This window comes from Paralichthys olivaceus, chromosome 11 (genome assembly GCF_024713975.1).
Source record: "Paralichthys olivaceus isolate ysfri-2021 chromosome 11, ASM2471397v2, whole genome shotgun sequence".
In the NCBI taxonomy this organism is placed as follows: Eukaryota; Metazoa; Chordata; class Actinopteri; order Pleuronectiformes; family Paralichthyidae; genus Paralichthys; species Paralichthys olivaceus.
In genome coordinates, this window is record NC_091103.1 from 17,901,106 (window position 1) to 18,028,363 (window position 127,258).

Here is a 127,258-nt window from a genome sequence, read left to right on the forward strand (position 1 = left end):
TAGCAATAAATCCATATGAGTATGATGATGGTGTTATTTGAATCTTACTGATTAATGTGATAATGTGATGATCTTAAAGTAATATTCCTGTGGATTTATGTCTGGAAAGTAATTGACAGTGTTGCATGTGTGAAAATTATCAAAAGGGAAAAAGTTACAGTTATAATGATTAAATATTAGACTTTTTCAAAATCCATAAAATAAAACAATGATAGACATTTAATTAATCTGTATCTTATCCCTTCTTCTACACTCAAGCAAGAAGCAAAGAGGTATTTTGACTGCAAGGAACAAGCTGTGCAGACGTTTGTGTGTCTCCATGTTGCTCTGTGCATGCAGTTTTACAGTCTGCAGTGTGACGTGCTTAGAACTGAAACACAGACTCTTTTTTTATCATTTCATCACTGATATGTGCATGTAGAAAAACCTGATCTCTTTGAATACGATTCATAAATGATCATTATGGAAATGGTGCATATTTCTTGCTCTGTCACTGAGGTGGTATCACAGAGTTGTGATCAGGGAAAAAAATAATTCTCCATCACCTCACTTTCAGACAATTGCGCCCCTTAGTGGTAGACAGGTGAGTCACCTGTACGCACAATCATTGCAATATGTCAGACATCTCAGTGTGGTAAGCTTCTTAACATTTGCAGTATAATGTAAATGTGAAAGCTGTCATGAACTTAAACCTTTCACCACCATTAACCATCTTCTGTGTGTTTGGATGTTAACTTGTTTGTCACGCACAGAATTTCGCAATTCTGTGCACGAGCAAACCACAGACCAAAGTTGCACAACACATTTTTATTACAGCGGGAATGAGAAGCTATAAATCCTCTAAAGATCTGCTGTTGTCTCAATTATTGTGAGAGACATCTGCAAATGTCACTGCAAAACAAACGAAGGGGATATTGTGTCATCATGGGAGGAACTCAAACTATCAGACAGAATACGGTTATTGAAAACACATGGGTGATCGCAACATGACTTTAATGTCTTGGGAATACAACGTTGACATTTATCCAAAGTAAGAAAAAAGAAATTATGTTGCAATTGCGCCAGAAAACACACGATGGCGCACCACAGCAAGCAGTGAATGTAGGGGCCCAATTTAAACTCTGTATTAGTGCAGGTGTTTACAAAACTTGGAATAATTGTTTTAATTGACTTTTCTACCCACACAAGTAAAATATGATAATGCAGCCGAATCTAAACTCCAGCATACAGGCAGATAACGTGGACCAGCTCCATTAAAACATGTGGTAATAAGTCACAAACACATTATTCCAATTTGTCAATGTATGACGTTATTCTTTGAATCATTAAAGTTCAGTTCAGGATACATGTAGATAACAGACACATGGAATTAATTAATAATACAAATAATAAAAAAATATCATAGTCATAATAAACTGTATTCACATAGCGCCTTTCAAAACACAGTTACAATGTGCTTTACCAATTAAAAGTGAAAGAAAAGAAAAGAAATAGTTTTGAAGATCACACAACAATAGAGCACAGAAATACAATAAAAACACAGATGAGAATAGAGTAAAGAAAGAGAAAAAATAAAACAGCATAAAATGATCGAATAGAAGTAAGAACAGAACTAAGAGAAATCACTATGACATGTAATTATGATAAATAAGAAACCTTAAAGAGTTTTTTTTTATAGGAAAAAGTGAAAAACAATCCAGAAATAATGTGGACATAATAGAACAGGTAAACAGTGGCATTGGTTCTCTCCGTATTTTATCAAAACTTGAACAAAATTGCGAATTAAATGTCATGAAGAAAAATCTGCTTTATCAAAGAATACATGGACACACGAGAGTAGAGGTGTGTCTCACTTGTGTTTCAGGTCCAGCCCCTCCTCCTCCTCCTCCTCCTCCCCCTCCTCCTCCTCCTCTCAGAAACTCCTCCGCGGTGTTTTCAGTAACTCACTCAGAAACTTCAGTCTCTGCTGCTGCATCTCAGCCCTCACACTCTGTCCCATGGTTTCGCTGCCATGCTGGATTAAGCTCCATTCACTTCTGCTATCCGGTGGTTTCTGCTGCAGGTACAATGAGCTGCTGCACATCGAGCGATTAGAGGTAAGTTGGACGCGACACTTGAACCCAACCACTGAGTAACTGCTCGGTTTTATGGCTGAATCACAACTTCTCTCTCTGCTATTGTCAGTAAATGTTGCTGCTTATGTTGCCGTCAATTCGTTTTATTCGCACTGATACAATTAAAAACAAATTGGTTTGATATCCAGTGACCGCAGAGACACTGTTGTTTGCCCTGTGGAATATCACAGTGATTGCTCACATGTTGTCATCTTGTAATTAGGGCATTTCACAACACTGAACATACACAAAACGATTAGAAGTTGTCTTCACTGCTTTGATTTCTTTTATTTTGCGCATTTCTCCACTCATCGTTTTCCAAGTGTAGCTGCCAGTGTCTTCACTGAACCCCTGTTAATGAGTAAACTCTGGGAATTTGGACACTGCTCTGAGCTCTTTGATACTGATTGCCCTCTTTTGTTTATCCTCAAGGGTGAGAACAGTTCACTACAGGGCTGCAGTGTTTGCACTGTGACCTGTGGGTTTGAGCAAGGACTGCAAAGAGGACACGGGAACGTTACACGACCATGGATTTCGGCAATGATGTGGATCTGTCCAATAATAACATCACACCTCTGTGGAAACGACGCACAGACAATTGCAAAAAAGCCCAGGACTTGGGCAAAGCCAAAGCGCGACCCCTCAGTTACCACATCAATGGGGTCACGACAAAGGACTTCCCCACGGAGGACAACAGGTATTCCCTGACCTTGAGCCAACCTGCCGAGAGGTTGGTGGCCGCAGCCCCTTGTTCGGGCAGTAACATTGCAGTGTTGAAGCACATTCTTAACAAGCCCTCCAGGAAATCCAGAGTCATTCGAAGCATCAGCATTGGGCACCTTTCCAGCGGACGCTTCTCATTGTCCAGATTTAGGTCTGAGGACAGCAGATCTGCTTCATTGGACAATAGAAAGCGTAATGGAGACAGTGACAAGGGGAAAAGCATTAATGGAAAGGCAGTGTCGTCTGAAAAGTGTCTCCTGGACTCCCAGATACACATCTCCAGTCCTTTCACACTGAGTTCACAAAAGGACCAGATAGCATTTGGGACAAGTTCATCCACACCCGATGGTGACCCTCTCAACTGTTCGTCTCCTGTCCTTTCCCCATGCACTCCCAACAACAACTACAACCACCATGAACTGTGTTCTCTTTCATCCACGTCCAGCTCCTCTCCCCCTGTCTGTCGCACCCCTACCCCCTCTCACAGCTCCACCTCCAGCATCCCCTCCCTCTCTTCCCTCACCTCCTCAGACCCCCCGACCCCACGCTCCCCATCACCGGCAGACAGAGGACAGCAGATCCTCAAACAGTCTTCAACCTCGCCTGCCTCGTCACAGGACACCAGGCATACCTCTTCTTCATCGTCCATCTCTTCCACCTCACCCTCCCTTTCCCCGTCTATCTCTCCCTCTCCCTCCATCATCCTCAGCACCCACAGTCCAGCTGCCCTGAAGATGGGCACCCAGCAGCTCATTCCCAAGGGCTTAGCATCTGATAGTCGGCAGAGCAAGGTGCCTCCCTCTGGGCAGCAAGGCCAAGGTTTGGCAGGTCTGCTCGGGTTGGATCATTCCAAGAGAGCTCTGAAATCCCTCAGTATGGTGGAGATTGGACCGTACTTTTCCACCGGAGGGAACCACGGTGAAGCAACAGAGGGAGAGAGTGACAGCCCGGGGACACTCAGGAGAGGCTTGAGGACTACCTCCTATAGGAAGGCTGTTGTGAGTGGAGTAGAGTCCCAGCCTGTTATCCAAGTGCTAGATGGAGAAAATCCAGCTTCACCAAGAAGCCCAGTAAGTCCTGGCACTTTAAGCCTCTCCAGCCCTGGAACACCCAAACCTAGGAGCCCTACGACACCCAAGCTTGCCAGTCCTTGGATACCCAAACCAGCCAGCCCCAGGCTGTTAAAGCTTTCTAGTCCTGGGACTGAAAAGCCTATCTGTGCTGGGAAAAATAAGGTGGGTAAGGTGTTTGTCCTGCAACACGTCTGCATCTCGGAAGTATAAGGCCTTAATATGTACTAACATCCCAACTGACCCTATATAAGTTTTAAACTACTGATGCAAACAGACAGACTCTTTATACCCAGTGTTTTTTAATTGCTTTTTACTGCATTTTTTATGTTTTTCCTTGGCTGCAGCAGATTAAGATTTCCAGATTCAGTCAATCAAAATCAATCTGAATTTGAATGTAATGGAAGATTGCTATGATACACACTTTTCAATATTAGGAGGGGGGGGGTAAAGTCCACAGACTAAGTATTGTATAGCAAACTTAGCAGCAGCAGCAGAGGTTGGGACAAGGCCTTACAAGGAAACAATTAATGTGGTTGTTGGGAGACATGACGTAATGTGACACCATGCGTGCACATACACACTCATACACAATGACTCTGTAATTAGACGGGGGTCATTGAAAGATGTCACCAGGAAGGGCATGAACAGGTCATGGACAGGTGACATAGGCTCACAATCCTGTTCCATTTTAAGTATGTGTGAATACTGCTGGTTTGCTCGAGTCACTAAATTGGTTTTGCTGCGTTTCTCTTCTAGAATCCAGATAAGAAGAAAGTTTTGACCATTCAGCGGACATTTGACAGCGAGGGTGAGAAATGACCATCTGTTTTCAACACCCACTTTTTCCTCCAGTGTTACTCTTCTACTGTTTCCCTTTCCTTTCTCTTAAACAAACAATATCTTGATGGGTCTCTCTGTTTCAGAGGAGGAACTGTATCAGAACTATAAGGAGAAGGCCCTGCATAATGATTCAGATGAAGATGCTGATTCCAGAGAGCCCAGCGCTGATAATGGCATCGTGGTGCAGTACAGACCCATACGCACCTCCTGGAGCCAGCTCAGTGTGGTCAGACATTACACACAAACACAGCTTCCATCTCTCTTCTTCCGCTTCTTCTATATCCTTACATCCAGTAAACAGAAAAACATACAGTGGTACGAACACTCGGTGCTGTGGCTGGGGAGTTATGGAATTCTAGAGCTCCAAAGAATGCAGTCACATCCAGTTTAGCCACAGTCCATAACCATCCTCCCACTGTTCTGTGCCTCCCTCTGCCCCCGCCTCTGTTTATCAAGGAGTACAGGAGCATTTCTTTCAGGAGTTGGATGGTCGGGGAGGCAGACGGGAGGCAGACCCACAGGAAGTCTTGGATGCACTGCTTGGGCTAATGCCAATGTGTTAGCAAACTCTACACACTTGTCGGATTGCAAATATGCTCAAGATGTGGCCTCTGAAGAAAAGTGTGGTGGCTCTTCATTACATAATATAGTCAGGGATTGGAATGGAATGATATAAGAATATAAAGGAAGCGATTGAGATAATTTAGTGCTCTACTTTGGCATTCCCATCTGTTTGTTTACTTGTTAAAAAGGGAAAGTGTGGGAGCAAAAACAGTTGATTGCTGAGACGGAGCAATTTAGGAATAGTTCTTAAATTGCCAGGCAGAGAATAATACACAGACTGACTCTAAATAATGTTAAATTGGATTGAAGCTAGAGAATGTTCACAAAATGTCCGTCAGTGAGATAAGATGAATTGAGCACAGTCCGAATTACACAGATTCTCCTAGTAACCCTTCTTCTCCAGCACAGCTGCTTTACAGCTGTGCTGGAGTCAGTTAGTGTGAAATTGTTTTGCCACAAAATTCTGAGGGTTTCTTCCTCAGCTTCCAAATAATGCAGGAAATGCTGTCATGATTCAGTCATTGTTCTAATGTGACAGAAAATAAGCTTAGTGTCAGTGAAGCCGAGAACCAGACATACAAGTTGTCATCCTGTGGGGTTTGCCTCTCCAACATGTCTCCTCTCAGCCTGCTCCTCCTTCCTTTACCTGTCCCTGTAGAATCCCTCTGTCATTAAGGACATGATGAAATGTCACATCCCAGAAATGTCACATATCCAGGAATTAGCTGCTGTAGTATCGGTTCCAGCCACACCCAGTGAAACTGCGGAGCAGGATAAAGTTTAGTTGGCACAGAAGGTTGCACGGAAACTTTGAACTATGGAGTGATAGTTGTCGTCACTGTTTTTGGGAATTGCAGTTTTAGCAAAAGTGAAAGGAAGAATGATAAATAATGAAACCGATGCATGTATGAGGGGAATAGAAATGAAAGAGGCACAGTGGATGTTTTATCTGCTGCAGGTTTGTTTGTTCTCAATGTTGGCTGAGGGCTTCAGGGCAGATACTAGCAGATACTAGCTCCTGCAGGACACAGTATCACTTCCTCGTGCCTTTATACTAAAACAGCATGATAATGTAATGGAAGTAAGGGAAGGTGGCCTCTCTGGATATCTGCCTGCATGTGTGATCTGGTCAAATGTAATGTAAATGTGCCTCAGGTCAGATTATAGGTTTTTTTTGGTGAGACATAAGACAAAGGCTTGTTTTCTCATTCAACTGTACTTTCAGTCTAAAAAGCCACAGGCTGATTAATTCAATAGCTCTCCACACCTTATCCATTCCAAAAGATTGCTGGCCATCTTGCCATCCACATATTAACACGCACACTCTAGATAGGACAAATTTCGGACAAATTTCCCAAAATGATCACATGAGCTGCCCCATGTTGCCTTTAGTGTTGTGTGGATACAACAAATTCCTGCATTTTTCTCAATTCAACAATTTGTTTTCCCTTCGTTTCCTACAACCACTTTATCGACTCCCTATTCAGTGTGGTATGCAAAGTGGCCCTTTCTTTGTGTGTGGACACAGAAGTGGCACACACAAACAAACACACACGCACACACACACATTCTATAAATCTAAAAGGCCCAAGTTGACCTGAAAAAAAAGATTAACCAGACATGTGTGTCTTTGTATTTGACTTGTATATGTTCTGTTTAGGTCAAGAAAAATGGTTTGTCTGACCGGATGAGTCTGGAGGAACGCAAAAGACAAGAGGTAGGAGTATTTTACACTTCACTGTGTTCAAATTTTGGGCTTCACATGCGGCAACTCATTTTAGACTGACCATGCACTGGCAAAGTATCGCTGTAAATTCAGAAAACAATTCAATTGTTAAAAAGGATGAGACTTTATTGGTGGTTAAAGTTAATGCTACATGCCAAACATGATACAGGTGTCTCCAATGTTTTCATGTCGGAGCCTTCCTCATACTGTATATGCGCCTGTACTGAGCCAGGAGTTGGAGGGGTTACTGAGGCAAAAAGTGCATATGGTCAACTAAACAACAAACTCACCCTTTTCTCTCTGTTCCTCTCCCTTGCTCCCTCTAAGGCCATTTTCGAGGTGATCTCGTCGGAGCACTCTTACCTCCACAGTCTGGAGATCCTGATCCGCATGTTCAAGAACTCTGGGGAGCTCAGCGAGGCCATGACCAAGACCGAACGCCACCACCTCTTCTCCAACATCAGCGACGTCTGTGAGGCTAGCAAAAAGTAAGCGCACAGTTGTAGCTTTTGCAGGCAGAATTATTATCAGATATGCATTGTTATGCATCTCCATGTGGGATTTTCTGTGTTTGTGTGTGTTTATAGAACTTTTTGGTGTCGTGGACTTAGAGTAAATGTTGTTTTTTAGCTGCTGGCTGGTATTTCTTGGCTTTACTTAATATGTCAGTGTGTCTGTGTTTGTGGCTTTTGGTTTTGGCTGTAATGAGCTGGATCATTTTCTTACTTAACTGCACTTAACAGTTGGTAGACCACATTTATTCCATGTGAGGTATTTCTGTAAACACTACTTACTGTGCGTTCATACAATTCTTTCTACCTTAAGTCAGGGTTGTTTTCAGTGTGTGAAGGACGGCAGCAATGCACTGCTGTCTGTGTAGATCACATGATGATAGACAGGAGAGAGAACCTGGACGTGAGGAGCAAACCAATGTTTTAGTTTTATAAAGGCATCACTGTTACGACCTCAATTTTATCCTGTTGTCCACACAACTCTAGTGTTTACGAGGGCTTAAAACTGAGAAGATGATGAAAAATGTCCTCTCCGAGTCGATGGTTAAGGACAGAGGATGTTGCACATGGTACAGATTATTAAGTCCTTTGGTGCAAATTTGGATTTGTGGGCTATGCAAGTACAATTTGATCAATTGATTGATTGACCCCGTTTTAGTTTGACAACTCCGGGGTTGAATTGTGGTATGAATGGACAAAAACCTAGATGTTTGCCAATGATGACGCTGCATTTGTTGCAACATGCAAAATCATTAACCCACGTCCTGTTAATACCAACATGCTGAATGTAGGTGAATGATCATGTGACATGTGTGTGGTTATGGATGGTGATTACTTATGATACAGATCTAAACCTTTGTCTGGGTGGAGATTGTTTTAGTTTTAAAACAAAAACGTATCAGTGTGGATGAAGACAGTGAGTGTCAGTGAGACGGAGGCAGCTGCCCATTCAGTCTGTGAAAATAAAGAAATCTGATACCAAATCTAATTTGAGTGATAAAATCCTTATTCGGGCACTGCTCTAATTTATATTGCACGTAATGGAAAGCGGCCATGAACCCATGGACTGCGCTGCCTCAGCAATTACTCTGCTCCACCAGGCACCATTATCTCTAATGATTGACAGAAGTGTTGCTGAGCCAGTATGTTCTCAGGTTTGTCTGTGGGGTCATTTTTAATATATGTATTTTAAAGTTTAATTTCTCATGTGTTTTGGACCATAATCTTTTTGAAGGTTATCAGGTCAGTATTAATATCAGCTCTTGCTCTGAATTGATTATTGAGACTCTCACGTGTGATTTATACTCTGCAGTGGTTTAAATCTACAAACCAGCTTTCAGGACTGTTGACTACACAGGCATTGGTTGAGACCAAATAAGGCTCAGAGTTTGGTACTTTCCCTCCTTTCTAAGTTGACCAGAAGTTAACTCCTCTTTGCAACAACAGGTTTAAGGTTACTCCACAAAACCTACACAGCTAAAACCAGAATAACTGAACATGTCATTGGTCAATGGATTGAAACCTGCTACAGAAAAGCAAAGTTGAATGCTAAATTTAAAGTGTGACCTCCTACCAGGTGCTGTTGGAATATCTGGGTTTATAAAACCAAGCGTGAAATGAGCTTGCCTTTTTTTTCTGTTGCCAGGGGTATAAGTTCACCCAGGCCTGAAATATGTAAGTGTGAAAAGGCTGTTTAAGACCGTTTACTGAGATTGAGGTTGTCATGGTTGTGTGTCTGTGTGTGTGCGTGTGTGTGTGTGTGTGTCCGTACATTTGGAGCATTCCTCTCTTGAGGAACTTTTCAAGACATTTGCTCAAGGATTCCAGGTCAAGTTTGCAACCCCCTTCTCAGACGGACAGATTCCTTTCCTCTCACATAGTACATGTACATTTGTCCTATCCCTATTAACAGGAAAAGACACTACTACAAATAGCATCCCTCACATTCCACAAGTTAATTATATTGATATGGACACCATTTGTACATTTATTTACTTTGAATATCATTTTTCCCTTCTCTTCCTTTTTCCCTTACTCCCCACGTTGAGACGTGCTGGAGCCCATCTCATTCCTATACACATGCTTAAATGTGATACTTTACCCTCCCCAACTACATACTTGAGACCTGTGTAGCTCCAGGGCAGAGGGTGGAGGGCAGAGAGACGGAGGGACAGCAGACATTAAAATAGATAAATGCTCTGTAGTACTGGTGAAACAAGATGTTTTAGCCGGAACAGAAAGTCAGGCTTTGCGTTTAGAGCCTCTCAAAGAAAAGAGTAGACTTATCGCTCCATCTGCAGACTCCTGTGTCGTCTGTGTGTGATGGCGTGTGGGAACGCTGTCATGAGGGTGTGTTACTGACAGCAGCCTCAGGTTATGGCACACCTCATCTCTACCATAACATGCTTGAGAATTTTAACAACATTCTATAACACAAAGACAAACTGTGACGGAGAACATGTTCCTGAGAGCTTGTACAATTGTTTTATTATATTCTTCAGTATGTATTTATAGTTCCTGGTCAGCAGTCTAATTTTGGATGCTCCCTTATTTTTAACACCCTGATTTAACCCCAATCTCTTGACCTCTTCCCTGACAACATGCTCTCATCAGGGTGAGTGGGTTTAGCCCCAGAAGGGAGCGCTGCCTGAACTTGAGCAGCCTTGACCTGCAAAAGCTGTCAATACACCTCCAGGACACGGACCATGCAGGGGACAGGACAGTGCATGTGTTCTGTGATCCTGTGTGCCTCATGCCCTTATTAGAGAGGTCGTAGTTCAAAGAGCACGGCGTCAAGCATGGACACAAGGCTACATGGTCACAAGATGCATTGTTTCACATAGATGGTAACGGCACAGTGTGTGTGGAGCAGGTAGCGACAGGGGCTTAAGAGGTGCTTTTGCAGATGTGCTCAAACTCCACCCAGTCAAGGTCAATGTCCTGTGTCCGTGCAACAGTTTCCTGTTTGTCACCATGGAGGGCGCACTTAAAAAATATTCATTCTCTTGAAGCTGGACATGTGGCGTGCCAGTAAAGTGGCCATCTGGTGGTGCTCAGGAAGAGGAAAAGCCTCTGTGTTATGGCTAATGGTTGGCTGTGTCTATTTTAAGAGGCTGGGACTTCCTCTTTTGTGATCTTCCAGCAGGTCTAGGAGAACGGTGTTGTCACCGCTTCCTGCCTTCCTGTATTTGTATCCGTCACTGTATCCTATATTTCCCCTGGTGTGGGATGTGACCTCATGATGGGATGCTTCTGACTCTAGCTGTTGCCATGTACAGTTTGAATCCCTGACATACTTTTTTTCCCATCCTGTGCTCAGATTCTTTAAGGAATTGGAGGAAAGACACCATCAGAACATAGTCATCGATGACATCAGCGACATTGTCTGCAGGCACGCTCAGTCCAACTTTGACCCTTACATCACGTACTGCTCCAATGAGGTCTACCAGCAGAGAACCCTGCAGAGGCTCGTGTGAGTGACCGAGGGAACAGTTGTTCTCACCATATCTCTCATGGATTCCATCCAACATGAGCAGGGAGTTTGTTCTTCCTCCATTTTTTTCTGAACACCCTGTCTCCCTCTTGCAGGTCCAAGAATCCAGCCTTTAAGGAGGTGCTGACCAGGATCGAGGGCCACCCGGACTGCAGGAACCTCCCCATGATCTCCTTCCTCATCCTGCCCATGCAGAGGATCACTCGCCTGCCCCTGCTCATGGATGTGAGTGCGCTGCAGACGTACAGTAGCACAAGCTTTGGAATTACAAGACTCTGACTCTTGCGTAACAGTTTGTTTATTCATGCTGTCCCAGCTAATTCTACTCAGGGTGTGTGCTAACCTCACAAATGATAGTGTGACCTCATATCATTCCTTAATAATCTAAACTGATCCAATTTATCCTCCTCTTTCTTCCTTTTTAATGTTTTTTCTTCTTCACTTTCATGCATTACTCTGTCCCCACTGTGCCCCCCTCTCTTCCTCTCTCATGCTCAACTTTCATCCTCCTCTCTCCAGTCTTCCGTCAGTGTCTCCCAAGAGACCCTGGGTTTCATGCTTGTAAACTCAGAGGCTTTTGGATCCTGAGAAAGTTTGCTTTCAAATCATCTCTTCCCACAGTGTGTTGAGGGATTAATATTTTTTATCAGGCTTCTGCTGCTATAGTGTGCATGCATGCAGTTAAATGCTGTGTGTGTGTTAAGTGTGTGTTTTTATGGCATTAATTAAGATGACTAACTTGTGCCCTGACCCTCTTGTTGCAGACAATTTGTCAGAAGACGCCTAAAGACTCTGCGCAGTATGAAGAGTGTAAGAAGGCGTTACAAGGAGTCAGCAAGGTCAGTGGGTTTAAGGATACACCGGAAGTGTTTGGTGTTTTTCCTGTTTAACAAATTGTCGCCTTCACTCTGAGCTGTTAATGGATTGTAATTAAATTGCACTTCTCCATCTTATTGACCACTCAAAGCACTTTTCAGTACAAGTAGCATTCATCTATTCTCACACACATTCATACAGCGCTTCAAAACACAGTGCTTTTTCTATCACACTCCATTCCTGCACAGTTGGCAAAGCTGTCAGGGGGTTCAGTATCCTGAGTATCTTGCCCATGGGCACTCTTTGACTTCAGGTGCCAGGGATTGAACCCCCGAACTTCTGGTCTACATTATATATCTTGCGGTAGCCTTATGAAACTAGCATTAGGCTGGGGGGAAGTCACTTTCTATCTATTATTTTTGCAAAAAACAAATAAAAAAAAAAACATTTTCCAGCCTCTCTTGTACTTTATCATTTTTAGCACATCTGTCATTATTATTATTATTAACAGATGTGTGTGTCTGTTTGTGAGCAGGTGGTGAGAAAGTGTAATGAAGGAGCTCGCACAATGGAAAGAACAGAAATGATGTACACCATCAACTCTCAGCTGGATTTCAAGATTAAGGTATGGACATAAAATTAATTTGAATTCGGGACATTTATTTTGAAAACACATATTACTGGATAACAACTGACATGAACAACCTCAAATTCAAAGCTTTCCATTTTAGGAATTATGTTGATTTCTTTTCTTGCAGTTTTATCCAATAAGAATATTTCCTAAAAAAGTCAAATAGACTTTAAGTATGTAAAAAAGAAACCATATGCAGTCATACACACATGCAGATTAAATAATACAAAGAGGACACGCCACTGTCACACACTTGGCGAGGTTCTATACGCACAATGCACACAAGGCTTGGCAGGCTCCTGTGTGTCTAAGTAGTGTGGGAAGTAGCTGTTGGCACATTTGGGATTCACAGATGTCTCGTGAACATATTCACGGTCTGCATACTCAGCTGTTCACACATGGTCACACAAACCTATTTGACGCCACTGATATTTATTTGTCATTTCTTTGTCCCTCACATTTTCTTTCCTCTCCTCCTCCAGCCGTTCCCCCTGGTCTCATCCTCCAGGTGGATGGTGAAGAGAGGAGAGCTGACGGCCTTCGTCGAGGACAACGGCATCTTCCTCAAGCGGACGCAGCGGCAGCAGGTCTATTTCTTCCTCTTCAACGACGTCCTCATTGTCACCAGGAAGAAGAGGTGAGCCAGAGGGAAGCGTTGGGGACAGCACAGGGAGACTGTGTTTGACTCTGTGGTGAGAGAGGGGGCGTTGGCTTCACTCATAACTCACATGTTCCAGCATGTTGAGGGTGAAAGTGGAACCGTAAGCTCTTGGTTTTCACTGTGTGTGTGAGCGGAGGGTGTGTGCGAAATTGAGCCTGATTTAAGAAAAAAAAACCAATGAGGTCAACAGCACAAATACACAAAACAGTTGTGTCTCTGCTACAGTGTGAAGTCATCTTCAGCAGGGTCGTGTACGAGGGATTGGCACCTGCAGATTCATTATATAATCACACCGTTTTCCCACGCTGCCCCCCCCTTCTAATAGGGGTGTGTTTTCAATGGAACAGGTGCAGTTACCTGAACCTGCTGCAACACGGCTTCATGAATCTGAGCTTGTTTTCTTATTGAATGTTGTCGAGGTCTCAACATGTCCTGGTATCGAGATTCACGTCGAGCTGGTCGAGCCTGTACATCACCTGCCCACCCCCCTCCTCCGTTTCTTATAGACTTGCCACCATGAAGAGTACTTCCATGAAATGATGTGGTTTTCATTTGCGTGCACAACTGCTATGTATTTGTGCCAAGAAAATCCTTTCCCGTTCCGTCTCCCTCTGCGTCTGGAACTGATTGCCCCTACGAATCATAAAAAAAAGAAAAAAAGAAATGAAGCATTCCATATGAAATTTTTCACGGAATCTGATCCAGGAAGGCGGACTCCAGCAGTGTGTGGTGTCAGACCTGTGTTTGGAAGAGGGATTTGGGAAAGGGAGTTCTCCAGTTTGTGTGTGTGTGTGTGTGTGTGTGTGTACAGGTTTGAATGGGAGAAGCTGTTATAATATTGGTTTGTACTGTGGGTAGCACTGCAGCCCTGCTGTGGCACGCTACTCTACTGCACTCCCTCTGCAGCAATCCAAACAAGAACAGAGCAGGGGTACACAAGGTCAGCCAGGCACCACCAGGTCACAAACCCTTCCAGACATAATGGTGTAATAGCTCCTTCCCGTGCCATTACAACCTGGAGAGTGTGTGTGTGTGTGTGTGTGTGTCAAAAGCTGCTTACTGCACTTTGTTGCCGAATGCTGTCGTGTTATGTGCTTCAATAATTTAGCTCACATTGCTTAGGAAACCATGAAAACCAGGAGGACAGAGTGAAAAGGGAAACAGCACTTACACACGGAGAAAACTCAACTATGACCTCAGAATGTTTGAGACTTATATTTCTTAATGTCTGTGTCAGTAATTCAATAGCAATCAACAGATTTTCAGAGCTCTGTCAAGTCTGTGTTGGTTCAGCTTTGAACTATTTGACGTCAGACAGTTAAGAGGGATAATTAGTTTTAAAAACTTTGATACCACTTTGTTAATCAATTAAACAGAGAAATCATTTTTAAGCTCAAATGACAAACAAAGTTCCAGTTTCTCCAAACTGAGGATTTGATGTTATTACCTCCCCCACACATTTTGATATTCAACTGGAATTCGGTAGAGCGCATACCTCCACCAAGGCCCATAGATCATAGATATCAGTCTCTTAGATGTGCCTAACTTTTCCAGATAAAGATCCATGACTGCTCTGGGAAATCTTTGAAGAAGTCAAAAATGCCTGATTTCGTAATGTTAAAGAAAATGATTTAAAAAAAAAATCCTGGGTCCACCCTCTGATCAGGATCTGCACCAAAATCTGATGTGTCCTATTCTGACCAAAACATAACCTCTGTCCTTGTTGGAGATAACTGAAAAACTCATTTTGTCTGTTTACGTGTTTTGTTCCTTCCCCTCTGCTTATTGCAGAAAGGAGCTGAGATGAAATGTAAGAGAGATTTATTTGACTTCACGCTGAACAGATCTGTGTATTTTATCAGCCTCAAACTGGATCCTAGAAGAAAGTGTTAGAAAGCTCCTTGGCATCAGATGGGGCCGTGTCACGCAGCGGGTGAGAGTGTTGATCCGCTGCACTCTGGCTTACAGGAACACTTACATAACACTGAGTCCACACCAGCTGGCTCCTCTCTCATCCATACTTCCCCCCTTTTTCCTGTGTGATGCTCACCCTCATCTAAACACTCAGTATTGTTAAAGTTGAGGTTTCCAAGTCTCACTTTGTTTTTTTCCCCCTTTCTCTCTGGTAGCTGTGACCTTGTGCCGTTTCAGTCTCGACTATCTTTGTGTGTGCGTGCATGCGAGTGTATAATCCCAACAGTTTCTGCTCTGTTGTTTTCTTTCTTCCCTCCTCGCTCTGCTTGTTCGACTGTGCCGTAGTCTCAACAGTCTGCACCAGGACATCACGCTTTCACCATGTGTGGTTATGTGCACGCACTCTTGCTTGACTCGTCCCATCTCCACATCTCTGAGGATGTGTGTTCGTGGTGCTCGAGTGTTTGAGAAACGGTTCGGTGTAGCTGGCACAGTTTGTGATGGCGTGCGGTAGATGCCTGCGTTATCTCTGACAGACAAGTGATTTACATACCAGCCAGGTTCTGCGATGGCGTCTGCGTAAAGTAACTGAAGGCAAAACGTTGTTTCAGTTTTTTAACGCCTCTTTTCCACATTTCAACGTTGGATTGCTCAACTCTTCCCCACCTTCATTCCTCTATTCAGCAATCATCTCACTGCAAACCCACCCACCTACACCCAAGAGAAAACTCACAAACATGCAGACTCCATCACCGTCCCATTCCCCAGTGTCATGTAAATGGCATTCCAGGCATTTTACCCAGAGGGCTGTCAGGAGCAGAACGCTGACGCTGCTGATGTCCCTGAAGTCTATTCTAATTTTACAACCGAGGAAAATTAAGGATTCTTCGAATATGTTTCTTTGTTTTAGAAAATAATTTTAGATCACATGTCCCCTAAATGTGTTACGCCCCCGAAATAGTATCCAGGGGATGAGAGGGGTGTAACGCAAAGATGAAGAGATATTTTAAAGAAGGGAGTAAACAATGGATGTTTTACAGTTTATATTAACAACAATTACAAATAAAACAAACAAACTAATAGGGAGCTTCCTCTGAAAATGAGCTGAAAACCAAAAGTACACAAAACGATTGTCTCACACAGGGAGGAACCAAAAATAAATCCAATGCACAAAACAGTCCAGCATGTTTTCTTGAGAAAAATAATGCTATTTTCAGGGGTTCAAATTCAAGTATTTTTTTAATTTGGCTTGATTAACAGCTAAATCATGATTATTACATATTCAATTATTATCACCATATGATATTATTATGGATTGTTTTTTTTGTTTGTTTGTTATTTAGTTATTTTATTTGTCGTATCAATCCTCTAACTCTCAGCAAATCATCTTATTCTCCTTTACGTTTCAGTTCAATCCTCGTGTACAGATACAGTTTTATTTCAAATAGTAGTTTTTCTTGACTTTTCTTTTTCTTTTTTTCCTCCCTCTGCTTTTATCTGACCCATCTCTCCCTGTAATCCTCCTCCTCCTCTTAGAAGTCTACTCGGTCGTGGGCGACGGGCTTTAACTTGATCGATTGCTGAACAATGGGGGTTGAGGGGTAACAGTTAAACCTTGTTGAGAGTCCCCCAACCGTGACTGGATCCTCCAACCAGTCATGCCCCCGGGGTCCAGGGTTTGTGTGTGTGAGGGGAAAAAGTGAATCAGGCACACACGGACAGATTCACTGTTTGTTTAATCTCCACCTTCATCCTCTTTTTTTAGTGTGTGTGTGTTTGTGGGATGAGTGTGGACGCCACTGGATACACTGGCTTACAAGGAGCGAGTTCCTGTCCAGTAGCTCCTCAGCCTGAGTGCAGTTCTAGTTTCAGGTTGATAAAACACATGTGGGCGAGTTAAGCTCCTGTTCTTCAGTGCACTATGAAAACATTTTCCCCAGGTTCAGCGCTGCATTAGACGTAGCATGTCTCACAATCAGCTCCAGATGTTTGGAACGAACTGTGTGTACTGCTTAATATGGGGTCATGCTCAGGTAAAGGTGGAAAATGTGACAAAGACTCCACAGGGTCTTTAAAAGTCTAATAACTTCTCAAAAGTCAATTATCTGAGTTTTAGGCCTTAAAATCTAAAATGTGTTAAACTATTTCGCACTGGGTCCTAAATATCTTTAAGTGGGTCTTGATTATTTTGATGTTTTTGACATTTTACCCAACATCCATTGTAATAAATTGCTTTACTACAACTACAAACATGCAACATTGGCAAAAACTTGCTAAAGAAACTGGAGAGAAGCTGATTTAGTCTAAGGACGTACACGGCTGAATATTTTGGCTTTTGACTGACACGGACTCAGAGATTCTTTAATTCAGGTGAATTTGATGAACCACACACTCTTTCTGTCTCTGGGGCCGAAAGGCTGAGAAAAGAAATCTCTACTGAAATTAATGATCTTAAATCTGATGTGTGAGAGGGCGGCGGCTCTAATCAGCCAATATGTATGTCATGTGTCAATTTCTCCTCAGTTCTTATTATTTCAGCAACGTGATTTTGTTTTTGATTCACCAGGGTGCAAATATTTCACATATTTTTATATTATATCATTTGCTTTAAATTAGTTAACAAACTTGCCATGACAGACAGTTTCTTTTATTCTAAAGTTTATTTGACACTGGAAAAACAAGGAAATAAAAACAAAGAATGTTTTTATTAAAGCTCCACTTGGTGCCTTGGCCAGGAATGCAGACTAGGGCATGTTACACCAGTTGTGGATTGGTGCTTTCGGCGGACCACCACACAAACCATCTGGAGACAGACAAAGAAGTCGTTCCAAGAAGTCTGAATGAAAAAAAAACATTTTGATAAATGATTTTAATGTTTGTTAGAAAAGGTGAAAAGTTTTGAACCAGGTTGTGTGTATAACTTGTGTCTTCACGCTGCATTGACCGGTGGTTTCAAGTTCAAGGAGTAGTGTTTTCAAGTGAGTTCATTTCACTGTCAAATTCAATTTCCCGTAGCTTTTCTAGAGGGATAATAACCCTGAAATTGCAGACCCACTGGGCACATTCAGCTCAGCGGTCATCCAAAGCAAAACCACAAAAAAAAGAAAACAAAACACGAGGTCTGAACCGGAGCATGGATTTGTAGAATCGTCACACCCCTGCTGCGTACAGTGCACGTTTCAAACTTAAAACACTTTTGTTGGTAGTTGCATGACAGGAAACAGAATACTGAATCTCCTCAAGTAAAGATTAGAATGAAGTGAAGACCACCAAATTTCAAACTGTTTATCCTGATCAACCTTTCACTCTCTGTCTCCCTGTCAGTGAGGAGAGTTACACCGTGATCGACTACGCTCTGAGGGACCAGATCTGGGTGGGGTCCTGCCAGCCTGAGGATGTCAACCTGTCACCGGTCAGAAGCACCACCAGCATGCTCAGCTCCCGGCAAGCCGGCGCCAATCATCTTTTCCGTCTGCGTTTCCGCAGCAACCACTCCGGGGAAAAGGTGCCGATGATCCTGGGGACGGAGTTGCTGTGAGTGCTTTTCTTTCTGACCTTTGTTCCTCTTTGATTGTGCTGATTTCCTTTCACTCATGCTCAGTTGCAGATTTACAAGATCTGGTGAATCATTTTCAAGTCTGACATGACTTTTCAGGTACATATGAAATACATAGGGTTTGATATGTGTGTCTCCACTCAAGACAGTGTCTGATGGAGTATTAGGGCCATTAAAAGTGAAACAAAAGGAAGAGTACAAGATCAAAGTTGTAATATTACAAGAACAAAGTGGTAATGTTAAAATTAAATAAAGTCTTAATATCATGAGAATAAAGTTGTTATGTTACTAGAACACAGTCACAATATTACGATTACAATATTTCTGGAAGTAAGACTTTGTTAATTATGACTTAATTCACGTACTATTATCCTTTTGTTCTTATTAAATTGAGACTCTAAGATTCTTGTTACAACTTTTTTCTTGTAATATTATGTCTTTGTTCTATTAATATTACTCCATCTCAATACGACCTCATTGTCGTTACAGTTTTTTTTAGATTAGAAGTTATTTGTGAAACCTATACTAAAGTTCAACTTGACAAGATGTTCAAAGTTTCTCATTTTAACTCGGGCAACAGACTGATCTTCTGATATCTCCCCACTAAAATGACACGTATCCTAAAATTATAACTTCATTCTCAAAATATTACAACTTTTTTTCTCATTATATTAGAAGAACTTTATTCTCAATTTTATTTTCTTCAATGTGGTCTCATTACTCACCATTTTTCTGTCGGGACTGATACAGCTCAGAACCCTCTCTTGTTCCTGAACTAGATTCCTTCAGATTTACCTTTATGTGCTCCAATGAGCTTTTAAACTTGAAGTAAGAAAATCCCTTCACCTCTCTCCTTAGCTCTTATGTCTCTTTGGATCATTACAGGTCACAGGGATATTTAGTTACATCTGTTCACAAAAACAACAGCCTGAGCCTCTTGTTGACGTGACGTAGGATATGGAGTTTATTATTCTGCCGTACAGTCCTACTGTCTTCAGTCGTATTGAAACGCAGACCGGTTTGACCAAATAATTGTTTTGTTGAGGAAGCGTCTTGCAAAACCCAACCACCTATTCTAGGAAACAATGACCTTTATTTCAAATCTGGCTGTGGCTGGAATATGTTGCATGTGCAGTGATTACTCACACATCTCACCTAGAAATGCATCTAGCTGGTTTGAAGCTTCCTTGAAGTTCATGCCTGTAGCTGTTTGGGTAAAACTCAAAGTTACCCCAGACAGACAAACACACACACACACACACACACACACACACACACACTTCCCTGCTCCAGCTCCCTTTGTACAGCAAATAACGACGTTGTTTAGATAGATTATATAACCAACACAAACAAAGGGGATCTGTCATATTGGGCTTCATACAGGGTGTATTTGTTCTGGTTAGACTTACAAATCACAGCCACACACACACACACACACACACACACACACACACAGTCACTGTAATTATTTGCTGTGGTTCAAAGCTTTGTAATGGAGTGTTTTCATATGCACAGGGCCTGTTCCTCCTCATTCCTGTGCAGTCAGAGAATCGTCCTCTCTATTCTCATCTCCACTGTACAAAGACACTTCTCTTTTAATAGCTCTAAACTCATCTAAAGGTTTTTATTAGTGTTTTTTCTTAAATTACCCAAATGTTCCATTAGTGCACATTGTTTTATTTTGTAACTACGGTTTAATTTTGGATTGTTACTTCAAAGTAAATGTAAATTGTTGAATGTAATGGAAGGAATTCGGTAAATGATTTAACATTCCAATCTGACTGCAAGGCTTAGTTCAGGTAGTAATGGTTATTTTCAACAAAAGCTCGGCACTGGGTTCATGTGCCAAAGTGACTTTGCTACAGTGAAGCTGTTTTCAGTCATGAACTCTAGAAACAATTTTCTAGACATTTCCCAGAGTTCATGTCTTCTGTCTTCATTGCCTTTCACGTATGAAGAATGCAGCAGGAGATTGTTTGGGTCAGACATGTTGTGTCACCATCAACACACACTCGTTGGCTGTGAATTTTCCTGCTGTATTCTCACATCGCTTAGATATTTATTAGAACGGAAAAGTCTCCTAGCAACTGACTCTGGACATTTGCGTTCTCAAACTCATCCCCCGGAAAATTTCCAATCATGTCCGAAAGCAGCTTCAATTAATAAAATAATATATACAAATAATAATGCATTTGTGCGTGCTTATGTGTCACTCCTCTAACTGTAGTACGGAATGAGCTTAGGAGAGGGGGACCCTGGCAATTGTCTATTGTTACAGTGGTTGCTAGGCATTGTTTAAGCTGTTGCCTAGCAGCGGCCCATTGTGAAACGAGCGATTTCCCACGACAGCCCCTCCCCCCGCCTTTTTACTTTACTTTCCCCCCCCGACCCTGCCTCACAGTCCCGTGTCTGATCTTTTAGAAGGCGGCCGATGTCTGCGCTTTGTTACTGATGAGCAGAGAATAACTTCCTCTTCCTGCAGACATTCATTCCAGTGTAGTGATCTAACCCAACATGACACACATAAGTGGTGTTATATTAGCCGGCCTATTTTAGTCTTCTGTCAAATTTAAGTGAAGTGGACAGGACAGATGAGTATTTAGGCTTTCTTGAAAACTGTAGTGAGGATGGACAGAATCAGGGGTACAAAAAAAAGAGTTGCGAGACCCAGGTGACATATTCAGCCTTCTTTGATGGAGCACCAGTGTTGGAATTTATTTGCAATATGCAATAAAAAGAAACGATGTACTGTAAAGCAACAAATCCTGACATATTAGAAGCTGGAACCAGATTTTTTTTTTGCTTGGTAAATAATTGAAAGGATGCAGATGCTGGATCTAGTGGATTTAAATGTGGTTTCATAGGGTGTAGGGTTTCTTTCAGCGGCTTTGTGTTAACAAATAGGGCTAAAACCTGTAATTCCTACCAATGTGAAGCTGTGGAACTTAAAGCTCTGCTGATCAGAATATTAGGCAAAGTCTTAAATACTATGTAGTAGGTCTTAAATACATTTAGGTAGGTCTTCATTTTGTTTAGGTTTCTTGAACACTACTTTCATTGCGCTTTAAAATGAGTTCATTGGCAGCATGTTTGTAATGTCTCTGTGTGTTGTTCTTTCTCAAAGATACATATATTAACATGCTGTAACTACAAACACGAACTTCACTGATAATTCATCATCTTAAAAACACCCCGGTTTTTGTGGTCACAAAGATAGATGATGGATGGATAGATGGATGAATGGATAGATAGGTGGACGGATGGATGAATAGATAGGTGGATAGGTGGATGGATGGACAGGTGGATAGGTGGATAGGTGGACGTATGGATGGATGGATAGATAGATAAGTGGATAGGTGCATGGATGGATAGATAGGTGGATAGGTGGATGGATAGATAGGTGGATGGACAGATGGATTAATGGATAGATAGGTGGATGGATGGATGGATAGATAGATAGATGGATGGATGTATGGATAGGTGGATGGATGGATGGATGGATAGATAGATGGATAGATAGGTGGATAGGTGGGTGGACAGATGAATAGATGGATAGATAATATATTGATCCCGGGGGGGAATTTAGGCAATATCGGAGGACTAGGACTATGCAGAACCACTGTGTGTGATTTCTCTGTGGCAGGTACTGTTTATGCATAAGTGGTTCTCAGGAATCAAACGTTCTCTGTACTGAGAAGTGTCTGTGTTCCAGATATTTTGGTTTACTTCCCCGCAGCACCAGTTGGGTTGCACTGTAAAATTCCACACATTCTGACTAAAGGCGGGTCTGGTTTTTGTGAAAATGAAACTGTACAATTGAACCTTTCTGTGTTGGTCAGTGTGGTTGTTTCTGCTTTCAGCTCCATTTGCTCTCTACCTGTGAAGCCTTTAAACCGATGCTTACCTGTGTCTACTCAAGCCTACGTGTCAGTCTGTGAGGTCTTGGAATCATGCATATAACAGACTGATCTCTGACCCCGGCAGTAACGTAATACATCAGGAATTCAGACAGGCAGCTGGATTAGAGACGGCACAAGGACGCCTGTGTGGCTCCCCACTATCGTTTGTGAATCCCCTTTTCTTCTGTCTGTGTCCCTGTCCCTGTCTGTGCATCCTTTTGTTCCATGTGTGCGTGTCAGTGCGCCTTCCCCATGACCCTAAAGTTGTGTCCTCTCCAGAGTCAGTAAATAGTGCTTCTCTATTAGTGAAAGAAAGCAGCTACAGAAGTCTGCAGCAACAGTTCTGTTAGTCAGATACACATGTAACACAAAGCAGCACCACTTATGCAACAGCCCAAAGAGGAAGAGGAGGAGGAGGCGGCTGTAACTCTGATGCACACTTCAGCATAAAAAAAATAAAAAAAAGCCGTCTGCTTTTGTTTTTATGTTGTTTTTCATTTTTGTTAAGATGACAACAACAGAATCGCTGATGGGAATTAGAGTTGTTCAGTATGACCGAATGTTAAGTCCATTCTGAAGAAAAACAGTGAGGCTATATTTGGCAATATTTCACTCTGGAAAGTTTCACAAGCAAAACATCAATGTGTGCGTGTGTGCAAGACTTCAGGTTCAAGCTATTTAAAGGAAGTCATTGTTGTGTATTCCTAGATTTATTTATTTGTGTTTATTTTCAGTTATTATTGTAGATAATAAAATAAATTCTATGGCATTCATTTAAACCTGAGACAGGCCAGAAACAATGATGGTAGCATACAGCTGTTAAAATATTAAATAGAAGTTACTATGTTTTAATACACTGGTATCGGATTGGTACTCTGTATTAGCCAATACGCAACGTCCAGGTATTGGTATTGGTGAGGGGAAAAATGGTATCAGGACATCTCGAATGGGAATTGTTCCCTCTGCCAGGATGGAGATGTTTTGTTTTTCAGAGGAGGAGGAATCGTATCCAAATGCTGACAATGTGGTTCAGTGGAAACAAGGGAGGAATTTGGTTGAGAGAGTAAACAAATAGATAAGCGTTTGCAGAGAGCGTTATGAGGAGAGGGGGGTGATAACACTGAAATGAGATGAAAACCAGTGGCCTGGTGGTGATTTCAAGTTGGCAGCGGAAGGAATGTTAGAAAGAGGCTGTCATCAATCTGTCAATATTCTGTTCGTGTGAAAGAAGTTTTCCAGCAGCGAGGCCTCTCTTCCTTTCAGAGTTGAAACAAGGACCTCTGACATTGGTGTGATGAGTCCTGTTCTTGCCATGTGGATAAATGGTTAAGGTCGTAGTGATCTTTACTCCAATGAATATACTGATCCTTCAGTGGCCTGTTGTCATGTACAGAGGAAGAGACCAAACACCTGTTTGTGCATATGCAGTGTTCAGATGCCTGCATGTAAACACACGGGCTGCTTTATTTTACCTGAAACCTCTTTGGGCACATGCCTCACATTCCTCAGATTACCATTAAATGCCTCTGAAACACATGGCGTTCTGTTCACGCCTGTGCACGCTACATATTGAATAAGTGTACACTCGCAGTTTGAATAAAGTATTTCAGCTGTTGTGTGAGAAGGAGACCTGCCATGATGGTTTGCTCTGTATGTGCACAGACATGTGTGTCCAACTGTCAGGAGCGACGACTAACAGCTGCCTTTCCCACAGAGCGGCTCGGATGTTTGGACTGTCACATTCACCGTAGAGACAAAGCCGGGCTCTTTGCTGAAGCACGTTTCTCTTACATGCGTCATGTGTTCACCTAAATATTATATTTAGCTTTAATAAAGACCAGAGAGGGGGATCGATTAGCAATCACAACCTGATCAGTGACTTTCAGTTTGGCAAAAAAAGTTCCTCCTGATTAGTATCTTTTAGAAATTGTCTGTGTTTCAGTAACGTCTTATTATTTATTTAAGACGGCATATTTACCTCCTCCACCGAATCTTCTTCTTTTATCTGTTACATGTTTTGCCATGCGTGTTTAATTATTTGCTATGTTGAAGATTTGCTGCCCCTATTTGTGAATATAGTGATGCTTGGTAACTTCTAACTTATGCCTCAGTACAATGCAGCCAGGGCCTTTGTGTTCACAATCCCATTCTTGTGAACACAAATTTCTTTAAGTTTGTTATAAACGTTCACTTGGACTCGAAGACGAACTGGTTAGCCTTGTGAACACAATGTCTCAGCAACGCCTCCCGGGAATCCTTTCAAATTTGGAGCAAATAGTCAGCTATGGATGAATTAATTAGAATTTGGTAATAAAAGGTCGAACTGACCTCGCAAAACCCTTTTTAGCATCGTGAACGTATTATCTTAAGAAAACCAGATCAGAACCCTTTCAAATTTGGTACAAATTTTAATTTCTTCAAATTTCGACCAGTTGTTACTGGGACTCAAAGATGAACTGATTTTAGTATCAGAGGTCAAAGGTCACAGTGACCTCATTTGAGTCTGGGGGAAAAGAATTATGGAGACTGAAACTGCACTGATTGGCGGAGGCATACAACCACAGGGCATTAATTCTTGTTGATCCACACTGTGCCTCTGTGTTGGTAGGTCGGTCCACTGCTTTAGTCCAGTATGAAGTATTCAAGTATTCACATATGACATCGTCAGACATTCATATTTCCCATTGTATGACTTTACAGCTGATCAAAGTGTAAATTTATCTACACAAGCTAACAACATTCTCATCAGCACTATCTTTGCTTTGTGTTTACAGCTAATTATAGCATTCCAACTTGTTGAACTAAGGTAGTGAATATTGCAAACATTATAACTGTGTAAACTTTAAAGCTTGAGCTGCTTTACACTCTTGTTCTGCTTGTTGGTTTCTTGGAAACGATTCCGCTTTTTTTATTGTTACATTTTCTTCAAAATAATAAAATAATCACTTGACTGGTAGGGGAGAATTTATACATGGACTTTGAACCCGTTAAAAAATAAAAATGGTCACGGTGTTGAGTTATCATCAGTACCGTACGTAGACTGTAAACTTAATCGTAAACCTCCAAAGGTTTATTCCAGTCATTATAATACACTGTGTCTACACATTGATGGCCATTAAGTTAATTATTTTATTTACAGTAGAGGTTTATGTGGATTTATAGTTGTTGAGGGATGACGTGACCCAGTATTTTACGGCTTACTTGTCCTGAAAAGGATCAGAATGACATGTGTACAATGGAAACACAATAAACAGCTCTGACTCATGGGACTTGCCCGTTTGAGGTCCAATTTAGGCCTTTGTGAAGAAGTTCCACACAGATACCACTCAGTCTGCAATGTACCCGTCCCTGCACGATGCAGACCAATGCCGCTGACTCACAGAGGGCCTCAATAAAATCCCCTGTGGTTCATTTCCTGAGACCCCCCCCCACACACATCTCTCCCTCTGCCGCTCTTTCCTAAATCCCCTCCTCTGCTCTCCATTCTGCAGTAGATGAGAACAGGTGAAATGAGAGATTCGTGGAATCCAACCTGTGTGACTCCACCCAGTGTGTTTTTTCTTCAATGAAATGCATGAGAGCGAAAGCACAAGCAGCTCCTGAGAATCGGCCTTTGTGCTTGTTCTCCTCATTTTTCTCTGAGTGAACACATGCCTCTGTTCTCTTGGACAGAGAACAGAGAGGAGGCTGGGAAGACGAAACCTGCTTGAAAACGAAATTCAATTAGCTGCTGAAGCCTGTTTACTTGTGTATGTATATGCTCTGAAAAACACCTTCGCATGTGTAATACAAAACTAGCAAACTCTTTCCACCACAATTTAGGTCGCCAACAACTTCCTCAGCCCTGTCGAGTTTCAGGAGTTGTGCAGTTTAACTCCTTAAAGTGTAGAAGTTGTTTTTTGAAGGATACGTTTAATAAATGGTTTGTGTTGTTTTGTGTTGCCATAGAAATGAGCGTGCTCGATGGATCAGTGCTCTGGGCCAGAACGTCAACAACAAGAAGAGCGAGGACAGAATCAGTGAGTTACACAATCACACTCAAACATGCTGAATCCACTGAGCCTAACTTCTCCTAAGGCTATTGCACCACCTTGTGGCCGCTAAATGAAATGCATTCATGTGGAAGGTGCTCGTTAATTCAGATAAATTATATTCAAAGACCAGAAGACTAAAACAGAACAGTCTCTTCTCATTGCTGACTGTTTGTGTATGTTTCCTCCAGACGCCATGCAGATGGAGGTGATCAGGACGTACACAGCCAAGCAGCCGGATGAGTTGTCACTGCAGGTGGCGGATGTGGTGCTGCTCTCACAGACTGTAGAAGATGGTGGGTGCCCCCTCTCGCTCTTTCTGTAGCACTCACTCTAAAGTATTTCTCAAATGTTCCCTGTTTCAGCCGCATCTTTTCATTATGCACTTCTATACACTCTCCTTTTCACGACCCATTTACCTGATACCTGTCTGATGTGGGGAAAGTCTACACAAACACGCAGGGGCCATAGGTCATTTCTCTTCTTTTTTCCTCCCAGGCTGGTGTGAAGGTGAGCGACTGCGCGACGGAGAACGGGGGTGGTTCCTCGCCGAGTGCGCCGAGCCCATCACGTGTCAGGTCACCATAGAACGCAACATGCAGAGGATGGACCGCCTGCAGGGGCTGGAGACGAACGTGTGAGCGAGCCGGCTGCTTCGACCACGGAGGGCTTCTCCTGCAGCTGTTAGTGACCCTTTGAAACAACAGTGAGCCGCCTTATGAAGTGGTGAACCCGGAGAAATCAGGTCAATAACAGCACGAGTGACCTGCCTGCTGGGACCATGTGTGACAATGTGTGGGAGCTGTGAGGCTGCTGGGATAAAGATGAAGCCATAATTCAGATGTCTGCTCAGCGTCCACTAAATCTGAGTTCAGAACAAATGCAGAAAGAGGACGGATTTCCTTAACTGGTCCTCGTGGGTGGGTGGGCTGGTGAGTGTGACAGTGGGACCTGTCACATTCTCTAATTCCCTGGTTGTTTGGAAAACTTCACACCCACGGCCAAAATCCCTGCTTTCAACACTGTTTGTGTCAAAGTTCTAAACTTTTTTCGAACATATTTTTGAGCACAAGTGATCATTTAGAAACAGCTCCAGTGCTATGGGACATAAGGTAGAACACACAGTATGAAGATGACAGCAGCCTGATGTCTAAGAATGAGACTGAGGCCCAGGACATGAAATCAGGAGCTCTGCCACTAACAATGTAACTATGTGGATAATGATGCAGGAGGCTGAGATTGGCAGCTTCTTTACAGTGTGTGGATTAAGCTTCAACCACACCACTACGATTCTTTTTTTACAACACGTCTCTGTTGCTGTGTTTACGCCCCCAACACAAACCCCCACACTGGAGTTTTTTTTAGTACCTAAATCAGAAGTTTGGAAACACTGCTGGTCCCGTTTTACTTTGAAAACTCTGGGGCTGTGAAGGCTAAGAACGGAGAAGTTTGACACAATGACCAAGTCACCTCACTGATTGGTTGACATCAATGAAGACTTCACCAGATCACCAATGGAGCCAGAACGTTCTTAATGAAATCCCTTGTATTTCTTTTCACCATTGTCGTTTCTCATTTATAAGTAAGCAACCGACTGCAGAGCAAACAATCTGCTTCCTGTTCAAACCGGCACTTGCATGCCCAGTGTACATGAATGGTCAAATGATTTGCGTTTCAGCTATTGTTCTAGTTTTAACGGTTTTAAAATTAGAAGAGCTTCGATAAAGCCCAATGATCCCCTTAAATCCAATCAAGCTGCACAAAATTGCATATACTTATACATATCAGTTCTCTAAACAAGCTTGATTTTTTTAAATCCTGGCCCATTAAGTGTGTCCAAAAATACCCTATCTCACTGTGGAAAAATTAAAGTGATGAAAAAAAATTCCTGGATTAGCTCCCTGATCTTGATCCTCACAAAATCCTTCCAAGTTTCATGGTTATCGTCCTCGAAAAACAAACTCAAAAGTAGTGGTATGGCTGCAGCCTTATTAGCGTAGAAACTCACCTGATGGCAAGTGAAACTACTACAGTGATTTTAACAACAGACATGTTGATGGTGTGTGTTGAGATGCAAAAAAAGGAATGAATGGTATGTCTACAGCCAGAGGCACTTTGTGTAAATAGTCATTAATTGGATAATATTGAGAATTACAGTCATCTTAGAGGGATGATTTCATTTGTACATGTTGCTAAGCAGAGAGGCCAAGTATCTGTTTTCCGCCATGCGGTTTGTCACCAGTTAATGTCCCCCTCATGACTCACACAGATTTGTGTCACAACTGCCATTATTCTCTCCATCCACTCAGTGATTTGTACAGCCTGAAATATTACACACACTTGATGCCAGCCAGAGGTGCATAAATAAATATCCCCCTTCAGGATTTATATGTGGTGTGCTATGTGTGGGATGTTACAGAGGCAAACTGAAATTAATTTGCGTGTGCTGATGGGAAGAGACGGAGCAGCTCGGCCCGGCTTTTAATTTGATTGTCCACAGTGAGTCATGTTTTTAGTGTCCAGCTAAAGGAAATAAATGGCTCGGTCAGTCTGATGATAACGCCATCTATCAAGCCCACTCTGGCCCCGGCCCAAACGACAGCGACCACGACCGTCGAGCTACGTGACGCGAGGTATGACAGAAGTGGGCAGACAAAGCTTTGTATTTGCACTCAGGGAAAATTAGCTACGTGATACGACGCGTCTAAACATGAATTCATCTTTACTTCAATCGCTTTGTCATTTTGTAACTATTGTAAATCAACTGCGTTCATGTAAATATGTAAAACAGCCTGAATTGTAACATGTTTTCCTAAATACAGATTTATATTGAAGAAACTTTCCTAGTTGACCTTATTAATAAAAAGGCTTAATTGCTTGGAGCCTGTCATGTTTTCTCATTGAACATCTTTTTTTTTTTTTCCTCGGGGACCGCTGCAAGAAAATTACTTGACTTCTATTCTTCCAGTAACATTTGGAGCAATGAATTAGCCGTGCGCTTTTGAGACATTCAGCACACATTAATCAGAAATGTGCATAAATCAGCACTGGCAGCACTTTCACTGATATTTACGAGGCATCGGCTGTTAAACCAGGGGGCACACAACCGTGTGCTGCTGAGTGTTAACAGCTATGAACGGCAAAATTACCAAGGTGATTTTTAGTACTTCTCAAAGTTTAAATAGTCTTCTCCTCATCATGGTGCAGATTATGTTCTCACATACCAAGTATTTTAGTGATGCTTATTTCTCTGTTTTTTAATTCCTACATTTAAGATGAGTAAGGCAAGTAAAACGATGAAGAAGAAGTTCCATCATACAATCTTTTTTATTGCTCTGTAAGTGACATTGCTGAAAAACAACAGTGTGATTTATTCAAAACAAAAATGTACGAATGAAACAATAAACAACACGGCTATGGAGAGTGTTTGAATGTGGATTGGTCCTTTCTAAGTAACGACCAAACAGAGTCATTCAAGTGCATGCCATCTTCCAGGATTCCAGCGTCCGGAGAGCACTAAAATTTCAACCAGGCCGCACCATCAAGGAGACCAACTGGTTATCATAAATATATCATCTAACCTCTGGGTCCAAGGATGCAGTCAGTCATTCCTCCTCTTTTCAAAGCCAGCTAGAAAGCTGTCCACTTCTAATCATCGTCGTCATCATCATCGTCATTGAAGTGAATATGTTGTCCTCTAGGGGCAGATGCCCACGGTCTGCCATAGCTCTTAGTGCCGCCTGTAGGCTTCTCTTGGGTGGTGATGAGATCTATGATGGCCGAGATGACAGCGCAGTCTTTGGACTGACGGTTCTGCCAGTCCACAGGTGCCGGGTTACGGATTTTCCCCTCTAGTAAGGAATCCAACTCCTTCTTTAAACTCTGAGGAAAAGAGGAAAGAGGCTGGTGAAATTAAGCTGCTTTCAGAAATGAACTCCTGAGGATATCTGCATAATTGGGTCTGGACTTTCCAGAGTTTCCCTTTAACATATGATGAACCAACACGAAATTCTCCGGTCAGACGTGTTCGCAACAGCACAGAGATCTCATGTTCAGGCGAGGGGTGGCGAAGCAGGTAGAGGCAGGACATGAGGTTTAAATTCTGAGAGAGATCAATATTTTTTGTTTACAGCGAATTGACTCCAGAATTACTTGTGCCACAAAAAAAAAAAATCTTGAATCTCATCTTTCCAAGTTGGCCACTTTTTCAGTCATTCTTTTTCTTATGTCATTCTTGCGTCCACCATGTGTTAGAAACAGCATCACCATGTCCACCTGCTCGCAGTGAATCCTCTGGAGGATCTCTTGCTGTATTTTCACATTGGCTCATTCTGAAATGAGTGTTTACTAGGGGGCTTGCAGGATAAAATTCCAGAGAAAGTCCCGGGCCTCTGTCTGTCATTTGTGTTCTCACATACTGCCCCTCCTGAGAATGTCAGGAGATTATCTGGACTTCGGTGCATGTCTTTAAACAGCTTTAATCTCAGCACAACTGAGATGAGTTCATGTGAGCAATGCACTTCGCTTACCTTAACAAGGTGAGCGATGCGTGCCGGGGAACTGAAGACGATCCACTGGTCCACAGCGATGGTCTCCTGGTCCTCGTCCTTCTGGATGGTGATGTCGCCTCCGAAAAACAGCAGCGAGAACGGGGACACCTCGGTGCAATCGTACAGGAAGATCTGAGGACGCACAGAGTATTACAACAAACACGCTCACTGACAGGGAGCGGCATCATTATGACACACCATGCCCAACAGCTATTCTGTAGTGTGGGCTGAAAGTGTCCCATTAGTGAGGAGAGGCTGTGCGAGTTTGAAATGTGTTTCGTTGCCTCCGGGGTTATGAGAAATGTCATCTTGCCCCGTCTGTGAATCCTGCTCACATGTTACACTTTTAACCATCAATTTCCTCCCTGTGCAAAACTGACAGTTGCGTATGTAGGATAGTTTATCTAGTGATAGTCAAAATGAAAAATAACAGATTTTTCTACACAGATGCCAAGGTAAATGCATATTTTTCTGCCTCAGGCAGAAAAACAATTGATGCTCAGTGTAATGCTCATCTGTGGGCACTCCAAAACTGCTTTAAGATCTAAAGCTACAGAGACTAAGCAGCAGATCCAAGTCAAACGAGAAGGTTGAAAATAAGTGTCACAGAGAAGTAAGGAAAGGTGAAAGCATTGTATCACAGACAAGTGGATAAAAAAAGAGTGAGGAGAACATGAACACACATTTTTGCCACATGAATGCATACTGTAATGGACCATGAGGGGCGAATGTGTCACTGTTACTTTCTTTCTTTCTTTCTATAGCTTATGTTTTCTACTTTTCTTTCAGGAAGCAAGTGACCTTGACAAACTCACTTTAGAGAAAAAGTCTGCGTCTTGTGCCCAAAAGCACATACAGACAATAAGAAGAAAAATGGTGAAAATCCCGAAAATACTATTTTTCTTTATAGAGACGAAGGCAGCAAAGGGAGACAAAGGCGTGGGCAGCAATCAGAGAGGACATGAAAGGTGTTTTTCTGCAGAATAGTAATATTCACAAAGAGAGACGGCACAGGAAGAACAAAAGACAGATAGAGGGAGAGGAAATGGGAATGTGAAGGACAGAAGTGAAGGTGGTAGTCAGGGAGCTGCATTGACCGATTTTGCCCGCCACCACCACATCTTACATTATGTCTGGACGCTTTGAAGCACAAGAGCCTTTGAGCAAGAGTTGAAAGGCAGCGTTTTAATCAAATATTAATTCTGAAAAAAGCTGGCGTGGCTCCACTGCTAACCTTTAACCGAGGGCCATTCTTTCCACTCACATGCACGCTTCAGGGGGACACACAGAAAAACCAAAAGGACACACACATATACACTTAAATGTAAAGCCGCACAACATTCATTCACAGTGTTGAAATAAAGCAATAGCGTTCCTGTGTCCCCTCGCATACTCACGCTGCTCGTTCTCATCTTGAGGTGGTAGACGAGCCACTTGTAGTTGAACTCTGTCTCTTCGGCGTTGACAGATTTCGGGTGGATATTCACTTTTCCATCAGCCTGGGTGTACACCTTAACCCTGAGAAAGATGAACTGTTAGAGTGTGTCTACATGGTGGGATTAGGTGTTATGGTAACAGTGTAATGAATAACATTTAATACTAGAATGATGCACAGTAGAGGGCATTTTGCCAACAAGGCCCAACGGTCCCCGTGTGAAACCACATTTAAATTCAAGAACCAGATTTTTATTTGGATCTGCACCAAATTACAAACAGTCATAAATATGAGTGCACAGGTGTTCCTGGTCTCTCTCTCCTCTCACATCAGTAAATATATTTTGAAAGATGTTTCTTGTTCAGGCAAAACTAACAATTCCCAACAATGGTCATATATATTGTTAGTATTGTTAGAAAGTGACTTTTTCCCAATTGTAGTCATTTTTCACTAATGACTACTGACACAGGCACTATAGAGGAAATCAGATTTGAGCTAAGGTCAGTGCCCATTTGGCCCAAACCCTGGATCCTCCACTAACAACACCGTCTCTCACCATGTTAAAGGTGAAAGAAAATTCTGGATCCCTCCACAGATCCACATCTGCTCCAACATGTTACAGATTCTTCCTAGGGTCACGCCCCACCCCTCCAAATTTAATTGAAATCAGTTGAGTAGTTTTTGCCTAACCCATTTAACTAACAAACAAACAAACAAAGATTAAAACACACCACCTTGGTAGAAATATTAAAAACATGGTTTCAATAGCACCCGAATCTACAGTCAGTCTGTACAGTAAAATAAGTCATAGAGCAGGAAGTGTTGAATAAAAGAGATTCTATTTCTGCTGCTTCAAATTTGATATATTTAAACTGTCCATGTCCAGTCCAGTAATGTTTCATGTGAAAACGCATAACCACCAGAGTACATTTTGTTAAATTCAGTCAGAAAGTAATTCCAGAAACAAACTTTCAGATGCAGTTGGCTTGTTAAGACAATAAGCAAAGAATGCCTCCTGCCATTTTGGCACAAACTGTACAAAAGAGAAACTGTGCTACCGTCTGCAAATCATCTCTTAACATGAAAGCTGTGTTACAAACTCCTGCGTGTCCACCAGACAGAGCTGATTACTTGACTGCAGGGAACAAACTGTTTGTACCAGACAGTCGTCTGATTTAGCAGAAAAAACACAAACGAAAAGTGCTTCACCGAGCAATGACTTCATTAAATACTGCAGAGCTGCGAGTTCGACACGTTAAAAACTTGCAACTAACTTGGCATCACAGCTGCTGGGGATTACTTGTGCAGAGAAAATGACCCTGGTTATTTCACCTGGATCTAAATCTGCCACAGAGACAGACAAAAACAACTGACAGCAGCTCTGTGAGAGAAACTGTCTCCCTCTTGCGTGCGTCTGTCTTCTGCACACAGGTCACAGCCGCTGTCGATGACAGACGCCTGAGGGTATTTCTATGATGACTGCATTGATCTTCAGCTGCAGACGTGCCTCTGTTGTTGACAGTTCTCCTAACATGGTCTCTGCACAACCTAACAGGTAATTGTCACAGGACCCTTTACAAGCTCTTACCTGAGACCTCTGATTAGATATTGTGAAGGCTGTTTCATTTTGCCTACAGATCAATAAGAATGCATTTCTCTGTCATGCACTGTGCAGCCATTCCTATCTGTGAGTGCTCATCTCGGATCAATCGGCAGACTCACCCCGGCCTCTTTTTGCTGTGCGATGGTCTGATCATGGCCACCTTAGGGTACAGGCCTGCGACAATCACCGCTTTGATTAACTTCTCATTGTCTGGGGAAGAGGAAGAAAAATAACTAATTATCCCTGCTACATTAACATGTCTCATAATTTATTACTGCTCCACCGCTGGTTTTAAGATTCATGAGGATTAATGTGTTCTGACAGCTGGATCGCACCCAGAAATACTTGTGTTAGTTACCCGAGTTGACATTAGATTTGGGGTCTCTCGGGTCCTTGCTGCTGACAAAGCCTGCATGCATCAGATGTTCAGCAAACTGACCCTTCATGTTGTGCAGCATCTGAATATTAAAAGGATGAATTACTTTCAAAAGAGGATACATATCCTCAACTGCCCAGACAGAAGTAATAATCTTAATATCATCATGGACAACCCCAGGTTTTATTTTCAAAGCCTTTCAGCTCAGCCTTAACAACCAGCCTGGCTCACCTGAAGAGTATTTGCAGACAGGAAGTTGTCCCAGCAGAACTCCCTCTCATACCTGACACCGCGTCGCTTGGCTTCCTCCCAGCCCTGGACAATCAGTGGATGATAGATTCAGACATGGTCCTTTTATACAGGAGACCGAGATTAAAACTGACGGATGTGGTTTATTTTACCTGGAAGGCGTTGACAATGGTGAGGTGGTCACTCTTGGAGTTTCTGGACAGGGTCCTCCTCCTCATGTCTGCCATCTTCTCTTTACCCTGAGAGAGTGTATTAAACACTGATGCTGTGATTAAAAGGTCTTTTTTGCTTAGAAGGGTTTCTAACTGAGTGAGATGACCAAAAAGTATGCAGCCATGATGAGAGCTGGTTTATTTATCTAAAAGATTCTTATCTTATGTCCTTAGACACAGGATACAATGGACCATCCCATACCAAAAAAAAAGCAGGAAATACTGTCCCACAATGCCTTGCGGCTGCGAGAGTGTGGCTGCACCAGGGCAGACCATGTAACTGTAGAAACCGAGCACAGCATCTGCTTTATTCTTGAAATAAGATCTGAAGGTAAATCCTTGCATGACTGGCCGAGCTCCAATATCCAAAAAATATTGATTTCTTCTCTTCAAAATTCTGCAGTTAGGAATAATCTTTCAGAACAACTACTAAGTTTCTTGTTACAATATAATTATCGTAACAAAATAGTATGTACACAAATGTGATTTCACCAAATCCCCTCCACTGGGGAATGCACCAAAATAAAACGTTCTCTTCATAACATATTTATAATCTTATCCTTCCTGATCATTTTTACTTAAATGTTATTGGTTCAACTTTCTCTCCTTTTCATTATTTCAACATTTCAGTCCTTTCTAATGCTTTTGTTTTCAACAGCATTTATTTTGCAGTTACTGTTCACTCTGCATTCACTGTGATTTTGTTTGTGTCTCAATTGAGATGTAGGTGCACATAACTGAGTTGTCACTGTACTTAACTTCCATATATTATGAATAAAGTCGGTTTTAAGAAAAGGTGCAGTCTGATATTCTTCGCAATGAAATGTCTGTTCCCAAGTTCTTATGAATTCTTCACATCTTTCATTAACCTCATGACCTTTTCCATAGAGGGCAGATTTGTTTGGTGACTTTTTGGACTTTACAAAAGCGGCCAAAATTGAGGGCCTATCGCACAATTAAAACAGTCAGAAGGTAGAGTGCAGTGATGTGTTGAAGTGTGCCTGTGTGTCGCTGCTTTCAAGTCTGTGACCTCAGTGCCCTACCAGGGGTATGAAGAAAGGGTCTTTGAAGCTGAGCGAAGCGGCGATGGTGAGTACGGGGTCGAGGCAGCCCAACAGAGCTCCGAACAGGATCAGTTTGCCGATGTGAGGCTCCACGGGCAGACGAGCCAGGTGGAAACCCAGTGCTGTCAGATTCTCTGAGTGGTCCAGGGCATTCTAACACACGATGCCATCACAAAAAACCCAAAGAAAACAAAACGTGTTTAGTCATCTTCAGCTCTACACAAGGTGTTTCTAAAATAACCACAAGACAAGGAGTGGTTATCCCAATATTCAAAAGACACTGCTTTGTTGAAGTGGAAAACATCAAAACCATTTTAACAGAGCAAGGTCAAAGGTTCTCCCAGAAGGCCAGAGAGGAAGGATGAGTTAGTGTTGCTGTCAAACAAGTTTCCATGTTAATTAAAAATGATCAATAGCAACTGCTCAGTTTTTTTATTGTCAGATCCAAGTGCTGCTTCCCTGATTAGTGTTTAAACCTTATTAGTTTGAATTAAAGCTAACTGTTTTATCTTCCTAACCTTTGTAATAAGTACAGATTACTTTGATTTCTCTTTATTCCATCTCTTTCCTTCACTAAGAAACAAAATACCATTGTTGGAACTAGCAGGTTTACAGATAATGCTTCCTAAAATACTACGGTTTGTTCTCTTGCTGCTGGCTTTGGTAAAACAGTTCAGATTGTATGGGTCTCTTAGTCTTAGGTGTTAAATTCATAATTGTTTAGGTTTTGGACTATAAAATAACAGTTTTTTGTGATTTGGATTTCATGAAATTAAATTTATTTTCTGGCAACTGTCTGACATTTCATAGAGCAAATGATTATATGAGAAACTATTATTGTTACTATTCAATCATGAAAATGTTGGTAATTGCTTGTCCTGGTTTAAATCAAGTCAAACAAGTTGATTATAGAGCTAATTTGTACAAAAGAAGACACAATGTGAAATACAAGAATAATGCCAAAAATATAACAGACTAGCAGAAAATAAAAATATATCTTCTAATGTTTCTTACCAAGTCTACAAGGTTCTTGATTGCCAGACTGATGGCCTTCTCAGTGGGTGGGTCAGGGGCTTTCTCCAGGAATCGAGCTATAGAGCCAAGCTTCAATATCTAGGTAGTACACATAACATCACGATTAACATACAATGAGAAAGAAATCACGTCAAAATTCTAAAATTACATCCCTTTCTAAGGTGAGTAGCTCCTAAGAAAAAGGGAAAAAGCACAATGTGGATATAGGAAGGTCTACTGCAAATCCATTTTATTGCTGTTTAAAACAGCGTGAACCACATTGACATGCTCCTCTAAATGCTCGGCTGAGCAAAAAAAGACCCGACTATCCACATTCTCTAAAAGTGTAATCATTTTTACATCAAAGAGTGATTTTTTAAACGCACCAATCATCTACATAGAGCAAACAGAAGAGTAATGACGCCACCGCATTTCTGTGTCTGACTAACAGGACAGAGTTGGAGTGTTAATGCATTCGAGAGTCTGCTCGAGGCGAGCATGTTGTCAGTTTTTCTCCCACTTTAAGGACAGCCCAATGCATTAATCCACCTCTCACCCACTTGCTTCCAAAAACCACATTACACACATCAAATATACACACACTCAAAAATATCCGACAGCACTAGAGGAAGATACACACTCAAACGCATATCCAATAAAGCCGGTGGTGAGAGCAATCATTGCAAACATTAGAACTGAGTGAACTTTGGCTTAATGTTCCATTAGCAGGGTTGAAACATGTCTGAGTGGAGCGTGAGGATGTAAAAGAGAAAGCAAAACCTGGCAGGGAAAAAATTGGAAGTGAGCAAAGAAGAAAGCAATTGTATACGTAAGACAACGAGGCTCTGAAGTGGGGCATTATGTTGTCTGCAAAAAGAGGGAGAAAGAGCTGGAGAGCAAGGGGCATGAGTCAGCCCAGGATGTTCATCCCGAGTTCTCATTAGGCAGCAGAGGCTGTAATTCAAGAGGAGACCAAAAGCAGCAGCTCTGTCCTCACAAAACCCATTCACAGCAATCGTGTCCTCATCTCAACTCCTAAAGCAACACCTTTTTCTTTTCCTCTCTTATTATGCTTTGCTATTTCTCTCCACATACACAACCTTAATCTGCAGGCACAGCTCCTCCAGTGGTGTCCTCATAATTTCGGGTAATTGATAGGCGTCCAGCAGGCTGGCCCTGAGACCGTTGTACAGATGATAGCACTTCCCCGGGCACACTCTGGACATGAGCAGAGGAGAGGAGAGTTGGGGGGAGAAAAGAGGTTACGTGTTAAAGCAGTTCTGTGACAAGGGCTTAATTTTAAATCAATGGGATGGAACTGCACATAGTAAGCAGCTCCTGCTAATTGGGCCTCGCTCCACTTTGATGTCAGAGCTCGCCAACAGAACAGACGTCTCGAGTCACAGACTGGAAACAACCTGGGAGTGACTACACCCAGCCTCTGTCTGTGTTTACAGATGGGAAGGCAGGAACGAGTGGGAAGATGGGGAACACTGCTGCAGAGCTGAACTGACAAATAGAGGGGAAAATAATCCTCACAGATTTCACATTGCATACCAAGAGGCACTAATATGCCCTGTTTATAAAAATACGAAAACCCCCAGACACACCTCCCGGCGCGTCCTTTCCTCTGTTTGGCGTTGGCCAGGCTGACCCACTCTGCTGTCATGGTGCTGATGTTGTTGTTGGTGTCAAAGTTGGTCTCCTTTATCTTTCCTCCATCGATCACATATACAACATCGTCTATGGTGATGCTGAGAGGAGGAGAGCGAAAAATGGGATGAATTAAAGAGGAAAGCAGACATCAGAAAAAGAAAAAACTTCAAAGGAGTTTGTCAAGAACGCTTAGCTCCCACACACACACACACACACACACACACACACACACACACACACACACACACACACACACACACACACACACACACACACACACACACACACACACACGCGCATCATTCAGAGGTAAAAATAAAATGTTGCTCTTTGGTAGATTTAGAGTCTATATTTAGTGGAGGGATGTGAGGAAAGTGCAGACAGCTTCTTAATTTTCTCCGTTTGTGTGTGTGTGTGTGTGTGTAGCTCTGTGAATGCATAAACAAATTGCCTGTCAGAGTCAGTGTGTTCCATCCAAGCCAATATGACAGTATTCATAATCAATGCAAGAAATGTATGATAATTAGCCCCAAATCTGCTGTTTCTATTAATGAGTGGGATCTACTGCATAACACTCATACACAATAACTACACACAAACCCCAGTGAATTTGACAAAGTGTCATGGCTTATTTTCTTCCTTTTTTCGAAACAGAAGGTAGCAGCCAAAAATACATTTCAAAGGGAGGAAGTAAAAACACACACACACCTGGTTTCTGCTATGTTGGTGGCAATCACTATCTTTCTAACTCCAGGAGGAGGCCGTTTGAACACCTGAGATGAGCAAGAGAGACAGATGACATCAGACTATTCTGATACCGACAAAAAGTGAAGACAGGAGGGCGATCAGCAGACGCAGAGATTGACACAGTCAGAGAGAGAGACGAGGAGAGAGACAGAAGAATGCTGACCTGCGTCTGATTTACGGTGGGCATGAGGGAGTGCAGGGGGATGATAACGAACCGGTCTGAAACAAAACAGGACACAAAAGAAAGAGTTCTGTTAGCAAATAGTGCAAACATAAGACAAGTGCTAGTGTGTGTCTAAAAATAACCATGAACAACGTGTGAAATATTGATTATATATTAACATTATTTATTCTGTGGAAATAAATATGAGAGTTTCACCCATTATTATGATTTAATAAACCAGAGCAACCTCTCCAGACAAAGCACATCTAACTAAATATAATTAATTGTGGAGGATAATCTCATTATATCGCATTATAAAATGTGATTATCTAGTTATTTTAATAAATAAAAAATAGTTAGTTTGAAAAGAAATCTATTCATTTTAAGAACTCTGGCAGGAAGGTCCTCGAAGAGACCATGAGACGCTCGTCCTCATGTAAGGTCCATTATCAGTTTATCAATGTGAATTCAAGTCTCCACATCACATTTCTGGGTCTGCAAATATGTTCTGAATAATCTTTTAGATACATCGTTTTTTGTGTTTTTTTGTGTTCTGTCTTTATCTCTGCCTTGTAAGGTGACCTCGAGTGCTGTGAAAGGTGCCCATAAATAAAATAAATTATTGTGCAGAATTTTTATTTATTACAATTATTTGCTAGCTGTATAAAATAGACAGTTTTGGAAATCATAGTTATGAAATTAAATTCATTATCAGTAACGTTTTCTTTTCATTAACTAATCAATTCATCTTGGTCTGCAACTGATTATTTTCATTATTGATAAGTCTGTCCAATATGAATATATTTGAAAATGAATCATTTAATAATCTGACAGGCCAATCAAAGACCTGAAAATACTCAACTTACTGTCACATATGACAAAAAACCTCTATGCACATCACATAGGTGTGTTACTATGCATGTGTACCTGATCTGAACATCTGCTGAGCCATGAGCAGGTCATTGAGGCTGCTGATGTTGTCCCAGCCTGGGAGGAAAACCAGGATTGCTCCTTCCTGTCGAAAAAAAGACGTGACAACACAAGTTGAAACACACAAAACGAGCAAGGTTCCAATAGAACAAAAGGAAACCAACAACAAAAACTGAGCCAAGTGAACAAGGTGCCCGTCTCCTGAGAGGAGCTGTGCTGAGGTAGATGGAGACGACCTGCCCCGAGCTTCAAACCTCCACATGCAACCACAATTGTCCCTGACACTCACTGCCAACATCATTATTCCCCCTAGGGGGCATCCTCTGCTTCACATTAACACTGGGACGGGCTTGCTTTATCTCAAAACAGCCAAAAACAACACAACAGTAACCTAAAAACATGTTCCAAAAGTTGAACATGGCCAGAAGGTAATAGTAATACTTGGTTTTGCTACCCAGGATCAGGAAAATATTCAATCAAAATAGACCAAATCCAGATTAACAGTGCTCTATATTTGGACTACAAATCATTTAGGCTGCTAGCAATGTAAGAACAACAGGTAGAATAAGCTCAACAACACAATAAAGTCATGTTAACATCCTCTACTATTTTCAATTTCTTTCAAATAGTCAAACCCCTCATTTGACCTTTTCTGACAGGAAACACATCAGCATTCAATATTATGTTGAACAAGCATTCAACATAATTCTGACCGGTTTTACACAACATCGCTACCAGATGTAATGCTCCTCTGTGATGATGTTTATGATGCATGTGCCCTTTAATGACCCTCGCCAACCTGTGGCGTTCTATCAGAACATTTAAATGTAGTTGCACTTTATGACCTACACATACAGATGAGATTGTTCAAAGCAGAGCAGCTGCAAACAACAAATTTAGTATCTGACACAATTATTGAAGCATATTTGTCTCCAACAATATTTTTACAGCACAGATATTGAACTAAAGGCTAATTATAGTTTAAGAAGTTCTCAACTTCTGAAACGTGAGCAAAATTCCAATTTAACTATCAACAACAATAAGTTTGATTCTGTTTCACCACATCAAAGACCTACATTTAAACAAAGATAATTCTCAGGATAATATCAAGCTCGTATAAAAGAACCTCGTCTTTGAAAAGGACTATTCTATTCATTTCCTGAGAGGAGATGAGGAAAGACATTAAAAGTAGCTTCAGGGCTCTGAGCACCGCTGCCTTTTAATTAAAGCTAATTATTATTACCAGAGCTCAAACAATGGTACCCATGTGCTACTGTATGCGTATGTTAATGATCGTACATGTGTACGTGTGTGAATGAGAGAGGAGGAGCAGCAGAGCAGCAGAGGAGCAGGCACAGTGCCTATTTACAACCTGACAGAAACACACATGCAGCACAGACAGAGGCTCTGATTAATTCCAACTAAAAATCAAGTAACAGTAGTTAGCTCTGTTGTGTTGGCCCACTATTTAGCACATCCACACACCAAAAAACACCCACACACGTAGTTGCACCCAGTAGGTGCTTATTATTGCCTCCATGTCAACCCTCTAGGTGTCTAATGACAGACCCCTGAAACATAATTAACCAATCATCACAGTTGAAAGCCCAGCAAACCGCCTCCCCTATCCTCGTTTCAGCAGTCAAGGCAGATCCGCTGCTTCTCTGTCAGCCATTTCACAATGCCACGGCAAATCAGCTGGTTGACTGGCTCAGGGCGGCCGTGACTGATAGTGATACAGCTTTATTTGAGAGGGGATAATTATTCTGTCTATCTGTGTTAGTCAGTCCTCATTCTGGCCCCGTCTCTTTGTTCTGAGTGTTTCTCGTATTTTTCCCCCAGAAAACACACACTTCATCTGGGAAAAAAGCAGAAAAGGTGAACGAAAGTTGTCCCATTTATTCTCCTCTTAATAGGCAGCACAGAATGTTTGTTATCTCCATTGTTAAGGTCTGTTCTCAAACATCTTGCCACTGGCATGAATGACTAGAAACAGTAGGATAACACTGCTGCAAAAACACAATGGAATTTACTGAAATTGTAACCATGTATTTTTTGTGTTGATGGATTCTACCAAAATTGTGTTTGCTCAATTTGCTACAACTCCCAATGTGGATATAGTTAGTTTAGTTACTGAAAGAGTAAAAACATAAAATGCATGTCGCATATCTGACTTGGTTGAAATTATACTATAAGATTAGGCAAATTAACTAGAATTGGAAAGAGAAATCAAAAGAAGACTACCGTGCATTGGGAGAGCACGTTTTGTTTGATTCTTCCTTACCACAGATCTGCTGCCAGGACCTGTTATTGCATGGAGTCGCTCTGTGATTGGAAGCTAGTCCCTCCTGTTTCTTTCATTTGCTACAGCCAGGAATACAACTGAACTTTTCTACTTTTGTTATTTACTTTTATTTGATATGAAATCTTCCCCTACTGGGACCACTGCTCAGTCTGCCTCGTCTATGATGGAAACTTTGAGAGATTTATAAGTCGATGAAACAAATCTACAAGACAACCTCCAGTGAAACACCACTCAGACACACACAGGCAGTCTCCCTGGATCCCCTATTTCATTTCTGAGGAAGAATTACTTAAATCAAAAATCGAATTTCTGACAAAAGAATTGTGCCTGCCCAGACATCCCAGATAAACTCACCTCATCATTGAGCACAATGTGACGAATCAGTGCCAAGATAAGCTCCAGGTCAATCTTGTCATTGCTGTCCAACATCTCTACTGCTGAAATCGTGTTTTCAGAATATCTGTGAAAATATAGATGATCAAAGAATAAGTAACATGAGATTTTTATATATATATTTTTATTTTTTTGTCTCAAATAATAGTGGAAAGGATAGGTTCACGAAATACTATGAATCCATCCTTTGTCTGTTGAGTCATAGCCGTGGCAAATGGCCCCTTCATGACACTGCCACTGAATTATACTTTGGAATCAAGGTCTTACTGTACCTGCTTACAGCGTAGGAAGACAGTGTGTAGGTGCACACAATGTCGGATGTGATCTATAGTTCTGCCTAGAGCTGTGCCCACTGACTGCTGTAGCACTGTAGGATCATAATATTGTGCTCACCTGTTCTGCAGTGTGCGTTCATAGCAAGGCCAACTGTCCTTGTATTCAGCCTCTTTCTCCTCTTTCTCAGGTCTGGAGTTTTGCCCCTGCCAAAAGCCTCTCTTCCATGAAGGTCGACGGTCCTGATTCTGAGGGCGATACCTGAGCAGGGAGACACCAAACAGTTCATTTAAAATTGAAGGGACACAGTGGCTGCATTTGGATTTGTATGGGCGTATATAGAAATAATGTTGCCCCACCTGGTCATCTCTATAATGTCCTCAAGTAGGAACTCTTCCACTGGGAAAGTCGAACCAGGGATGTGAATCATTGGACAGTTGTCTAAAGGGAGTTAGACACAGTCAGACAAGCTCTAAACCAATCAAACTGCAACTCCTCAATAAAAGATAGCAATGTCACTTGGTTTGCGTACCAAAATATTTGGAAAACTTCTCTGCGTTGAGCGTTGCACTCATGAGGATGACCTTGAGATCATCTCGGAGGGTGAGCAAGTCCTTCACAATGATGAGCAAAACGTCCGACTGCAGGTTCCTCTCGTGGATCTCATCAAGCACCAGGTGACTGATACTGGACAACAATCTGACAGCAGAGAAAGAATAAAAGGTGAAAGTTTAATGGATCAATGGTTAATCTGATTGGTCTTACCAGGCCTGAAAATGTCAATTCTGTGCCCGGGGTGTGGATGTATATTTTTCTAAATATTTTTGCTGTATAACTTTTAGACATGGAGCATTTATCTTATTTTTACATTCTATGGTTGAAGTCATATCTAGAGCAACGGAACCAGGGAATTTGGATTAAAATCTACTGATCTATTTCAGCCAAGAGAATTGCCAAACTTTTCTAATAAATATCCTTTAGGAGCTGAACTAGAATTTGAAGAAACCACTTTGTGTTCTGTGCCTATATGTGAAGCATTAGTCTGCAGCGATGAGTAAAAAGTGTCTGTGGGAGTGAAAGATTTACTGCATCATAGTCACAACAAAACAGACGAGCGTAGACAAAGCTGCAGCCTATATGGACTGTTGCCGTGTTTTGTCAGACAACTGTATAACTAAAAGGCCTCACTAGAGTTGTGCCAATTCTGAAAGAGCACGAAGCAACACAACAGGAGAAGCTGGCACCCTCACTTAGTCTCTGTGGTTTTTCTGAAGACACTCAGAATGCAAGGATGCGTATGCAGGGATGAGTCAACGGATTGTGCGCGCTTGTGTGTGTGTGTGTGTGTGCCATACTAATGCTTCTTCAACAGTGAGTAGAGTCAACAACAAATGGAGTGACACACACAGAATAAGAGAGTGGAGGAAGGACGGCTGGAATGGAGACACTGAGAGGAGATGCAGGGAAAAAGAAATGCTGGGGACGAGATGTGAGGAAGATTAGGAAGCAGGAACTGGGGGGGTGAGAGACTTACGGGTCTGAGTGAAGCCACTGAAGAATAATGCCAGTTGTGCAGTAAAGGACCGAACCTTGTCTCCGTGGTAGCCGGCTGAGAGACAGAAGAAGAAAAAAAAAGTTTCAGAAAATGACTTAAAATTTCCAGATAATATATTCAATATATTTTCTTTATATGTGTGTTCTAACATTAAAGACTTTATTCATGTTCACCCTCCTCTTCCATTTTTGAATTACAAACACAGTTTTGTCTGTGTTCTGTTGTACACATTGTCTAGTCGTAGCATTATCTGCACACAAACCAGATGTTGCTATACAATCTCAATGATGCAGAAAATGCAATGTAATAAGTAATGCAAGCACTTTGTTCACACCAACTTAACGACACATTTAAAATAAGAAATAGTCGGTCACGAAAAGCGCTCATGAAGTAACGCCTCATTTACTTTAATGTCAACCAAAGCAGAAACTGCCTCTCATATGACACATCTAAAAAATGAATTACACTGACAACTGAACCACATTAATGTTTCCAACAGAACTTGAACTAATTTCACTTTCAGAAATATTACTAATAACAATATTTTTTATAAAGCAATTTGTCTGAAACAGACGATTTTCACTATATCGAATCAAATATAAGTTTTCGTCCCCGTGGGGAAATTTGTCTTGGGCCAAAGTGCTACAGTAGCTGCAGAACAGTACATTGTACAACAAACAACAAAAAACAGCAAAAAGGACATATTGCGTAAGACCGAGAATAATAATGTTGAATAAGAGGAGCTGAATATTGCACCTGCCCTAAAGCACTTATAATGATAAAACACTGAAAGGATATAACGCATAAAAGATGAAAAACAAAAACTGGCATTGAACTAAAAACCAGAGTGTAAAATGTGCCAGACAAAGTGCAAAGGTTATTGAGATACATGGCTGAAGCAAGATGTTTCCTTATATATTCCCACTGTATCAACACACAACATTAAGAGTTAAACAACCAAAGAAACACACAATGTGACAAATAAGTCCTGAGAAAAATATTATGTTACATTTGCAATTATAGAACAGCATAGAGATAATACACAGAACCCAATAAATAATAGTAAAATTTAGTGACAGCAGCATTCCATTCTAGACTTACCAACTTTATAACAAGCATGTTTATTATAGATGGTTCCATTATAGTTATAGATGGATGGATGGATGGATGCTCATTACATTTCAAATTAAAAGAAACTGAAGGAAAACCTTGTCAGTGGCCAAACGCTGCCGGGATCTGCTGAAATAAGAGCTGCTAGACCTTCATTAACTTCTCATTCTTACCACTGTCTGTGCAATTGATGTCTTTGTATAATACAATATCACCTGGCAGAAGGTTTGCTGTGTCATTATTTTATTAATCACAAATTCATTTAATTTGTGGTAAAAGCAAGCACAAACTCAAAAACAGTTTTATCACAAGGACCCACTTGGAGACACAGCCTCAGGCACAAACTGTAAGACTCTAGAAACGCAGTGCAAGAAGATGTTTCATATAAATGACTGTTAACATATCCCATGTCTGAGATAGAACATTATGAATCTGATATTTACTCCACAGATTTCAACTTAATCGTTATTTGAACCCGCCATCTGCTCATTTGCAGCAAATACACATTAAATGCAATGAGAGTCTGCACTGGATAAGTTGTGTTCTGTGCAAATGTGCCTGAAGTTGGCAAAGACTTAATCAAATGTGTTCCAATTTGTATTCAGTTTTTAAAGTTAGTCATCCACCGAGAGCCTCACACGAGAACAGTAGAGTGTAGAATTGTGTACTTTTATATACTAGGTTGCTGTAACTTGATGGAATTACATGAGATAATAGCACACGTAAAGGTTCCCAAGTACAATTACTGCCCAGTGGTTGTATGCCTCCACCAACCAGGTCTACTGTTATCATTCTTCTCTGTCAATCCTTTCACTTGTCTTGTATCAGTCTCCTTTCATACCACACCCGAGTTGTCTTTTCTCTCTCTCTCTCTCTCTCTCTCTGCTGCATCAGTACTTCATCTTCTCTCATGGTTACTGTTCACTGCATATAATTCACTTCAGATTGCAGCACCCTGACAACTATAGTTATCTAGTAACTCTGCTGTACAGTCGTGCCTTTCTCCTCAGCTTTGTGCATCTCTTCCTATGCGTTCATTGTTCCCATCTAAATCTCATATCTCCTGTCCTTCAGAAACACTAATTTCCTGTGGTATTCATGCATCCCATATATTTCCAACAAACCATCGTAGTTTCGCCCATCCATCTAGAACTGCTTTTGAAAAGAAAATACGGCAGTCTGTATACACAAATCACTGTGCGTATGTCATTTTAACTTTAATATATATGGATGTAATAATGGTACATCATCTATAGTTCTGGAGGCCATCACTTCAACGTAACCTTGTTGATATTCATTAATGGCTTTGTAATGTCTAGTAATAGAGGAAACCAACACTTTGAATTGCTTTTAATCAAAAACAAAGATCTGAGAAGTTGGTAGTAATTCAGAGTTTGAAGCTAAACCAGGAAAGACATAGAGACAGCCTTTGTGAACGAACGACCTTACCAACAACCCAAACAATGGTGACTCAACAGAACTTAAGATGTATGCATCAAGTTTGTTAAGACTTCCTTACCTCTGTAGGCGAATTTGGTAACCAGAAGAATTTCCATTCCCTACACTTTCAGCCCTCTCTGCTGCTACACGCTCTGCTACCTAAGATAAAGCATAAACACACAAATAATAAAAGAGCAACAACAACATTTAGTCCGACAGAGTCAGACTTGAAAATCCAGCAGAGTACATACAGAGATGGCACTGATGCGACGAGGCTGCGTGCACACGACCCGGCACATCGATCCCACGCCTCTGTTAATATAGTCATCCAGGATGAATTGGGTGACTTGCGTGGTCTTTCCACACCCCGTCTCCCCACTCACAACCAGGACACGGCTAGAGTTGATTAGCTCCACTAGCTCCTGTGGATGGAAGAAAGGAGGCGGATGAGAGAAAGTGGAGGGATAATGGCATGAGGAGGTGATGGTAGCTGACAAAAATGTCTTAACCATGTAAATGATCCAAAAATGTACCTCTTTTTTCCCATAGGAAGGTAGTTTTTCCCTGAATTTCTGCAAACAGAAAATTAAGCAAACATTTCATAAAAGTTATGGAAAACCGAAAAATCAAGAGCAAATGTTCTTCTTTTATAACTAAGGTATGGGACATATACAGACATCTGCACTATTCTAATAAACACAGATAAAAACTGATTCTATCCAGTAACAGTTCAATAATTCCTCCAGTATTTTGATACTGTGACAGACTGAAGACATATCATGGTTTTACAGAATATTTTGATAACATTATGATGAGAGATACAATTTTTTCATATGACCGAGCCTTATTCTAAATTAGGGTCTTGTACTAAACTATTTAGATCTGCAAACATCTGTCGTCCTGTAAATCTCAGAGTATCCAAAGTAGCACAGCAACAAATTATTGCAAACCAACTGGCATGTGTTATCCATCATTTAGAAATGGCTGCTCTCTGCCCTTCATCATCTCCAATATGTTCCACTGCATACTCCACTTTTCATTGCTTTAGTAACCCCACACAAATCATCCTGCAACTTTGATCATATATTTTCATGAGAAAAAAATCAATTAACTTCGACATTCAAGTCAAACATCAAAGTCTTCACTTTTGGCACTTGATACTAATCATTATACTCACCAGCATTTCTTTGTACTTTGGATCTGATTTCTTGCTCTGCAGATCTCTCTGTAAATAATCGTCCAGTGAACTATCTCTGACTTTTTCTTGGAATAAGAATTCTAGGTCCTTGTCTCTGCGTCTCAGTTTTTCTTTTTCCTCCTTCTCCTCTTCCTGGGGCTCGTCATCATCCCATGTGTCTGGTGTTTCATCTTTAACGGCTGCCGGAGTTAAGTAACTAAACAAAAACATGTAGAACGAGTGGATATAGTGGGTCACCTGACAATATAGGTTGTTCTACAATTATGCAATTTGATCAAGTCATATCTTTCTATGCATGTATCTACATTGTTTACCGATGTGACTTGTTAGCTGCTTTCTTCTGGCCCGAACTCCCTTCTTCATCTTCAGATGTGTAATCTATCTCCTGTTTTACCTCTTTGGGCAAATCTCCATCAAAGTAACTGCACACACAGGTCATAGACAACTTTAGAGACCATCTCAGCCAGAAAAATAACAGTTCATGCATTTTCCTATCCAGCGTTATGATAAGATATAAACTACACTGTGCACATCTGAAATGAAAAAGCTCTGCAAGCTGTTCTCACCAGTGATCACCTCTGTTGGCATCTGTTTGCCAATTATCAGACGTAGAGGCTCTTGCTCCCCTGCTGTCTCTCTCTGAACCAGGGTGGTCATTCTGGACAGAATTTAGCAGCTTGGTAATGTGCTGCTCTCTGGCCTCATCCATCTGGACCACCGCTCGCTGCACACAGTCATGGAGAGAAAGGAAGTTCAGCCACAACCTTGCAGATTAACTAAGCGAATGAAATACCAGGGCTTGGTTTGGAGCAATGTGATAAGTCTTAACCAGATGTAACTTTAATCCCACTGCAAAATCTCAATAAAGCAAACTATTATTCCACTAAAACTATGAACATGTATTGACAGTTTCCACTTTTCAAAACCTTGCAACCTCTGTTTTGAATTGTTTGTATACAATAAATCACAATTCGGGAAATTCTGAAAAAAGTGTCTATTGTTCTGGACGTAGGAGAGCCACTAAAATTATCATGAGACAAGATGAATCACAATGTGGTGGACAGCCCCACACTCTGGAACTATTCTACCCAACCTGGCAGAAATTAATAACTCAGTGAGTAAATAAGTGTCACCTTCTTTGTAACCTCTGTGTCTCTCTCATATCTGTGGTGAACAACACAGCAGAATTATTACACCGCTATGGATTTGATCCATTTATTGCTATTTTTTGTTTGTATTTTTGTTTGTCTGTTTGTCAGCAGGGTTACTCAAAAACTACTGAACTGATTTCGATTAAATGTTGTGGAGGGGTGGTGCATGGTCCAAGGAAGGACCCACAACATTTTCAAACAGATCTAAACATACAGCAGGATCCAGGCATTTGTTTTTTTCCAATTTCTTCAATATGGCAAGATAGGGCAGCCTTCCAGTTCTGTTTGACATTGTTCAGTTGTTAATATGGAAATATTGCTAACTTTCATGAAACCATGCAAGGAGTTTGGAGGCAAGATGTCTGCAGACACTACAAACATGAGATCACAGCCCAGAAAGTTTTGAATTACTGGTATGATGCTAAAAGATGTGATGTATGCATATCCTATTTGGTTTTACACAAAAAGCGAGGAGTGAAATGTGCAATATTTAAGTCCAAAATGTACTATACTATATAACAGAACTATACAGTACAATACTCAGTACTCACAGTGCAAGTACCTAAAAGTGTGTGTTTGAGTGAAGTAAGTGAAAGGTGCATGTACATGATATACAGTGTATATCATGTACACGTTCCGTTGACTTCTTATATATTTGTATTCTCTTTCACCTGATTGTGAGTGGTCTGCTGCACTCAGTTACTTTACACCACAGCTAGTACACAGACAAGCCAGCTCACCACCAAGAGGATGCTCTACTGAACACTATGCATACCGATCTCCTGTCGGCCTGTTTCCTCCTCACGGCTCCGTATCTTGCGTACCACAGCCCGATCTCACGGCCCTTCAGATGCGGAGGAGGACGGTCCCGGTGCCCACCTCCTTCTCCTCCTCTTCCTCCTCCTCCTCGCCCCTGGTCACAGTCGGAGCTGGATCCTCTGAAACCTCCTCTTCCCCCATCTCTGTCCCACCTTTCTCCGCTCCCGTCTCGGTGCCCTCGGCCTCCTCTTCGTCCTCTTCTCCCACCACCACCACCGTATCCATAGCTCATCCCGCCGCAGGAGCAGCGGCAGATAACCGTGAACTGCTCCTACGATGCTAACTGCTAGCACCTTGCAACAAGCCGCGCCGGATGATTTTGTAAACGATTAAGTTAAATTACAATCATGACGCTCCAGTCACAAGCTGCAGGAACTTAGTTTCTTAATATATGTGTGTATGATTGAATTCGTGGCACGGCATTCACTCGTAAAACAGCAACACTGAGACGCTGTTGTCTAAATGAAACTACGGGCTCGCTTGTTTCCATTCGGCATGTCGCACATAAGTGACGTCAGAGCGGTCTGCAGACCTGATAATGACGTAGAGCACACACACACACACACCATCCTACTCTGATCGCCACTTGTCCAACCCTAAACGTTTTTGTGTTCTTTATTGTTTGTCTGTTTTACTACTAATTATTATACTACAAATGGAGCTATGTCTTTATTCCCACAAAATGAACCAATCCATTAAGAAGATGATTGTTATTATTAATGTCAAACAAAACACATGGCAGTGATTTGATATCTTCTGATATTATATTATATTCTAGAATATTTCATTCAAATAGCCCCCAACAATTGAAGTGAATAATTGTAAAACATTTGTATAGGCCTAATGTATCATTCCCTGTGTATCCTCCCATCCATCCATCCATCCTTCCCTCTATCCATCCATTATCTGTAACGCTTATTCTTAAAGGGTCACTGGCGGCTGAAGTCCATCCCAGCAGAAATTGGGTGACAGGGTGCATCTTGGACAGTATCACTGTGCCAACAGAGACAAACTACCATTAATGCTCACGTTCACACCTACGGTCAATTGACCCCAATCTGCATGCATCTGCATATTTGACTGACAGGGAGGGAGCTGGAGTATCTGGAGAAAACCCATGCAGACACTGGGAGAACATGTAAACTACACACAGAAAGACCTGTGTATCCAGTACATCATGTTTTATTTTCTACTCCATGAACCTCCACCCCAGGGTATTTACCATCCTGCCCTGGAACATAATCCTCCTTATGCCATTTTTTTTCTTTTGAAACTTAAATTTTTATTGAGGTTTTGTAGGTCTCCTTATGCCAGTTTTAAACTGTTAGGATTTGACAGAGACAGTTTGTGCTGTAAGTGTAACTGCCGCCTGTAACCGACTCCTTCTGCTCCCAGCTCAGCAGAACATCAGGTAATGAATGACCTGTTGTCTGGGCCTTAAAGGTTACAGCCAAGTGAAGAAGATCCATCATGACTGCTACAGACAGTATCACCTTAAGGGCTCCGGCTCTGCTGGAGTTTGTACATTGTTGGTGAATAGTGTCCATCAACAGATTCAAGACATTTACCTCAAATTTATAAGAAACTCTGCAGCTTTTCCCTGAGGAGCTCTGTCTGCCATACTCCCTATACTCATTTGTATAGCTGTGCTTTTTGCTAGTTCAGTTCTTACCATCTGTTTTAATCATTTTATAATGTTCATCTCTCATATTCAAATCCTTTTTTTCTTTATCTGATCTATTTTCCTGTGTGATCTTCTAATTGCTTTGAAATTATTTGACTTCAATTTTTAAATTTTTAACTTATAAAGCACCTTGTAACTGGGATTTAAAAGTTGCTATATACAGTACATAAAGTTTATCATTATTACAATTATTATACTTTTCATTTGAAGTCTGTTCTATTTATGTTTTGATACAGAAATATGATTGTGCCTTAAACGTAATAGCAGCAGTGCATTGCTGAAATTACCCTGGATTACTGCCTCTCATATAGCAGTATTAGGATCTATCTCATTCTTTCTCCTTCTCACTCCTTTTGTCTTTGTCACACAATGTCAAAGCAATATGCACCCAGTTATATACATGAAGCAATATATGTGGATAGAAAGAGAGGGATGAGAGGCGTTAGCGAGTCATTCATGGGATTTGTGCACGATCATGTTCATGGGATCATGTTCATGGGAGGCAGCAGAGACGATTCTACCCTTAAGCTCTGTGTCGCTGTCAAGAAATATCACACATCACCACTTTTAAATGAATGTCCTCCTTTTGCAATCTCATGTTCTCTTGTCACCATGGCACATATACAGACGAGGATATGATACATTTAATTTTGTGAGCTGTGAAATGAACATTTGTGCAGCTTGTCCACATTAAGGAAAATACTGCTTCCCACATACACACATGCACAGAGTCATGCTGATAGAAGCAGCAGGAGAATATAATAAATTATTTTTTTGTCACAAAGATAAACTTATGCACATTTTTCAATTAGTTGTTGAAGACTGTGTTTTCATCAGCTGTCTAATTAAATATCCACTGTATCTATCTGTTTTTAAAGTGTTCCATATTTGGCTTTGACAGAAATATATTCAGTCCTCTCTTTGAGCATGACTCCAAAAAAACCCAAAACAAATCAACTGCAATCTGCTAAATTTTGCTTATTTGAATTAGGGATGCTAGTCAGTACTCAGTTTTTTTATTACTGTGAAACAGATATGTGTACGGCTGGCTGCTCTAAAGGGAACAGGTGAGGGATTCAAAATGAGCTGGAGTCAGAATGCAGGAAAATAGTAGAGAAGAGTATAAAATTGTGCTGAGAATGAAGCCGAGATGGAACGGGAGGCGAGGAGCCTTTTGAGTGGTGGAGGGGAGGAAAACAAAGGGATATTAAAGGAGAAAGCTCTGTTTCGTTGCCCCCTTCCACTATAATCCTGTCGCGGATGCACTGCTCTTCTGCACACCTTGATTTCATACCCTGAGGACGACCTGAGATAAATACAAATGACCTCTGACCCCAATGATTAATTTAACCAAGACAGATCAAAATCCCTTCATGTTTTAACAAATGTTGGTTTCTTCTCCTCTTCTGGCAGTGGCTTATATTCTCAATAATGCATGTGCTCTCTGAAGGTACATGGAGTTTCAAGCAGCTCCACTGATGAAGGCTTACCTGCACCTTATTGTTGCAGAATAACTAGAGGTTGTGAGATTAGAGAGAAAACATTAAGAATAGCCGCTGGTCTTTGATTATTACTTTTCATGTGATCTTACTGTTGTTTTTACTGCCTGTATGTGCCCTTTTCTCCATTTTTCTTCCTATTATTTGCTTTCTAGTCACTCTTCACCTGCAACGGCTGCACCTCCAAAAGTCTGCATGTACACACCGAGAGGCTAAAATATAAAGAATAATGAGCAAAATCAGTTTTTGTTTTTTTCATCTCAGCTCAAACACCGATAAGTGCACAATAAATAATACCATATCTGTATCCAGCTGTTGTGGATTAGTCACATTAATTTCATCCTCAGGGCACAACAACCAATGATGGTTCCACTCTATGTAGGTCAGTCTCTTAAGTAGTTACTTATCAGGCTTTATTTGCTTTTATTGTGTAATAAAGGATCCCATTTCAGTAGTGTGTGTATGACCTTATGGGTCCAGATGAAATGAATGAGTGAACAGACCAAAACTGGTGCAGCTAAGATGCAGTTTCAACCTCTTACAAACAGGACAAATGAGTTATATTGGTAAACATAGTTTTCGACCAGAAGCTGAACCATGGTCATGTTTAAACGAGAGAATAAGCAGATGATCGAATTACTTCCAGCACGTTAGGCTGCAGAGATGAAGCCTCGCTCGGCTGAAAACCTTTGGCACCATTAACAGCTGAATCAGTCGACACTGAATACAAAACGTCATATTCATTGTGATTCATATGCGCCTGTGCGTTATTTTTCTTTTACCTTTTTTTCGCACAGGAGCACTCGACACAATGAAATGCACGGCAACCTTGTTGGAGGCAATTTCCAGTATGAATCTTTAATGACCACATTCTTCATGAGGATGTGACACATTGCAGCTGATGAAGCGGGCTCACTAAGGGACAATTTAAAAGGCTGCTGATGAAGAACACAATGTGCTGACGCTGTATTGAAGATCAAGCAAACAAAGAGCTGATATATAACCATCAAAAAAGAAAATTAAATACACATCTATTCTTAAATTAGTCTTTAATACATATATGTAACTGCTGTTTGTACAAACACTTGTGCATTTAAATGTAGATATAAGTTATGATACTGATATTATCAGTGAAAGAGAGTAAAGATTTGTATGTTTCTGTTTACTGTGGTGCTAAAATTATTCCAGTCCAGAATTCATATACTGACAGTGAGGGGCCCCTTTGGCTCACTGATTGGATGCGCAGTGAACTGAGCTGGCAGAGAGATGATTCCCCGCAAAGTGGTCTGGGGATGTACATTCATATGCTGCCTACTGTAGTAAAAATATGCACACTGTCACTCATGTAAATTGCATCGAATGTACATGAGGCAGAAAACAGCTCTGCAAGCCCTCAACCCCTTCTCCAATGATCACTTGTACTCTCCCTTAAATGCTTGACTTCTCTGCTTTCCTTTTTCTCTCCTCCTGTTTCAGCATGGATACTGGTCTCTTGAATTTGATAGTAGCAACATTAACTGTGTAACACATGATGGATGTATAGGAGCAGGATGCAATTAAGTTAAACACGCAATAAGTTAAAGAAATACACAGAATTAACACATTCTTATAAGAGGAACGTTTGAATACTATTGGTGGTTGACATCACAAACCATTACTGTCATGAGTTAACCCTCATCCTTATGGGTAAGGCTACTTCCTGAACACAAAATGCACAAAAACACACACTGGGATGAGTCAGACTCATGGGTCAGATGACCCTCCCCTCACAGCTGAGTCACCAGTGACGTAGTGTGCAGAAGCTGCTTCCAAGCAAACATGTGACCAGACCGTGGCCCCTCCTCTTCCACGTCTAAGGGAGTTTCTCTGTTAATGTATCTGTTTTATGACAACAGGCAGCCACACAGTCCAAAGTCTGGACATGAATACAGATGCTCTGCTGGAATACTGTTTCTCTCTCCTGTCTGCCGCTTCCTTTGGTGCTATCTCTTTCTCCGCTGCTCTCACAGATTCACTAATATCTGCTCTTCCACAAGCTAATCTATCTCTGTGCACTCCCCACACAGGTGATGCATGTGCTCTCATGATGCTATCTAAAGAGGAATTACAAGAGTAGACAATTATATCACTGTTAATCTTAGTCTCTGTTTTGGTCGTCTGTCAGTTTGGTTTGAGTGATCAGAAGGAAGTAAACGTGGAATGATTAGGAACTACGTCTCTCATCTTTGGTGGCAGAGTTTCTCTTTCATCCTCCTCCTGAGAGCCACCTCTTGTTATCCTGAGAGTGTCACTCCCCCCCCTCACCAGATTGCTTTCTGTAGGCCTCGTTGAGCAGCTGAATCTCCTCTTGATACCCAGAGCTCTCCTGCGTCTGTCGCCGACTGTTCTGCCGGTGAGCCTCTACAGTGTCAGGTATGGTGATGTTGATGGTCTCTGTCTCGGGGTTGCCGCTGCTGGGGATGAGCAGCGAGTAGGAAGCCGTCTCGCCCAGGTCGCAGGAGACGAAGCGGTTCTCCCGTCGTGAGTAGCGCAACGAGGGTGAGCGAGCGTGCATGGACGACTGGCTGATGTTTGAGATGATGGAGACGCTGTCCATGGCCTCCTCGTTGTCACAGATCTCCAGGACCTCAAGGTGGATCTTGACATTTGTGTCCCCCACCACTGCTCCAATCCCCATCCCCATTCCTATCTCCATGCCCAAATCCACGTTGCTGACATTCACGTCCCTGGTCTGGCTTCCTGTGGCTGGGTCATCTGCACTGGGCTCGTGGCCAACTGATTTTGAGCGATACACTTCCACCTTTAAGGCAGAAGGATTTACAATACAAGTTATGCTCAAACAGTATAGGGCAAAATGTAATTCAACAACCAAAAGATAGATATTTCTTAACAATAATCAATAAAACCACAGAAATAATTCAAATCTAATCCAGGCTAGGGAGGACTTGAACCTTTTACCTTCTTGGCGTTGTTTGGGGATATTCTGAGTCCATCACTGCTGACCTCATAGGTGGAGAGAGAGAGGGTCTTTCCTGTGGGTGCTTGCAAAGATACGGTGCCCTGGAAGGCGCACAAGGGGACTGACAGTCCACCCGATGACCGCTGCATAGAAAAATGGCAGAAGGGCAGAGGATTTTGAGTTAACATTGGCCAAAATACATTTATTATTATGTGTTGTCTTCAAATGTTTTCTAAGATTACAACCACTTGCCAAGGACTGCGGATGGAAATTTGCCTTTGGGGCTAAATTTGGCATGATGGACCCAAGTCCATCTGTCTATCCATCCATCTATCCATCCACCCACGGATGGAGCCAAGTGCTCATGTCAAGGTTCTTATACTTTCAAATACTATTATACATATCATTAAGTTCCATCTTGGCTACCCACCATGCTATTGTCAAGAAGTATGGCAAAGAGTCTGATGCCTAACATCTACAAGGTCTCTGTGCACCTCTTTCACTTTGTCTGACAAAGAAAGCATAGGTTGCGTCCATGTCAATGTCAGGGACATGAATGTGTTGACCGACCATTTCTATCCCAAGAGTTACTGAGGCTTATATGCTAAAGTGAGATGTCTAGTCTCTGTGCATATAAAGGCAACAAGATTAGATTCACAGCACAAAATATGCAGGCCTTATCAATCACCTGAGCGATTCGGCTGTAATCTGATTTAGTTAATTAACTAATTTAATATCAATGATAAAATGTCAGTGTATAAGGCATCAAATTTCATCTGGGTTTCAGCTAGACATATTTTTTCAATTACATGGCTCATTTAGTATATCACTTGCATAATCAAATTTCATGTTTTCTCATGTTTTTATATTGTTTTCATTGGAGATCACTTTATCACACTGTGCATTAAAGTAATTCTCAGTCAACATGATGTGTTTGAGAAAAATGCATATTGCTGTCAGGGGAAAGGAGAAGTGTCTGTGGTGCGACAGCGGGGAGACGGCAGCAGGTTTCATTAAGCCATCTAAATAATTTAGATTAGTTTGCTGTAATGATTTGATTGTGGCTATGACGCACAGTAGAAACAAAGAAAATGTGATTCTCTTGTTCTCTGTGACTATCTGTATCCTGTCATTGTCTGTTTGCATCATTGTAAAATGAGAGAGAGAGAGAGACGAGCGGGGGAGAGAGACAGAGACTGTGATGTTGAACTGAAAACACATTGTCAAATACGGCTCAGAGTGGGAAGTACACTGATGGATGTGCATGTGTGTGTTCTGGGTATATTCACATGATGTCTTGAAAGCTATGGATTAGGGAATGTAAAATATCTTGTCCTGACTTCTTATCCAGCACATTTAGCAGTTTGAAAGGTTTTCACTTATTCTGTCAAATACTTCAACTTCTTTGAGATGGGTTTAAATTTGAATGAAAAGAACTGACACTGAATTTGGTTCAAGCATTCGTCCCCCTGTCTGTTTGTCTGTTGGTTGCTTAATTTGTTGTCAGCATGAATACCTGAAAACTCAGAAACTGGGCAAAGAAAGAACTTGGTAATTAAAAGTTGGTTTGGATCCAGGCAAAAGAGCAAAAATCTAGGTTATTTAGGGGACTGAAATTTACCAGTGTGTGCAATTTGGTGTGGCTCGTACAGTAGAGGTCATCCCTCCGCCAAGGACCAGAAGTCCCCGAAGGAAATCACATTTAAATCAAACGGATTTTATCTATTCATTAAAATAAAATATACAAGTCCCCTAAACATTTTTTTTTCTGAGAAACCAACAAACCCTAAACCTGATCTGGATCTACACAAAGATTGAATATGTTCTTCCTTCATTCATACCACATCCTTCCACCAAGTTTTATGGTAATCCTTTTTTTATAATGTTGCCTACAAACCAGCAAACTAACACACCCCCTGTCTAGAAAACATGACCTCCAGTTGGTGGAGGTGGTAACTTAAATACTCTAACTACTAAACATCAGCATATTTACATTGTTGTCATAACCTTATTACCATGCCAAATTTAGCATTACACTCCAAGTACTGCTTTAGATAAGAAGATTCTCACAGAGCTGCTACTGTGACTGTCGACTCTATGTTTTCCTATTTTTAACAGATGAATTCAAGTGACTTAATAAGCAACACTACAGTAAAATATCTGATATTGACATTTGATTGTGGTTGTGTTATTTCTCTGTCTGACAATCAATACTTCCTCTCATTTCACCCTTAGAGCCTGGTTGGTGAGAACAACATTCATTTACAGTTTTAGATGTGTTCTCAGAAGGGTGAACAGGTTCCAGTTCCCTGCATCTGAATGCACATCATTTACCCCTCAGGGAGTTTACTTGTGAAGCGCCCCCAGCTCTGTTCTTGCTAACAGAGAGTATAAAGTCACAGAGAGGGTAAAGATGTCTTTAAGCTCTAATTCCACCTCTCCCTGTGGATGCTGAAGGCCATGAGGGCTGACAGTAAGGAGGGGAGAAGCTGGGTAATGACATCTCGCCTGCTAACGATGCACAAAACACAGCCAGGAAACACCATAAATCACAGAGTATTTAGGCCTGGTGTTCATCGTTTCTTTGTCTCTGTGTGTATACTATCTACTATACTATGATATCGCTGCGTGTGTGTGAGCTAATTTTGATCTTTATGTCGTTTGTGCAGACAGAGGGTTGCTGGATCACACACACACAAACACACACACACACATTCCCATTCCCTTGTGCTTCTATCCTAGTGAGGTCACTCTTTGACATAATGCATCACCTAAATGCCCTTATACTTCCAATAACCATAAAAACAAGTCTCATCCCTCAAACAGCTCTTTGAAAGTGGGTCAGAATTCGAGAACTGTGCAAAATATCCTCATTTCCCCAAAAATGTCTTTACCCTGTGATGTCTAGGCTCAAAATGGTTCCTGCAAAGATGTTTGTACAACTACACACACACACACACACACACACACACACACACACAGCAGTGAGCGTCACAGACTTATACATGATGCAAAGTGAGTGGCAAAGCCAGGCAGTAGATGCATGCTCCATGGATTTTCACCCTCTGCTGCTTTCCAAACCGAAACGTTTCAAACTTATAAGTAGAGCAGAGACAGTGTGGGAGAGAGCCAGAGATAGTGTATGTGCGTGTGTTTGTGTGTGTGTGTGTGTGTGTGTGTGTGTGTGTGTGCCCATGTACACATGGATGTTTGCACATCTGTTCATGTCCTAGTTAGTTTTATGAGTTTGATGAGCTTGTAGTTTATGAATTAAGCTACAAACTCATTGTGTTACTGTCTTAAAACCCACGATTCACAGCTGTACTGTTGTAAAATTAAATGTATGGCAGAACATATAAAGCAAAAATATAGAAGATGAAACTAAAGATGTTGACATAGAAGATACATTAATGAATAGACCATAACATAAAGCAGTTATGTGTGATATGATGGGATATTAAAGCAATTATGATTTCATCCAGCGAAGGGTAAATCATAGATTTTTCTGTCAATCCAGTCAACAACATATATGAACCAGAGTAGAGTGGAGCTGGTAATAGCGATATTGTTATGGATTTTCCAGACAGTATTGATGAAAATTGGGGGTAGGCCACCTAAATATATTTTTCTGCAAATTAGAGAGATTGATGTTGGGTGTGTTGTCACAGAATTCAGTGAGTGGAACCATTTCGCTGTAGGTTTGAATGATTTGAGGTAGAATTTACAACTAGATGGTTGCTAATTGTCAGGTTAAATAGAGGGGAAGGCTACAGCGTGACTTTAGATTACTGTTATTTTTAAGAGTGGACTGATATTAGTGTAGCTCTTGGAGCTTGGATATGAGGTTAATACCAAGATATTGAATGCTATAGGTTCTAAGAGGACTAAGAGGTCTTTTGAGACACAGTTCCTGCAGCGAGTATTGTGAATACTGAAGATGATATCGTTGGCATATAAATAGATTTTTCTTGTTCACTTGAGGTGTAAATACCTTCAATTTATGGCAAATGAAGGGGTTCAATGAAAATGGCAAACTATAAAATAGACCTTTGTTTAAATTTTTTAGCCCTGATCCATCCTAAAGTTGTCGTAATTCACAGTCTGACTATATCTTTGGTCTCACTAAAAGGTTGTTAGGTTGGGGTTATTTTTCAGTGGAATATCACTTGCTATAAAACATTTGTAGTGAGTTTCATTTTATGATTCCAGGTGTCTGTGTATGATTCCCTGCAGAATTCCTTAATTCTGTATGTTTATTTCTCTTTAATGGATTGAAGTTGATTTGCAGAAATTTTGCTTGATCTATTATTTTGTTCACAGTTTTTATATCTCTGCTGTCAAAGAAAAAAAATAATTTGTATGTATTTTATTGTGCGGTGTTGTATACATATTACGTCAGCTTTCATTCCATTTCAAAACTACTTTCACTGTTGGTGCTAATCACTGTAGTTTTTTCATATGAGGGGAGAATGAAGTGATTGAATATGAAGCCGTTCTCTCATCAGTGTCTGGCATCTCGACTGTCAGGACACATTAATCATCAAGCCTTTACTGTTATGTCCTGGTTTAACCATCAGTTAAAGGTCAACAAAACACAGAGAGAATTAAGCTTCTGGTATTATGAGAGCTCTTGATGTCAACAACAAATAAAGAAATGGATTAAAATGGATTAGTGATTCATGTTCCTATTGCAAACTGTCTTGAGAGGCAATGCTTACTTTTAGTGTGTTAGTCTCTGACTTTGCATCTACTTGATACAGCAACTAGTGAGTTCCTGGGCAAATAATTAATTCATGAGCACGACAGACTAGCTATATTCCTCATTCATGGAATCCAGTCATCTCATGTTTATACCAAACTGCAGGTATGCATTCCACAAGCCTCAATAGGGAGCTAACCTTCAGTGGATAAATCTCATTAACACTGCTCTTGAATCTGTAATAAAAAATCAACAAATAGAGCTGAGCCTTGAGAGCACGTTTGATTTTATCTGTGAAGCAGCAATGAATGAATATCTGGTTTTGAAAGACAGCCTGGTATTTGTTACTAAAATGGTACTGATAGTATCTTCATCAGACAATGATACCCAGAGAGGAGTGGGGAGGACCATCTTAACCATTTTATCTAAATCACATGCTCAGCTCCCAGTCTGTCAGCCTTTTTTTTATAAAGAAGCATATTCACAAATGTGTAAAAAACTAACAAACAGAGACACAGATCAAAAAAGCAGAGAGCCAGACAGGGATTTAGACAAAACAGCACAAATACACACACACATCTTTAAAGCCTGGCTATACAGAGACTGCGTCCAGGTGTGTGTCTCTGTATCTCTGTGCAGGTGCACTGCAGTGGGAAAACATGCAATTTCCTTTTGAACAAAATGTAAACACACAAATGGCGACTGAAAATCCAACCATTTAATGTTCCCAAGATACTAATCACTCCTCAAAGATCACCTCAAAAGTAAATCACCATAACACCGCAGTTATTTAACTGAGAAAGTAATAAACTGTGTAGAAAATCAATTAATTCCAGCCATAAATCACACAACGACAAGTAGAAACTACATAATTGAATAGTTCAACATGAAAATAAATAAACTGACTCCACTGGTAAGTGGTCTACCTGTCTGGGCGCTCTCTCTGATTTACTCCTGCACCACTCCCAGTCTGTCAGCTCGATTTTGCGACACTCCTCGTGCGACAGCCTCCTCTCTGGCCCCTCGAACACAGACGACGTGTCAGTGATATTGCCCTCCTGCTCTAGGTGATGTGGAGGCACCAGAGGGACGCAGCGGAAGTCATCGTCATCTCCGTGGCTCTGGCAGGGAAGTGGAGGACAATCAGCCATCGCCTCCCCTCCTCCAGCTACTGCTTCCAACAGAAGGTCTGCGTGAGAGGAGCTGTCCACCGGGCATGTGGTGCTGAAATCAAAGTCAGGCGCCAGGCTGGAGAGCCCGCCACATTCGAGTGCATCAAGGCGGGTATTGGGGAAGTCACAGTTGAAGAGGCTGTGATAGGCAGGCTTCTCAATGGGCAGACTGTTAGGAGACATGGTGGCATGGGACAACTTGTACACGCCGTAGCCTTGCTGCAGGGAAAGATTGAACTCAAATCTTCTTTTCATCACTAAAAAAAAAAAGAAACAGAGGACACATTTATTGCAACCTGACGCCAAGAAAAGGGCCTTTGCTCTTTATATCATACTAGAAAACGTTTTCATTATGGAGAGACACACTTCATGGCGCATTGCTGATGAATTTGTTACATCATGGTCTACCTGAGGCTTCCTGTGTTGGATCCCGCTTGCAGTTAATGAAGCAACCGCATGGCATGTGGATCCAGCGCTCAGACAGCATGAATAACGGAGTGACCGCAGGGGCGAGCAGAGTGAGAAAGAAGCTCAGAGTCTCAAGGGATGAGCTGTGTGCATTCAGCGTGTGGCGCACCAGGACCAAAGTCTGTGAATGAAAGGGAAGGGGGACATTAATTCACCAGGGAGTCCATGGTTCAATATGCATTTGGAAACTGGGGGAAGGGAGGCACATAAATGAAAATGAAATTACATTGATCCTTTGTTGCTTTTCATTTTCTTTTGTTCCATATTCAAATATGCCAATGTCATTTGGGCCCAAATGCAATACAACAAGACTGTTGGACAGTTGTGCTGTGTATTTACTAAATTGAAATTTAATGAATGCATAAATAGTTTTTCTTCGTAGAAAATAAAAGTGCTCATTTATGAATAGCCCTTCATAAGCAACAGGTGCAGCATATACAGTGTGAATACACAGCTTTCTAGGAAATACTTGTCATTGCAAAGACAGATACAAAGATCTAAAAATGTTTTAGATCTAAAACTCATTGTGAGCTCATTGAATTTCTGATCAGTAACAATTTGACATTTTCTGCATTAGTCATCGCCAGTGGTTTTGCATATTCTCAGGGTCACAACATTAGAATACCAATAATGTTTGCTTGTGCTTGCCTGTCAGCGGAAAAGCAATGATACATTTCATCACCTCAATTTCTTTTTTGGAGGCAGAACAAATGTTATAACAGCAGCATTCAATGTGTAGCAATCTTGCAACATATTTCACAAGGCAACCTAATGAAAGCTCTCTTTTATGTGTTGACTAAAACCTACCAACTACTGCTGCTAGCTACAGGGAATGAGAATGTAATGGGACAGTGGATCTGGCTGGAAAAAAATATTGTTCTTTTTAAATCAGTGGTTCACAAATCATGAGATGTTAAATGGTTTCAACACATGTCTTGTTTCCTACTGTAGACTCAAGGGACATGCAGGGTGTTGTTAATCTCAAAAAGTGGAAAACTATTTAATATTCTTTTTAATCAAAGGAACAGATTTTAAGACAATATTATACTTAACATTATTACCTCTGACAGCTCAACAAAATGGTCTTTTGATTTGGGGACATATGACATTAAAATATCTTGTAATCGTGTGCTGCATAAGGGGCCATATGTCTGACCTTTAGGACTCTTGGTCTGAATATAAGCCAATACAGTAAGTTGACCTTTAGCGGTTACGTTTAAAATAACAGAAACCTGTTTTTAACAGGAGGAAACAGGTGGTTTAGTTTGAATTTAGGTTATTTCTACGATATAATCTTAGTGCAAAAAGGGAAAGCCCAATGTTACTAAATAACGTAACACCACGGGATTTGCTTTGGAGATAAATGCAAACATTAGATGTCAAGTGTTTCCAGATAAAAATTAAAACCTCTGGATGATACAGTAAATTGTTAACGTTAACATGTGCCCACGCTGCTTACCATCATTGGCATCCACAAAACAACTCGGACCACCGCCAGGATCATGGAGAAGCGCTTTTGCGCGAACACCACTGGTGTGTCCCCGACAGCCGGTGTCCTCTGTCCGTTTAGGGACACCGGGGACATAAGGCTGTCCTCCCTCTCCATGAGCTCTGTCGCGCACGAACTGGGGCTCAGCTCGTTGTAGGCACCGAAACTTTTCTTCAGGCTGTCCCGGGAAAAAGACTGGAGGTCACAGAGGGGAACAGAACCACTCAGTCCCCTCGACATCTCCAAATAGCTCGGGTACAGCAAAGTCCTCTGGGGCTCTCTGGAGCACAGCAGCTGGTAGGTGAGGGGGATGAAGAAGAATAACAAGCCGCAGAAACAAAGGGAGTATAAAGTGAAAAGGAGCAGGATGTAAAAACTGTCGCTCTCAGGGAAGCAACCAAGAGAAGCCGGCGTAAAGCTGCCCCATCCGCACAGAGGCATCACACTGACGGCCAGGCTGACAGCCCAAACACCGGCGATAGCCCACATCACTCTCACAGGCCGGCGCACAGACTGGAGCACCCCAAACCTCTTGGTCACATAAAAAGTGTAAGCTGCTATCAGACAAGCCTTCATATTGCTGGAAACACCCTGGAACACGTACAGAAGTCCGGATAAAGTGCACAGGCTGCTCGACCCTCCACTTCCATCCCACTGGAGGAGCATGAACAGGGAGAGCGGGACCACGCTGAGCAGGTCGTCCACAGACATGGAAGCCACGATGAGACACAGGGACGTTTTCCTCCGCATCCGCAGGAGCGACAGCAGCGAGTACGCGCCTCCGGTGAAGGTGGCGGCGGCGATGGTTACGCACAAGCCGAACAGCAGCAGGCGGATTTGCCTGTCCACCTCCGACGCGTCTGTTCTCTCGTAGACGGCTGTGGAGGGGTCGCTCCGGTTGGGCGCCAGGGAGCTCAGGTGCGTCGTGGACATTTTTCAGGGAATGAACTTCTCCGTCTCTTTTGGCACTTTTTTAATAGGCTAAATGTGACTCAGACGCTCGTAAAGTTGAGATGCGAGGATGGCACAACATTCCTTACGAAAACCAGAGAGAGGAGATCATGAGACAACATTCCTCTTCGATCCAAATCATAACTCACGCGTAATCGAGGCGACCCATGGTCCCTTGGATGTGGAGCCTCAGGGTACGGGGCTGGGCAGACTCGCCGTTCAAAGCGCGCAACTGTGGAGCACCTCCAGTCTCCAGCTGCAGATTTACGCGCTGTCGTCATCGTTATTTGGGGTTGGGCCAAACGCAGCCTACTACTACTATGGGTTTCCGTGTGCAACTGGTCCGATAAACCAGGCTGCCATTTCATTAGTGGGTTGGCCCGACTCCTTCTTCGTTTCCAAAATACTAAAATCCCTTATTATTTACCCCTCTTTCCTCCCCGGCATTTAAATACTGAATAAAAAACTTAAACGAGTGTATTTTCACTGCCAATGCGGATTTATGTTTGTGTGCAAGGGCCCCATCAACATGTGCTTAATTCCATTTAAGAAAAAATGCCCATCGTCATAGACAGTCTGTGTCTTTCGAAGACTGTTCCAACAAATTACCTTTTCTTTTGAATTTCAATTCCTCTTAAAGGTTCAGTGTGTAGAATTTTGTGATATCAGTTGAAATTTCATGTTGCAGCTGAACACCCCTCACCTCACCCTCTCCTTCCAAACATGAAAAAGACGCTGTGGTAGCTTCAGTTGTCATAAAAACTCAAAAGGTGTTTAGTTTGTCCAGTCTAGACTAAAACAAGGCGGCATCTGTAGAGAGGGTCCACTTGATGTAAATATAAAGTATTTAAATATAAAGAGTCTTTTCTGGGCTAAAGAAAACTACAATTCAAACAATTTAGATTAAACTAATGAAAACATCATGAGGATTATTCTACATTCAATTTCTGCCAATAGTTCCCTTTCACCTAAATCTTACACACTGGACCTTTACTGGAATCAGGAAAGTAAATACCAGGGTCAAAATAACGGGGGAACTTAAATTAGATACGATTTTAGTGGTATCTTGTGACCATGTGTGAGCCTCATGTTCTCTGAGCCTTGACTGAAAACAGATAAAGTTTAAAGAGATGCTTATTTATTCCAGTCAGGAGCAATTCTCATGAGATAAGAGGTCAAAGGATTCACTCATGGGATTTGAATCCTCTTTGGCTCATTTAAATGTAGGAAAACATATTCATCTGGGTTGTCACCAGAGACATGTTTCAAATGATGACTTGATGAACGATTGTAATTAAAGAAGTTTTATTAGATGTACATCGAGTCTGTGCAACCAGCTTTTGTGAAAGCTGGGCCTGTGTGTGTGTGTGTGAGTGTCAGTCCTATACCCTGGTGTGGCACTGGCCTTGTCTTGTCCTTCCCTGTGGTGTCCAAGGATTTTCAGGCTCAAGGACTCCTCACTTTGTTTGGATGGTTCATGGGTGTGCTGTAGATAGAAATAATACTCCTTGTTGAGCCCTGTTTATCACTGCTGATGTATTTTTGGACTCAAGCCCTTTTTCCAAATGCACATGGCTCTAAATGATGACAGCCCATGCTTGTTTTTTATTTACACTCCTTCATCATGTTTTCACTGGACAATACAACCATAGCGACTCTATAGATGTTTAGTTCTGTTCGCCCTGTGCAGCACAGATATCGACACAAACACAAACATGACTCTAAGTGCATTTAACTCCAGGTCTTGTTATTGAATTGAGGTTTAGGCTAAGTGACTTACAGCCCAGCCTTATGACCAGACTCTCTCTGGGGCCATGAGGACACAGAGAGGAACATGAGAGGACAAAACCCAATCCACCAGGGAGCATAAACACACACACAAACACATGTACAGATACAGCAGCTGAGCTCAGCGTCACACATCAAGGTGACCTACTTTGTGTGTGTGTGTGTTGGTGCGTGGTGTATGCAATAGTTTGTTCATGTGAAAAAGCACAAGGTGAAAGTGCAGCGAGACAAATGCACCGGTGAGGAACAGAGCAAGTCTAATGAAACGGGATCCATCGGAAAATATTAAACGCTCACGTCCTGTCAAAACACATCTCGTCATCTTGTCACAGACTAAAACTAAATATCATGTCATGGTAGTTAGAGATGGAGAGGAAGAGACATAAATGAACTGGTAATATTTTCCATATGAGAATATGGAGAATGAGGCATGTGTTGTTGTAAATAAGTGATTAAAATGGAATGGAGAAGCCATGAAGGGATCGATCCACCTACCCTCTGGTTCGTGGAAGACCCGCTCCAACTCCTGTGCCACAGCTACTGAATAATATACAGTATTTGCTATAGTATAAACAAAACGCATATTTTGTACTACCTATATCTATACTGAAACTATGAATTTTGTTTTGTTCTTTTCATTTGCCACCCTCACCACAATGCAGCACATCATTTTCCACCTGTAATCCCTGTTTTACTAAATAACATTTGATCAAAGAAACCTTTCAGTGTGCAGGCTGATTATACTTTTAGATCTTCCTGCCTAAACAGAGTTTACCCTGTGAAAACAGAAATGGGTTAGGGTTATCTGTCTGTTTGCACCGCTGCCTCCTTTTTGTCGAGAGTTTTGCTAACAAATCTGTGAAATGAGGCTTATTACGTCTGATAATAATGTTAATACAGAAAAAAGGTGTTTGCTAAAACCTGACATTTTCATTACGCTTCCATCAGTTTCTGTCTCGATAAACATTTAATGGACTCTCATGAAGTCAAATGAAATTATGTTAAAACTAATGAAGTGATGGTTTGATTTGAGAATTACACCTATCTTACAACATCTAATAAATCATTCACCCATAATATTGGCTTGAAAATGAAAATAAACCACTGGAACGCTGAGGAGTGGAACCTCATTGTGTCTCTGCTGAGATTCATCTGGACCATGAAATGAAAGCAGCTAATCGATGATGGATGGCTCTAACATGTTGTATATATACCCTTCACGTTCATTAATAATGCACTGTGTTGCATTCAGGCTCATATACATGATCTGCATTCATGTTCGTACAAATCACACAGCTCACATTATATAATAATAATAATAACTTTATTTGTACAGCACTTTTAAACAACAAAGTGCTTTACAACAAACAATATGAAATTCACAGAGCGAAACAGATAAATAACAAAGATACATAAAAGTCATAGACATCATTAAATAAAAGCTTTTTTATAGAGATGTGTCTTCAGGAGAGAGAAAAAACGGCAGATTGTTCCAAAGCAACCAGTGAGCAACATTACTCTGTTGCTTACTGGCCTCTGGTGGTGCGTCCTTAATTCAGCGCAGCAATGTTTGTAACTGCAAATTGTCAAAACTGCTGGTGTCTCCCATCAAACACAAATCCTCCAGCAAACACACACACACACACACACACACACACACACACACACACACACACACACACACACACACACACACACACACACACACACACACACAGGGAGCCTAAGTGCATGATTATCCTATGTCAATAAAATATTAATGAAGCAGCACTTGACACAGAGATACAGAGACGGAAACAGAATGGAAGATTATGTTTGCATAAAAGCAAGCAGTGAAGTTGAATGAGGATAGGAGGATGAATAGTCAGTGTCATGAATTCATAATGACCTCATCTTTAAAGCTGTGCTGAGGTGCTCTGTGGGATCCAACATTTAAAAGGAAGACATTTTAGGGTTGTTTACCTGCTGATGTTAGAGTTTGATTTACTCTGAAGGCCGGAAACCACTTGATGTACGAGCAGACAAAAAGAGCATGTGAGTCCTGGAGATACAAGTCAACAGACATGTATTCCAGCACAGACAACAGATATATGAAGCCGGCATGAATCTATTGTTTTTCACATTACTCTAATTACTGTTTACTGTTGAGTCTCATCACGTCCCCATCATAAACACAAATAATAATGAGTAACAGCCTAACACCAGAGTTTTAATCTTGATTTGGTGGAGACTGAAACGCATCAAAAACTCTGTAAACGTATTTAAAATCAGTTAAGTAAATATTTAGTCTTTGAACCATATAAATAGTGTCTACCAGCTTGTTTTGTTTTGTCCTGCCCCCCAGTGGCCAAACTTTGATTCCACTATCAAGCTGCTCTCTCCTGTCTGTGTATGCCTGTCTTGTCAATGTTGGACTATCCAGCATATTGTGTGTTACTCTAGGAAACAGAGTGATAAATAAATAAATCGAGTTCATTATTTTATCATTCCTCGGGAAAAAAAAGAAATTTACTATTTATATTTTTGTTCAGTGTCAGTAACTTTTTCTCTTACAGATATTAAAGTTAATAATAAATAAAAGTGTTTTTTTCATCAAACTAGCAACTCAAGATTGACATGTCAATGAAAAATGAACTGTGTATTTGGATGTCGACCTTGATGCTTAACAAGTCTGAATTATTTGTACATAATTAAAAAACATCTTTTTTTAGATTATTACTTGGTATTTTGGATTTTATTTGGTAGAGACAGAAGAGATCAAAGCAGGGAATGCAAGGGGAAAGAAAGGCTGTCGGCAGGCAACTAAATATTAAATAAAATCCATCATCTAATTAAGACAAAGATATATATCAAAACATTACATTTTGCAAATGTATATAAAAATTCATAAAGCATAATTCAAAGTCAGAGCATAAACTAGATTTTGTTTAGGAACTCTTTCACTGCACATGTGAACTTGGGTGTGTGTGTGTGCACCTGTCGGCTCAGTAACTGACAATGTTTGTGAAAGTGTGTGTGAATGTGTGAAGGGCAGTCGTCCATAATACATGAGGCGTATTTCCATCTCTTATTGATGATAAAAGTGCAGAGTGTGAGAATTAGTTTCATTTTGTTTGTTTGTGTGTGTGTGTGTGTGTGTGTGTGTGTGTGTGTGTGTGTGTGTGTGCTATTTCAAGTCAGCCCAAGTTGATGGTCAGAAAGTCCCGTCAGACCACACATAATTCACAGCCCCCTGTTTCCATGGCAACACTGAAAAGAGTGTCTGGTCATACACAAACACCTTTTTGCCTTCCGCTGAGAAGTAAAGGGTATAAAATGACAGCCTGCCAGACAATTCATGGACAAAAGAATGCCTCTCAAAAATATGGAAAAATGACCATGACAGAAATGAATTTCTTTTGCAATAAAAGAGAGAAAATAATGGACTAACATGTTCTTTAGGGTGGTCACATCTGGCAGTCGGGCTGTCAGGTCACGGTCAGGATAAAGAAAACACAAATGCAGATGTTATCACTGACAAGCATGATGGCAATGGTCAAGAAAAAAAGTAAATGCTGTGTGGTGTGGAGAAACGGACATTTTAAAGGGTTCGTTGACCCCAAAATTTAAATTCACTCCTCATCTGCTCAGCACTATGCTGATGGAGGGGTGGGTGAAGACTTTTGGAGTTTCAGGGGTAAACAGTGTTGCAGCCAAATCCAATACAGTTGAAGTAATGGTCACCACGGCTTCAAACTTTTAAAAACAACAGAAAAAAAAAATACAGTACCTCCATACTGCTCCTGTCTGTAAGCCCCGACATTCAAATTCAACTTGAAACAGCATCCTTTATATGGTGTTCGTAGCCTGAATGTCCTCTGTTATCCTCCTCTGGCACCACGTTAAGGTGTGGATCACAGTGGACATCTGGAACATCAGATGCCTTGTCAAAAAGAAATAGTTGCTGTGGTGCTGGAGAAGTGAGCTTCATATATGTGTTGAATAATGTAGAATGACCTGCAAAGGATGTTATAGAAACTGAAACAGCCTTTGTCTAGATAAAAAAGGTTCCCCACCACTTGGGGACACTTTCTGAAAATCCTCTTCTGGGCAAATATATTTGTCTTTTCAGAAGAATTTTTATTATCATAATATCATCATTGTTTGTGTTGTTTTATATATTTTGTGAAAAAATGTGAAATACAGACTATATTGAGAATGTGATGATAAGTTCACATCTTAAATGTCATGATTTAAATGTATTGATTATGACTCTTTATTTTGAAATGTGTTTCTTATTCCTAACTGGGAAACTGCATTAATTGCTTGTTATAGTCATTCCTCTTATTCAGACTTGCCTTGAAAGTAATCAAATTGACTTCAAATTGTCAGGTTGGGGGACAAATCCCACTAAAATTTATAAAGATTTACAAGTGCAAAGTAGTTAATCTGTTAAAATGGGTTCATAATTCTGTCTCACTCACTTGACTGCAGCGCAGGGAAAATTATATATAGAAAAGGTTTTGTAATTGAAGTCAGACTGCTAAAGCCTCAGATTAATTCCAGATATATTTTGGAACATATTTCTGCACAGAATGAGGACTAGGGCGTTTGACTTTCTTCCTTTACATTGCAAATACATGGGGGGGATGTCTTTGTGGAACTATCAGAGCAGTGTTTCTGATTTATCCACCAGATGGACCTATTGCACTATGAGAGCAAACTATGGCGATAGCAAACCTGTGAGTGAGTCAAACACAATCTATATTTGTCACTTTGGATAAAGCTGGTGTCCAAAACTATTGCCTAAAGCCAGTTAGAAAAAAATAACATAACCACAACTACACAACAACATATTTGCATATTTGTTGAGTGCAAGTTTTCCTGCAGGTTTTGGATCTCCTCTCATTATTAATCTGCAAGTCCTGACTTCAGAGGATTCCATGTGTCTTCAGGTGGGTCACAGTTTCAGTCCTGCAGGGACAGAAATCATCCAGGCGTCTGACTGTGAAGAGATGTGACAAATTAGTCCTCCCAATATCTCTCCCGGTGATCTCCAACCCTCCTCTCCATCCCAACAACCCGCTCCACACTAATCAGCATAACGAATTCCTCCAGCATATCGGCTTTAATCGAATCAATTATTTGTAGAAGAAAAAAAATACTTAAGAAAACAACCAGCTCATAGTAATTGAACTGGATGTTCACAGGGAGAATATAAAGGGAAACCTATGTAAAATATGTGAGTATTAATGCAGATAAAATAATGAGAATCCATTTTTATTTCATGTATTATTAGAGTAAAAGACAGCATTACGTGACAGAGAAGAGAGGAGATGAAAGTGGAGCTTAATAAGTAAGTGATGTGACAAAGCCATCTGTTTTTACCTGTGTGTGTATGTGTGTGTGTGTGTGTGTGTGCGTGTGTGTGTGTGTGTGTGTGTGTGTTTGTGTGTTTGTGTGTGTGTGTTGCCTCCCCGTCCTCTGCCCATGTGCATGATGTGTGTATATTTCTACATTAATGAGCAGACTAGAGATTTTCATTAAGGGCCCATTAGTATTTCTTTTTCCCTCTGGGCTGTTGGGCTCTCACTCATTCCTCTGATGCAATAACCACAGAGAGGCAGACAGAGCGGCAGCAGACATGGCTCGCTGTCACGGGAATCCAGTGCGCTGCACTGTACAGTATCTGGTACTGTTTTTTCAGAATAAAACAGTTCTTTTGAAGTGGACCATCAAATGGGTTCTGGCAGAAAGGCAAAGCAGTGAGAGGTAATGATGAAATAGAATTAGTTTTAAATAAATGTGTATTCATTAGGCTTTTTAAACAAGGAGCTAAATGACTGAATTTCCCAAACACAAACAGATCATGTGGGATTGAGCCTCTGGTAAGAAAGCGCTTGATTGACAGCTGCACACTAGCTCGCCTATCATCCACCCGCTGCTGATAAGCCTGGCTGGGCAAACTTTTCAAATCCTCTCAGGCAGGCGTACTATCAAACTAGAGCACTTTTCTGTGGAAGTGCAGAAACTCCCCAACAAGTCAACTGGCAGCTGATTTTTATCTGGGGAAGTATGTTTTCAATCTTGCTCTTTCCAATCCAGCGCACATCTCTAAGACAGAGATGCTCCGTTTGAAATATTTGGCTGGCGTGAAAAAAAATCTGTCATTTGAACATCACTAAAAATAACAAGCATGTTTCAGCAGGGAGGGGGTGATACAGCCAAGAGCGGATGTCACTGTGCTGTCGTTGCAGAACATTAGAGGGCAGTGGCTTTACGGAAAGCAGCTTCCCAATGAGCCCGAGCAATTTGAAATACATCGGAGAAGCAGACAGCAGTGGTTAGTATTAACAAGTCTCTCTCTATAGCCTGCTGTGTGTTGCACCTTCATGCTGTGCTCACCATATTTGCTGCATAATGCACCCCCCCCCCCCCCCCCCCCACACACTCACTGCAGAAACTTTGAGAAAGATGGAATGTCGAGGAGAAAGAAATGGTCCTCCGGTGTGTTGAGGGTGAAAGAGCAAAAGAAGAGATAGACAGTTTGTCAGTGTTTTTTGCGCCAAGTCGAGTGGAGTGAAACATTCCCTGTCAGAGAATTAAGGACAGAGGGGAATGGGATGGGAGAGGGAGGGGAAGAAGCGTGGAGTATAAATCCAAAATTGAATTGTAGGAATGTCAGCTGTGGTTAACAGATCACGTTGGCGTGTTGGGACATATATCTGCTCCGAACAGTAAGATGGCTGTTCGCAGAAAACAGAGCGCCACACAAAGGTGACCACATTAGCCAGCGCTGGGGACGTTTGTCAAAAAGCACACTTTAAACCACAGTCACAGCACTAACCCAAGGAATCCTGGTGGTTCACTTTGGACTGAGCTGTCATAAGAATCGGTCTAGACATGCCTGACTTTTTGAACTGGGTTGCTTTCACAAAAATCCATCCTCAGTATCCGGATTAGGACGAATCCCACCGTTGCATCTGCATTGTTTTCTGCCCACACTGTGCCGTGCCCAGATTCCTGCTGAAACATGCTGTGTGATGACAGAGCTAATATAAAGGAAAAAAAACAATGACGGAATCTGTGTTGAAACCAGTGATTGTTTCCATGAAGTCGCAAGTGTACTTTGAGATTACTGTAGTCATCAGTGATACCAGAAAATAGAATTGTTGTGCAACCCAGCTACTCTGGTTTTATGTCTGGAACAGGAAGTGGCTGCATGTCATCTTGTCTCATCACATTTTCCTTGAATAGGAAGTGACAAATAAGCATCTTACAGGAAAGACATATCAGGTTAGACAGCATCACTGAATTGTGACACTGGTGGGAATTCATAATAAAAACAGTCAAGATACAAGACTGGAATGAACAATGACCCTATTGTAAAGACTTTATAATAAGTGATTTATTAAATATTCATAAAACATTAACAGAACATAAGAAATACACACAATACAATATAACATTTTGGTTTTCTAAGTTCTTAATAGTTATCTTAGGTGTGAGTTATTGGTGATAATAATCCAAGTTTTTAACTGATGACCTAAACTTAATGCGCTCCGCAGCTTTTTTAAACTCACAGTTTTAACAGTTGTTATTTTTGAACTTATCTGATGAGTAAGTCACTTATTAGCAACAAGTAAAAACCATTAGTTACAATGTAAAAAAACCCTTAACAAATGGTGACTTATTTAAAGAGGAACAGCGGCTATTGCACCTATCCTCGAGAAGTACTTTGCACAAACAAACTTGCTCTTGATTAAGGTAATGAAGACAGTAATTACACTTGATGATCTCGTCGTCGCTCCGCTGCTGCTTGGGATGAATTTTCACCCACACTCCCTCCCACACATGTACGAGTGTCCCTCTGTCAGGTCATTTGTGTACTAAGACAAATTGTACAGTGGTGGGACACAGTGAAGTGGTTTATCAGTCTCTGAGAGCCTGGCAAAGAGGTGCCGCAGGGTAAAGGAACAGGCTCTGGAGAAGGCACGCTAAGTGGCCATGACTGATGAGCTCCACCAGCGTGCATTCTTCTGGGTATCGTTCAGACCGATTCAGACACAAAGGGATGCACATGCATTGAGGAGGACTCCATCAAATGAGCATTGATTTGGGAAATAACTTATATTTAGCTGATTAAAGTGTCCCGTGGGAAACAATTAAGACCAAGAGAGTTACTTGGAAGGTTTCATCACAAGTATGACAGGGCTGGTTTCTGAACCAATTACACATAAATGCAACGGAGACGGGGAAATCCTTCACAGCAGAGCGGTCAGGTCCCTGGTAGAGTATGAACCAGGACACATGATCACACTAAGCCTGAGATCAAAGGTTTTTCGGCAGCATTCAACTTGACCCTCTCAACCTCCAGCTGTCAGCATGTGAGTCTGGGGAGGGACCAGTGTATGTGGGTAAGTATGTGTGTGCATGTCTCTGGAATTGTGTGTGAAAGTGAGAGATGGAGTAAATAAGTTCACAGACTGATATTGACGTGAAGCCCCTGTCTGCTCAATATTATGCAACTACAGGGCAGAAGTATTTCAAAATCATAAAAGTTGGACCTGAAACTTTTGTCAAACTTGTGTGAGAAACGTATCAACATGCCAGGAACAGGATTGATGAAACAGTGCTCCTAGTGGAAAAACTGCAGCTTGTTTGTACATGTCAAGAGATGAGACAAAAATGTCTTAACCTCTATATGTACATGTCATTACTTTACATGCTTATATTTACATTCACTGTAGTTCGATAATTTTTTGCTTGCAGAAAAAAATTAACTACTGGAAAAAGTACTAGTAAAGCAGGTTGGATCTATGTTGGGCCTAAAGGTGCACTGACAGTAGTGCACCTTTGTACACTCATGTTTTGGGGACTGCTCCCCAAAACATGAGTGTATAAAGTCCCCTCACTATTAATGTAGAAAGTGACATTAATAGTTGTTTTTTGGCCACTTGGAGGCAATCCATTCGTCATATTCATTGGAATGAAGCCCTTTCATTAAAATTGGAATAAGAGCTTATCTGATCCACATGGAAAGTCCTTTGAAGAGGCTGCAGTATCTATGTCACTTGTCAGTCCATCTCGCATCAGCAGATTCCTATCGATAAAAGCCCACTATTGCAAAACGAGAATTCTCAAGAGTGTAATCAAAAAACACATTTCTGCACAAATTTTGATGAGAAAAATCTGAATCTGTGTTTTGAAATGAGTTGATCAGAGTGTGAGGACAAAACGGGACACAGGCACAATGTGGGGACTCATGGACATAGACTAGGTCTCAACAAGGTAAAGCATAAAGTTATTAAATGCAGTCACTTTGTGTTTTTCATATTAAATCACATGAAACTGAGCAAAGAGCTATGATACCAGTATCATTGAATTGTGAAAAACAACAAAATACCTTTGTTATCGAAGTGGAATTTTTTGGGAGGGGCACACACAAGATAGTATTTCCCTCCTCCTATTCCTCAAAGATAACAAAAGCAAATCTAAAAAATCCCAAACTGTCTGTGCCAGCCTGGAAATACTGGATAAGTTGGCACATTAAACCATTTTTTTCTTTTTATGACTTTTCTGTTCCTCTTCTCACGGCCTCATGACCGGCATCAGTCTGAAAGCACCTCTCTCTGAGAGCAACAAGGTTACTTATGTGTGTCATACGTGTGAGCCTTTGTGTAGTTCTGTACTTTGGTGCTGCATTGTATGTGAATGTGCGTGTTTTTGTGCAGACTCGGAGGAGGACTGGGCACACCGTTTGTTGCTGATAGCAGAGTTACTCCCCAGACAGTTGGCGAAGGGAGGTGCCGAGAGAACATCCCGTCTGAGTGACCTTGATCCAAACCAAAGAGCCTCAGTTTCTCACCTCGTCTGAGGACACGAACCAAACAATAATACGTTGATATCCTCTGATGTAAAAAACACAGATTCTTGAAATGGTTACAGACTTCTGACTCGCTGTGATTCACAAGCATATGCCAATCAAATGCAGAACTGTGTATTAGTCATGATGTTTGCTTCTGAGGAACACATTGTCTTGGAAGAGGAACTGTTGCGGTTGATTCCAAGTAACATCACAAAGCTTTCCCGGCTGATGATCTGATAATACAATGGTTGATTTCTTTTTTTAAGAAATAGATTCCACTAAGGTACAATTAAGACCACACATTTCGAATCAGAAAAACATGGATTGCGAATAAATGCTACCAGTGAATGCTTGTATGTATGTGTAATGGTGTACTACAAAGCCTTAAGAGTATTCCAATATATTTCTAAGTATCTTTGTTTAAATGTGCACCTATTTTTGCAGCAAAAGACAGTTTAATGCCTGTGTCACCCGAGGCACAGCGCAATTAAAATCCAATACTCTCCAGGAGTCTATAACACACTGCGTTTACTGACAGCAAACACAGCTCAAATGGCCAACGGAGAAGGGGTGAGGGGTTTTTATTTTCGAGAGCACAGCAACAAAATGATGGAAAATATGATCACTGCCGGGGAATGTGAACATCTTTTGGACGCACCAACGGGCAGCTACTGTGAAAACTGCTGTCGGTTCATCTTTGCAGATATTCTGAAGATATACACACAGATGAACATTTCTCAGAGAGAAATCATGCTGTGCAGAAGCAATGAACCATGGATGGTATGATGGGGTGACACAGAAATAGGTTTGCATGGTAATATCTTTTAGGTTTAAACTACATATTGGACAATGGAGCTGCAATGAACCGAAAGTCTAAGGACCACAAGAAAAGGTTTGGGTGTAGTTAAAGTTTGCTTATAGAAAATATGCAAAGTTTTCCAGTCACAGCATGAAGGTGTTATACCAGTGCTGTGCTGAATCTAAACAAACCCAACTTAATATATATTGCATGACTTTGGTGAGCCACTGAAAACAGTGAAATTGTCTCATCCCTTGCTTCCACTGAAATTGGGTCATTTATTCTATGAAGTGAAGCACACTTACTTTCTTCTAACTTTAAAGGTACAGTGTGTAGAATTTTGTGATATCTAGAGTTAAAGTTGCATGTTACAGCTGAACACCCCTCACCTCATCCTCTCCTTCCAAACATGGAAAAGAACCTGTGGTAGCTTCAGTTGTCATAAAAACTCAAAAGGTGTTTAGTTTGTCCAGTCTGGAGTAATGTAAAAAACATAGCTGCCTCCGTAGAGAGGGTCCCCTCCATGTAGATATAAAGTATTTAAATATAAAGGGTCTTTTCTGGGGTAAAGAAAACTACAATTCAAAAAATTTAGATGAAACAAACTAGTGAAAACATCATGAGGATTATTCTACATTAAATTTCTGCCAATAGTTCCCTTTCACCTAAATCTTACACACTGGAGCTTTAACGCTATTTACACTTTTACACCCAAAATCCACATGAGTTAATTGTCCATATGAAAGTGACACTTCGGTGATATTCTGTGTTTAATATTATGGAGAGCAGGAACAAAAAGAATAGTCATATGTAATATAATAATAATTGGATAAAGAAATATTATATGGGGCCTAGCTTGAGAGCTATATCCCTTTACAAATTACAGGTTACTGGCTCAGTTACTGAATACAGAGTAGACAGGTTGTTATTGGAATAGAATCAAAAACATTATACAGTGTGAGCGTGAGGGCAATTTCTTCATTCAGATGACACAATAGCTCCCCGAAAGTGAAGTCAATTCATCTCCATTGCCCCCGACTGGCTGGCAGCAGTGTAGGTTTAAAACCCTGCCCCTGTCAATGTTAGCAGAAGGGACATGGACCAAATTAAAAAGTCAAAGTACACGTTGACAGATGGTTTCTGACATTTTTGGAAGTTCTTATCACACTGATCTCCTTGTGTTCATTTGTCCTGCAAGTTTGGTTTTATTTGATGCTATAAAAATGAAGTAAAACGTCACGATTGAAAGCTTAGAGTGATTCGCTGAGAGTGAGAATTGGTGTCGTGGTTCCACACCATGATCACGAGGAAGTGGAGACATATTGTCCATCTTTGTTTATAGTCTATGATTCAAACCTCAGTGTAAATGGCAAACCTGGATCATTTCTCTTCATGTTTACACTGTCCTGTCAATAAAGGTGAAATGCCCCAAACATATCTTGGAGATGAAGGTTAGATATTACCACTTATCTTTAGGTGTGAAGCAGATCCTGCCAAGAAGGAAATATGGAAATTGACATGTTGTTGACGGTTGTTAAACCGATATGTACTAAACAACCTCAGTAACACACCATTACCATAACTGGAAGTATAAAATGATACCTTTTGATAAAAACACATATGTAAAGTCACAGAATACAATATCTAATCAAGTTCATATTTTGTATAACCTTGTAATACTTTTTTAGCTAAAGAACTTAAAAATAACCAATGGGGTTATGTTTCAAGCTAAGCTAATTATTTACTTTTATGTATAGGATAATTTATTCAAACACCATGAATTCCCTTTATAGAGTTGTTTACAATTTAACGCTGATGACACCATGAGTCACATGATTTACATCTAAACTTGATATTCAGGTTCAGTATTTTGTTTTTTTTACAGATAGACAACCTCAGGCCTCCGGGGCATTTACAGCCTTAGAGACAATTCATGAATACATAGGCAACACACAAAGAATCTCAAGCGCTTATTCTTCTGTGATAAAAGCATATAACATTAAATAGTAGATGAACATGCACTTCAGAGTTGTCCATTCTGATTCTAAAATAAATTGTGCATTGTGTTAAATTAGTCTACTCTGCAAGAACAAACACCTGCTATCACGTCTGCCTTTTCTGGTGAGTTGGCCAAACTCTTTCAACAAGAAAAGGAAATAAAGATATTTGTTAAGCTATTCAAAGTGGAACAGGTAGTCTGTCAACAAAAAGGACTGAGCTGCTGAGCAAAGACAAGCTCAAATGTGAGTACTGCACCCTCCCTCTGCTCCGTATGTTTGCACCTCTCTTTGGGACAATCTACGGCTGGGATTATTTCCCTTCAAAAAAGGACTCTTGCAAAGACTTCACCAAGGTTGACTAACTCAAACCTGGAAAACCAACAGCCAGTGACATCACCATCGTCATCGCCATCGCCATCGCCATCGCCATCGCCATCGCCATCATCACTACAATCTGGCATCAGACGCCACACTAAAGAGAAGCAGTTCTAGCCAGTCTCTGTGTTTAAGATGGTGTGATATGTGTCTTTAATTTTGTGAGGCCCTCAAAGTATGTTTTGAAAGCTAGAATCGCGCCCAGTGGAGCACAAACCTTGACCTATAGGGCCAATAGTTGTCCTAGATTCAATTATGCTGCAGCGAATTGTACACACTTATGGAAATTACTAATTATTCCTTGGTGAAATCACTCTCTCTTGTAATGTTAAAGCAAGTGATAAAACATGGACCTACCCCTTGATCCAGATCTACAGCAACAGTCCTTACCCAGACTATATCCTTCCATTATGTATCGTGGTAATAATTCCAGAAGTCTTTGCATAATCAAACCAACAGATGGAAGAAAACCTTATTTGCAGGTGGAATAAAGAAAAGGTTCCCTACCCCGATTTTAACTGCTACTTTAACGAAGTAACAGAATATACTGACTTGTGCTAATCATTTTTAGCCTCAGCGTACCCTGTATCGTTGATAACATGTATAAAACACTTGATGACGCTTAAGGGCACAACCAAAGTTATGTCCCTAACATTTGCTGGTAACACCTGCTAACATCTACTGGTAGTTGGTAACTTAAATTGTGCAAAAGATCTTCAAATGCACAAGGGATATTCACCATATTGTCCTTTATTCTAAAATTCTGTATTGCTACGGGAAGAAAGTCAAAAACAGTAGAATAACTCACTTACTTACTTTAAGTTCTTGCAATAATATAATAGATTGTGGTGATGATGATCATTTTAATATGTACTCTTTGATCCGCACCACAGACTGATCTGGATCAAAGCCTTCTGGAAGCCCAGGCTATGATGAAGTACACTGAATCACGCTGCATATCACTTCATCGCTCCACCTGAACCTGCGCCCGGGAGCTACTGAGGCGCCACTGACAGCAAGTGCTGCTGACAGGGTCACTTCTAAACGCAGCCCTGACAGAGGACGCATGCGAGGAACTTCAGAGAGGCGACTTCAGGCAGCACCTCACATATCAGAGGCTGCAGAAACAAGGGATCCCCCGCGTGTGGTTAACACGGTGGACCAACTGCACAGCGCAAGAGTCTGATGGATCATTTGAATTCACCGATCCTCTCCGGGTAGATAGTGGGTACTTGTAACTGAAGGGTGTGCGTGCGTGTGAGTGTGCGTGTGAAAGTGCTTTCCTAGAATAGAAAGGGAGAAGAGAGAAGAGAGGCGGGATCGGTTTGGTGCCTTGTTGGAAATCCAGGGGTGAGGAAAATAGATCGTCTGGATCGGATCGATCAGCAGTGCGCGCTCCCTTCGTGGATTTGATGGATGTTTGATCAGTGGATGTGATGCCCATTTATATCATCGACCGAAAATTTCCCGACACATCTGGTAAGTGGCTTCACGCACCCGGAGCGCTCCTCACAACGCGCTGCCGCCCGTGCGTATGGGGTGTTTGTGTGCGCATTGGTTATTTATTTATTTATTTTGGTGCGTGTGCACGCGTGCCGGCTTGGTGACACCGGGACAGCGTGCACCAGATGATCATGCCACCCACCCACCACACTCACACACACACACACACTTGGAGTTCCCGACGTGCAACAGGAGATGAGGAGCTGGCACCCGTTTGGCTGCGGACTTGCTCGTATGCCGCAGGTGAATGTTTGTCTCACTGGAGTTTTAAAAAACCAAGATGCATTTCGTCTTATTAAGAGGCACCTAATTCGCCCTGGCATCTCGTAAACTGTATTCCAGTTGCATGGGCACGGTGATTTTCTCTAACAGTTATTCTTCCTATTCCATTCATATTCCTATCAGACAACCCATTGGGAAAGCAATTTAAGGGGTAGGGTTCATTTCAGCTAGATCACTCCACCTCTGGGCATCCAGTCTCCTCTCTCAAAATATGATCTCACAGAGATTTTGAGTCTTCGTGTGCAGCCATCGGCAGCAGTGCTGAAAATCATATCCCAGAGAAGGTGTTATTTTAAGTTAAAGTAGGCCAAATTCCTCTACTTTTTCTAACTCAATTAGGTGCATGAGGCGTCAGGGGTCTCACAAGACCTGAGGACTGTTTATGTTTTAGGTACTGTACCTATATCAAGACAGAGAGAGTTTTGTCTTTTGGAACTGCTTAAACCATTATGGTGCAGACATGGCAGCACATACCTCCAAAAAAAACTCACCAAGGAAAAACATTATAGGGCCACATTTCACATCCTGCAACAGAGGCACTAACATCAGCAGCAGAAATGACAGCTCACTCCACAGATAACTCAGCTTCCTCCCTCACGGAGCAAACATCCATAAAGACGTCACTATCACGCTTGCGCTACACTAATAGATTCTGTAATCTCCTCAGAATCAGCAGTAACCATAATGCGTGAGTGATAGTGCACGGGGAGGACGTACAGTAAATGTTCATTATGATTAATACCAAACATGCCTCAGCTCACCGAGAGGGAGTCGCTTAACAGCATGATTTAGGACCTCTTAGTGTTTCACTCTGTTTTTATGGCTTTCTTTACCCCCCTCACTCTATCACTCTTATTGTTTTTATTGCATATATATACCTCCACTCTGTCTTTATGTCCCGTTTCCTTTTCTATAAATTTTGCATTGCTTGGCATGCAATGTGTCAGGATTAGGGAGGATGAATATATAATATGGCCCCTCCAATTGTGTCAAGCACACACAGTTTTATGGGAGCCGTGGGTCTGCTGTCACAAGTGATGTGTTTGCCTGCAGACGAAAAAATAGAAATGATCATTTAAACAGCAAAGTTGTAAAGCCTGCCCCCCCATGCGGTTAACATACTGTATCCACTTGTGCCATAGTACTGCCTCATGGCCTATTTTTATACATTAAATCATCATCTTCCTCAGTTAATTCTAGTTGCCTCTATGCCTGTTGTAATCACATCCGGTCACTAGTCTCCCATTGCAAATCTTATGACCCACTGTGAAGTCATGCATGCTTTAGTACTGGTGTGGAGTTGGGAAAGCAGCCTGTAGGGAGCTGTGTGTACAATCATGGCCAATTACCAGGCGGGATAATGACTGCACCCAGGGGAGTTTGCTGTATGCTTTGGCTGTGGTTTGTCATAAATGAGGGGTTATCTGGAAAATCACATTCGACAGGACTGTGGTCACATGTGATACCTGTGCATGTGTTCTCATTCACAGGAAGCTACATGAGAGACTTTGTCCTCTGCTTGTGAGGGAGCTACAGAGAGAGAACCGCTATCGGCACAGGCGCCTCATGACACCAGCTTGTAAAAGTGTGTGTGAGAGACAAATGTGTGTGTTGTTGTGTGTGTGTGTGCGACCAAAAAAGGGATTAAGGATTAATTGCCCTCAGAGATAGACTTAACTGCTTGTAACTTGAACTTTGTAAAGTTCCCACTCGGCCCCAGAGAGGAAAACAGTGCTGTATAGTAAGGAGCAGAGGACAGGTCTCTCTTTTTTTATCTGTTCTTCAGAAGCGTGTGCTAGTTGTTTATTTTTCCTTTCTGGAGTGCACTCTCTCTAGAGGGTAGGAACGTCCATTGTTCTCACCTTTTGCTACAAAACCAGTTGGAAAAACATTTGGTTTGTCTTTTATCTTATGTTTTTAAACTATCACTGCCAAATGACTTATACTGTATATCAACTTTATTTCCTTTTCTTTTCTTTTCAACTCTTCTTCTTCTATTCTTTTTATTCTCAGCATCTGCCTAAAAATTGGAGCTTTAGCAGAATGTTTGTGAGAAGCTGCAATCAGCAAGCGTTCAGCATTTTCACTTGATGATTTTAAGTTTGATTGATTATGCAGATACAATGGAAACGTGTGCAGATTTGTGTTGGATTTTTGTTTTATTTATTTTATATGAACGTTTTGAAGCTAATTATATTTTTAATGAACAACACAAACTGTCCATTAGTAAATCAATTAACCAATTAATTAATTGATAAAATAGTGAAAAATATTTGGCTCAATTTCTTGGGATATCTTCAAATCACTTTCCCAGAACATCAGGAAAATCAGATATGTTCAATTTCTGTCAATGGGCTAATCTTGAGCTCTTCCTCTGTGGTTTTCAGGTCAGTTGATACAGCCGGTAGCTGAAGGAGGAGACCTGAGAATGACAGAGACCAATTCCCCCAATTCGGCTAAGAAGCCTCGTTGGACCTCCCTGGAGATCGGGCTCATCACCATTGTCTCCTTGCTCTTCATCGTCATCGTTGCTCTCATCATCCTGTTTGCCACACAGAAGACGGGTGAGTCACACTTAAGATTCAGGTTGATAATGAAAATGTCTGAAACCTTTTCAAGAATCATGGTGATGAAAGTTTGGTACAAATAAGAAGCTTGTTTTTCTCATCACCACAACAATAAACGAACCTCTCAGAACTTTTGAAGATTGCCTCCTTTAAAACTGAGCGTGTGCACCCACCATCGTGTCTATCTGAGTTCACAGACAATGTTAAGCACCAAGCAGCATTGCTGAAGAGCAGCAATTTGTTCAGGTGGAGAGACAACACTTGAGCTGTGTGCTTTTAAAACACAGTGCAAAAGTACAACCACTGAGCCAGAAAGAAGAAAATGCACTGTGCAAAGGTCCTTTGTGCTCAGAGGGATACGTGTACACCGTAACACTGAGTTTCTCAAAGGTCCATGGTGTTTCACATTTCCGACTTTTGTGCAAATTATCAAGAGATGTGCAACTGATGCAGTTGTGCTCACTGTTAGTATCATCAATTCACAACGTGAGAGCTGGATCGTTTAAAGTGAAATTGAACAGACACCCCACCCTTCTTCTCTCCTCACCATGGGAAACCTTTCAAACCTGCTTCAGATCAATGTCACAGTTAAAGTAATACATACGTTTTCTAATCATTAATGTCCTGACTGCTGTGTTGCTTGATTTACTTGCTTTTTTTACTTGGATATCAATCTTATTACATTTTAATACACGTGACAAATGTTCTGGGCTACTTATTATGATGAGGTCCAAGGGTGTCTGATCCGAGTAATATAGTCCAATAAAAACTGCAGTATCTGCTATTATTAAATCAACACAGATAATACTCTGAACATTAGACTTACTGATATATTCATTTCAATTATACTATGTTTGTAAGCTGTCAACCCAGAACATAAATCTGAGGTCACTTTGCAGCAAAATATCAGAAGAACATTGTTCCCTTACGGAGAAACTCTACAAGTGGAGAGGAAAACCATCCATCTATCCGCTTATACTCTGAGTGTCCAGTGCAGATCTGGAGCCAATCCCATCTGACATTGGGCCAGCATATCGCATGGCTCTTTATTACAAAACTTAGCAATATACACTGTTTATTTCACACTCAAGATAACTCTGTAAAAGGGCATTGACTCCTTTCCCATTGCCAGTAGAAAAGATTGCCTATCGGTTTTTCACTGGTGCTCAACATCACAAACCCCCCAAAAATGATAAGTTGTCTCACCTCGCTATCTCCAAGTTAGCATGTCTCATTTCCATCACTGCTGATTGGACCCAGAGCTGATAAAAACCCTTCCCACTGAAGACTCATTTGACCAGGGAGTGAATGCAGATTGTATTCATCCACATTACACACAAAAGTCATATGTTAGTGGGGTTTTAAAGGGTCTATAATGAGACGAATGACCATTCACACTCACATTCACACCTCACATAAGGTGTGAGTCTCCAATTAACCCCAACCCCATTCTGATATGTCTTTGGGCTGTGGGAGGAAGCTGGAGTACCTGGAGAAAACATGCAAACTCCAAACAGACCATGCTAACCACTGCCCCACCGTGCCACCCAAGAAGAAAAACATCTCTTTTAAAGAGTGGAAATATAATGACAGTAATAATGGTCAAATACCAACAACTGTTGGTACTTCTCCCACTACTTCTATTACCTCTACTAATAATATAGTTGAATGGAGAACAGGTGTGAAATTCAGCAGGTCAAGAAGACAAAATCCTTATGATATATGAAACAGGCTGCAGTGGCGTATGTGTGTGTGTGTGTGTTGGACTGTTATTATCTGTTGCAGTCTTGTACTTGACAAATGTGTAATCTGCCATGTCAGGAAAATGGGCTAGTGCACCTGTGAGTGCGCTCACCCCATGTGCATCCACACGTAACGCATGGAGCAATGTATCTAAGGTCATACAGCAGGTTTGTGGTGTGTCTGTTTTGGATTCAGCAGTTTGGCCTCTAAGTTACTCCTGACAGAGTGGGAGCAACACTTCTAAGTGGGGAGGAACCTGTGTAAAAGGATGACAGAGATTAAAAGAAATGCAGGGAGAATGGTTGAAGAGGAGGCAGAGGATGAACACGATGACTGATGAAAAATTCCATTGAGTAATGATTTGTCTTGCATTTTTCCTGTAGATGAAATCTGCACCACAGCGGACTGCACGCAGTCAGGTAAGCATTGTGCTTTTTCATTTGTGTGATCTATTTTTTTGTCTCAGCCTGGAGGCTTTGATTTTTCTCAGAGGATTTGATACTGCAGGGGCCCGGGTATTTCACACATAAATAACAGTGACTCAGTGAGTGAATATGTTGCCCCTAACAAAAACAGCAGAAACAGTCCCCATCAGCACACACATTAACCCCGGGCCACCTTTGGACACATGTACAGGAGAAGTTGCAACACTGTTAATGGGAATAACATTCACATGTATATAATGCTTAAGGAAATCCTTCAGGATGTAGTGTTTGTATGTAGTGTGTGTCACAAGCTCAAGTATTTCAACATAGATGAGTATTGTTGTGGAGCTTGTATAACTTAACTGTAAGTGTTCTGTGATCCCATGACTGAAGAATAATGAGCTGAGACATGTGTGGGGTCATTTCAAAAACCCCTGGACATGAAATTGATACAGAAAAGAGGCAGAAACATTTTACCATAAACTTCTCATGCAAACAGATCCCAATCCCTCCCCACCTTTAGTATTTATTTGCAGATGAGTTTCATTGATAAAACCTGAAATTGACTAAAGTAAAATATTAAACTTTACCTCCAGTTTCCCTCAATAGACGATATTCATTTCTGATACATTTTGGGGAGCTTATTTGCTTTCTTTCTTTCTTATAGCTATATGGGATTATGTCATCTCTCATATCCATCATTATAAGGCTTCATCCAGCCAGTTAGCTTCACTAAAGAGAAACAGCTATAGATGCCTGGCTCTGCCAGAAGATATCACAATTCACCTAGCAGCACCTCTTAAGCAAATTGAAATGTACTCTGATGCTTAACTGATATATTGTGGTTTCATGTCCCAGATGCTGGACTTAATGTGCAGTGAGTGTGGAGGATAGTTGTCTGGGAACTTCAAATGATGACAAGACTGTCCTTGGCAACAAAATATCGGAGCACATGATGTCCTGTGACGTCAGTTTTAAACTTTTGTACAGATTAAACAGTTTGTGATATAAAAATTCAAGATTAGGGATGAAGTTGTATATGGGGATTTTTAAACTTTGGACAGAGTCAGGCTTGTTTTCTGCAGCTGTTACCTCCAGTTCCATTTTGTATTCGACTTCTGCCCTTAAATTAAACAGACACGTGCAAGTGGTCTTCAGCTTCACATTCAACTCTTAGGAAGAATGCAAATGAACATATTTCACAAAATCCCAAAATATTAAATTGAGAATAGGGAGAAACATGTCATGCAAACATACACATATCTGCTTAATAAAGGGCAAGTATCAGTTTAATTTCATGCAGTTTACAGTACATATTCTCATTAAACTGCATGTTTACCCACAGTGGAAATTCCTCAGTATTGTATTTCAAATATGAAATATAGCGAATACAACACATCCCCTTCTACAAGAACTCGCTCACTCAGCAGTTAACTCCACCTAATTTTCACAGATCAGACCTTTGAAATTAAATAGATTATAAATGCGCTCTGGATTTTCTCCACATCGTCTCAGAGCCCGTCTCCTCTCTGTCCGTGCAGCCTCTCGTCTCATCGAGAACATGGATGCCACCGTGGACCCTTGTGACAACTTCTACCAGTACGCCTGCGGAGGATGGCTCAAAAAGAACATCATCCCGGAGACCAGCTCGAGATACAGCACCTTCGACATCTTACGAGACGAGCTGGAGGTCATCCTCAAAGGTCAGATGCCTGTTACACACGCATATGGACAGGCCATGACACAGACAGATGGCAGGGGGGGGGGCTGATTTGTTGAGGGATGTAGTGCCTGTTTTCAGTAGACTTGATAAACAGTGAATTGCTTTGTGATTAAGGGTTAAAGCACATCAGAGCTGCTTTCTAGGAGGACTGAGAGCAGTTGCTTTAGAATATGAGCTAAAGAGGCCTCTGCTTCAGGGACAGCAGCTCTATAGATATCACAGATGTCATGGGAATTTGGCTTCAGCACTGCCGACCATGTGAGCTGAGAGTTTGTCACCAGCGCTGGCACTATCTGTGTGTATGTGTGTGTGTAAGTGGACATTGCGTTCAGGCTGTGCTCAAAGATATCAACACATGGTGGGGAAAACATTTGTGTGTTTGAGTGTGTGTCTCAGGTGTTTTGCCAACTTATAGCAAGCATTACAGTCTTTTTAGTGTCCTCGTGCTTGCGGTTGATTCAGAGAGGTTCAAATTACACTGTAAATGTGTTCCAGTGGATCTGTGTGTGTGTGTGTGTGTGTGTGTGTGTGTGTGTGTGTGTGTGTGTGTGTGTGTGTGTGTGCAAGGGTCCATACCTCATGTTGTTTGTGAGAAGACCAGTCGAATCCCGAGCAGCGGGCGCTAAATCCTCTTACTCTCCATAGACAATCCAAAAACCTTCATCTGCCATAAATTCACACTTTATATGCCAGCCCCTTCCTCTGTAATAAAGACGGTACAGATTGGGCTGCAGGAGAAATAGAGGGATTCAGAGCGGATAGAGAGATTGATCCTCACTAGCAAAGCAAATCCAAAGTGCAGCACAACTGCCTCCTGGACTTTTTTTAATTTGCAAAAGCATCAAGCGCTTTGTCCGTTTAATCTCGATGAAAAGAAAAACATGCAGTTTTTTGTCTCGGGGCACTGTGTTGGTTCTTTTTGTTCTTTTGTTATCTGCTCCGGTGTTGAACGATGATCACATGCAGATACGTTTTTCATAGTTTTTTAAGATAAACCTGGATCTTGGGTGGTCATGCATGGATTTGATTATTTCATTCAGGTTCAGGTCGGGGTTACTTTAGATCTGATTTGCAGTCTATGAAAAAGTCATCTTACAGACAGGACATGAGTAAACACAATAGATACCAAAATATGTTATTTGCTAGAAAGAACAGGTCCCTATCATAAGTATTTGGTCGAAAACAGTAACTTGTTTATTAAACCTTAGACTGTTTTTTGGAAAACAATATCATTAAATCGTTTTTTTAGCTCTCACTATCCTCACTTTCCTTTAACTTCTCCATAAACACTTTCTACAGATCAATATAACAATCATTAGGATTAAGAGATTGCTTTTCATTATTCATTTTTGCAGCATGGGGTTTTTATCGTTATAAAAGCGTCTTTAATGTCTAGTAGAATTCTAAGGTTCAGTGCATCTTCATTCATTCTTTATCATGTAATTATAAAAGCATTTTAAATTTATCTGTCCTAGGTCTCTAATCTGATTTGCCCGAACATCAGCAAAAGAAATGTGGCGTAAACAATAGATAAACTTGAACAAACAGCAGGGATTGTATGAAAATTATTATTTCTTTATTTAAATTTGAACTTTCTTTACCACATTGCTTAATAATAACACATAGGCCGTCTGTTACAGCACAGCTCTGTTCTCGCTCCCTTCTCCCATAAAAAAAATCACACAGGGGGGAAAGAGGAAAATAAACATTGCTCAACTCTACGTACATGGCGTGTTTCTGTGTGAATGCGTGGCGTCACTTTACACTTTGTCGTGTTTTTACTGCAGTCTAATATATCGCAGGTTGTAACATGATACCTGAGGGAAAGAAATCGCTTCTGTAACTGTGAGGACGTGTTGGCCAAAGTTCAAAGGTTGATGTGCAGGAATCATTGACTTAATTGCTGTAAATGCTGTTTACCACAGGAGGGAAAGGCGCAGCCACAGCACTGGTCCTGGTTCAGTGTGCTCATTCCTCCAGGCTGTCTGGCTGCAGCTGGAATGCCTCACACTGTACAGCATATGTTAAGGTTTTTCTTTGAGTGTGCATCAAGTTTCAGAAGAAAATATTGTTGATCCTCCAAACCAAGGCATTTGTGTATTTGTTGTCTTGAGCACTGACAGCAGCAACCAAGACCCACTAGCTCCTGAGTTAAAAGTTTAGAATGACTAGGATATGACTTGGTGAAGGCCTCAACTGAGATGTGACCTCTACTCTGGTAATGACATCAAACACGCAACCTCTGATCCTGCGGCTGGCTGCTGCCGCCTTCTTGGATACCACCGCCCGCTGATGGACAGATCCTCTTCCTGTCAACAGCTGCAGGGGCCTGGAAACACCTGGACACTGCGGCGCTCTAGGCTGAATGACAGTAATAAAAAAAGGTTTGCGTGTCTGCGTTTGCGTTAGAATATCTGTGCAGATTTGTGGTTGCTTGTAAATGCCTCGAATTGTTCTCCGCTGCTGTAAAAGGGCCGTAAAAGGCTAAGCTTCATAATGAGGATCTGAACCCTGATTATGACCACAGCAGCATGCACACGTGTGTGTACAAGCCTGTGCAAGTTTGTCTTCCCCACCTCCCTCCTGTCCGGGTGTGGTATACGTACTGTGCAGCAATTAGCCTAATTGACCGTGAGCTTTTTAATTAATTACTAGTTTGCGTCAGGAAGAGGAGGAGTGCAACAGGTAGGAGGTGAAGAAAGAAAGGTTTCAATCTAAAAAAAATATGAATGCTGAGTTACGGGAGGTGGTGAGATATGCAGGAACCCAGGGTTTTGTGAGGTGAAGTGAGGAGGAGCTCTGGAGCTAGAGGAGGATGGTATATCGAGAGAAAAACATTTGAGTATAGGACAGGAAATGTGAAACCGCATGTAGTAGTCATCCCTAAGTCCTGTGTGTACATCCATCCGTGCCCGGGTACGTGCATTTGATTTCTCGCATGCCTCCAGGACGGGTCTAAATCTCACTTACTAGATTCTTTTGGCCAGAGGTGTGCAACACACCATTTATTTTTCTAGTAGAAATTTGGCATCGCCAGGATCGCTTGGGCTTGTCTCTGAGATAGCTGTGATGTTGGAGGCTTTTAGATGTGAGATGTTTGCGGACACTCTGTGACAAACTCCGCCAACGGGACTGAATGTCTGTGTTTTCCTGAGATAGCAATAATCCAGAACTCAAGCCAAACACAAATGACCACAAGAGGACTTTTCAAAAACAAACGGTTGTTCGCATGACCTCCCTGATATCGAAATTCCCTTCAGAACCATTGCACAACACCATTAATATTGTATTTCCCATAAACGTATCAAATAAAGATATCAGATCAGGGTTTGGTGTCCAAGTAAAATTATATGAATATTAATGCAGCGATTCTTGTCCAAAACAAATAAAAATGAATACAAATGCTGAGTTTAATATGTTTTTGCCAGCTAGGATGAAGGGTTATGATCCCCCCGGCCTCACAGCCCTCCTGCGACACAGCACTGGGTCCATAACAGAACTTCTTTTATACTGTGAGATTATCCAGGGGCCATTAATCTGAATGACAGCATGGCACTGAGGAAATGACAGAGCTGGTTCAGGGTGTAATTGACAGGGAAATAATAAGGAGCTCTTAAAAATCAATGCTTTTCTACCTGTTTTGAGAATATTGTACGTTTGCTGCCTGTACATTTAAAAAGACACAGTTGAGCTCTTCTCAACAACCACAGTAATAATTTCAGTACACACCATACCTGTGAAGTGGGATGAGCCACTTGGGTCTTGAATTGTTTTTCCACACTGTAAATTCCTATTTTTCAAGTTGTCCTTTAAATATTATTCTCAGGTTTCTCCCCATAGAAACACTGGAGTCTCATAGACAACTTAATGATACAAGGGTGTATTTTATTGCAGTCATTTTCAAATATAGGTTTCTCAGAAATGCAATAAATTGTGGTATTTTTATGCTAGTTTGGTGTAGCAGATGCCTGTAAGATACCCATGGGCCTTTGTGGCCATTGCTCTGGAGAAGAAGTGGATAAGAGTCGTAGCAAAACTCATGGTGCGAAACTCCATTTTGTCAACTCATTTCAGTTTTCAACTCCATTCTCACCCTCTCCTCATAAAACACCCTAAATATAGACTTCATAATGATAAATGCAAAACGCTGAACTAAAACGCTGCAATGTTTCGAGGTAGTCGAAGATAAAATGTTACTGTGAAGCGGTAACACTCAAAATTCAGATTGTGTATCACGCTGAGAGGTTTGGTTCAAATTGACATGATGTCTCAAACAAACATCAGGTGGCACAAAATCCTTTCTCAAATAAATCCAAACATGCACACACACACATACACATGGGGCGACAGCATGCGAGAGAAGAGAGGGCTTGTGTGTGTTTATGTGTATGTGCATGTGAGAGAGAGTGAGTGAGAGGGTAAGCCTTTGCTGTGGTTAAACATTAGCACCAGGCAGTCGGTAATCCAATCACACACACATGATCTGTGCCCTTTTGCAGGAAGCGCCCTGCAAAGTGTCCCTTTCGCAGGACTTCATTAAGATTAAATGAGCACATAAATAGTGCTCACATGGTAATGAGAAAATGGAGGGATTACAAGAATGATGGGGAAGGAAAAGGATGACGTGACGTGCAGTCGTATAAGGAGTAAAACAAGTGGAAATAATAATGAGAGAGAAATGAGAATAATTGAAAAAGATTATGATTGAATAATGAATTCAACTTAGAATATTAGATTGAAGGACAGTAGAGTTAGTTTTCCAACAAATAATGCAATAAGAGACGAGGTGTATTCCAGACATGTTGATCTGATTTGACATTACATAAAATAGGAGATTACAGAAAGGGATAAACCTTGTCTGAAGTGTGCTAACAGCTTTATCCCCTGTCTGTCACTAAGTCCACATAATTATGAACAATGGGGGAAAAAAAAAAAATCTGATTTTCACAGTGACACCATTGATGTGTGGACTTGGCAGAGTTTCCTGTCAGTTCCCTGTGTAATTGACGATCTATCCTCTTCCTGGTATCGATCGTAAAGTTGCATTGAGACGTGCTCGTGTTTATATGTTGATCCCGATCCAAGATCTATGAGAGATAACCGTCTGACAGGCAGCACTGAAGCCACGGTGAGATGTGTTATAGCTTGTCAAAGTCAAAAGCCTGTCATGCTATTATAATAACCCTTGAACAGGTTCCTTTAATTGGTAATGATATGTATAGCTCATTATTTCGAGGAATATGTCTATTCTCTTTCATGCCATTATTTTTTACCTTCGGAGCCAGGCTACATGTTTCTGCCTGTTTCCTGAACCTATTATCCTCCCTAGTGAGATTATTAACCTTCATTTTAAATGATGTGAACTTGTGTTTCTTTGACATTTGATTGAAAACCACTGCTTCAGTTCACATTTTGTTGTGGAATACTTGTATTTAATTAAATCGCATTGCAAAATATGCATGGTTCCTTTAAGGCATGCAGGCTTTGGCATTTTGTCTTTATCTCTCGGTTTGTCCACCAATCTCAAAGCCTTATGCAAACGTCCCTTAATCCTACTTTCTTTATTTTGTATTCTTAAAAGACAGACGGAGCTGGAGCAATCGATTCAGTCACAGATACACTCATTGTACCGAAGCACACATTGTTTGCGCAGCTTGACTATACTTGACTTGGTGGATCTTAACAAGTGGCAGTGAGCACAGAGAAAGGTCACATTATTAAAATGTCTGATACTGATGATATATATATATTTTTAAACTCTATAAATACCTAAAATAATAATTAAAAAAAACAAATACTAGCTCAGGCTTGTGGTGAAAATACATAGATCAAGAAAACCCCGATTTTAAACACAACTAATGGATTCATACAACTTCAACATACGTGCAAGTGCACTAATGTGTGATTTAAATGACCGCACCTCGATTTTTAAGCACAAACACTTTTAACATGTGAAATTTATAAAGGCTCCAGACTTCTTTCGTACTAATTCAAGTCCATTTTTGCCTTTCAGCTAAATTACCATAAACAATACTAATAGCAATCAGGAGGTCAAGCATTTTCATACATTTTGCATGTGCAGGGCGTTTATTACAGGCACTTAGTTCTTTTAAGAGTTTTACATCATTCATTATTCATGGTGTAGTTTTTATAAAAACAATGGGACACATCGTGGATCCTACGCCCGCTAAATAATAATCCACTGGCTTTTGGAAAATCCACTTTAACACCTATGTTACTTTTACACCCAAATCAGATAAAAAACTAGACTGGCAGTCATAATAATAATAATAATACTAATAATAATAATAATAATACATTATCGGTACAGCACTTTTAAAAGATACTCAAAGGCACTTAAAATAATACATAATAACAGTAAAATTAATAACAACAAGGTAACATTATAGCAGTTAAAAGAAAGTTATTTTAATCTAATCAAGTAGGGCCAAATAACACTCCCATAAATATCAGTCCCCTAAATTTTCCATCAAGATCCATAAATTTTTTCTCAACCATCACATCTTGCAATGTCAAAGAAATGGACAATTGGATCCCTTCCCGAATCTGAGTGAAGTATAAAAAGCCTCAAATACATTATAATACACAATGTGTGCTCTTTTGTTGTAGAATATTTTTTTGATTTTTCATGTTAGTGTGGCTGGTTAGTGTTGAGGCACAGAGCCAAGGCCTCATGGATTCCTGTGGATCACATTAGAGCCCTTCCAAATCTCTACCCTACTCAAACAACTGTGTGCTGTAAATCATGATAGCTGAAAACGAAGTTGCTGAAATGGCACTGTCAGGATTTGAGCCCCCAATCCTGAAGTGTAAATGCCCTTTGGAAAAATGTCTTTAAAAATAGTCCTGTGCTGGTTCACCAGCATGTTACTGACCTGCAGTAAACTCGATTTGAGTGAGTAAAAGTCAGACCTGTGAGCTCTTTGTAGTTAATTTGTGCAAAGTGCACTAGCAACAGTGCAAAAGATCAATGGGAAAAAGATTGTGTGTCATTCAAATTACCTGTTTAACTGTGTGAGGTACAGTTAGGCTCCGCTAAAGAGGTTTCCTCTGTGTTTGTTAGTAGGATCACATAAAATGTACTCATCTATTTACGTTCAATTCTGTGGAAGGGCATGACCCAAGGTAGGTCCCATTAGAGTTTGGTGCAGATCCAGATCTAGGGCAGATCTAAGAATTTTCTTCACTTTCTTTAACATAATGATAGGGTGTTTTTCAAAATTTGAGAGTAAAGTGTGGATCTTGATGAAAAAAAATCTAACCATAACCCCCCAAATCTGACATATCTAGGCAATAATTTTGATGAGTATGTGGGATTTAAAGGTACAGTGTGTAGAATTTAGTGACATCTAGCGGTGAAATGGCATGTGGCAGCTGAACACCCCTCACCTCACCCTCCACTTCCAAACCTATAGAAGCCTTCAGTCATCATAAAAACTCAAAAGGTGTTTAGTTAGTCCGATCTGGACAGCTTTTTTCAGCCACTGTATGTCAACAAATAGAGTCAGAAACCTGTAACTAAGGTGTAGCTATAAGACTTGTTTTAATTTAAGCGGACTGTCGGGGGAGGTATGTACTTCATTTAGTGCCATTCTCGTTGGATTTACATTGGCTGTGGTGGGTACACAGGTAAACTGTCACATCAGTTCTGGAGCAGACCAGCAGTAAACAAAATTTTGGTTAGATGTCATGTGTTTCTAAAAGTCTATCCTTGCTCTACTGTGTGTTTACTGGGAAGTAAGGCCGATTAAATAAACTCTAACATGTAATGGCTGATTGGTCTCGCATGCCGCTCTGAAGAAGACAATCCTTAACCACTCAGAATTGAGGAAACCCAGCTGTTTCAGTTTGGAAAACTGGCCGAGGGAATATTTGGACAAGTGGCCTTGACTCATCAAATATTGGACGAAGGATTTGAGGGTCCTTGGACGTCAATTAGGTCATTCCTCAAAACATTTCTTGGCGGCACATGTTTCAGTCAAGGTTTTGTCTGTACGGTTTTGATCATTTCTTCATTTGTTTTGTCTCTTAAGTAAAGATCAACTAGGGATAATGTTGCATCATGTTCATTACATCCAGGTTTCTCTCTTAAATATGTTAAAGTGATGTGTGTACTGAATGATAATGGAACTAGTATTAATGTTAGTCAGTAATACAAGTAAAACTGGTGATTGCGTCTAAGATTGCTCTCTATTAATCACAAAATAAAAACTGGAATGGAGCCTAAGCGAATATTTGTGCCAGATGTAAGGAAATTCACTGTGGACATTCCTGATCATTTGCATTCACAAAACACAGGTTTTTTATCTGGTTTTATTATTTTCTTTACTTTCTTTGTTTATTTTAGGTACCTTTATAAATCATTGTTATTATTTGTATAGATATTATTGTAAGGTCACTTTGAATTGTGATATTTTACCAGCACTAGCACTGTCAAAGGTCACACCTATGTTTACTTATATTACATTACTTATTTCTCACTGTCCAGTTGATAATGTAATGTAATTAACACTTGTTTTACCTATAGGTCAAAATCTTTATTCACAGACAATGTTGTAGACATAAATGAAATTGTGTACTCAGACATTATAGCTGTATTTGGCACATGCCAGAGGTATTTCAGTGATAAATGGATCTTTGAGTCCAAGTGGAACGCTTCTGCCAAATTTGAATCAACTCCCTCACTGAGTTCCTCGGACCCGAAAACATAAAGCCTCCAGCTACGGCTGTCAGTGGTATGGATGCACAGACGTTATACAGTAAAAATTATAATTGATATTGTAGGTTGAGGCAAAGCTTGAGATACCTGTTGAGAAGTTACCTAAGTTTTTAAAAATCAGCCATGTTGATTTGAACATTTACTTAAACTCTGCCCCATGTTTGGTGCTGCTGAAATGCGGCAGCAGATCCTGAAGGAATGGTCAAACTTTGAAACTATAATATAAAACTCGATGCCTTGAAGCACGGCGGTAAAAATGCATTGGTCCCATTCTCTTCCCCCTCAGTTGAGCAAGTTTACAGCCCTACACATATAACTCATTTTGATTAGCTGTCCACCTACAAACACTATCTAGCCGGAGGCCACGTTAACTGGCATCCATATATACACAACAGGTGTTGAAGAGGCTGTAAATGTAAGCAGTAAAATGAATGATGGCGTTCCCTCTTGTTTTCAAATGGTCTTTAATTGCTGCAACTCAAGCTTCGCTGCTCCTTGATTTACTTCCACCTATGACTTCCCGGCTCTGAGGTCACCAGCCTCAGCCATGGCCACTGCTGAGCAACCAATTTACAGCAGTAATTGATTAAAACGTGTCCTGCATATCCACTAATTTGTGTTTATATGATAGCACTGACCTCTACAACAAATGACCCAAATAATCTCAATCACCCGACGGAATGATTAATTGCACCGCTGCTAGAAATTGTTTGTTTAATTAAATTTTTTAATCAGTCATTCGAGGCTAAGTCTGGCCGTGCGCTGTGCCGTTGATTGTTTTAGTGTATCACTGTGCTAACTCTAATCAATGCAATGTTCGAGGATCTTTTCAAAGTTGGATGTGCATCTGTTGCAGAATAGCCTGAATAGAGAAAACAATGTAAATTAAGTATTTTCTTAAAACCTATAATATGCATTTCATTCTGTCTAAATATTGGACTTTTTTCCGTTGTGTACAAACTGGAAAAATGTAATTCTTCATTTATTTTTTTTAGAAGTTGAAGCTGGAGTTTGAGACTAATTCCCTTTGAATATATTCATATTACATGTTTTCCCCTTTGAATATTTTGCTGTTTCTATGAATTGCTTTGGTTCAAATACTTTATTTTTCCTGGTGCTGTCTGATAGAGTGACAGACGACATCTTTAATTAAAACAATGAAACACATCTGGACGACAGCTGGATCTTATTTTGAATACCAAACATTCTGCGTTGTACCTGAGGATATTTACAACCTTCCTCCCTTTCTCCATCCCCCCCCCCCCCCCATTCCTCATGCTCGCCTTGTTTCTATTCTCTCTTTGTAGGTGTCCTTGAAAAGACAGTGGAAGGGGAAGCCACCGCTCTCGTCAAGGCTAAGACTCTTTACAAGTCCTGCACTAATGAGAGTGAGTCAGCAGTTACTGATACCTTCTGGTTGTCTGAACGGAAGATTTTTCTTTTTATCATAAAACTTTAGACATTTTATTGTCAAACTAAATGTCTTATAAACCATTAGGGTTAAAAGTTTCAAGAGCTGAATGAATAAAATGAATATCGTAATAGCTTAATAAATTAGATTTACAGGATTATGGGATGAAATTAATCCTTCAAAGGTATTTACGCTTAGCAATTCCATGGGTAATATGCTCAAATTTGTATAGATGCATCACACTGAATGAGAAATATATTACAACATTTATTATATTGATACTTTTCTGCATTTATACTGGTATAATACAAATGTATCCATTATTAAAAACAGAAATGTACTTGTTTCTTCCAGGTCTGATTGAGCTCAGAGGAGGCACTCCATTGCTTGACATGCTGCCTGATGTGTTTGAGTGGCCGATTGCTGTGGACAACTGGGAAACCAACCACGGTAGAGAACTGTTTCCCACTGTCACACACAGCAGATATCATGCACAGGCGTTCCTTGCTTTCTTATTCCTACCTTTCCCCCTGTTCCTCAGGTAAAACTTGGAGGTTGGAAGACGTCATTGCCAAGCTGAACGAGAAATACGGAACTCAACTCTTGGTTAACTTTTTCGTCGGCACTGATGACAGGGACTCCAATTCCCACATCATTCATGTAGGTGTGCGAATGTAGCTAGAAACCCCTAATCTCTCTCTTTCTGTGTATTTAACTCTTGCATCGTATCCAGCTACTTCGGCTCATGCAAATAAATGCATCATCCTCTGCTTTCCTAGTTCGACCAGCAGACAAGTCTCGGCCTCTTGTCCAGAGATTACTACACATGCACGGGACCCTATGCAGAGGCAAGTTAACATATACACACGTGCCCACGCTTCTAATTTATAATGATGAAAATAGATCCATGTGCTCATTTGGACCACTGCCACTGAGTCTGGGTTTCATGTCCCCTTGAGTTTGTTTGGGGGAAACCAGATGCCTGAGAAATGATGAGGACATTTGTTTAAACATCAGTGCTCTAATAAATTTTCTGTTTATTCATGTGCCTACTTGCATTTGTGAGCATGCTGGCAAATGAAACAAGGGCGTAAGTGATGATCAAAAATCAGCGAGACAAAACCGAAGAAATTTAATTGTGTCTGAATCCAGACCAGATGTGTGTGATTGGAGCAGACATCCTCTGCTCTGATTTTATTTGAAAGTTCACCACGGACTCTTGATTGATATGCAGAAAGCAGCACTTGACTGCACTCGGCTCGCGGCGGGCTGAGTGTATGTGTGCGTATCTGTGCACAAGTGCAAGCTGGCACCTCCGATTTTTTGGTCAGTGGCTATATTCAAACCAAATTCAAATTCCTTCCTGTTGAAATAAAGGCATGATTCGAAGGTAATGAATGAGTGTGTGTTTGGCAGGCATGTCGGGCCTATGAGCAGTTCATGATTGACCTGGCGAAGCTGATCCGCACCGACCGGAATCTTGCCATCAACGAAACCAGCATCAGAGAGGATGTGACGCGGGTTATGGACCTGGAGAGAGACATTGCAAACGTGAGTGTGCAGTTTTGTGTTCAAACTTTGCTTTCCCATGTCTGACAAAGAGTGATCTTTTGTTCTTTGAGAGACTGATGAAAGTTGACCTTGTTTTCCCGCAGCCCTGCATACCTTATATTCTACCTCAGCTTCACACAACAGCAGGAATTTGTGAGCAAACCACATGTGACAGTATGACCTTCCATTCCTACTTTGTAGCTCAAAGCAATCTGCTCTCTGTGTGTATGTGGCAGCACTCTGGAGCAGCCGCTGTGTAAAACAAGCTGTTAACTAGCCTGATCTTTACACAACAACTTTTCTCAGACGTCAACAGGTTACATTTCTCATTCTGCTATGCTCTTTTCTGCTGACTGCCATGCTCCACATCCTCACCTCTCGGCTGCTGGCTTTTACAAAGCAGTCACATGTTGGAGCTCTGACATTTACAGACCTGAAGCCTCCTAAGACCCTAAATATGTTTTCTGCTGCTGCTCCTGCACTGCATGTGTACACATGTGTCAGGAAACATTGGGGGGGGGGGTGCTGTGTGGTGACAACATTCTTGATTTCCTACCTCTCTGCCTTGTCCTCTCAAAGTCTACTGATACTCCAGAGGACCGGAACAACCCAGTGTTGCTGTACAACAAGATGGAACTGGGCGATCTAAATGCCAACTTCACCCTTGAGTTTGACTCACAGGTTAAGACAAACTCTTTCTCTGTCAGAATTTCTTCTTTCTTATCCCCTGCCCTCCTCTTCATGATAACTTCTTCTCATCTTTCTTTGTGCTTTTGGACTCATCCTGAAGGTATTTGACTGGAGTTACTTCACAGCTAAGCTAATGGATACGGTCAGCATCAGCGTTCCCGATACCGAGAAGGTCATAAACTACTCACCAAACTATTACAGAAGACTCAACCTTGTCTTGGCCAGATATACCAAGAGGTGCGTGTGTGTTTTTGCAAGAGCTCTTGGTTGTGTTTGTATATGATGTGAAGGTGTTAGTGGGGTGAACACAAAGCATGCAATGTTAACAGCAGTTACTATAGCCCGACGTGACTAAGGGACTTTTTTCCCTCTCCTCACAGGGATCTTCAGAACTACATGGTGTGGCGTTTCGCTATGAACATGGTGGTGGGCCTGAGCAGAGCTTACAGGGACACAAGGAAAGCCTTCCGCAAGGTACACTATCAGGATGTGTGCATTGTTTTTACAACCCACTTCAAATGAAACACAACCCAGTTCTGAATGGGTTTCAGTCGAAGCTTTGGTCATATGGAAGGAACAGTGTTAGTTGGGAAAAAAATAGATGCTCGCAAACACATTTTCACATAAACATTTAGAGTAACAGCAAGAGGATTCAAATCCAAGTTCAGATGGGTTCTTCATGTGTGGAGTTTGCATGATCTCCCCGTGTCTACGTGGGTTTTCTCTGGGTTCTATGTCTTCCTCCCACAGTTTGAAAGCATGTCGATTGGGGTTAGTTTAATTGGAGACTCTAAATTGACTGTAGACATGAATATACAATTTGACAAGCACATTTCCTCAGTTGCCAGGTGTGGCTTTTTTCAACTTAGACTCATAACCAAAGTAAAAGCCTATCTCCCACAAAAGGATCTCGAGAGGGTGATCCATGCCTTCATAACCTCTCGACTCGACTACTGCAATTCTCTGTATGTGGGCTTAGATCAATCATCTATTAAACGCCTGCAGCTCGTTCCAAAATGCTGCTGCTCGCCTCCTGACTAGAAAGAAAAACAGAGACCATATCACACCTGTGTGGTGCTCCCTCCACCAACTTCCTGTTCGTCACAGGATCGATTTTAAAGATTTTAATGTGTTCTTTTAAATCTCTTAACGGACTGGCACCGCCTTACTTAGCCGAACTTCTCCATACACACGCTCCAGTTAGGGAGCTGAGATCAGCCACTCAGCTCCTCCTGGACCTACCTAAAACAAGGCTCATAACCAAAGGTGATCGCACCTTCACAGTAGCCGCCCCAAACTTATGGAACAACAACCACGCCACATTAGATCTGCCACCTCTCTTTCACAATTCAAATCACTACTATAAACACATCTGTTCTCCTCAAGTTGAGTAGGTTTTTATCCCAGCTGATTTTATTTTATTTTATTTATAAAGTAATATGTATCTTATATTTTACTTTTTAAATTCATCTTCTTTTTATCTTAATCTATTTTTTACTCCGATGTATTGCATGTTACAGTCCTCTTATTGTACCTTGTACTTTGAAGCACTTTGGTCAACCCAGTTGTTCTAAATGTGCTATATAAATAAAATTGACATGGACATGGACATTGAATGATTATCTTTGTATGCTGGTGACCTGTCCAGGATGTACCCCACCTCTCCCACAATGTCAGCTCAATGCAAAAGTTGGCACGTCAACATTTGCTAACTAGCCAACTAACCCTGCCTTGGCTAATTCCAAATCTAACCATGCTATATAGTAATGTTCATTGCTGGCAGACAATCAATAACCAGTTGGTGGAGGTAACAACTTCATCAGATTGGCAATGTATGAAATGTCAAGGTCAAGGTCACTAAAATGAGTAGGATTCACCCTCTGGGGACTATGAATGTCTGCAATAAAGTCCATGGCAATCCATCCAATGGTTTGGATATTTCAATTTGGACTATTGTAGTGGACCAACCAAACAACCGTGCCATTGCTGCAGTTTCTTGATGCTTACTGAGGAATCAGTCAGGCTCCAACAAACTCTATACACTGCACTCAGCTCCATTCATATTCTTCTTCCGTATTGTAAATGCTCTCTAATCTAATCATTTCCCCTGTTTCTTATATTCCTAAATGTAATGGTAATGCATAATGAAGGTGCAAATATAAAGCATTGCCATGAGCCTCTTTAAACAATGTGCTGAGCGGTCCATCCTGCATCTCTAATTGATCTGTGCCTCGTTACTTTCCCTGCAGGCTCTGTCTGGCACGACATCAGAGGCAGCGGTGTGGCGACAGTGTGCACTTTACGTCAACAACAACATGGACAACGCTGTCGGACGACTTTATGTGCAGGAGGCTTTCTCAGAAAAGAGCAAAGAACTGGTCAGTAGAGGTCGGATCCTTCTTTAAAATATCAACTATAATGAGATTCAATGTGTTGTAAGCGGTTAACACTATCACCAAGGGGAATTCATTCATTGGGTTGAGTACATTCTGTATAAAACATAAAACGTGTCTTATTATATGTGTTTATTGAAAGTGGAGCTGGTACTGACAATGAATCTGCAGGGAACGAGTTTTCACACAATCAGTGTAACAGTGTTTATGTATTCAGTTATTCAGACATACAGTTTGAGAACATGTGTTTCAGGCACATCCCACTGGGTGTTATTTATGTCTCTTACTCACCTATGTTTTTATCACCTTTGTGTTTTGTGTCTCCACCACAGTAATGTATTTATTTTTGCTTGCACCCATTGAAAGCAGCTGAACAAGGTATCTTTGTTGTCATGCCCACACCACCCACACTGTAAATCTCAGTGCTTTGTTTGTGTGTGTGTAAGTGTGTGTGAGTGTGTGTGAGTGTGTGTGTGTGTGTGTGTGTGTGTGTGTGTGTGTGTGTGTGTGTGTGTGTGTGTGTGTGTGCGTGCGTGTGTGTGTGCTTTGGCACATGACCATGTGCGCACGAGTCAGATGCATATGTGTGTGTGCGTAAATGCGTACATCTGTCATAACTGTGAGTGTTTCACACACTGTAAATCTCTGTCATTTCCTTCACCTTTGCACACCTTTGTATGTGGATCCCACATTGCAACCGGGGCAAATGTGTTGGTGTGAGTGTTGGAGTATATGTCAAAAGTGACACACAACTCTTTTGATCTTGCAAGAATATATATGAACACACCTCTCCCCAAACACAAGACCATATACATGATTGCCTGTCGCTGGTACATGCGCTGCCTTCCTCACATACCAACCTTCCATTAACCACTGAGATATATTTCTAATATGATAAGTGGTATATGTCAAATAGAATCAACATAGAAGTACACTTCAATTCAGAATTTCCAAAATGTTGCCATTTACATTACATTTAAGCGAAAGATATGAGATTACTTGGTTACTTTACTGATAATAATGATTAGTTTAGAATTGTTGGTGTCTCTCTTTGGATCTATGTGCTGTTTATGTATTTATTAAATTTATTAAAAGGGAACATTTCAAACATAAATGTCACTGTTTGAGGTAATTTACCTAATTAAGTTTTCAAGCTGATTTACAAAGCTCCATCTGATGTACTATTTCATAATGATTGAATATAATCCAGTCACTGATTTGAAATTAACATTACTTTGTTTAGTGTTTGGAGACTGAGTCAATTAAATCAGATTGAATAGCAAAGTATAAATGCCCATCATAATACTATGATGATGCATGCGTATTTAGTAACCCCTGCATTCAACCATTGTAAATTGTATTATGGGATTTCACAAACAGAGCAGCTGCATGAAAAGCAAAAACATCAAGGCATGCACACACACACACACACACACACACGCACACACACACACACACACACACACACACACACACACACACACACAAGCTGTATGGTGAAAGGTTTCAGAAGAGCCTCATCATTATGTTCCCCGTTTGTGGTTTGTGTCTAACCACAGCGTGTTGTCCGAGTGGTTGTGCAGTGTGTTATTGAGGGGTCTGCTGATGTGATGAGACACTGGAATGCCTCCGTCAGCTCTCTGTGGTCTCACAGCACAACTGGTTTGAGGGATCTGGTTGGTTGACTCCACTGTCACTGCAATTGTTTTACATTTCCCCTCTCCTCTTCTGCCTTCATTCTTTTATCGGTTCACAAACTTTATTCTGGAATTATTTTAAATCTGATTATGTTTATGGACAGACAATAGTGCAGAGATTATGGTATGAGACATGGTTTGCACAGAATTATGACACCAAGGTGGCGTCGGTCAGTCTGCCCCACTGTGTGCAGGCACATTCTTTTAAACCGGAGGGCAATACATTACAGAAACACTAAACTTACACCACAGGTTCCCACCAAAAAAAACATGCTTTTGATGTGGAGCACCTTGCTGTGTGAATTTGCATAGAAAAATGAAATCCTTCTCTCTTGAGACTATCAAAGTTCTGTCAATATATTTTGCAAAGAGAAATTGTTGACATAGAAATGCTTGTTCAGTTCAACATTTATTTATTTAGTAAGAGTAGAATAACTTGTTTGTTTAGAATATGGTTTAACATTATGCTCAAGGACCTATACTATTATTTGGATTTATATGGCACAAGGTTATTTTAGAAACAGGAAACCCAAAGTAAGACTGCCAAATGCTGTATGAGTAAATGTTAATATTTAAAATATGTACATCAGTAGCAATATCAAAAATTCAGCTACAAAATTATAGATGGCATAGCAGACATCCAGTGAGGAGAATTGTAATGCAACAAGAGGAGACTTTTGTGAATAAGTCAGAATAACATTTCACACTATTTTTTAAAGTTAGTTGAGTCATTAATAATTAAGTATTTCTACTTTTCATTACCTTGTTCATTTTATGTGAATACATGTTCTTGTTAGCATATCAGTGATATGAATATAATCACTTTAATACCCAGGTTTGTCGCCCTCCAGACTGAGGGAGTGTAACATAGAGTTCATCTGTATTAATATGTGAATGTGTCAACATGAGGCCTAATTCAGGGAATTGTATTTTTATGACTTTCTTGCACAGTATGTTGCAAGATAGTTTTTTGTGTTTTTTACTGGATCCCCTCCACAGACCTTATGAAAAGAATGGAAAAAAGCCTCCCACACAATGGACAATTTGTACAGACTGACAGTTTGAGGTTTTGTGTTCTTTCGACATATTTTGTTGTTATATATTAGTGACATGTTTGTGATGCTCTCTCTCTCTATGTGTGTGTCGGGGGAATCAGATGGAAGAGATGATCAAAGACATTCGGGAAGTCTTCATCAGTAACCTTGATGACCTGACCTGGATGGATGCAGAGACTAAGAAAGCAGCGGAGGAGAAGGTATTCGTTATAATTACCTGTCTGATGTTATTGTTTTGCTTTATATTGTGTTCTGTAGGATTTGTGGCGACTGAGGGCTGTTTTATCAAATCTTCTCTTCTTCTGTCTGTAGGCCCGAGCCATTCGGGAACGGATCGGCTACTCCAGCAACATCATGGATGACAAATACCTTAACAATGAGTACAAAGATGTGTGTGTCTTAAAAAATGCAATTATGTTTTTTCACTAAATTAATGTAAGAGAACACAATGTGCATTCATTGTAGCCACATATCGGTTCTGTGAAAACATCTCAGTGAATTCTTGGCTCTCATGAGGCTTGCTGCAGAATATATGACCAGGTGTTGAGAGCTCTCATCGCAGCTAATCCTCCTGCTTCTCTGGCTCTGTGTTGGTGTTAGCTGAGCTACAACGCAGAGGAGTACTTTGAAAACATCCTACAGAACCTGGAGTATGTGCAGAAGAAACGCCTGCGGAAACTCCGAGTCAAAGTCAACAAAGAGGAGTAAGATCCCCCAAGAGGGTGTAATTAAACTGATGCTTGACAAAAAGGCCTTTTCTCAGATGTGCAGTCATTTAAAGCTACAATGTATTTAATACACTAATAATATATCACTTACAGTATCCACCAGTGGTTTTTGTGGTGTAAAACACAAGCTTGCATGTTGCATAGTGCATTCACATTCTCCCACACAAACTCCTACTCACATGTTCTGTTGAGCCTTCCACTGAGCACAGCAGGAATGCTAATATTAGCCCGGTTTTTATTAACCACATGTTCATTTTAATACCTGTCATCAAATTTGTATGCTACACTTCACATTTCTGAACTGTTCTTCAGGTGGGTAACGGGAGCTGCTGTCGTTAACGCCTTCTACTCATCCAGCAAAAACCAAATAGGTACATTGACACGTGCACAATCTTTTGCAAACATTCATACGTGCAGTTATTTTAAAAGACAAACAAGGTTAATTGTTTTTTTCCCTCCTGGTGTCAGTGTTCCCTGCAGGTATCCTCCAGCCGCCTTTCTTCAGCAAAGGCCAGGCTAAATCTCTCAACTACGGCGGCATCGGCATGGTAATCGGTCATGAGATCACACATGGCTTTGATGACAATGGTATGATTTTCCACACTGTTGCTCCCGCATCCGCCCAGAGGCAGTTTTGCCAGATTACTTGTCTTTCTGTAACTGGTACCATTTCAGGAAAAAGTTTTCACATGCCATTTCTGGTTTCTTCCTCAGATCGTTTTTCACTGCACTCATTTTGAAATTATTATGTTCAAATTTCAAGATGTCAGTGTTATTTTATACTGATATCCACTACTGCAAGCCGCCCAGAAACACACAATGGAAATTAATGAAATGGAATGGAAGCATGTAATTTATTCGCTTGCAGCTTTTGAGTCTCAGAAAACAAGATAATAGGGGTTTGGGGCATTGAGATACATCACAATTGTTTTGTTGTTGATCTCATCCAAGCAGCTGAAGCTCCATGCATCTGGCCTCTTTTTCAGGCCGTAACTATGATAAGGACGGTGACCTGAAGGACTGGTGGACACCAGACTCCACTCAGAGGTTCCTGGAGCTGTCAAAGTGCATTGTCGATCAGTACGGCAACTTCACTTGGGACCTGGCCAACGGACTTAATGTAGGTCTTGGTGGACAGACACAATCTCTCTTTTTATCAAATGTTGTGTTTTATGGATAATATTTTCTCAAATATTATCCCAAACCTGGCTTTTGTCTTATTTTATGTCCTTTTACCTTTGCCAGTGTATCCAACTGGCAAAATCTTCTATTTCCCCCAGGTTTGCAGCCTCATGTCATCTCTGCTTCAAGTGTCTTTAATATTTTGTGTTGACATATCAATCCCTCTCCCTCTCCCTGTCTTTGCCTCTTCTCCTCTGTCCTATTGCTTTGAACAATGCTTCTTTTATTCAACAGGAAAATGATTTTCTTGATTCCAAAGAGCATTATTTGTGATTTGCTGAAATACATAGGACAAAAAAATGACAGCCTGTCCTTTACACTTGCCATTCTTTGTCATCTCTCTCCTTCTGTCCCCTCTTTAGTTAAATGGAAATAACACCCTTGGGGAGAACATTGCTGACAATGGAGGGATACGGCAGGCGTATCAGGTAATGAGCCTGAAAACAAAGACAGAAACTTGGTTTAGGAGTGCTGGTTTACAGATGAGGTGGGGGTGGTTTGGTCTGGGGTTTGTTTTCGTCATCAGTTTGGTAACATGAATAGACAAGTTATTTTGCCACGTCAACGACTGACTCATTAGCTGTTGCATACACAACAATGGAGAATATGGTGTTGCCACTAATTAAATCAGTTTGGACCAGAGATGAACAGCAAAAGGATATTCACAGATGTTTTATGTGATACAAGATGAAAAACATGTTCATTGCAAAACAAGTATTCTGTGATACACGTATTTCTGTGCAATGCATTCATATAGTGAATTCTGTGGCTCTTTTGCAGACAGTCAGATATTTGATTTTCTTACAAACAGTCAGCATTTCCCTATACTAGAAGTGTAATGCTGGAGAGGAATTGTCACATGTAATTATTTGTCTAACCCTAAACACAAGGTGGTGTGAATTAGCATTTAGATGCACATTTATATGCTGAAAATATATTTTACATAAGCTGCCGCAGCAACTTTCATTCAAGTTGATTAATTCATGGTTGAACAGACTATTTTCAAAACAACACAGATGTATGTTTTGTGAGAACAACCCAGGTACGGCCCAACGATCTCCAAACTGCATAAGAATTTTAACTCTACAAGATGTGAAAAGGCAGTATCCCCAGAAATGTGTCATTTTCATAAACGGAGAAAAAACTACATTAAAACAAAAGGCAATTTATATACAAACTGGGAAGGGGCAGGTTCAGGACCTGTGCTGTTTCGATTTTTTTCAAATCCGTCAAAGGTCAAGCTCACGATGTATCCGAATGCAAACAAAGAAATGAATAGAAACTTGATATGCAGGAGACAGATACATAGATTCCATCTGTAAATGAGGAGCAATGATTGAAAACCAAAATATCCTCCCATATGTCTTAGTGACTTACTGAATCTTGTCTTTAACTCTTTGAACATTTTTCCAATCATTATAAATGTTGGTAGATGTCTTCATGCTTTGGTTTGGCATAGAGCAACCAAAGCATTCTCTGACCCACACATAGGGGGCGCAACAAATACCAAATATGTGTACAAAAGCAAGTGGTCAAAAAATTCAGAAAATTTGATGTTTGTGCTGTGGAGACGAGCCCTCCGCATTTCTTCCTCGCTTGGATTTTATTCGTATCGATTGACCTGCTTCATACTGCTGAGCACAAAGGGATTAGAACTTGTGTATCGCTGCTTGTGGCTATTTACACATGTTCCTCTGCATCGATATATTAACAGCAACACACATTATGCTAATCTGGAATTAAAATCTCATTTTATAATGTATTATCATTATCATATAGGTTTTTGTTAGCCTTCAGCCCTCTCAGAAATGTCAACCTTAAATAAATGTATAATGTTGTCAGTCAGTTACATCAGTCTGTGCTTAAAATTTACAATTTAAATAATTAAATAATCTAGCACATATTGAATATTTTTATAATTTATTGAATATACTATCATGTAGTATGTAGCATCTCTATGAGTTTTGTATTTAAAATGCTTGGTTTATTGCGATATTATTATTGGTACATTTTCTAAATTTACATTACATTTACATTTCCTCGTAGGAATGTTCACTTTAAATTAGCAGAAGCAAGTTGGTCATATTGAATAATTTAACAACAATCTGTCTTGTGTCAAAACAATAGGCCTACAGGAACTATGTGAATGAGCATGGAGAGGAGCCAACACTGCCTGGCATTGACCTTTCCCACAATCAACTCTTCTTCTTAAACTTTGCTCAGGTGACAGATGCATGGATTCTTAAATCTTAAATTATGGATTGTAAAATGGATGGATTATTTTGTGATTAGATGGATGGATGATGGTTGGATGGAATGAAAGACTGGATGAATGGATGTTTTATGTATATGAATGGATACTGGTTTTAATTTGTAAAACATTTTCTGTTACAATGAGTGGATGGATGGATTTGATGATTTGTTGATTGGTGGGATGGTTGGAATATTTTGTGATTGGATGGATGAATGTTGGATGGAATGGTTCTATTTTGTAAAACACTTTGTGTTACAATGGGTGGATGAATTTATGGATGGATTTGTAAATTGGATGGATGGATCTTAATTGCTGTTTTTTCAGGTGTGGTGTGGGACACACAGACCAGAACAGGCTGTAAATTCCATCAAAGTCGATGTACACAGTCCAGGGAAATTCAGGTAAATCCAAACCAACAGTATTTTATTCAGTCAGTCATATGCTTGGGGCAAAGGGAGGGAAACACATTGCAGTGGTATCATTCATGTAAATCCTCTCTATGTGTCACAGGGTACTGGGCTCCCTTCAGAACTTCCCAGAATTTGCCAAAGCATTCAACTGCAACAAGAGCAGCTACATGGTCCCTGACAACGTCTGCCGTGTGTGGTGATCCACAGACCTCTGGGACGAGGACTGTATTCACACATGGGGTCTTCCCCATCCGCCCTACAGTACCTCTCCCCTCTGACTGCTGGAGCACTCGTGTGTGGGGCTACAGGGAAGTGACCTGTAGCCCCTTGGCTCTTTACTGGATGGACCAGGGCTGGTGGACTGACACTGCAGAATGCACTTCCTCCAAGGACAGCAGCAGACTGAACCTTCACGGAGAACTGTCTCTCCGACTCCGATACTGTAGTTCATTCAATCAGCCTAATTACTCTGCTTCTCACTGGATACAATCACTCTGTGTATTTTTATTTTTCTCTCTCCATTTTCATCTGATTTTACTTAACATTTGTGATTCTGACAATGTGGATATGAGTGTGTGTGTGTGTGTGTGTGTGTGTGTGTGTGTGTGTGTGTGTGTGTGTGTGTGTGTGTGTGTGAGCGTGTGAGAGAGTGTGTGTTTCGGTCAAAATACTGTGCAAGTGGTTGGCAGGAGAGGGGCAGACAGACAAATGTGCTCAAACCCACTGGCATATGAATACGCTGCACACCCACTCACACTCATACACATGTAACAGGGCTGAACCACTGTACTGTATGTGGGCCTGAGCTGTATGCCTTTTAAAAACCCTCAGCTGGTTTCAGCCTCCATCTACACACTGACACACAATGTACTCGTATTGTACTCTTTGTTAATACATCGAAATAGATTCGATAAATTATTACAGAAAATCTGAATTTATTTTGATGAATAAACAGATAAGTAGTTAAGCGTGCTTATGTATTACACAATAATATAATGATATATATGAACATATATTTAATGATAAGGACTGCTGTTCATTTGCAGTACGTCAAGAACACCAAAATGATTTTTTTACCTTTAAGATAACAACTGATCAATAATCATTGAGCTGACAATCGACAGACTTCAGACCCTTTTTATATGTTCAGTGAGCCTCCTTTGTGTTTCTGTATGACTGTATGTATCCATGTATTTTCCAGTCTTTGTAAGTCATTATGAATGTTGCCTTTTGTTTGTCAAGCAAATTGCTTTGCCTTACATGGTCTGTGTGAGAGTGTCTTTGTATCCGCAGAAGAACAACAGACAGGAAATGTATCATTAAAAGAAAACGTTTGTGTTTTTCACAAATACGCCTCTTAAGAGAAGACCTGTATCATATTGTCCGTATGCTACGGCCAGCCGCCGGTTACCTTAGCTTAGCATGAAGACAGAAAACACCCAACCTGGCTGTGTTATGCCTCTAAGGCTTGTTAGTTAACACCTCAAAATCCTGTTTGTTTAATCAGCACAAATCAAAGTGTAAAAACACATCCATGGAGTTTCCGCTGGGTGCCTGGCAACCTGAGTGATGACCACCCTGCAAAATTTGGACCATTTCATTTAAATCTACGCCAGGATTAAATAAACCAATCATAATGTGCTAATTTGTAAGCTTTAAATATTTTTTCTTTTTACCTTAAGACAGACCCAGGCTAGCATGTTTCCAGTCTTTCTGCTTTAAGTGAATGTAACCTACTCCTGGCTGTGGCTTTAAAAAAAACCTGTCTGCAAGTAATGTCTGCTGCACACTAGAGATCTTTAAAATCTTAACTGATTTAAAAAATGACAGATGCGGCATTTTTAATCTTTTAATTGTGGGACCACACAGACACACACTTGGCGATCCAGTCGAGACGTAAGCCTACACACTTCAAATTCTAAGTGGTGCTTTCAGAGACTTAAGAACCCACAGGATCGGGCATGATCAAACATGACTTCAGGATAAAAACATAGTTGGAGGCGGACTGCCAGCGATCAACAAGTTTGTCCTCCTTTTCTACTTTCCACCTGGTACAGGAAACAAAAATCTTATTTTCACTGTAGGCAGCCATGTTTCAGTTCTAAACACAAGTATGCAGCATCCGGTTGGTGATGCTTCCCTGTCAGCCCGATCTTACTGATCATCGCAGGTTTATCGCAGGGAGCTGAACTGGACCCCAAACATGACAGATTATCATCTGTGCAGCAGACATTGGTGAACCATTCCTTTCAGAAATGATCTCTGAGTTTGATCTTGGTTCAAATCACATGAAGTGTCATGTTAACATCTTTTTGTTCACGATTCTTTCACACACTGATGGAAAAAAGTAAATTGACACAGGACAATATGATTTTTAAGGGATGTTCTTATTGCATATTATTGCCAGATCATTTGCAGGAAATTATTGAACTTTTGAAAAGTGCATGCATTTTTCTGAATGCAGAAGGTTATATGAAGTCAATGGAGTCCAATATGGCTTTATTTTCTAGGCTCAAATGCATCTGAGGCTGTGATCCAAGGTGCGGAAATGTTTGCCTTTTGCCTTTTTATATAAAGATTAGTGCAACGAATGATGTGCCCTGATCATGTAGACCGATTTTTTAAATCATACATCAACACTCTCCACATTCAGCCTCCATTGTAATTTTCCCCTATGTTTTATTCTCATCTTTGCTAGTGCAAGCATCCTGCTGCTCTCTTACTGTTCACCCCTCAGGCTTTCTTTCTTTCTGCCTCTCTCTCTCTCTCTCTCTTTTTCTCTCTCTCTCTCACACACACCCCACCTGTAGAAAGACAGATATACCTCAGTTGCCTGTATTTAGATACTTTATAATAATGACTGATAATCATCTTGAGGAGCATTTTTGTTTTTCTTTCAAAATAAATCTTTAAATTACACACTTGAGTCTTTGAGCAAGTCGTATTGCAAGGTGTGTGTGTGGTGTTGTGTGTATTCATCATCTTAAATCTGATGTTACAGGCAGACAGCCTCAAAATGAGACATATCCTTTATTGTCTGATTTAAACTTTCCACTGCAGAACAGTGTGAGCATACTAAATATCTCGGTGGTGCTGACTTGACTTGATTATTTCCAGGAGACTTTAAACATATAGAGATTTTATTGAAATGCACACTGTGATGTTCTTAAAATATGGTTGAACTATTGAGACATTCCTTCGTTATGATCCACTCATTATACATTATTATTGACCTGAGGGACAGTAGTTAGAATACAGGGATTTCTTTTAATTTTGTAATTTCTATAGAGACAGGAAAAAAGTTTAAATGCAGCATTTGCTAAACTCTTTCCCAGCTGATTTGACCTACAAGCATTGGGGGGAATAAGGGCTAATGTTGATTAAAGCCACAACGCAAAGAGATTAATGTTAAATATCTTTATGGCTGCTCGTGAGATTCCTACTGATAAATATACCCCATGCTGCAATGAACCAGCAGACACGTTTTCCAGCACGGGGATGGTTGAAACTGGAGATGCAAAACAGTCAGTAATGAACAGAGAATAAGAGGAAAAAATAAATTATTAAGAGGTTCAGAGGTAAAAGAGAGAGATGTGAAGAGAATTACAACACACAAGATGTATAGTAGGAGGAACAGAACGGTCAATCTCTGAAACCAAGTGTCAACAATGTTTTGATTAATGGGGGAGCGGCTCACGGGCAAGAGCCGACACATACTTGTACAAATATACAGTCTTAAAGTTGGGAAGTTCACAACCTTTATTTTACTTATTTAACCGTATATAAGAAGGTTTTACCATAATATAAACTTCAACCTATTAGAGGTTTATGGTGCATTATTTCAATAAACAATTCTAATGTGAATACCACACCTCCGATTCGTGGAGCTGACCGACAGCTTTTTATGGGATTTGCTCCACATTCCACAAAATGTCGGCAATACATGAGTCTAAAATCAATACAAGACCACCTCTCCCATATGTTTATCTGGTCCATAAATTGGATTTAACTTGTAGCAATTGTGTGTTATCACATTTACATGTCTCTGAGGCTCATTCATACATCGTTTCCAGCTTAAAATCAGTTTGTGTCTGCTTATTCGCTGCCTGGCTTCCCCCCCTCACTGCACTCTCTGTCTGGTAGCACTTCGGTATATAAATGTAAAGTCACACCCCCCACTTTCTCTCTCACCCTCCCTGTCATTAGCGGTTTAGCTAACTAATGTCACAGCTAACATTACAACACCTCAGCATGTTCCTGGGAAAGTGTTTTGCTCTTTGAGCGCTCTGGCCCGCTGATGTTTTACCCTGAAGTAACAGAGCACGTGGGATGTTATTACGAACAAGAAATGAGACTTGATTGAAAATACATCTTTCTGTGGAATAAGCATAATTTAACTTGTGCCCTTAAAACCTTTCACCATAGGACCATTTCTAGAAAGTCACCCATGCTGGAACTTTTGTTTGTGCTCTCAATACAAATGTGTTCCCCCCACCTTTGCCCTCTGGTCATAAAACGACTCAGCTTTCTTTCATGTGTCCTTTGGGCGACCCTAACAGTCAGGGGTGGGGGGCATGCAGCCCCAGGAATGCCTGTGTGTGTGTGTGCGGAGTCTGAGGTGTTAGAAAGTGTGCACACACACACCAAACACACACCCTGTGCACAGACACATATATGTGCAAATTATAGGATCATAAATTAGAAAGTGTTTGAGATAATTAGTGTGTGTCATGCAGTTACACACTTGACTCTAAAGGAGCTTTTATTGTGAAGTGGACTATCGCTGTTCCTATTGTGAAAGGTCATTGATAAATTGTGATTTCAACAGGTTGAATTTTGTTTTAAGTTTTAATGGCCTTGATTTTAATACCAAACCTCTTTCAGGTACTTGCATATGGAAAATATAATGTTGTGTAAAATAGCGACATCCTGTGGATGTTCAACATAATCATATGATATAATTAACAATAATGTTTCAAATAGCAAATATAAATTTAGCTGACATCTGTTCTCACTTCTTCTTCACAGTTTAAGATGTGTTGGCTTATTTACTTTAAGACACAGGTTTTGGTACTGACAGCTAAATATTTATTATTTATTTACACAGTAAATCAGCCTGTCTCTGTCTCTCTCTTCCCCACAAAAGAACACATTTAACCCGTTCAGTCCCATCCATTAGGTTTACAAATCCAGTCTTGATGGAGAGGATTGTAAAGGTGGATAAACTGCTGTGGTTACAGTAACAATTGATCCTCATTTTGCAGCAGACAGGTGAGAGATCAAAATCATGACTTTAACATCTTAGTGCACTCGGTGACACTGTAGACCGTGCATTTCTAATGAACTACCTCTAATTTGACTCTGGCATGAAGGTCACAGCACTTAATTGGTTCAGCTCACATAACACATTTCTGTCAAAATGGGAAATGCCACTCCTATTTTTGATGTGCAACTCTCCCTTGGGCTTCTCTTTGTAACAGCTTTCATTTTGATTTCCATTAGGGTGGTCCCATTAGGCCAATTAATCCATAAGCAGTAGTTTAGTAGTTTCTTGCATTTTAATACACATAAGATACCCAGATAAACTAGACTCAAAGTATCTTGTACTGGTATAAACTTGCAGACTTGAGTTTTTATCATCTGACAAATCACATTTGAACCTGTGAAGTCAGGACTGTTTTCAATGCTCATATAAATGTGTTGCTTTCATGTCATTGCCTTGTTGAAGGTGCAACACAATAACAGCACTTTACTCTTTCATTGTATGATCTTTTGAAGTTTTTATTGAAAGCACAGCTGGATCTGCCCTAAAGCTCCCGTGATTACACACTTGTGAATTCTGTATGAGTCAGTGAGCAGCATCCAATTCACATGCAGTGCCCTTGGTTCCAAAAACAAGTTAAAGACGAAAGGAGACCTGGTTTCACCCTCATCACCCCTGGCCCTGCCTTAGGCAAGGTTGTTTCTATACCATGTCTATCCATGGCATTCTACTGCTACTGCACTGTATTGCTACTACGGTAGTTTAGTTTTAGCTTACATTCTTTTAAAGACATTAAAACATATTTTAGAGACGTGCTCATATTCAGGTTCATAATTCTAGATAAAAGCCTCTATCTCTTTAAGGCCCCCCCTTCTGACAAAGCCTAGTCTGTTCTGATTGGCTAGTTGGCCCACATTGTGATTGGTCAACCACTTCCATCGCATGTAAGTTATGTTGGCTGTAATCCGCTCTTGTTTTACAAGGCTTTGACGGGGGTGCAAGAATAGATGCTAGCCATTCATTTTGCAAATGTGAGGAATTGTGATGACACATGACTCTTCACAATTCCTGGAATTATCGACTGGATAACTGACGAGCTGGGGAAAAACTGAAAAAAGCACAATATGCCTCCTTACCTATTTCCTTTTTAAAACGACTTTACCAAGCTGCATTATGCACAGATTACTATGTATATTACTAACAGCTATGAGTACTGTGAGGAAGGGTTTTCCCCAAGCCCTAACTAGACTAACTTACTCTGCATAAAGCAAAAGAACGGGGGCAGTTAAATACATTTCTCACATGATGTAAGGTGCACCACATTATATAGATCCAGATTTAGAATACAATATGTATTCTGCATACTGCAAATAATTACCATGAACTAAAAATGTAAATTCTAAAACATAAAATGAAAAAATATGAACCTACAAACAATATCTGAAAAAGAAACCTCATTTCACACTGCTGTTTACTTCATTGTTGTTCAGGATATTTAAAATATTTATGAAAAACACTATATTAGCCTCATTTGAAAATAGAACATCTGTTACTTTTGGGTCCCAGTCACGTATTTTCTCCAAATGACTTCATTCCACTGAGCAAACAGCAGTACAATTTGACTAGTAGACACAGAGCGTTAATGTACCACTCCTGGCAAGCTGTATTACACAGCACCATGTGGTGGGCTTCCATAATGATATGTGAGGACAGAAATGTCAAACTAAAGCTGGCTACGAGAGTTGTGAAGTGCGTGTGTGTGGCAGTGAGAGATCATTAAAGAGACTGAGCATGTTAACGGCATAAACACACAATTATGGTACAAGTTACAAACATCCTGATGCTACACTGTCATGTTTTCCTACCTGAACAAGTGCGTGCCGTGTTTATGCATCTAACATGTTTCTGCCAACCGTAATGCATGGCTGTGCTACAGAAAGTTTCCATCGCTACCTCATTACTCATGTTTGCATCTGTTGTACATGTTCATCATAACACCATGAGCATAACCTTATTTAGCCTGTGCTGGATTATAAGGCTTCCACCCCCTGCTTTCTTGAAAGTGGAATCTAAATAATCCTCAGATGACAGTGCTTCTATTACAGATTTGGAGGCTGAGTTGTGATGACAACTTAATTCATAACTTATGACCTGAAACGTTGGGCAATGAGACTTGTTTGATTACTTTGAAATTAAATACTATCAGAATTACTGCTTAATGAAGCTTTTTCGGTGTGTGCCAAAAGTAAGACAATGCATTGAATGCTTACTTTTGATAAACCAAATCAGCAGACACTGCACATAACAATTAAAAGTGTTTAAGAAAGGGAAGGTCCCCACCCAATTTTCTTTCCATTTCTTTTCTCTTCACATCCTATGAGATAGTGGGACCACTCAAGAGGACAGACTTCTGGTAGCCATGGCAACACCATCACCAGTCCTAACACCCAATATTTTTGATGGCCAGCTGTGCGACATGAATATACAAAGGACACACACACCCAGACTATAGTCACATACACTTAGCCATATGCATCTCATTTTGCAACCTCTTGGTCTGTAATTTTTTTTCTACTCGGGCTCTCCTGAGTGAAGCACAGCAGCCTGAATACATAAATACTCAAATGTATCACATCTGACATTGTTCATAGAAAAGACTGGGTGTTACTGATGGAGTTCTGCTAATGGATTTCAGTCCAGGACTTAAGAGTTTACACTGTGGAGTCAATTATAAGACAAATTAAGTGAAGGAAAAAAAACCCTAGCAGGATTTACAACAGGACAAACAGACAACTTACTACCACTAGGTAGGAAGACTAAATAGCTACAGTATGACAAAATATCTTGTATTAGATAGAAGAGAAATATCAAAAGAAAGATAAACAGTCCTTTTTTCCCTGTGTCCCTGGGTAGCACACCTTTTTTCTTTCAAATAAAAAAAGTCTATCAAAGTGCATTTGAGGAACAAACACAGTTAAAGGCTGAAGCCTGCCAGATGAATTTTGAAAGATGAACAGACAATCAGTGTTTACTGGCCTTTCTTCAAAGGTTTCTGTTCTCTTTTTTCAACACAATAAACTTTGAGTGAACAAAGGTGGAATTCACTTGCTGCTCGATGAAATTAAACTTTGCATTCTGAGCCTTTGTTTTAGAACCTCCCTGACAAAGTCCATTTTCATCATCTTTGTTTACATTAAAAGCCAAAGAATCATGACAGTAATTACAATTCGCTCCAAGGGAGAAATGAAGGTCTGTACCAGTATCATGGCAAATCCATCCAACAGACGACTCACAACCACAAATATCAACGTTGTGATATTGCAAATGGAAGAGTCAAGGGGTTGAAAATGCGTACTCTGGCAAAAACTATCTAACTATCTCTTCCATCTATTTAAAAGTTTTTAATTATTTCATTGTGGAGTAACATGGTGGACTCACTGTCGGAGCGAATTCATTTCCACATAGCAAAATTATTTTGGTCCAAATTTGACCCAGACTGCCACACTACCACACTGTCATCTGGCCCTCCTACCACGTGGAATGATCCGACTCTGTTTGCCAGATGTGGGCCATGCCTGAATTTACCACATGAGCCTCTTAGGTTCCCATCCAGATTACACCTTGCCTAGAGCACCGCATGTTTGCCAAAATAAGGCTCACATTTATGTTTGGATATTTTACTATTAGGCAACTTGGAAAATAGCTCACATCCAATTTTTTCGGTTTCTCATCACTGCCTGAAGTAGCCCACATCTGGATGCTCAATCATTTACTCGAGCGTTTCACATACTTTAAAGAGGGAATAATGTACCCAAGGAAAAATGAAGACAGAGTTGACAACTGCTGGTCAGCCAGAGGAGTTTATGGGATGAAGCTGTTCAACGCATAACTGGAGACACAAATATAGAAACAATAACAAAGTGTTGGGAGGATGTGGAAAGATTTATTACATTCAAATATGGTTCATTTTATGTCTCAGTCTTCTGGGTGGAAGACGCTCTAATCTCTTTGTTGTGATGGGTACAATGCCAGGCTCCGTGCTGTGAAGAGTTGACTTTGGCATCTGACAGTGGGAGGGTGGAATCTTTTGGACTTATAATTAAATCCGTTCTCAGCCCTTCATGGGTCCCATCTAGCTTTAGCCCGTTTCCTTCTCTGCAGTATTCATAAAAAAAATATTGTATAACTGACATAAACCTCTTCCCTCATATTTTAGAACCGAGCCATGAACTGTCACAAACTTTTCTCTGCACACCCATTCTCAGCTGCTCGTCCTCTTGAATCCCCCAGGTGAAGGTGAAAAGCAGGGGCTGGCAACTTTATCAGAGTGGTTTCTGGGTCTTTTTCTTTTAGGGCTACAGGTCATTTTGGTTAGAGCCAGACATGTATGATACATGTGATACTAACAGAAAAAAGGTAAACAATACAATTATTGCAATTAAAATATTAAGGAAAATAAAACCATATATAATAAAAAGTATTCAACTAAACAGATGGTGATAAGCTAAAAGCAATGGAGTGTATGTTTTAATTCCAGCTATATTGGATAGTTTAATTTAAAGGGCAAAGTTTGGAGAAAAGACAACAAGTTCTTGGTTTCTTAGAGAGCCATTAAAGTCCTGACAGGAGATATTTTCTTTTTATCTTGTGCCCACTAGATAATAACTTGTTTGCACAAGATAATTACCTTGAGGCAACAAGTTAATGGATGCTGCAAATGATTTCCTTATGCACACAAAGTAAAATATATGTCAGGACTTTAAGGGCTCTGTACAAACACTCAAGTAGATGTCAGCCTTGTGTTGAAGCTAAGGAAACCATGTGCAAGTTTTACAGGATTTGTTAGATAATGAGAAATACACTTTGGTGGCGACTGCCAGCAGCTTATTAGCTTAGCTTGGCACAAAGACACAGTTGATATAAGGTAACCCGACTTTCTTTGGCAGTTATAAAACCCCCCAAGTTACTTTCCACCACACTAATAACTGATATATAACTATATATCTTGTTATCCAGTTGAAGTCTAAATACACGTTGCTGCTCCTTTATAAACCAGTAAACCTTTAGTGGACATGTAAAAGCATGTGTTATTAATATTATCATCTAACTGCGTACAGGAAATAAAAAACAACAACTTTTCCCTTATTTCCCTTATTTATAAAAAAAAGCTACTCAACTATTTCCTCCCTAACACTAGGAAGAGGGACGAGAGCAGAGGAGCAGTAATTACTCGAATCTCTTTAAGTACCCAATAACAGCTGAAGGAGAGGCGCAGAGATCAGCTGGTCGAGAAAGTGGAGAGCGCAGGAGGAATGAGAGGGAGGGAAGGAAGCAAAGATGGAAACCAGAGAACACTTACAGTGTAATTGGATGAACACTTGACACTGAGATGGCTTGGCTCCTGAAAATGACAGCTCTCTCCTTCTCCCTCTCACCCCTCTCATCTTCACTAGCCCTCTCTCATCTATTCCTCCTGCTAATTGTACATCTACACGAGCACCCTCACATGCCCACATGCAGCCCATCATCAGCACGGTGAGACTCTGAGAGACACGGGGTCCAATTGTCTGTATGATTACACAGAATTATTCAACCCTCTCCCATCTCTTCTAACTGAAGAGTGTCGTTGTTGATTACTGTCAAAAAAATCCAAAATTAAACTCATGTGTTTTGTATAAACATAAATACAAAAATAAATCCGGGAATGAGGGTGAAACAGCTGCTTGTACTACAAACTACAGATAGCATCATTTATTTTAGAACAGCTGTCCCTGGTGATCTGAATGTTACATTTGGGTTTTTCCTCTGCCAAATCACCTTGTATTCTCTCCGTTCGATAACAAACAGGTTTTTCTGCTCATGCTCAACCAGAGTCTGTTTATCAGATACATTTGTTTTTCTTGTTCCTGTACGTATGGTTACGTGTGTGAGTTTTGGCCATAAAATACATTTCATTTGCAAAATATGCAGTTGGTTTGCTCCGGTTCTGCTACATCAACAGAAACGGATTGTCAGAAATTCGCTCTACAGGATTTTCTGTGTATTTTTTGCTGCTTTAAATACCTCTGCCAATGAGGTTATGTTTTTTTCATCTGCATTTGTTTCCGTTTGTTTTCAGGATTATGCAAAAACTACTCAACTGATTTCTTTGAAATTTTAGAGAGGGGTGGCAATAGCCATATGGTGTGTGTCACTTTCTTTAACATTTGGGCATTTTTTTTGTTAATTTCTCATAAAATAATTTACTGATCTTGATGTAAAAAAAATCTGGCAGGATTAGGGCACTGATATGCATCTTTTTGCTGATCCAAATAAACATCTGAGAGCTACTGAGAGCCGTTAGTCATTTTTTATCAGACTGCATTTGGACCCTCATGTTAATTTATCAATGCTGTTTATACTTTGTACTTCATTTGGGCTTTCCTCACTGCACTCCTAGCTGTCTTCTAAGTAATGCATATCTGTGATCTGCTGCCTTGCTGGGAAGATCCAGGGGATTTATGTCGGGGTCGCCTGGCACACTGATGATTGCAGGTAAATGTGGAGACCTGTTCCCTGTTCATGTTAAGGCTCCAAAGCCTTAGTTAGATTTCAGGAGTTTTATAGAGAACTGAAATTTTCTTTTTTTGTGCAGTTGGAATAACTCGATTTTCAGTTCACTTTCATCACATGTCTCTGATGTTAATCTTTGCTGCTATTATGTTCCTGTTCCAAACGAGTTTATCTTAGGCTGCAGGTTATGATGTTTGTAACGGAGGAAATTAACAATAACTCAAATCTCCTGCCTGGCAGCTGATACTTCCCTGGCAGACCATTCTGTTTGCAGTCACAGCTACAGCAAGTGGACCAAATTCATCTGGCAGACGGTGAATGTGGATGTGCGCCTAAAGTGCCAGTTACGTGTTGCTGATGCACAGACGTCATCCTCCATTGTTGTGGCAAACACCCTTGGGGTGTTTGATATGCCCATGGTGAGAATGAATGATGTGTTGCAAACAGAATGATGATTCATGTGCTTGTTAATTGTGTTGCCAATTACATCTAATCCTGTGTTAAGGAACCATATGTCCCTCAATTCGTCTTTCACATTTGTGCTTCTCTTGCAGTGTTGCAATGCTCCTGCCTCACAGGAAGATGCTCATTGGGTGTTCAATCAGTCTGATTTTTCTCCTTGTTCAACTTCTAAATTCTTTTTCAGTTAATGAGAGAGAAAATTAAACACAATAGTTTAAATGCTCTTGCAATTAATAAAAACACCACAGCCTCAAAAACTTGAACTGATGATTGGGCACTGCACAGACCAACCAACATAGTTAAGATAAATCAAATGTGGAGGATAAAGTTTCTGTTTGGGGTGACTTTAGAAGAACTTCTATGTCTACTTAAGTTGTTTCAAGCTCACTGTCACCATCTGTCTATCTCATGGTCTCTCACTGAGAATAACTACTCTTATTCTTCACAGGCGAGCTACTTGGCCTCCTGTGTGTGTTTGAGTGATAAGCGGAGGGATCTGCTGTTCTACAACACAATGCTCAGGAGCCGTGCCTGAGCTGCTGTATCTGAAGGGGTGGACTAAGATGGGGTTTATGTGTAAGGATCATGATTTTTGGCAGATTTGGGATTGAATTGTTTTCAAACACACTCAGGGGAACTGAAGTGTGTGTCGGCAACAACAATATACTGTCACTACAGATCCTCTCTACTACTACAACTCTTTCTTATGACCTCTGTCAGTAATGTTTTCATTGCTGTTTGTCTGTTTGCAGGGTTATGTCAAAACTATTGAACCCATTTTCTTGAGATGTGATGGAACACACAAAAGAACTTAGTAAAATTTGGCACTGATCTGAACAAACGGTCACTTCCTCAAAATCTTTCATGGATCCTCCAGAGAATAATATGGATCTTCATCTAAAAGATCAGGCATATGAGTTGTGAAATTTGGGGGACTGTTGGGCCTTGGTGGAGCTATGCAATTTAATGTGGGCCATTTTAGTTATGTGGAGTTTTCTCTTTTTCATTTCAATATTTCAACTCGAGTGGGTGAAGCAATAAGTGACACAAATTTGAATTTGTGTCTATTTGCATATTTCCATTGAGGTTGTATGTAATCATGTTTAATCTAAACGCACTATAAAGCTGAAGGTAATAATTCTACTACTACTTAATGAAATTAATAATTTGGCTGAAACACATTTGAAGAACTTTACAATGTTCTCATGTGGCAGGTTTTTTACACCTCTCTATATATTTTATGGGGGAGTGTCAGAAGTATAGGTTTTAACTCAACTGTATATATAATTTAGCAGAGACAAAAAAGCAGACATCTGCTAGATTTCCTTCTCCTGACACCCTCCCTCTCTCTGTTTCTCTTCTGGGGTGTGTTCAGTGTCTCGAGCGGTTTCAACCCAAACCAGAGTCTGTGTTCCCCAGCAGGTGGATCTCCTTTCTTAAAACAACACCATGGGATTCATTCTCTCCATTGTCTCAGCTGTTGGAGCAGCACCGACAGCTGCCACATCCTTTCACCGCCAACACACACCACTGGTATTAATAAAGCTGCACCCGAAATGATGCTAAATCACATTTTTTGGTGTATAACATTGCTGTTTCAGCTATGTGATAAATCGTGTGAGGATTTTGTTGTTTTATAAAAGACATAATAATAATATTCAATAATAATATTCAAAGTCATTCTGTAATTTCAGCCCTGTGATAACGTGTAAGCTTCATTTACCTGCTCTTGCTCAAGTTGTGCTTCATCTTTTTTTTGCTTATGTTGGCTTGGTCTTGTGTGTTGAGACACACACTGGAAACAGCTTTGTGTTGTGTATCTCCTGCCTGCTGAGCGGCACCGTGTTGGTTCTGCAGGCCTCTCATTCCACGCTGCCTGGGTGACACCTGATGCATAGTATCGGTCCTGCTCAGCAAAGGTTTTTCTCCATCTGCACCCTGGCACCGGTGATGCTGTTTTTAACACATTCCTTTCATCGTTATTTATTCCTGCAGGGATTCTTGTAGATATCAAGGTTTTTCACGCCCCACTTTCAGGTCAGTTGACTGCAGATAAAGATGCAATGACTCAAGGTTGTGCAGGTTGCAAATTGCTTTCTGCTCATGATTTGGATTTCCTGGTATAATGACTGCTTCACTTTTTATTTTCTTTACATTCTAAACATATATCTCCTCCTTTATCCTGAATAACCTTTCCCAGTTGCTGATTTGTGTGCTGTGGCTGACCCTGCTGGCTCCTCCTCAGCCTGCAGAAAGAAACATTATGGACCACTGGGGACCTGAGATCATTCTTGAATGAGCTATCGCTCTGTGGTTGGCTTCTCACTTGTCCTGGGTTACACTGGCCTGCTGCCCTGTCTCTGCCAAATCCTGATCTCCCTCACAAGAAAACTCCCCTGTAGCTTTAATGAAGCCAAAGCGATCACCTATAGCATGCTGATGTTCTGCACTGACTTAGTGGACTGTGTGCCTGTCTCCATCAACTCTCCTGGGACATAGTGTAAGCTCAAGTTATGGCCTTCTGTTTTGTATCTTTGCCCCAAGGTGTTTTATTATTCTTCCATGGCAGAGGAAACACCAAAAATACTCCTGATGGCCACAAAGGTCAATAGCTAAGGGCTTAAAAAACTCCAAAAGAAACTAATGATGAAGTGCCAAAAAAAAAATTGATACATAATGGCCACTTTTTTGTACTAATTTTCTGTTCCATAGACTATATGAAAGATTAACACTACACCTACACTAACAGAAACCATTTTCGAGTAAAAAATATTTCTGAGGTGTATTTTGACTTTTTAGTTTGGCCCATGTCCTATCCACTTACATGGAGAAAACAGGGTTTATAACCTTTACTGCACCTAGACACCAGGAGACGATCAAGTTGCTCTGGGGGAGCTGTCATGTCATCTTTTATAAAGTCTATGGTCAGAACGCAACTTGATCTAAGACACAAAATGTTGCTGTTGAATGTACCACATGCATGTATTATGTCTACCGGAATAAACTTACATCATATTATTTATTAACTCTTATAGACTAATGTGGTGCCACCCTGACTGCCCATCATAAACATGAACTCATCAGACAGTGAATATGTGCTGTGAAAACTGCTCGGTCTTACACACACAGTGAATTATCCAGTGTGACAAATGTTGTAATGCTATCTCTCAACTGCACTGAATGATTTCATAACATCCAAACATGGATCTGACATCTATTTAGATTAGCGCAGTGATTCACACATTGTCAGAAAAAGCCATCATTACTGTCCCTGCTTTAATTTCAGGAGACTTTTTAGACCTTCTTATAATTTGCTGTACCACATGGGCCCCAGTGAATGGGGCTATTATGGCAGAGACCATTAGTTTCTGGTACAGTTTCTATGGAGCCTGTCTCGTTTGTGACACTGGCTCTCACTTATAATAGGTGAAAGAAAGTTTGTGTAAAAGCTACCTGAAAAGAGTTAGCTTCAAGAGGGACAAATGGGCAGGATTATGGTGCAAGAGCGAAGCCATCATCATGAAAGAAAGAGAATTTAGGTTATATAAATCTATATACTTGTTATTACACACTGTGTTATTCATTCAGCTCTGTGGCCTTATATAATGATGATGTAAACTCGCAGCCATATGAACACTTTACGTACTTTAAAACCATTCGCGCTAATGCAACATGGTGGATTTACAAAAGGTGGAGAAAATGCAATACTACAAGACTAAATAGCTCTTAATGTTTTTCCTACTACCGCAGTAATAGATTCAGCTATGTAGTCATCTTAGAATTAGAAATGTGTGGTTTCTACACAATTACTCATTCATTTGTATTTATACTTAATGTTGGTAAAAGTTTTGTTGTAAAATATTTCCCCTTTTGTTAATGTCTGCTCACATCTTCTCACTTTAGTACCTTTGCCAAGTTTCTGTCTGCGTCTGTTTGTGAGTCTGTTTGTAGGCTGGCAGAATTACTTAAAAACTACATGATGTATCACAAAAAGTAATGGACGGCTGTGTGAGATAGATATATGTTGATTTTCTCAACATGGATCTTCATATATAAAAAAATCTGACAGGCCTAGGAAACTGAAATTCAGTTGATCCAAAT

At 40.8% G+C, this 127,258-nt stretch overlaps 4 protein-coding genes and 1 long non-coding RNA gene across 7 annotated transcripts; 3 read left to right on the forward strand and 2 right to left on the reverse strand.

Annotated features, from left to right (window-relative positions):
* Positions 1-1,956: 1,956 nt before the first annotated feature.
* LOC109630067 (rho guanine nucleotide exchange factor 26) lies at positions 1,957-29,435 on the forward strand. Its single transcript, XM_069534106.1, has 15 exons — positions 1,957-2,096; positions 2,547-4,072; positions 4,667-4,718; positions 4,834-4,976; positions 6,975-7,031; positions 7,368-7,528; positions 10,872-11,024; positions 11,141-11,270; positions 11,810-11,884; positions 12,397-12,486; positions 12,975-13,129; positions 18,392-18,601; positions 26,471-26,541; positions 26,745-26,849; positions 27,052-29,435. Exons 2-15 carry the CDS (start codon positions 2,642-2,644, stop codon positions 27,192-27,194), a joined length of 2,976 nt encoding a protein of 991 aa, XP_069390207.1. The 5' UTR covers positions 1,957-2,096; positions 2,547-2,641; the 3' UTR covers positions 27,195-29,435.
* Positions 29,436-29,861: 426 nt separating this feature from the next.
* dhx36 (DEAH (Asp-Glu-Ala-His) box polypeptide 36) lies at positions 29,862-51,310 on the reverse strand. Its single transcript, XM_069534105.1, has 26 exons — positions 50,753-51,310; positions 49,393-49,550; positions 49,141-49,248; positions 48,806-49,022; positions 48,162-48,200; positions 47,880-48,050; positions 47,708-47,787; positions 45,058-45,132; positions 44,056-44,222; positions 43,883-43,964; positions 43,644-43,784; positions 43,212-43,317; positions 40,550-40,637; positions 39,623-39,678; positions 39,421-39,485; positions 38,667-38,810; positions 38,157-38,274; positions 37,057-37,155; positions 36,022-36,195; positions 34,919-35,005; positions 34,749-34,832; positions 34,500-34,599; positions 34,261-34,351; positions 32,501-32,621; positions 31,083-31,235; positions 29,862-30,435 (listed from the first exon to the last, which is right to left on the reverse strand). Exons 1-26 carry the CDS (start codon positions 51,026-51,028, stop codon positions 30,202-30,204), a joined length of 3,234 nt encoding a protein of 1,077 aa, XP_069390206.1. The 5' UTR covers positions 51,029-51,310; the 3' UTR covers positions 29,862-30,201.
* Positions 51,311-55,011: 3,701 nt separating this feature from the next.
* Positions 55,012-65,990, reverse strand: LOC109630157 (probable G-protein coupled receptor 149). Its single transcript, XM_020088181.2, has 5 exons — positions 64,737-65,990; positions 63,218-63,398; positions 62,564-63,066; positions 56,938-57,081; positions 55,012-56,779 (listed from the first exon to the last, which is right to left on the reverse strand). The coding sequence occupies exons 1-5, from the start codon at positions 65,697-65,699 to the stop codon at positions 56,267-56,269; spliced, it is 2,304 nt and encodes a 767-aa protein (XP_019943740.2). The 5' UTR covers positions 65,700-65,990; the 3' UTR covers positions 55,012-56,266.
* A 9,741-nt stretch (positions 65,991-75,731) lies between these two features.
* LOC138412010 (uncharacterized) lies at positions 75,732-77,700 on the forward strand. The gene is made up of 2 exons (XR_011244524.1): positions 75,732-75,901; positions 77,219-77,700. It is a non-coding gene; the product is annotated as an uncharacterized lncRNA (long non-coding RNA).
* A 3,862-nt stretch (positions 77,701-81,562) lies between these two features.
* Positions 81,563-113,799, forward strand: LOC109630371 (neprilysin). Of its 3 annotated transcripts, XM_069534422.1 has the most exons (24): positions 81,869-82,005; positions 83,802-83,896; positions 84,699-84,875; positions 87,005-87,040; positions 88,588-88,749; positions 98,817-98,897; positions 99,275-99,370; positions 99,462-99,580; positions 99,700-99,768; positions 100,337-100,471; positions 101,051-101,152; positions 101,262-101,398; positions 101,542-101,635; positions 103,411-103,539; positions 106,408-106,506; positions 106,619-106,696; positions 106,907-107,010; positions 107,347-107,405; positions 107,503-107,622; positions 108,021-108,154; positions 108,579-108,644; positions 110,344-110,439; positions 110,795-110,871; positions 110,981-113,799. In XM_069534422.1, exons 2-24 carry the CDS (start codon positions 83,878-83,880, stop codon positions 111,078-111,080), a joined length of 2,289 nt encoding a protein of 762 aa, XP_069390523.1. In that variant the 5' UTR covers positions 81,869-82,005; positions 83,802-83,877; the 3' UTR covers positions 111,081-113,799. The 3 variants fall into 3 exon arrangements, with proteins under 3 accessions (XP_019944105.2, XP_069390523.1, XP_019944106.2); XM_020088546.2 differs by lacking the exon at positions 83,802-83,896 and having other exon boundaries at positions 81,563-82,005; XM_020088547.2 differs by lacking the exons at positions 81,869-82,005; positions 83,802-83,896 and adding an exon at positions 84,020-84,206.
* Positions 113,800-127,258: the final 13,459 nt, after the last annotated feature.

What these genes read in the sequence shown, in the direction of transcription:
- LOC109630371 (XM_020088546.2), top strand. Translation starts at nt 81,963, where the DNA reads ATGCCCATTTATATCATCGACCGAAAATTTCCCGACACATCTG. An exon ending in CCAATTCCCACATCATTCAT is followed by an intron (nt 99,581 to 99,699) that starts GTAGGTGTGCGA and finishes CTGCTTTCCTAG; the next exon opens with TTCGACCAGCAGACAAGTCT. An exon ending in ACATGGCTTTGATGACAATG is followed by an intron (nt 107,623 to 108,020) that starts GTATGATTTTCC and finishes CCTCTTTTTCAG; the next exon opens with GCCGTAACTATGATAAGGAC.
- LOC109630067 (XM_069534106.1), top strand. Translation starts at nt 2,642, where the DNA reads ATGGATTTCGGCAATGATGTGGATCTGTCCAATAATAACATCACACCT. An exon ending in GCGGACATTTGACAGCGAGG is followed by an intron (nt 4,719 to 4,833) that starts GTGAGAAATGAC and finishes TCTCTGTTTCAG; the next exon opens with AGGAGGAACTGTATCAGAAC. An exon ending in GCCTGCCCCTGCTCATGGAT is followed by an intron (nt 11,271 to 11,809) that starts GTGAGTGCGCTG and finishes CTCTTGTTGCAG; the next exon opens with ACAATTTGTCAGAAGACGCC.
- dhx36 (XM_069534105.1), bottom strand. Translation starts at nt 51,028, where the DNA reads ATGAGCTATGGATACGGTGGTGGTGGTGGGAGAAGAGGACGAAGAGGA. An exon ending in TACCAAATTCGCCTACAGAG is followed by an intron (nt 45,133 to 47,707) that starts GTAAGGAAGTCT and finishes TCTGTCTCTCAG; the next exon opens with CCGGCTACCACGGAGACAAG. An exon ending in ACATTGTGCTCAATGATGAG is followed by an intron (nt 40,638 to 43,211) that starts GTGAGTTTATCT and finishes TTTTTTCGACAG; the next exon opens with GAAGGAGCAATCCTGGTTTT.
- LOC109630157 (XM_020088181.2), bottom strand. Translation starts at nt 65,699, where the DNA reads ATGTCCACGACGCACCTGAGCTCCCTGGCGCCCAACCGGAGCGACCCC. An exon ending in TTTTGTGGATGCCAATGATG is followed by an intron (nt 63,399 to 64,736) that starts GTAAGCAGCGTG and finishes TTTCATTCACAG; the next exon opens with ACTTTGGTCCTGGTGCGCCA. An exon ending in TCCAACACAGGAAGCCTCAG is followed by an intron (nt 63,067 to 63,217) that starts GTAGACCATGAT and finishes TTTTTTTTTTAG; the next exon opens with TGATGAAAAGAAGATTTGAG.